The sequence below is a fragment of the Balearica regulorum genome, chromosome 2, assembly GCF_011004875.1.
Source record: "Balearica regulorum gibbericeps isolate bBalReg1 chromosome 2, bBalReg1.pri, whole genome shotgun sequence".
In the NCBI taxonomy this organism is placed as follows: Eukaryota; Metazoa; Chordata; class Aves; order Gruiformes; family Gruidae; genus Balearica; species Balearica regulorum.
In genome coordinates, this window is record NC_046185.1 from 144,916,430 (window position 1) to 145,038,179 (window position 121,750).

Sequence of the window (121,750 nt, forward strand, 5' to 3'; positions counted from 1 at the left end):
TCCAGGGTACATATTACGTGGTCAGCTTTGGAGATCTGGCCTGCCTTAGCAACCAAGAGGAACAGGCAGAGCTCAGCTAGGGAAAGGTTGCTGGGAGAGGTTGTTTTGAGGGGCAGTCTGCAAGGAATGGGCTGGGATGTTGCTCTGAGACATGGGGGATGAGCCCAGAAAGGAAAACGGGGCAAGAGATGTTACATGGAGCAACAAGAGAAGACCAGGGAGGTGATTTATCATCAAGGAGGCGTATGTGTGTGTGTGAAACAGTAGGATATGAGTGATTTGGGGGATGCCGTCTCCGATGTGCACTCAGGTATCTGTGACGACACGGCCATAGCAAGCTGCTCCTCATGTAACCACTCAGCAGCCCTGTGAGAATTACATGGTTGCTGTACCCCCTCTGACAGGACTGGGCTCTGCCCAAGCCTCCCTAGGGAGGAGGTGGGGTGTAGCCATGGGGTGAGACCAGCCTTTGGGAGACCTGTGGTGCCAGTTGGGACCCCATCATACCACAGGGCCAGGAAACAACTGGTGAAGTCCGGAGTGGGGGAGAGAGCTGGGGAGCTGCTGCTCCAGCAGTGTGGGGAGGCTGAGCGGATTTATGGCTGGAAGCAGTGGGAAGAGCTGTGAGGCAGCAGGGAAGGCCACCCACCTGCAGGAAGGAGCGAGGGCACATGGACTGAGACAGAGGAACAGAATGCAGGGAGGAAACAAGGAGGCCAAACACAGAGCCCCGCAGTCCTCTGGCAGCCAAGGAAGCCCTACACGCTAGGTCTGGGGCAATGCCATGCTCTGGAGTCAATCCACATCTTCCCAGGCACTGCTCCTCCGCAGTGGTGCTCATACTCCTCACCACCACATCTCCTTCTCCTGTAGACCTGCTTAGGAGGTCCCTTTGAAGGCTAATTGAGGGGATGGTAGTTAAAAGCTCACCAGCTCTTTCTGAGCATGCTTGAATAAGACAACTCACATTTTTTCCTGCGCTTCATTCCCACTTTCCAGAAAAAGCATTTTTTAGATAATAAAACCAGCTAAACATGATCTACATCAGATCAGTATATGCTTGACACAGCATACCAGCTGCAGCGATGACGCTGAAGAGTCCACAACATGTTTTCCAAGAAGATTTGCTCTTAAAGACATTGCAGTGAGTCAATGTATTGGAAACCTAATGGCTTCATGCAGATGTTGTTTGCTTAAAATGGCTGGAGGGTCAAGTTCAGGCTTACTTTGTTCTACTAAATTACAGAACAAAGACTTGGCTGGTTGCTTAGTGAAATAATGTGTAATAGATACCATAGGACTGAGTTTTTGTGTATATATGGGCATTAGAAAAGTGAGGTGGAGACTAAACACCCCTTCCCCCCAAAATCAAGCAGAATATATTCTCATCAGTCCTATGGGAATTACTGAAAAGTTGCAGATATGTTCAAGAGACAGGAGATATCCTCAGCTTTTTAAACAAGAAGCAGATGGAAAGGAGATGGCAATGATTCTCTGTGATCCAAACCGGTTGAGTGAGTGTGGAGGAGACAATGGAGCAGATAATATTAAACAAGCAGCACCTAACAGAGCAGAGCAAGATGCTCCAGAAATCTTTGAGGCAAAGGGAATATGACCGAAGGAGTGAGAACTGTTATGGTGTCAGGATTTTCGCCTCTTGTGAGGGTAACTGTTTGTTGTGGAAAGCGGAGCATTCGCAGTCAGCCACAGCTGCGGTTGGAGCAGCCCAACCCAGGGAAGAACACGGTCCTTCCTCCTCGCTCTGTGTTCCTGCCTCATCTGTTAGCGAGTATCTTGTTACATTAAACACCAACATCACTGTTACTAATGTCTAAGTGCTTCAATAGTACCATAATATATTAAATGTAGAATTAAAGAAACAGTAAACTTCAAAAATATGAAGCAAAACATTAATTACAGCCAAACTTAAATAGGATTATTGGCATCTTCACTACATCAATTAACTTTTCAATTCCGTTGCTGATTGATATAGTTGTGCCTTCATCTGTTAGCAAAGAATTACTTCAGCTACTTAAAACTGTATATGAGAACTGAAGCTATCCACATATATAGAGAAGCTTCCTAATGTATGTAACAACATACTTGATAAATAAATAAATAAAAATCCCACTTAAACCCCCCTTTACTCCTCAGGTCTCCTGGGTAAGCCAGGCATAGACAGAAAGTTTCCACAAAAGATTTAGTTTTTACTGGCTTGAAAAAAAAACGCCTTTCTATTACCTTTGGATAGCACAGTCTGTCCTACTCCAGTGAAAGATGTCATATGGCCTCAGCCAATATTGAAGCAGTCACTTTGAAACAGCAGTGAAGCCAGAAGCTTTAAGCACCCCTTGGAACAAATTCAAGTCTCATGTCTTTGCTACCTCCTTTCTTCTCTCAGTCAATGAAGTGAATACAGCCCTTCATTTAGGAATGAGAGGGATTCACAGATAACTCAATAGTCCTGTGACAGCTGCAGAGAGATTTTTTCCTTTCGTTATCTAATTACTAGGGAAATGGTCTTCCTGACACTTTGCATAAGCAATGAATCAGTTGGTCATTGTGAAAAAAAAAATCACTGTAGATCATTAGTCTCATTATCTTCTGAGGTCATAACTTCTCATCTGCTGTAGCTGAGCCTTATTTCCAATCCATCCATCTTACTAATTAACTGTCTTGTTGTTCCCGATCTACTCTGTAGTAACATCTATGTTCAAAGGTTTGATTTCTTCTCCAGAGCCTCCTAGCCCTTCCCTCTAAGTCATTTATAGTTAACTTAATATCCCACAGCCTCCTTAACTGCTTAAGTCCCTTTTGCCCAGCAACCTTGCATTTATGCTTGTACCTGTGATGCTTGAAGGGCAGGGCTTCCGCGGTGTCATGTTCTCCTGTAGAAAAGCAAATATTTCCTAATTTTAGGGACAAGAAAATTCAGTCTTTGTCCTTCTCCACGGGAAAGGGTCTTTCTGGTCTATGGAGTCAAATTGTGAATGTTTCATCCTACTGCCTAGTTTAACGGTGCCATGTACCCATGCTCTGCCTGTTCTCCTATACAAGGCATATAGCAGGGGATGATAGACTGTTGCAACTTTAAAAATAAAATCTTCTGGTTTTCACATTAGTTGGCACAGGAGTGTTTGTTATAACAAAACCATAACACCCTTGGAAGTCTCAGCAGACTGCTGAGATATCTCCTGATGCCTCTTCTGTGCCTAAAAACGGAAAAGGTAAGTCCGGATCTAAGCCTTGGTCTCCTGTGAGACTTCACTGTTAATTTAAAGGTATTATCTTTTTCAGCTTTTACGATACCAACCTAACTTTTCCTAAATGCTATTAAAATATGAAAAATCAACACAACCCCCCCCAGTAAGGCTATTTGAAGAGCCAAGAGCTTCAAAATGTAAAATTTTTACAAAGGATATGAGATTCATGGAAACTTTTTGCAGCTTCAGAGCTTATTACCTGGTGCTGCTGGTCAGATTGCTTTTGCTGGGAAAATGTTAACCTTTATGACCAGGAGAGCATGAGAGCACAGGTGGTGTTTGTGCTTTTGCCATACACTTGATTTGGTTGCCTTTTATTTCTCTTGTGCTGGTATAAAATGTGCCCCATCCTCCCCAGCTTCGCTGTGAGGATTGCTTGGTATTTGGTCTTTACAGTGATGATAAAAGAGGGCACACCCTGGCCCTCCTTGACAGGAGAAATGGGGAATCTAAGGTTGATGTTTTGTTAATATGACTCTGAATATGAATTTGGGCAAGCTGCTGAAAAGCTAGCTAGTGTCTGCAAGGCACTGACCATTTCACATAGCATCCTGAATTCTGCTCTGCTGTTGTTATCCTGAGCTTGCTTCTGGAAAAGCAATACTGCCTGATGCAGTCCGGTTTTGGAAAGAGTTCCTGATGGCCATTTTACAAACTGTTACTGAAACAAAGAACAATACACAACCAAATGAAATGTGGTGCATCAGTTAAGTAGATGCAACATGATGAAAACAAATGAAACCATCTGAAAAGTGAGTTGAACAATTACTTCCATTCTTCTTTTCTAAAAATCACTGTGTACAGTAGGGTAACATCTTGAATAGTTAAGTGCCTCTCAAATACAACATACAGGCAAAACAAGAACAGTCCTTCAATATTAAAAGCATTCCTGCTGTGTCACATCATGGCGCCTGCATAAGCTAAATTCAAGACTTTTTATTGTCAAGACGCACTACCATTATGCTACATTTTAATATGGATCTTTGCCAACAATCATAAATAAAACACTCATAAACAATTCCTAAAGGCAGTGTGTTGGATGGTATTTCATTTAAAAAAAAACAACACTACAATGTAGTGGAATACCGTAGGCCTTGGCCAGTTGGGACTTTCTCTTCCCTGCATTTCTCTAGGTGTTTTGTTGGTTCCCAAAAGGCTTTTTAGTTAACGTATGCCATGCCTACTAGAAGATCCTTCTTGCTAATGGATGAAAAAGTCACAGCTAAAAGGTAGAGAAAATCAGTGCCACTTTTAAGAGATGTCTAATGTGGGAGATCTGTAAAAGGTGTCAGGGCAAAAAAGTTGGAAAAGACATAAAAATTGTAATGAGTTACAGAATGGTGACAAGAGAAAATTCTTGTTAAGAAGCTGGTGGTTACATGAAAATTGTATTTGCTAAATACTTTTAAAGATTAAATCCATAAGTGACAACATATTCAAAGGTACTCATCCCTGTTATGTAAATTCTGAAATTTTCATAAAACAGAAAATGTAACTTGACACTTGATATTCTTAAAAATTCTGCTGTATGGATGAAAGAACTGGACCGCCTTTCTCAAACTCATCAAGAAGCATGTGAAATAAAAGATGAATGTGTCTCTGTTTTTACTGGACCGCTGTGGTGGTCATAGCAATAAACAGTCTTAAAAGGTTTTAATTTATAAAGTAACCTCCTGGTTTTTCTGTTCTCCTAACTACTCCTGTATTCTCAGCAATTAGCAGCTCACCGCATAGATTTGGAAGTGTAAGGCTAAATTACTTTTACAGAAAGCTGCATTTAGTAACTCATTGCAAGGCTGACATCACTGAAACAAAACTTCAGTCATGTAGGGATGTGGCAGAGGTTATCGTGCAGCACATTACTAATATACTGGGGGGAAAGATTATGTCAACTGCCTGCTAGTGTCCACATCCAGGATGCAATCATCCCAGGGGATAAACACTCTTGGCAAGCACTAAAACCCAGAATCTCCTTTGAAAAACTGTTTGCAATTTGCAGCCAAAGCTATCCACAAACGCTCGGACCTGAGACTACAGTCCTTGACAGCACACGGCTCCAGACATTTCCATGGGGGAAGTTTAATCTACACGGATGTAGAAATATAAAACAAAGTTTTGCTCAAAGTAACTGTTTGTCAGATCATGTGCCTCTAATTTGGTTTCCAGTGACATTACACAGCTGCAGCCAATGGATTCCAGCCAGGCCCAGCAGTCACTGAGGTTCTTTTTGGTTTAAATTTAGTATCTGAACATGTTTTGCCCATCATTAAAATGGAGAGTAATTGCTCAAAAGTGAACCATAGATGTTATAACTGCAAAGAACTTATTAGGTCACTTAGTCCCATCCTCAGAGCAATGCAGAATTGAAAACACATTGCAACAAATACTGAACTGTGTTTGTTTTTTTCTTTCTTGTTCCTATTCTTTTTGTTTTCTCTTTATTGTAATAATTAATCAGTATATTCAAAAGTTTAAAAAACAACCACAAATGCCAGTGTAAACATGCTTCAGGTATATAAGTAACATAAAGTATTGCACATACAAAAGTCCTATGTTCATTATCTGCTTATGGTGCTATTTCATGAGTAAGGGTTGTGCAGATGATGTGACTGTAATGAGCTAGCTGATCTTATTTCAAAAGCTGCTACACACAACAATTCAATATTTACAAAAGCTAGAAGCTTGCTGTCTTTTTCACAGGAGGATGATTTTGCCTGGAATGTATGGGATACAGAGGTGTGCAAATGTGGTGTGGGCTTGCTCTGTGGTGGTATTCATCAGCTGATCTCTCTAATCTACAAGGGGTCAGCTCAAATCCATTCAGGGGAAGGGTGCTGTTAAAGGTCTTCTGGGAAGAAGAAACCGGGAAGTGGTCAGGCCTCTCCTGTGTCTCCTCCTCTCGTTAAGTCTCATGGTCACACAGCATCTGACAAGCTAAAGACTCCATAAAGGTCTTCTTGCAAATTTGCCTTAAATATGATGATGGAACACACCTGCTCAAGCTCCCTCCTCCCGCTTGGATTTCACAGGTCAACCTGCATGCAAGAAATGGTAAAACTGTAAAATGTGCTGTCAGACTGACAGAAGGGACAGTATCTCAGGGCTAGTCCTGTCCTGAAGTCTTAGGGCTTTTAGTTATCTAAAAGGAGCCAAGCAGTGGCAGAATGGATGAGGCCATTTGCTGATTAAGAAGCTGAGATGGATTAGAAAGAAAAGGAGCTGAGGAAAAAGAAAGTGTGGTGCATGTTTCAGAAAATGAACAATACCTCCTGAAGTTTACACAATATAGCTAATTTCACACTCACAGGCAACACTCTAAGACTCAAGCTTTCAGGCACAAATTTGCACAGATCAGAGCTTAGAGCCCCTGCTGAGATAAGGACCATTTGCTGACAGAAGAAAAAGAATGAAGCCTCTCTTCTTCAGAATCCTCGATCCAGAAAAAAAAATCCTAAATGTATATTTTTAATATTTACCTCAAAATATCTTCCTTCTTTTTGTTATTTTTTTTCTGCATAAATACAAATCCTGCCCACCTTCCCTGCAAGACTTTGCTTAAGAAATAATTACATTCAGCCCTAAACTTTGCTGAAATCAACACTTTAAATATGCTGCCAGCTTGTAGAATGTAAAGTAACAACAACAAAAAAAAAAAAGGCAAAGATTTTTTTAGGTGAACAAAGTCTACAACACAAATTGAACAGAAGATACACTAGCAGTAGCCATTCCATTTTAAGAGGCCATTTCAACAAAATAACAGGGCAATGGCAAAGTAAATTTATCCTAGCCCAAAACCCCCAAGCCTTCTCAAGATCACCAGTGTGGCTGTGATAATTTAAATCAGTGTTTCACAAATGACTGTATCCTGTGTCAGCTGTACAGGTGTCAGCCATCAGCAAATGCATTAGGAGGATAATGCATCCCCTGCTCTATACTGTGCATGGATTTAGTTATCTGGGTGTGATACTGCCAGCTCTGGGTTGAAAGAGATACAACATGTACTTGTTTATCATATGTGTCATTTTGTAAAATGTTGCATAAATCTTCTGCTTTGCGAAACATCTTGTAGACAAGAAAGATGTGTCCTGTGTGTACAATGGGCTTACTTTTCTATTTACATGCAAGGTAAGTACATGATTTCTGTTTTTTTACTTTCTTCTCTCAAAATCTAACAACTTGATGGTTATATCAGATACTTATCCCAAAAAGGTGGAAAAAATAAATAACTGTGCCCCATCTATAAAGTTCTTCATAGACTACCTTTGTTTTTCAGAAGTACTTTCACAGTACTGATATATTGCTTGTCTCCCTGAGCCATAATTTCATAAAAGTTCTTATTCTTAGGGAGGTGTCAAAGGTATTCTGCATGATACAGTAATGTTCAGAAGTTTTGTCCTGGCCCATCTTCTAGACAATACAGCAACGCAGGTGTTCTGTCCTTGGGAGATTTGGGCTTGTTCTGGAAGCATCTCAGTATACCACGTGTTCAAAGGCATCTGCTGAAACATAGACTGACTGGAATATGGGATAAACATTCTGTTCAGTGGTGAGTATGTTTGTAAGGCAGTGATAAAGCTGCTTTCTTTGGCAAGGATGGCCATCATGTGGTGTGTTCTCAGAACGTTGCATAGATCAGATTACGACACCATGTCACTTGCAGGTACAAAGGAAGATCAGTGGAAGGAATCCTTCATTTAATCCTCATAGTGTTTCTAGTCTCAGGCAGGATTCTGATTTGAACTGTCACTCTCTTCCTCTATGCATCAGTAGTCTTGTTATTTGTCAGTTGTTCCCGGTCAGCCATGTCATCTTGAGGAGGTCTAGCTCTGTCAAAGAAGCCACACTGCAGAAAACGATCAATAGAAACAAAGGCGTCATGGTAAGACAACCACTGGAAGACTCAGCTGCAGTTTGATTCTTCACTCAGTCAACCTGAAAGGTCAGGTACAATCTATGGCAGGCTGATAGACTAATTTCATTTCAGCAAGACACTCATTCAGAAAAGATAGTTAGATTGAAAAATAGTAATAACAACGGAGGTGGAATATGTGTCGGGAAATGTGCACAGGACAGTGTTGTGACCTACAGATCACTAAGCATGAGATTCCTCTCACCTAACTTTAACTGGGTAAAAGTTACCCGTTTAGTCAAAAGGTTGAAAGTTACGTAGGCTTCACAAGAGGTCAAAGGAGAGTACTACCAAAAGGTAATTTCTCTCATCTTCCCATGTTTTAGACATAGCTTTTTGCTGCTGCTGTTAACTGAGTAGGCGAATCTGGAAAGTTAGCATAGGCTGCACACCTAACCCATAACCCTGAGGCAGCTAAAGGCAGATAAGCCATATCGTAAGTTAAGAAATTATTGTTTTTTAATGGGAACTGGCTCCCTGTAATATAGCAGTTTCCAGGAACTTGTCTTACATCTTGTGGAGGGAGTGTAACAACCAACATAGAACTAGAAACTTTAAAAAACAGAAGATATGACATATAAAAGGAAATCTTCTAAAATTAATTCTCAAAGCTAGGAGTGTTGTTACATGCTGACAAAAACTGGAAATTCCTGAAGTATTTGGAGAAAACAAAGTTAGAGTCACTTCTTTTTGAACCTAAACATCCTGAAAAGCTGATCATAGGTCTTGGGAAACAGAGTCAAACTGTGTATGCCCATTTATAACCAGACTTTAATAATAAAGGAGGACTTTGAAAACAAGTTCCCTGCGTAAAGGTCAGTGACACTAGCATGTCAGAAATGCCAAAACAAAAAAGACACATGTGTGTTGTTGCTTTTGGTCCAAACTGTTAAAGATCACAAAATTCCAGCCTCTCTTTTTCTTATCTGTTAGTATCTTCCAGTATCTTTCAGGGATTTTTAAAGCAACAGTAATAATGCAACATACCTTCCATAAGGCTAGGGTCAACATAGCTAGTACCAGTAGTCCGAGAAGTATTGCTAGTATTACAACCCATAAAGGGATTACAAAGGAGACATTTGGAGTGGACCAAATGACAGATGTTCTGATCTGAAATGAAAAGGATACATTAAATGAACAAAAATTAAGCAAGTAAAGCAAATCTGACAGTAGAATACAGAGTTTATAAGCATTCACTTCAATAGCATTTTGCAATTAGAAACACACATTGCTTAGAATTCTCCCATGTTGGCTTAATTTACTGCAAGTTCCTTTCCACTTCTTTATGATAATTACTAAAAATGGGATTTGCACATATACAGAAGTCTTGTTGTATCAGGCATACAAATAATTTTCACTTAATAGAGAGTAGCAAAGAATACCTTTCTGTGCAGATGCTTCAAGAAGATTCAAGGAGCAAAATTCTGCTTGCATGTATGCTGGTACAGCCTAGGCCAGCATAACTGACATTGAATTACTCTGAAACAATGGTTGACTTCAGCCCTAACTCTTAATTCAATCCACAACAGATATCAGCTGCATTATTCTTATTTTAATTGCTGCTGACACACCTGTATACATTTTTTTCTATGACTTGCATTTCAGCTAAGCAGTCCAAAATGCTTGAGTTTCATTCATGCTGATGCATATTTTTATTTTTTTTTATACTATCCCTCACTGTTATGGGACACAGATCATAGTTGAAATTAGGGACAAACTTTCTGTGTGGGATACCACTTGCCTTCTACCAAAACTTACACTGAGGGTTACACAGAAAATTCTGACCCTGCCCAATCATTCATTCACATTCAGCTAATATCCTTCTCTAGTGCAGCTGTAAATAGTTATTACTCTAAAAGACTTCAAAAAGATAGCATATACAAAGAATAAATATGTCAGACAATTAAAACAAGAAAAATTATTTCAAGGCAACCAGAATTAGTAAAACCCTCCATGAAACAGATATCATGATGTTGGGATCAAGTGATCAAATACACCACTGCAGGGATACCGTTCCCTTCCTCAGCCTCCTTTTTGGATTGCTTTGTAACCACTGCAGAACTTCTTTCTGTATCATTAGATTCAGATTAGATAGGCTTTCTGTATCATTAGATTCAGCAAAAGCAGTGCTCATTTAGTAAGGACAAAATGGTTTTGAATGGCTCTCCTTGTGTCAGAGTCGTACTGTATCTAGCATTAAAATGCAAGGGCAGAGAAAATGAGAAAAAGGTCATCTGAACTGTCTGCAGAGATTCCTCTCAGTTAAGGAAAAAAGACAAATGCAAGTAAAAGGCTTATCTGGCCAGGGAAATCAGAAGAGATGCAGGCATGATGGGTGACACGAAGCCTGTAGCAAGCCGTGAGCTCAGCTGTCCAAGGAAGAGAGCATCTCCCTTCTACTGCTTGAAAATCCACATGACTGCTGCCCTGAGGCAAGCCTTGAAGACCTTGTCACATATAGCACAAGAGTTGGGAAGTGCTGACAAAAATTCAATGGGCCCCAAGACAGCAAAACCAGATTGATTAAAAAACCCTTACTCATCCACACTGTGTACTTCCTCTGCTGGCAAAGGTTGTGGTACTACAAGCAAGAAGGTATAATTTGTTAGATTACTGTTTGAAAAGGATCTGAAACTATCAACATACAGTGTACATACCTTACTTATGTAAGGTTTGAGCTTCACTACAGTTTCTGTTCTAATACTATCACTTGTCTGAGGATGCTGCTGTGGAGCTGGAGCAGTAAAGTCATAGACCACTTACCACAATAATCTTAACAAATATTTGTGAACAACAGCAAAAAGAAAACCCAAGCAGGGCTTTCTGTTCTCTCAAGTTTAACAAAATTACTAACTCCATTTTACAGTAAGATCAAACCAAAGACCCATTTTCTTACAAAAATTTGATTTAACCATTTCTGGTATTGAGAGCTTGAGCCAAATTCCTAGGTGGCATAATGTGACTCAGATAAATGCAACAGGAAATGGAGTCAGCACCGTGGCTCTGGGCTGGACTGTACAACATCAGCAAACTAGAATGAAAAGACTCTGGCAAGCTGCTGGCCAGCTATGGATGGGTTGGTAGAGTGACAGTGTACTGAAATTGTACATCCTGAAAATGGAAATTATCAGAATGGGCAGGTACTTCTGTAGGAAGGATTTTTTGTTTACAGATTTCTTAAGATAGTAAGAAAAAAGAAAAAAAAAAAAAGTCTCCTTGGGCACCAAGTCCACTTCAATCTAATCTACGGCAATCATTTCAGCAACACAGGTGCTCTCAGATGGAGTGAGCTAAGCTGCTGCCTGGTGTTGTCTACGATCTGAATTGCTCATAGGGCTGCCTACTGATTGCACAGGGACACAGCAACTGGACTCTTACCTAATGTGTTTCAGTTCACTGCTCAGAATTAGGTGGGGTCAATCCAGACCTGAAAGCATGTTCGAGATCATAGAATGGTTTGAGTTGGAAGGGCCCTTAAAAATCACCCAGTTCCAACCCTTGTGCCATGGGCAGGGACAGCTTCCACTAGACCAGATATTGCTCAAAACCCCATCCAACCTGGCCTGCTGAAATCAGTAGAAACAATCTATTTCATTAGGGATGCGTGGATTTCATTAAGCTTGGATAAAGCTGACAATAGTATATGCAACTGCAAGTATCTATGTAGCCATTCCATGTCTTCTTTTATGCACTACTTCCCAGATGTTTGCTGCGTTTTGTGCGCTGTGTTTTTCTTTCCTCTTAGGCTGTGGAAACAGTAAAGTAAACCTAGCTCTTCTTGTGATACCTATAGAGCACCCCATCAGCATGGATCCAGATAGGGACATCTGAGTCTTCCTGAGGGCACACCATAGACAATTATGAGTGGTGTAGCAATGCTCAGCCTTGCTTCTATTGCATGAGTTTGCAATCCCCTCTCCTTGTTTTTCTTCCATCATTCTGCCTTTACCAGACAGTAAAGTGCAGGTTTACAGTGTAATTTCAGTAGCTCAGCTGGAGCCTGACAAATGCTGAAATATAAACACGAAACCATAATCTTATAGAAGTGCAGAGCATCTTTTTTATAATCCTTAGATTATCAGCTATGAGTAAACCAGCTGAAATTAGGTCTCTCCTGTATCAAGCAGAATGCTGCTGCAAAAGTGCCGCATCTCTCTTCTCTTGTAGCAGGAGTGAGGCCAATGGCTAATGAAATATTGACTGCTGAAATCTTAAAACCAGCTTGCCTCACCCACACCCTTCTCTACCATGAATCCTTCTTTGTCTTAGGTTTTTGAAAGCAAGGGAAGGGCTGTGCTAAGTGCTTGAGATTTATTTCCCGAGCAGAGGATTATATGCAGTCATCAGTCTCACTCCTGCCTTTGTGCACTACCAATAGAATATAACACCCCTGGGCTGCCTTGCTTCATACTTGCAGGGCTACTAATGTAATTCCTGGTGAACCGTTTGACACTGCAAGTCCTGAACACCCACAGAGTTGAGGCAGAGGCTGGATGGGGAAGAAAGAAACAAAGCATCCTCTTCAGCTTTGCCTGCCTCATTTCACCATTTCCACAGAAGACTGTCCCCTCCTCCACCCATGCTGTCCACAACAGTTTTACATATGATTTGATTTAAGACAAGTTTGTTATTCAGCTTGGATTTCTGTCTTCTCCATGTGGTAGTTTATACTGCCAGGGAACATTTTTGGAGGGATTTATCGGTTTTTCATCTAAGGTGGCCAATATGAAGAAGTGGAATTTTTACATGTGTTGCATGTGGCACTGTACCTCAGGTGCATGTTGGCTTTCCTCTCCATTTTGGGGATAGAAGACTTCTTCTACTGAACATTGAAACAGTGGTTGCTCTCTGTCAGGCTGGTGAAAAGCACCACCTCATGGACTTGAGAGGAGCCATCTGACTTTTGGCCCTTTTCACACTGCTGAACGTCTCACACCTTTTTGTATGCAAAAGGATGACAAGGAATGCCACCTGGCTGAAGCACTGAGATGAGAGTGAAGCCAACTTCAGAGTTACAGGACTGAGCCTTTGTTTGCTACTGCGAAATAAAATCCAAGCTTCATATTAGCATGGGCGCTGTCTGATAATCTTAACTTCGGAATCACTGTTGTGATGCAACAAAAGTCACTTGTTGCTCATGAAAGTATTTCTATAGGGGGGATTTTATTTTCTTTTTTTTAATGTACTACAGTTAAACACACTGTAAGTAAAGAAAATAAATCTTAGGGGGTTTGCCATTGATTTTTGTACAGTTTGGATTTTGCTCCTGAATTTGGTGCTACTCAAGATGACTTCAAAATTGTGTTTGATTCCACTGGAAGGCAGCACAATGCAGAAAGAAGCACGTGCAGTAAGCTGCCGGTTCATCGTCAGGCCTTTGTGGATAGATGGGAATTAGGTTTTACTGGTGCAAACATCCAGCATCAATGGTCAGAATGCAGTGCCTGCTAGTGAGATTCTCACAAAGCTATTTTTCCCCTCTTGTCCTTTCAAAGGCACACTTAAAAAATAAAATTAACTTCTTCATTGCTTAATATGCTTCTTTAAGAAACAGTAGCTAAATCATTATTCTAATGCTACCCCTTTTACTGCCCATGATGACCTTCCTCTAATCTTTACTCATTTTCCCTGCAGAGACTGAGAAACAGGGACTCTTTATTACTCCTACATGTTCCCATCTAACCTTTGCAGCATGATGTTCTTGTATGTTCTGAAAATATGCTCAAAAGAGAATGTAAAAACTCCCTTAAGCTTGGAGTCATAATTAATATTGACATTTGTTTACGTTACAAATATTTGTGCAAATATATTTCATAAGAAATATAAGCACATTTAAAATGAAAGTACTCATCACCATGTAATAGCTAAAAAAGAGTTAAAAGTCTTAGTCTGAAATCAGTTTTACTCACTGTAGGACACTGGTCAAAGAGTTAAAGGCATCCCCTGTGAACAGCCCATCAAGATTTAAGAAAAGCAATCATATTTTATTAAACTCCAAAACTGGCTCAAGAATCATAAACTAAAATGGAACAAATTACTGCTTATTCTATCTCTATAATTTTTAATAATAAAAAGCATTACTTCACCTTGTACATGAAATTCATAAAGTAGGATAGTATTATTTACCATAATAATACCTCTAAGAAAAAATTACAATTTTCTCTTGAATGATACAGCTGTTAGCAAGGAAATCCAATCAGTTGTACAATATATAGTTGTAATTCCAAGCCTATCAAAAGCAATAGAAATACTTTTATTGATTTCAGTGGATTTCCATTAAGTTCCAAGCTAATTTCCTATTTGATGCCATTTTCACTCTAATGTTTACTATAAAAAATTTTAGATTTTCTTACATTTACATAACCTTTCACAACATCTATATAATGACCCTTTGTTCAAGATATAGACCTATATTCCATGATGATGGAAAATAAAGACCTCAGTGATATAAATATGTAAGCACATACATACATGACTGTGTAGGCTACTGATTGTGTACGGGATTATTTATACCATTGAAATTAAATATACATATCAGCCTGCCAAATTGGAATTCCAAAGCTGTATGAGTTAAATGAAGGACATCATATGCTCTGTTCTTTTAGAATATATTCTCCTCACTATATAAACTGTAGGGTGTTAGCTGCTTATTAAAGATATACTTTTGCCAATTAATTTTAAAATATTAAAATCTTTATTCCACTTCCACCCTTACATTGTCTGAAAGAAAACCATAAACTTCCAAAGAAATCTTTGGAAACTTTTAAACACAAGGAGTGATCTTTTTCAGAAGGAGCAAAAAATATTAAGCATTGCCCAACTTCAAGCAAATATTTCTTCTTGCAAGTGGAACATCAAAAGAGGTTGTGCATATAACACATCAAGCTGTAGAGCTGGCAAGCATCCACTGCCATGTCCAGAAATGAAACGACATAAAAGCGCTATCATTTTTCAACATTTTACAGTTGCCATTACAGGCATTTTGCTGTAAATCATCTGCAGCAAATAACAAGCATTATACTGGCTGGAGTAAGAGAATAAAATGCTTATCTGATCATTTGGTAGATCATCTGACACTTGTTGAGAACAGCAGGCTATCACCTGGGGTAAAGCACTTCAGTCCAGATGAAGGCACCACTATCAACAGAGTTCTGCACAACATGTGTTTCTGGTATGGAACACATGCTGCAAAAAAATAAAAAGAGCTTGAGTATATCTGTCAGCTTGGAGCCTTTGAACCTTTCTGGAGGAATACTGCGTTAAGCATCAAATCTCTCTGGTGAAATCGTGGTTCATCAAATCTCTCTGGTGAAATCGTGGTTGTCCTGATGTTAGAGGTTGAAGTCACTGAGCATATAGGACCAAGATTTCACCTTGTCTCTTCCCAGAGTAAGTATCAATTGCCCATTCAATCTGTGCTTATTCAAAACAAACCTACAGCCTGTATCCTCTAAAATATATTCAATATAAACTGTAAAGTGGTTTATTATGTTGGCTTTCCATATAAGAAAATATTCTGTTCCCTACAACTACATCTCAACATATGAGTACATGGAATACATGATATGATGTATTTGCAGCAGGATTTAACTGGGAAAAGTTTGTACTGAGCTTACCTTTTAAAAGAAGGACTGTAAATCATAAATCTTTACAAAGATGAGAACAATAAGCCTTTAAATTTCAGATTACTCTTATACTAGAATCAAATTTTGCACTCATATTTTGCTTATTTCCATCAGTAATGACAAAAGAGAGTGAACTTTAATCATGATGTTAGACACCATAAACAGCAAATTCTTTTAAATTGCTCCCCAAACTCAATGCTTTGGCACTAGCAAACAATTAAATCAAACTCACGCCTCCAAGATTAATTTTTAATATAATAATCCAGGGCCATACAAATCTCAATCTGCAAATAAAGCAAGTATTTTAGTATCTATCTATCTGTCTGTCTGTCTATCACATCTGTAGGGATTACCAGGTAATTTCGTATCTTGCACCTGATGTGCTGTGAAGTGGAAACCCTGGAGAGGCATGCTGACCTTTCTGAAAATCAGGGTATCATCAGGGTATCAAAGAAGCTTAACACAGATAAGAGAGAAGGTGCCATAGGTAATCCATAAGGTTGTGTGACTGGGAGAAGAGTGAGATCTCTAATCCTGACAGAAACAAGATTTTGAATTTTGTACAAAAAATTCCACCAGATTTTTTTTACCCCAAACAGGGTAATTAGACACTTGCTTTCACAGTTTTGTTGTTTTCTTCTGTGTGAAAAATCACTCTTGATTGCAATAAAGCATTCTGCACATTAATGCAGCTAGAAATTATTTAAAAATTGAATTAGTATCATATATCAGCAACTTCCACAGAAAGCAATAAAGGTATTTCCTTTAGGCATTATTCAGGAATTTACAGTAGATATACAGGAAAGACTGATCTCAATATTTTCATCTGTAAAAACTTTCACAACTGTGAACAGCATGACCAAATACATGTGCTTCACACAAAGATATCATTTTCAGTTACTTACTGCTATGCTTCCCTCAGGGAGCTTTGCTGGTTGCACTTTATATGGCATGCTCTTAACTTTGAAGGACACATTGGAAGAAAGAGTATAGAGATGATTCTTTCTCTGAAATTACATAAAAAAGTAAATTATTAAAAATCATGTTTATACTTGAAAGCATTATGAGAAATAAACAGAAAAAAATAGAGATCACTGATTTCCTAGTTTCCTTGTTTCTTTTGGTAAATGGGATAGCAATCCTGGGACCTCTACGTATCCACAAGACAAATGCATAATACAGCATAAAGCTGAAATACAAAGACTGTATGTTCAAATGGGGAAGAAGGGTTAGATCTGCAGAAAGATATGCAGTTGTTTCTCATATTTCTCTCTGAAATAGGAGACTGGTGAGTTTGAAGTGGGGGGAGAGGTTTATGGGGTGTCTATGTTTTAAAACCTTGCCTCTGTTCACCAAGGCCAACAACAAACATGGCTATCTAGAGATTTCCAGGCTTACATCGAGACCAGGCTAGTAGAGCTCCTTGATGACATCAAAGGAATGGCTGTGCCTTCCCATCAAAGAACAAGACTAGGAACAAATATCTTCGCACTTCACTTAGACTGTGATCGATTTCCTACTAGTAGAGCTCAAAAACCCCACAACAATTCACCTTGCTTTTTTACTACATTGTGCAATTGCAATAACGAAGTATAGCAGTCATTGTTTCACTGGCTGCCTCGTAAAATATTTATATTGCTCTCATTAAGCACTTCAACAAACCCAAAGATGTGCAAACAAAACAAAATGTATCTCTCTGTCCGTTCTCTGTCTTTCATTTATACTTGCTTGTATTTATAAAATATTATTAGATTAGATTAGATTAGGTGTTACCTTCCCTGGTTTAGAATGACTAAAAACTGTTACATCATACAGCTCATGCTGTGACTTTTAATTAGTGCTTTCACCTCATTTGGAAGCCAGGCAGGCACTGACACACTACGTCTGACCAATTGTGTGTCTCATAGTGCTGTTCTGACCTTGACAATAATCTCCCACTCTGTGCAAACTGCCTTGAAATGATACTTAAGTGCTGGTATGAAGAATATCTGCCCAAATCTGTTATGAACTGGTGCAAGTGCTGACATAGGAAAGTGCATGTCCCTTAAGAGAATCTCAGTGGTTGCAACATTTACTACAAAGGATGCAAATATTTTCCACACATCTACTTCGAATCCTGTTGAGCTCTTGGCATTATCGGTATCTAACTGGAATTAGTTTTGAAAGTTAAGTACATCAGCTATTAAGTAAATCTTTCAGTTCACTTTGAATTCTACAGCTTGCTGAATGTTATTTTGTTACAGACAGAAAATCCTCTACTCTGTGTCCTCTTTTTCTTGTTTTTATCCCAAGGAAGGATGGCTGAGTGGTTACAATGCTCTATTAGAAGTCAACAAACCTGTTTCTAATTCCATCTCTGCAACTGATTTTTTGGGTGACACTTATCTTGTATATCCCATCCCATGTAAAGTTGGGGTAATGATACAGTTCTCTTTTAAAAAAGTGCTTTGATATGCTCTAAAAAGCATTAGATAAGTCCTAGGAGTTATGACTATCACTATTTCCCTTGCATTAGGCTCTTTGAGGTAAGCAATTTTAACCTTTTGTATGAGAATATTTTTGAAGCCCTTAATCATTTTTGCTACCTGTCTCAATCCTTTCTGAAGTATGATGACCAGAATTCAACACAGTATTTGACTACTGATTTACAGAAAGACAGAGCCTTGTAAGAAAACAATCTTTCATTTTGGCACCAGCTTCTTACAGTCCAGTGTATTTGGAATGTCGCTGTCGCCTCCTAAATCCCCTTCTGCAAAATTCTTTCTCCTTCCTTCTACTTCTCGCATATTTAGGAGTTCTGCTCCATTGAAAAGACTCGATTCCTATGTGATTACTCAACATCTTTTTCTCCCTGCTAGGTGGTGTTTTTCTCTGGAATTTCCTGTTGCATCAAGGGCATAAACCCTCTCTAAGAAATATTTCTCCCCTTTCAGCTGTTTTGTGAAGCAAAGACTGAGATACAAGACCTCATGATAATTTTGGTTACTGTTTCTTTCCTTCACTGATGGAGAAATGTTTGTTTGTGAACATGACCTGAAATAAGCATAACCTAAACCTGGGAGCCAATGTGGATGTAGTTGGATGTCCACGGCCCAACTCAAAGTTTTCACAGAAGTGCTGAAGTTGGAAGGCACCTCTGGAGATTGTCTATTCCATCCTCATGGTCAGAGCAGGGTCAGCTACAGGAGTATGCTCAGGGTCATGTCCAGCTGGGTTTTGAGTACCTCCAAGAACGGAGACTCCACAAACTCTAGGAGCAACCTATTCCAGTGTTTTGCCTACCCTCACAGTAAAAAGTTTTTCTTATGTTTTAAACAGAATTTCTGTATTTCAATTTGAGCTTCTTCCCTCCTGTCCTGTTACTGGATATCACTGAGAAGAGGCCTGGCTTTTGTCTTCTTTACTCCTTTCCTATCAGATGTTTATATAGACTGATAAGATCCCCCCGAGCCTTCTCTTTTCCAGACTGAACAGTCCCAGCTCTCTCAGACTCTCCTTGTGTATCAGATGCTCTAAGCCCTTAATCATTGTTGTGGCCCTTGGCTGGACTCACTTCAGTATGTCTGTGTCTCACTTGTCCAGGGAGCCCAGGATCTGGACACAGCACTCCAGATCTGTCTCACCAGTGCTGAGTAGAGAGTAAGAGTCACCTCCCTCGACCTGCTGGCAACGCTCTTCCTAATGCAGCCCAAGAGGCTGTCAGCTTTCTTTGCTGCAAGGGCACACACAGTGGGCTACATGTTCAACCAGGTCCACCAGGACCCCCAGATCCTTTGCTAGAACACTGTCTTCCAGATGGTTGGCCCCCAGAGTGTGCTGGTGTGTATTCCTCCTGTAGTACAGGACTTTGCCTTTCCCTTTGTCACACTTCATAAAATTCCTGCCAACCCACTTTTCTAGCCTGTTGAGGTCCCTCTGAAGGGCAACATAACCATCTGGTGTATCAACCATTCCTTTCACTTTTCTATCATCTGCAAACTTGCTGAGAGTGTACTCTGTCCCATTATCCAAGTAATTAATGATGTTAAATGGTATTGGCCCCAGCAGTGATCCCTGGGTTACACTATTAGTGACAAACCTCCAGCTGGATTTCATGCTGCTTATGACAACAACTTTAAGCCTGGCAGTTCAGTCAGTTTTGAATCTACCCTCTCTGTCCATCTATCTTCATTCATTTTGACAGTTTCAAAACCTTGCTGAAGTCAAGTAAAAACCAGTGATTGCTTAACCCTCATCCACCAAGATGAACTTCATTTTTCTCATTGCATAAGGCTATCAGGTTGGTCAAGCACGATTCCCCCTTCATAAATCCACACTGACAACTCCCAATCACCTTCTTGGTCTTCAGATGTTTGCAAATGGCTTCCAGATTTTTTCTCCATCACCTTCTCAGGGACTGAATGAAGCTGACTGGCCTATAGTTCTCTGGATCCTCCTTCTTGAAGACAGGTGTGACATTTGCTTTCTTCCAGTCCTCAGGAACTTCCCTCAGTCACCGTGACTTTTTCAAAGATAATTGAGACTGGTCTCGCATTGACATTGGCCAGCTCCCTCAGTACTTGTAGGTATATCCTGTCAGGTCCCTTGGACTTTTGCACGTCCAATTTGTTTAAATGTTCTCTTAATCTGATACTCCTCCACTGAAGGAAAATGTTCATTGCTGCAGGTTTTCTCTCTGGTCACAGAGGCCTCAGATTACTCTACATATATTTTACCAGTAAAGACCAAAGTGAAGTAACAACTCAGCCATTTCTGTGTCCCATTCAGTAGAAAACCCGTATTTTCCCTAGCCTTCCTTTTGCTGCCAATAAAGAAGCCTCACGGATGGCCTGAAAGTCCCTTGCTAGGCTCAGCTCCTGGTAGGCTTTTGCTTTCCTAACTCTGTGCCTGCATGCTTGGACACTGTCTCTATATTCCCCACCCAACCCTTGCACTAGGTCAACTGACTCTGCTACCACCATTTCTATGTTTCCTTCCTATGTCTGAGTCTTACTAGGAGCTCCTTGTTCATCCATGCAGGCCTCCTGTCTCCTGTCCTTGACTTCCTGCATGTCTGGATGGTCAGTTCTTGAGCTCAAAGGAGGTGATCCTGGAGAATCTCTGGTTCTCCTGGACTCCTCTTTTCTCCAGGATCGTCTCCCATGGAGTTCTTCCAAACATATCCCTGAAAAGGCTGAAGGCTGCTCTCCAGAGGTCCAGGGTTGTAGTTCTGGTATTCGCCTTGTTCATTCTTTCTTCTTTTTAAAAAACAAGTTTTCTCTTCAAATATCGTGAGTGTTTACTGGTGACATGAAGCCAGCACATTTATTGCCTTCTGGAACTCATTTCACTATGCCATAATTTTGTTCTTTTAAAATATTGAGAGCAGCTGAATGTTTATTATCAGAACATTTAACCTCTCCTTGGGGTTATACTACGTATGAGCAATGCGAAGAAAACTGCCTCAAATGACTACAGGGAGACAGTCAAATCAGCTCCTTAACATAAATGGCATCTAATGAAAGGGAACTATTTTTTCTATCAATCAACAGTGTTTGAAAATGAAAAATTAGACCGATTTAATATTAGACTTGGCAAATAAATATTTTATACACTTCATGGTGCTAAACATCTATGAGATGGTCTTCAGAAAAATAATTTTTCCTTATCACACTAATTATTTTCCATTTTCAGACTCAAGCCATTCTCATCTTTTATGCTATAGCACTAGACTTCTCACACAAAGTCCCAGCATGTTTCTGTAGCTGTGCAACGATTTGCATTCAGAAAAAAGCCCCTATGTTTTCAATTCTAAGCAATTCATATTAAGCAGGATTCTGGATATGATTTATCTGATTTATAAATCAATCTGTAATACAGAGAGCAGGATATGTTATATTATTAAAGAAATAGACATTAGACATGCAGCCTGATTGGCTAAGTTACAGTAAAGGCATTAACTTTCTTGAAACACAGTGTTTATGGAAAAAAAAAAATCCTTTCACCTACTATACATGGTTTATTTCATTTTCAGCTTATATCAGCAATAAGCACATCAGAGGAGGGTACTTCCTGTGGATTAATGCATGGCTGGGGTCAATAACCTTGGGTTGTGCCCGTAGCTATCAACTCTCCTCGACCATTCATTAGGCTCCTGGAATGCTGCACATCTCCATGGTTTACAGCAATGGAGAATATAAAAGACTAGAGAGTATTTTCGTGCATGCACAGAATTATGTGTTTGTAGCAAAGGACTTTAAAACAATGACTGCAGTCAGCATCGGTTGGAAACAGGATTTTTACTTGTACCAACACCTTGGAGATACAGGCAGCTGTCTCTCCTACAGCCTTGCTTATAATTCTCAAGGCATTCATGAGAAACAGCATTTCTTTACCATATTAATTTTTTAAAGATAGTATGTTTAAATATTCAGTGTTTACTGGAAGCAGCAGGACCTGTGGTTTGCAATTCAAGCTGAGGATTTCATTATGGCTCAGAAGAAGGGAAGAAGGAATTTGGTATTTGTGAATGTCAGCACCTAATGACCAACTGTAGCAAGCCCAGCCCTAGCTACGTTGGCCTTTTGAGGTTCCCCTTGTGGTAGAACAAGCAGAGCCTGCTCTTACGCACATCGCTGAGACAGCTATTTGCCAATATCCCGGCAAGCAGGCAAAACAAGACCATCCCCTTTGTTACTTGTGTGGTAGATCCCTGGTGGTGCATTTATTAAGGCTTCTCTCTCTCTCCACACTTTCTTTTTACAAACAGCTTTTTGAACTGAACTTTCATTTAACAGTTGTGAGACATACAAGCATCCAGAAATGAAGGACAGTGTTCCCAATAAATATTCAGTGCAGTGTTTCCCTAGGTATAATAATAACTGAGACAAACAGTAATAATGTGAGAAGTGCTGGAAACTCTTGGACAATTTGAAGAAGAGTTCTCCAGGCTCCAGTGGAATGCTGGTGGTTTCTGCAGGAAGCTCAGGCAAAGACCTGAAGTCTCCCCAAAACATTTTTAAGGCACACGGAGGCATCTTAGAGAGCAGACTAAAACACAGGGCCTACAAGTAGCTAAACTAAGGGTAGGAGGAACAAAACTTTTAGGAGCTTAAAGAAGTCTGATGGGTCATTGTACTGCAGGTTTGAAGAGTTTAGCTACTCCCCAGAATGACTTTGTTCCACTGCTTCTATGGTGCATTGTTCAACTTCTCTGAAATACTTTTCTTCTGGTTAGGTGCAGCCCAGTGAAGTCACCCTAATTGAAGGGCACGTACTTTATTGCAAGCTGCATGCTGCAGTGGAATTTTCCCTCCAGAATTTATGTCTGTTGCATACAGAGTTCAGTGCTGTTATAGCAATATTAGCCTTGCTTGATTAAACTTGTTTCCCTTTGGTCTGCTGGAGTCTGGCATATTTTAGAGACAATAGGGTAAGCATTATGGTGTTACCTTTAAATAATGCTTTGGGAATTCATTAGCTTGTTTTCTTTGACCCATACCTCCAAAAACCTGAACTACTGCCAATAAATAGAGTAGCTTACATAAATGATGAGAAGTAGAGGTCATGCAACTATTTGTTCTTTTATTAATTTGTTAAAAAATGCATGCACCAACTAAAAAGAGTGTCTGAATTCACCAGTAGTAAGATATGGAGATTCTCACAAAGTTCTCATGAGGAAGTACAATTAGAGCATGCATTCTAACAGTGATGGTAGCTCCAGGTGCCAGGCAATGAAGGCAAAGGGAGATGAGAGAACTGGGAGGACATCTACCTGATGGCCCAAAAGACCAAAGTATGACATCAGGCTCTTACTCATTTTCCATACCCTTCCAGAACTCTCAATTTCTTTTTATGTCCTCCTAGAGGTGCAGCTTCAGCAGAAGGGAACACCATCATTTATAAAGCAGGGATGTGGGGTTTCTTAAGCTAAGGAGGGACTTGAATTCACGTCTTCCAGTCATGAATTCTCTAACCACCAGACTGCCAGCTCTAGATTCTGCCAGTGAATATGGAATAAACAAAGTCCTCCCTAAGTCTTTCAACTAATGCTGTAGATACCCCGAGTCATTTTTGGATTCTGCCTTCTGAGAGGGTGAAAATATTACCACTTAATCCTGATTTGGGTACCTATCCTCCTGATAAGGGACAGCCCTCATGCACCACCCTGATGCTTAGTGCAAGTCAATTTGTCTGAGGTACCTCATTGTATGTTGTACAGGAAACTAGGTATTTAGTTTCAGGTTTTGGATTCAAGTCTGGGACCAGGCACTTAAGTTGTGGGTATTGCAGCACTTGTCACCTTTATTATGCCAAGCATATATTTCCATATTTAGACATCTAAAAACAAACAGGAGAAGTGCATGTTCAGAAACACTGAAATAACAAGTATTTAACAGAGAAGCCAAAACATGGCTTTGTATACTAAGGGAGCACCCGATTACAGCGTGGCTGACATGTTTCTGTGCTTTTCAGCTTTCTCAGATTAAAACTAGATTTTTCTCCCTTCTAGCTATTAAAGTTCATGCAGTCAGGGGTGCCAAATTCAAATACCTGGCTCCGTCCAGAAGTCACGACAGAAACAATACAATTATATTCAATAACATTACAAGAAAAGGAAATAAACTTCCAACCTCTTGGGAACCTTGCACACTCTCTGTGGTTTATTTACATTACTGCCTCCCCAAGCTCTCCCAGAAGGAGATTTTTAGCATTGTGAGGAACTTTCAATACTGGCTGAAATAATAGTCAAGAATGAGCTGAGTTCCACTTCCCACACTGCTGTTAAGTGTCCAAAGAGCTTGGAGCCTGGAAGGATGTTGCAAATCAGACAGATGGTATAGATTCATCATTTAGAAATACATTTTCAAAACAGATGTTTTACTAGCCAACTCCTGAGTCTTATATTAAAAAGTACCCATCAGAAGAGTTCAAAGAACACTGGGCAAGATCCCCTTGGATCTCCCTCTGATGACTCAGAAATACCATGATTAGACAAATGGGGACATAATAGAGCCCTAACAGAACACAACGTAACATAACCATGTAAGGTTGTTTCTCTTTTGCATGAATCAGGCTATTATTTGCTTGATCAGCAAGTCTGAATACAAAAGTCAGCTTTACTAGAGGGTTCATACTTACAGCTAGGCTTTGAAGTTAATCCAAAAAAATCTGCGATTCTTCTTGGCCTTTGCACAATGTCTATCTCTATCTTTGTTGACTGGTTAGGAAATTTGGGCTGCTTTATTTACTCTAACATGTCTAATCATTGCATGTCATTTAACTGTTATTTGTTACAGGAGTTTGAGTTTTAAGGTGACAGATTACAACTGTCAAGAGGCAAAGGGGTCAGCTGTTGTCAGCTAAACTAAGTGGAAGAGGAAAGAGTCACTCAATACATGACTGATCTTTTGTGGTAACAAAATATACAGGCTGATCCATATAACTTTGATGAGAAACACGAGTTATTTCATCCTAGCATGAATCAATCACTTTAAATCAAATTCTTATCATCAGGCTTGCATTAGCATATCTATGAGAAGAAAATACATAATGACAATGTGTTCCCAGTTTTAATGAGCACAAACAATTTCTTCTGCAGATCATCACATCTTCATTTGGATTGTAACACAGTTGAGAAATGCTGTATGTCACCATTATCCTGCTTTCTTTGGCATATGAAAATTTTGTACATTAATTGCTTGTGCAAAAGAGTTTGGGACGTTGCTGTAGAGACAGAAACTTCTCCTCTAAGTTTTCTTTACAAATCCATGACTGTGGGGTTCAGTCTGGCCCTTGAATAGACCTTCTTGGTTCAGAATCACCAAGTCCTGATTATTTTGACTGTATTTTAATCCTCAGTTTGAATCTGCAGATTTCAGCCTAGCTAAAAGCAGTGGTTTTTAAGCATACTTCAGTTTACTTCTGGAATAACTTTAGGAACTAGAAGTTTACAGCTTACTAAGAGCAGATTGTGCCCTTCTTAGGAAACTAATTATGCTCTGTAATCTTTATGGTGATGGCTGTATAACTGTTAATTTTTAAAAGGAGCTGTGGAAAAGGGAACTGTTTTGAGGTGAGTGGAAGGCAACCAGATCCCATCATACTATTTGCCACTCTCTCTCTTCTCAATATATAAGCTTGCATGTGGAGCAGGGGTCATGTTATTCTGGTAGCTCCTTAGCCATAAATGGGAGAATGCAACAGTTCTCTGGGGACTACCTTTTTTTACTTAGAAAAAAATCTGTTGCTCTGAGTTTTCTGAGCCTTTACAAGGCTTGTAAGTTACTATCTGAAGGAACAGAAATACTTCCTAAGGATACAGATAAAAGGTAAAACTATCACAGCCCATAAAAAGCCTTGTTTGATAGCAAGAGTATGTAAGGACAGTGGAGTAAGCAAAAGATATACTTGTAGGAGCGTTTGCCACGGGTTCTCTGCTCCAAGGGAGCCTACAGGACGGCTCCTCCTTGCCCCTGCCTGCAGGCTGGTGTAAGGTTCCACCTCTACCTTGAGCTCAGTGAGTGAAGAGAGGTGTGGGTATAGCAAGCAGGATTTATTAAGGAGCAAGGAGGAGTTAAAGGGACTGCAGCACTGGCATTACCTGGTGTGTTTGCACACACCTGTGTCCCAAGGCACAGCTGTGACCCTTCTCTACCGTTCAGATCAGAAGGAGGGCAGAGAAGAGTGTTTCAAATCACCTGGATAAAGCATGCTCTGAAAATAACTCTCTCTCTTGCCACTGGCTACAGTTAGGCAACCAGCTTTGGCATCTAACTTTCAGATGACTAAAATTTGGTAAGATGAGTCTCACTGCTCCTGCATTAAACATGCCACTGATTTCATGCAGTTATCCTTCTTCTGAATCTAAGTCAGGCTAACTAAGCTTATAGCTAGGAAGAAGATTCTGTCTTTATTAAGATACACTAATAAAAGGAGATTTCATGTCTTCTGCAGCTACTTTGTTCCAACTGTTACACATCCTCTGTCACAACCACAGACTCAGAGAAAACACTCTGTTTCTCATTAACTTTGTTTAGCTTTAATCTCTTACAGTTATTTCTTGTTACATACTAAACTGCACTTAGAAAAAACTTTTATGAGGCTATTTCCCACTGAAACAGCTGTAAATAGCCTAGAAAATTGGCATCTAAGTATCTGTGCAAGGGGTTTCATTTATGTTTTTTTCACAAGACCTTGTTTTTAGCCCTCACAGAGTTAATTAGATTTCACCAGCAGAATGATAAACAGAAAGACTTGACTGGATCTGGAATGTGACAGGCCCAGTTCCCAGTAAGGGGGCTAAGCTTTATCTTTTGCTTGGTGAAGAAGATGGGGAAGGTTTACTGTAATACTGCTTGGACACTGCAGTGGTCAAAATTATCACAGATTGTTTCAGCCAAGGATAATATTGCTGCCTGTCTTCCTGTCCCTGTGTGTTAGGAAGAGTGAACTAGTGTGGTTAAGTTCTTAACTGAAGTTAACAGGGACTAGCCAGTGTGCAAAGGTCAGCTAGTCTCTTACTGGAATTAGGAAAAAATTGGAATGAAACTCACATCATATTTTCCAATACATATGTTTTTCCTGCGGAGATGCTTAGATACTGGTATTTTCTGTACAAAATTTTGTAAGACCTTTGCAAAAGCTTATACCAGGAGATGTCCATCCATTACCCTGGTTTGGAAGGACAGAGAGACATCCAAGCCATCAAGCTTTTGGGCTTAAATTTGAACCAGAGCCTGCCCTTTTTTCCCACTAGCAGATGAATCACTAAGCAAACCTAAATGAAGCACTTCCAGTCTGGCCTTTCAAACACATTTGCTAAATATGCCTCCTCTTAAAAGCATTGTATTTTTGTTAAGGCAACTGAAGAGAGGATATGAAAGTTTCTTGGGATTGATTAATAGAAGAAAATGTACTGACAAATCAGGAATTAATTCACCTAGTATCTGAAAGGATGTCCTTTGTTACTGAGCTAAACAGAAATCACTTCCTCTCAAGCAAGGCCAGATAGTTCTGTGCTCTCTTCAGTCATAATAGTGCTAATAGCTGTTGCAGAAGAGACACAGAATGTGACCTGAAGTCCTGACAGAGAGTAGAAAAAAACTTTCAAGTCATCCTTTGGTAACCACTGTCGAAGAGACCTGTGACCCTCAATGCACCCATTGTGGATTTGGAGCCATGATGGTAAGCTATTGAGCTGGCATTCAGCTTTCTGTAAATACTGTCCATCTGCTCTCTTGTTTTTCCAGAAAAGCAAGTTAAGTAAGTGAGGAAGAATTTCTTTTATCTACTCTCACATTTGAGAAAAGAGAGAAATTAACTTAAAAGGTGCGAGTAGCTTAATTTAAAGTTCCTGTTGTAAGCTGAAGATCCTCAATTCTTCTCTTGCTAAGAGGTACTGTGGGGATAAATCATTCTTTTCCCACAGAGACAGGGAACACAGGAAGGTTCTTGCATTCCAGGTAGAAAGACTGGGGAATTCTAAATTCCTTGAAGGAGGAAGGTGATGATCAGTTTGATCAAGATAGGATCTGCAGTTATTTCCTAGTAACAGCAAACTGCATTATAAATTTCTCAATGTACTGCCCAGTGTTAAAGATATGACAACCACACAGTACTACAGACAGATGGTCAGCCGTGAGGTAACAGCTCAGTGCAATCCCTCTGCCTTATGCAGTGTAATACAATTCTGAGATCAAATGAAGTTGGAAATGCAAGAATTTGCAAAGAGAAGTTCATTTTTTCCATGGTCTGCATTGTCCCTTCTTTGCAGTGGTAAGTCACAGATTGTCACTACATGAGTGTTGTATGTCCTATGAGCTTGATACATATTAATCTTCCCTAGATTAATGGAGAATGAATAACAATTTTTAAGCCGGACACAGTGTACACTATCTATTGTTTGGCTCCAAGAAAAACCTTTCATTGGGAAAGATGTGATGAATGCAGAGCACATCATGGAGACCTAAGAGATTATTGATTTGGGCCAGTCCAGGAAAGCAGAAACAAAACTAGAAAAGGTGTTTAAAAATAATCTTGGAATTTTCAAGTAAGATTCAGGATATGAATTTGAGAAGGAGTGATAGTGAGAAAAAGAAAAGTAAGCAGCATGCATGTGGCTTGAACAGGAACCAGTGAGATGCTATCTTTACAGAAAGTGATAACAAAAAGGATTTGCATTTGGCCCATTTAATGTCATCATTTGTATTCTTAAATATCCGGTCAAATAAAAGATGCAAGCATCTTAGCATAAAGAAAGATATTTTTGTGTGCATTACCTCCAGGAATGTTTGGGCCCACAGCCGGGATCTGATTTTCAGCGCTGCACTCTTCCCTCTTTCCAGTTGTCCCACAGTGCAGGAAATTAGGATACACTTTGTATTTGTACAGTTCTGTGTGCAAAATAAAGGGAAGTCATACCTATGTTTTAAAAATGTATATAATCACTTTCAAATGCTACAAATTTGCAAAACAAATCAACTTTCCCTTAAAGAGTTAAGTAGTCTGAAATCAGTAATTTAATCTAATATACATGAGATACCCCATGAGTCCTTGTGAGAACTATAAACCAACGGGGAGATTCTTTTTGCACCATCAGTGAATACAACCTCCTACCTGTAGTAATGAAAATGAAAGTAATAATTTTCAATAGTATCTAGTCTGAAGAACTCTCAAAATTACAGGTACTCCAGGTACTTATCAATCCTTTGAAACATGTGCTTTGTCTTTATCTATCAGTTATTTAGTGATTTCAACACGTGTTTTTTTCTATTCTCCATGCCTGAAGTCTTTATGTACGTTCCTAAATGTTTCCCCTGTTCTAACTCTCCTGGTTTTCTTACTGATATTTACATTACAGCAGCCAGAACATTTGCTGAGATTCATTAATTGCTCTACTTGAAACTTGTTGTCCGTGAAACATTCCTGATGAGCAGTGATTCTGGCTCATACACAGGGCCAAAGACAAAAGCCAAGCAATGCAACTCAAAACTACACAAAGTCTGCCAGAAGAATGTCACAAAAAAGCTTGAAAGCTGACTGGAAGCCACTGCAGGGAATGAGTACAGTCTCATGGGGTAACCACAGAAATGGTGCGGTTGGTTGCGGCATGGAAAGGACGAAAGATCATAGAACCATAGAATCACAGAATGGTTTGGGTTGGAAGGGACCTCAAAAGATCATGTAGTTCCAAACACCCTGCCATGGGCAGGGACACCTTCCACTAGACCAGATCTCACAGAAAAATGATTAAAAGTGTGTAAAAAAATGTATAGGTTTATATATACAAATGGGTTTTACCTAATAAGTTTTGGTTTGATTCAGGAGGAAGGCTGAGGTTTTAATTGATTCATATTTTTATAACAAAGCAGAGAATCCTTCCCTTACAGATGCTGTACTGACTCTCATGACAGAAGGTCTTGTGACCTGGAGAGCAAAGCTAAGTTTTCACAAATACATTCCCTTAGGAGAGTGAGAATGGCTGTGCTACCGAAGCCCATACTTCAGAAAATGAGATGATGATGTATGTAACAGATCTGAAAACACCCTTAAGGAATCCTCTATCAGCTTTCCCCACAAATGTCTATCTTATTACAAGTTCAGTAGAAACTGTATGCTTAATCACTGTTTTCTAAATCTGCCTGAAAATTAAACTGTAAACCCTGGAACTTGCAACTATAAACCTTTTTTTAAAATTAATATTTCAAAGTATCTGTTTATTTGGCTTTTCACATTTAAACATCCTCCAACCAGATTTATTTATCTTGCAGGAAGGAGGAGAGCTCTTTTCATTAATCATAGTGGCCAAAAACATATATTAACAAAATAAATCATTAGTATGCAAAAAAATCTGCTTTTGGCTGACATTTTAGGACCTGAACACATATTTCTATTTTTCTTAGCAATGCATTTAGTCTGTAGTGATTTTCAGAACACTGTAACATTAGAACTAATGGAAGAGAAACCAAATGTTTAATAAACTGTATAAATACAATAAGAGCTTCTCAGAACATTTTTCTTCTCTCTGAAAATGCTTTGATGAAAATGAAATTAACTTAAAATTTCTGACCAAAAAAAATTACAGATTTTAACAAAGAATGACCTTTGGCCAATCAGTCATTTTCTGGAGCAACATTCACTTTTAACGTGTACTTCAAATGTGTAAAATTTTTTTTAATTTTTTTCTGGATCTGTAGCATGCAGTGTTGAGGGCACATAGAATTGGGACACCTTTCTAAATGAACAACTGACATAGTGCTTTTCTATGCCCATCCTGAAAAAGTCCAGTGGTAAGCACAGTACCCAATCCTAATTTGTGCTTATCGAAAGCATACTGTACTAGAAGACTGCTCATCACAGTGTCAATTTTATATTACTAAGTACTCAGCTAAATACTATCTACATCATGCAGCTGAAAAATCTCTGCTTTGTATTTTAAGATGCAGACACAGTACATACTTGAGAACTTTGTTAACCACTTTCAGTTGCTGCAGTAATTTCTATGTTGGCAGCATATGAGCCTAATCACTGAGAAAGATAACTGATAATTAAGGTATTACTGAAGAACGGATTAAGTGTTCTGTGGTATAGACTGGTATGTCTTTGAAAGCCCCAGCATTTTTCCTTCAGCCCCCGTGGAATCAGGTTCTTCCCAGGGTATTAGGTTGATGAAAGAATTACATAGGAATCAGCAGTGATTACTGTTTAAAATGAGTTCATCTGTGATTTTGTTCTTAATAACATTATGGTATTCATTACTTTCAGATTCTATCTTCTTCCTGTTACAAAAATTGCCAAATTAACTTTCAGAAGCAACATAATTATTCTATTACTCCAGAATACTTAGGTCTGTGAGGCTCTTTTTTTCCTATCAAATTCTGGTGATGTCAAGGAATTCAAACATGAGGTCACAGTAAACAGCTTAATAAGAAACTGGACAGCGTGAAAGAAACTCTGCCTAAGGTTCATAAAAATCAATGGATAGCACTTACTGCATGAATCCCATGACTGGCCTCAAGGTCACCAAGTCTGAACACAGCCTATAGGCAAGGGGAGCTGATACCTACAATGCTGAGGTATGCTAAGGATGGGACACTGAATGAAGGAACCAAAAAAAACCCCCAACCTTCTGAAAATACAGCCAAGTCCAAATACTCAGGTACCAGACTGACTAATAAGATCTATTTTCCCGGGAAAGAGATCTTTGCTCTTGCTCCAGCATTGTTAAAAATGCAGTGACCTGTCCCATTTGCCTTGCTTGTGGTACTGTAAAGGGAAAGAGTCTCACTTTTCCACGTGTATACAAGGACTTACTGGGGGGAACAAACATACTCCAAGCTATTTGTACGTCAGAACTGTTACTTTACATGAAAATCTTAATTTTAAGCGTGAGCTACTCTTTACAAAAGAGTCAGAATGCTAGGAGTCAAGTTAACAAGCAGAGACCTACATTTCAAAAACCAGAATCTGAAATTTAATTTGTGGAAGAGTGTCCAGTTCTTTAAATCTGTGCTGAAATTCTCTGTGATAAGTGTGCCACTGCATGACCACAAAGGTTTGTCTGCAAACAGCCAGGAGTAAAACAGCCAGGAATTTGGCATGCATGATCTTTAATGTAAAAATCTGTCAAACAAAATCGCTAAGCTGTGGCATGGTGATACATAATAAAAATATTTTAAACTGAAACGTTAAAAATCACTTAAAATAGTATTTAAGAGTCTGCAAATAAATTGCAGTCACACCAACAGCCACCTTGATATATTGCATGCACAGTGCCAGTTTATACTTTTTAGACAGCTCACCAATATTTTTGCAGAGTTTTTCCTGTGAGGTTCTGCCACTGTGACATCCCTTCTCCTGATGTAATGAGAAATTGTGGAATTATATAAAAAAGCAGCAAGTTCAGGAGTGTCTTGTGGAATAGCAAACTGGAAAGAGAAAAAAATGTGAATGGTAATGACATTCATACAATGATTCTAACAGATTTGTTCTCCTCTCAGAGGTCTTGAATTTTGGATTAACACTGGTTTTTTTTTTCAATTTAACAGCACAGCCATGAGAATATAATGTCTTTAACTAGGATCATGATTAGTAATAGCACAGCAAGATATTGCACAGTTATAGGAATTACAGTAGATAACATTTTTTCCACTTTTTACTGGTGTCAGTTTCATTGATGCATGTAATTTTGTTAGACCCTTGGGGCCAGATTCTGATCTCTGTTACAGGATAAATTCAAAGTTGCTGCACTGAAATCTAGTCATTAGTTCAGATCAGAATCTGCCTGTTGAAATATAATGATTTAACCAGTTTTAGAAAGTAAAAGAAAATTAAAAAAAAAAAAAAAAGGAAAACTGAATTCTAGCAACACAACTTTTGATCATTATTTGTTACAGATTTCTTTTGGTAACAACTCAACTTCATATAATGCAACAGTTTGTTCATTTTTAATCTCATATTAAAATGCATTCTCTTCAGGTTTATCTTCACAGATTTTTATTTGCTGATTAAAACCTATTTTTATTGCTGTCTTTAATTTCTACACAAAGAATTTATAGGTTCTTTCAAGAAGCCTCAGAGAACGCCTGGGAACCCAATGGCTACGGAGGGAAAGATAAATTCTAATTTATGACAATCCAGTCATGTAAAATCACAATAAAATACATGTAGAAGTTTGTAATAAGATCTGAACAGGAACTCACCTAAAAACAGACAAGACTATCCTTTAAGGGCCTCAGATTATGAAGAGCTACATCAGATCCATCTTATCAGTTCCTTTAACCTCTGAATACAAAATATCTTAAACCAATTCCTAAGAAAATGTTCGTAATTGTAGAAATGGTGTAGCACTAAAGGGAAGAGAATAGCTATAAGCACACAAAACCCTCCACACGGTAGTGCTGTCTAGTACTAGATTTGGAAAATTTTGTACCATTCATCTGATTAAAATTATAAGGCTAAGAAGGAACTATTTTGACATTGTCTGAGATCTTTAGTCAAAAGCATCCTGCAAAGTTAAGATACTATAATTTATTAACTGACGAAAACCCTTAAGCAAAAATAAGAATAGGGTTTTTTTTTCCTATTGCTTAATTAGGTTAACATTGTCTTTTTGCAATAAGGGAACAGTTAAATAGCTAGTAAATCTCTCCCTCTCAATGTGATAACATGTGGGAAATGTCTTTCCAGGATTCTTTCACCAGCAATATAATGACATGCCTTTGAAGAAGCCCTCAATATATGATCATAACTGATACATATGTAGAACCATTTGAATATGAGATGATTTTTATATTTATTTTTTTCACAGATCCTAGACCGTTAGCTTCTTCAGTAGTGAACTACTACAGCAATGGTTCGAAAACAGCCCTCTGTGATTAAGAGAAAACATACATGTTGCTTGCAACAATTTAAAGGCAGAATTTCTTCAGTGGCCTAGATACTCAGGTTAAAGATTTTTTTTTATCCTTCTTAAGCCAGTAGCATGGAATTGTACAACTCTGTCTCTACCTTACATGCCACATATTTAGCACACCATACCTTATTTTAAATGGATTCTCGCTCCCTCCCTTTAACTACAATGGACTGTCTCGGTTTCCCCACCAGGGAAAACTGCACTGCTTTCTTCTCCTGAGCCTTGCCTTGAGCAGATTTTCAGATCTCTCCAGTTCTTCACTTCTCATTTCTAAACCTGGTTTAGCTTTCCTCTTTTTCTAGCCAGATAATACTCTCTGCTGCAATGTGTAACTCCACCAGAAATGTTCTGGAAGAGGACTTTGTGTAAAAGCTGTTACACAAGAGGTGTCAGTGAGTGTTCAAAAGCAATGCATTGAATGGTACTATTTTGTCTCCAGACCAGGACGTACATGCAGTAATAATGGCTCTGCAGCATGAGGAGACACTGCCTCTGGACGAGGTTAGCTCCTGCCAGTCATGTTAGTGGATGTACCTTACCAACGTGGATTTTAGCTGCTATTTCACTGCTTCCCCAACAGACATCTCACTCATGGTACTACAGTGCTCAGCTACTGAATGTGCCATGTGTGCCATCCTGTATCATCTGCCACAGTTGCAAACCACTGCCTATTCCTCTGGTATTTATATGCACTGGCTCCAGAAAACTACTTTTTGACATCAGTCTGGGAAATAAACCCCCAACCAACTCATCAGGAATACTAGGTCAGGACAAAAGTCCATCCAGCTGAGCCCTCTTCTCATCAACACTGTCTTTAAGCAGACGTGGAAGGAAGACTAAGAGAAGGGCACGCACACACAATGCTCTCCCCTAATAACTTTCAGCTTCCAAATGTTTTGAGCTCAGGGACTTCCTAATCTGCATGACATTTTTGTTCATTTATTAATCTCACTGGACTTCTCTTTTGTGAATTGTCCAGTTTCCTCTTAAAACCATGTAAACTTTTAACCCTGACTACTTCCTTTGGCAACAAGTTCCAGACATGGAATACCGGTCGCATGAACCAGCATTTCCTTTTGCTTGTTTTGAATTTGGCTCTACAGGCTTCGTTCGATGCTCTAATTCCTGTGCAGTGAACACACTGCATTCCTGTGCAGGAATAGGCAGACAGCAGTCAATCCCCACCCACGCTCTTCCCGCCACTTCTGATCTTGTGGATCATACTTGTGCATAGTCGCCTCCTTCCTAGATTGAAGCATCCTAGTGTACTGAGTTCTTCTGCAAGGGAATCTGTTCCTTATCTTTGATCAGTTCTTTTGCTCCTCCCTAGACATTTTGCAAGATTCATAACTTTATTATCCTTTCAGTCCCTCACCACCTTCAGGGAAAGATAAGCTACAGAAAAGGAAAAGACTCTAAATAAGAGTCTTCCCATGTGTGCACAGGTTTGATTTATCTCTGTGGAAGAAACAACAAAGCACAAAGGAAACCTTTCTATAAGACAAGAAATTCAACAATGGGGAGGAATATACTGCTTTAACTGAAACTGAACAATCTAAGTCATTTCAAAGGGGAAATGCCCAAGCACCCAAAAAGAGCTAGGTTCTGAAATCCAAGAGGAGCCAGGTATATAGTGTCCTTAGCCTTATTTGGAAATTTGAGCCAGGCATCCTGCTGTTTATAGAAAACCCGAAGGAAACTGTCTCTGTATCCTCTTCCCATCTGAAGCAATAGATAAGCACTACGTATTTGAAACCTGATTTGTGTATTCATGCTGTTCAGTGCTTTGAAAACCTGAAATAAGGAAAGGATGTTTAAATTCTTGCAATAATGATTGTACATCTTAAGCATACTCTGCTAAGACAGATGGACCATTATTTCATTATTATAGGAAGATTTCACACAAGACTCACGAGAACTTAGTCTTGCTGTTTTAACAGATGTAATCATTATCAATTAGGAAAAGGAAGAGCAGACTCAAAAAACTTAAAAAAAAATCATAAATAATACATTGCCTGAAAATGTCATTAAGAACTGGGTAATGCTCCCATCTCAGCTTCTTCACTGAAACTTAGAACAGAACACAGTGGCTAGGGAGGGGGGATGCCAAACTCTTCTTCATGTACTTGCAACCTGATCTGACCAGTGGCTTTGAGATGCTAGGCTTGCAAACAGAAATGCAGCAGCTCAGCTTCTTGCTCCTCACCGCTTTTGAAAAAATAGGTGGAAATGGGGTCAAAAACATTAATATAAAAAATTGTCTGTTTCCAAACTTGCTGTGTTTTGGGTACAAAATGGAAACATGTTCTATCTTCAGTTCCCTATCCCTCATTTCCTTTTTCTTCTTCAGAGAAACTAAATAAAAGGGTGGAATCCTAACCTCTCTACGGCTTTCTGGGTGAAACACAAAAATCTAGCCATAATGTATTTGGTATACATCAGTTTTTCTATATTCTTGTCAGTATATATTGTAGTTCTGTCTCTTTAAGCTAAAGACTTGTCTTGTAGCTCCTGTGGTCATGAGCAATCCCCTTCACTAGAAAGATATCTCTACTGTACTGAACTCAAACCCCTTCTGGTATGCAAAAGATGTATAGCACTTTTAGCATTTGGAGCGCAGCTCTCCCTGCAAGATGTTTAACAGGCTACTGGTTAAACTCGAGAAGTGTTGTTTACTTGAGAAGTATCTGGAATCAGTTATGCTTAATAAATTGGATACCTTGATTTTGATGGGATAATATGTAGAGCTCAGTTTTGCTATATCTTCTGACTTTGAGCAAACCAAGCTCTTTTGAGGGGATCTTCCATCACAAACACAGATCTTAAAACAGGCTTTTAGACACTGTCATATCAACACTTTATTGAGGGGGCCACTACTAGGCTTCCCCTTGTTAGTGTTTCTCTAAACCCTGAGATCTCCAGCTCTGTGATGAAAGAAAAAACATGTCCATGGAAGGGGAAGCAATTTGGATGGCAAACAGTTCCTAGGAGTAACGCTTCGGAAAAAATTGGCAGGGGAATTTTTTCCTTTTTGCTGGTATGATTAAAATAATTACAGAATCATTTCCAAGTAGAAAAATTAAAAACCTGTCATGTCGCTGACAAAGTTGTAACTTTTATGAGTTAATATTGATTAAGCCATAAAATATTGTAGACTGTATGAATCCTTTTATCAAGTGGCAATACAACTGTCACACTAGAAACATTATAGACTATCTATCTATAGCTTTCTTCTTGCCCAGGAGAATGATCTCAGGGTCATTGCGAAAATTTCCCCAAACACTCCATCCCATTGTGAAATGTAAACAGAAAAAATCAAGCAAAATGCAGACAGGGATGGAAATAAAAAGGGCTGACTTACTTACCTTTATTTGCATTGTATTAATAGGAGAGCTCGTTTGACAGTGCAATGGTCCATGTGTCTGAATATGAAGAACATAAAGAAGAAATTCTTCTTGACTGGACACAGGCCAACCGACATGGAGAACTGTATTGTTGATGGCACTTGGTCCTATATTGTGCAGCTGTCAAACAAATATGATCAGTACTTTCCAAGGCAGTAAATAACAATGAAAAACACAGCAACCACCACTTAGACATTTTCAAATTCTTAGTGTCCACAGCCCTGAAATACTTCAGGAAAGATCTACGGGTTATTAATATCATTTTATTGATGGACAATCTGTGGCAGGTAGGGGAAAAAGACCTCTCCATGTCTGTCACAAAGCCAATCGCAAATCTGGGAGAACAACCCTTTCTGTCTGAGTCTGTATTCAAGAAATCCATCACCTTTCCCATTTTTTCCTACATATGAAAGGGATGAAATTACCTAAAAAAGTAAAAAAAAACCTCAAACCAAAACACACTAGTAAAATACACTATATAAATATATACAATGAACCGTAACAGAATATACCTGAAAATAGTAGCTGAAACTTCAGGACACAAAAGAATCACATATTAGGGTGCAGGAATAGAAGGTATAGCACAGCTTAAACTAATTCAACACTTCTCAGTTTAAATTTCCCCAAAAGAAAAAAAGGAACTAGTTTTCCTAAAGTAATATCCCAGGACATTATTATTTTCTGGGAAAATGAGTAAAGATAGAAAGAATAGAAATTACAATATCTGGGCTATTAAAATAGTTTTCCTATATCAGTTTACAATTTGAAAATATCTGATGACCACAGGAAGTTTGGATATGTATTAACACTGGGCATGAGAGCTAAAGAAGCAGAACACCATGGAGCTTTACTCAAACTTTCTAGAGATGTGAGAACCTCCTTTTTTTAAATGCATAGAATGTTTGTGACTGATGAGCTTTATTTAGAACCAAATAAAATCCACTTTCAATCTTACATCTTCTTCAGTAAAGGGTTTTTAGGCTGGTGTTTCGGCTTTTTTATGCTTTGCTGATATCAATAAACCATGGAAGTGGTTTCTTTAATCACTGTAACTATTAAATCACTGTAACTATTTTAATACATTTGAAGTCACATATATAGTTCCACAAAGAGCCCAAATGCTTGAGATGGGAAGATTTGTTAGAGATTTTTCAGTTTAGAGAAATGTGTTAAGAAAAGGAATTCACAAATAATATTTTGTATATTACAGTCTGATTCATTACAGTTTAGTGTTAGTCATGCAAATTGTAATCTTACACTAATGATTAAGCTCAGTTGCTTATATCTTCTGGAGTGTTAGTTTATGAATTATAACCATATGCGAAATACTCCATTTTACCCCCTGGAACAAAAGTCATCCATTATATTCCAAAGATGGCCTGTATTCCATGGAGTTCACTCAATGCACTTGTTTCTAATCTGAACTCTTCTTTTTTAATTGATGAATCATCAATAGAAAAAATCCAACAATGATATAAGGTAGAAACATGCATACTTCAAACATAAAGAGCTATTGTCAACAGAACATTTTCTGAGCAATGAGGTAACAAGTTACATGTATATCTATATTTTTTTTTAATTAGCTAAATGTTAAAGGAAACATATTTTTTCCTGTGTACAACATGCACAGCTTTTAATGAGAAACCAGTCAAATCACTGAAAATATTTGGCATTGATTGTAACGAGCTTTTAAGCACTGTTATTAATTCTTGTCAAACACCCAAAATATTTATAGATCACTTCAATGTCAAAGAGTCCTAGCATAACCTAAGATCTCCTCCACTAACGTGAACAGATACTGGGATTGTGAGTTCCCACATTAAATTTGAGTAATGTGCTAAAGTCAGAATATTTACATTTGTGGCTTTATCTAGTTGCAGATAAAGTCGATAAACCACATTCATCAAGATTCCAATGGGAACAGCATGATGTTCTGTGGCAACATATATAATTTTTACCTCATAGATGTGTTCTACTAAAGGACCAAGTTCTTCTTCTTTTGTAGGTTCATCTTTGGGTTCCCAGTTGTGAAGTGGCAAAATAATTGTTGGGGGGTGAGACACTCTGTAATACATAAACCAGGTTAAACCAGTAACTGTTACCAGTGATTGGCTGCATTACTTTTAGAAAAAAAATAAGACCACTATAGAAACCCGAGCCCTTAAGGGCATTTTATTTGGGTACATTTATTACAGTTAGGTGAGGTGAACAATACAATGCTTCCATAAAGTCCTTACAGACTACTGAGGGTGTGCATTAATTTCATACTTCCTCTGATGGATGGTCCTTTCCAGACAAGGGAGTGACTCTTTATTTGCAGAGAGGAATACATTTTGTCAGGAATTTACATCATTCTCACTGATGAGGCATTTGAATACATTATCCACAAAACCAGAGTAATGATACATAAATAAATGTATTTTCTCATTTCCATTTAAGGTCTGTAGATGTTTAATGCTATGCATCTTCCTTCCCTGCAATTCATTTTTAGATATTTATTTAACTGCTCTGACTATAAATTCCTTATAACCTCTGCTGTTATTCCTTTAAAAAACCTTGCAAAGCAGTCTATCTCATTTTACAGGTGGGAAACTGAGGTACAGATAGGGCAAATGACTTCCATAAAGTCACAATGGAAATTGGTGTATCAAGAAACTGAATTCAGGACTGGAACCTGAAATAGTTCTCCAGGCTTCCCATTCGCTTTGCCAATAAAGTGGCAGCTAAGGCACTCCCTGAAACACTGTTGCAACTTGCAACATGTAAATCAAACATAAATGAAGGAAACAGTGACTTAATAATTGACATCTTTCTTTCTGTCTGCTATTTTATTCTTCCTTTCCTTCTCTGTTTGACCTCAAGAAAGGACCAAGTAGTCTTCTGTTAATGTCTCTATTTGAATCACAAGCATTTTATTTTCTGTAAAAACTGGAAGTTCCTTGGAGGGGTCCCATTCAAATGCCAAATTTAACCTTATTCGGTTGTTGAAAAGTTGGGAAATCAGATCCCAAGAATTTCTTTTAGCATGGTAGGTGAGTTCTGGCACAAACATTTGTCATCTGATAGTACTGGAAGTAGCTGTTGGTGCTAAAATGGTAAGTATTACCCTTTCTTTACAGGGGTCAACTCTCACTCAGTTCTGCTGTTTTCCAGAATCTTTAGCTTAAAGAAAAGCCATAAAATTTCAATGCTTGTTCTGTCAAAGCTGGAAGTTTGTTGACAGAAAACTGTTGAAAAAGAATTGCTAATGAGGTGGGTGTTTTTGTTGTTTTTTTTTTTTTTCCCCCAGAATGTAACATTTGACACAAATGATGGACTTCTATCCGCTGATGTTAACTCACTTTCCCTCGAGTCTAAACAAAGAAAGCACCACTGCAGATTGCCCCTTGAAGCAGAGAACAGAAGACTGGATGTTTTTGTTGCAAATGCTGACATTTTAAAATACTTCAGGAAGAAACAAACTCTTCCTGCTTCCAGCTCTTATGTCATATACAATGAACGAAATGTCTGATAGAAACTTTTCTACAGAATACAGCTTCTCAAAGCAGCAAGGGATCCTGGAGAAGAACAACTTAATACCATCCAGCTAAAGTACATGAAATTTAGGGTGTCCTGGAGTATCCTGCTAACTCTAAATACTTCCGCAGACTTCAAAAGGCCAGCAGTTTGTACTAACAAGTATGCCAGAGAACAAATTTACAAGCCAAACCAAACAATAAAGAAAATGAAACTTATTCATTAAAAAGTCATTTCAGATGACGTACTTAGCTTAACTTGTTGTATTTCACAAATGGCCTTGCTTCCAATAAGAATTTTAATTACTAATTGTTGTTGGAGAACAGGAACTTTCCTGTGTTGTTACAAAAGCCAAGACACAGAGACCCTTAACCTACTGCAAAAATTTGCAAACGTGAAAGTATACATAGACAAAAAGAAGCAGGCATGAGGTTTCAAAAAACGTATTTTCTGTCACATTCCCTGTGCAGTGTTTTTCTTATCCACAGAATTACAAAACGTGAAGTGTAAATGCAGACCTTCCATTAAAATGATTATTAAGTATATAAGAACATTTATTTTAACAGATTTTACAGTTACTTTGAGGACTTCTGCTATTCAAATGAAAGTAGCAAAATCAGGTCAAATTAAACAGAAATCCTCTCTTTTGACTATTCTACTTTGCATTTAACTTCCAATATTTTTAACATTTGAAGGATTTATTAGACGAGGACTTTTCCTACACTTTTAGGTGATAACGATCAGTCAAACAAGAGCACTGAAAAATAAAAGTATGTTCTACAGAAAATGCTTATGTTGGATATACAATAAGAATTCTGCCAGCTGCAAATCCTCCCAGTCCAAATTACTTCCTTCCTGAATCCCTCATTTCTCTAGTGCTCTTTCAGCAGTGGGAAATAACAATTAAAACTATAAAACTTACATTTTTATAGAAAAATAAAGGTAAGCAGAATAATCAAATCTTAGTTATCAGAGCAACTACTCATTGAATGGACTATCTAACAAATGATCTTAAATTTCTTTTTAACAGGAGATTGAAGAGGACTTCTTCCTTTCTCACAGAGGCAGTATTTGCATGGTTCCACTGTGTAAGTATATATGCATGTATGCATATGCACAATTTGTAACTACTTACTTTTCCTCAGTAAAATGAATAAAGATTCCAATCCCACTTCATCTAACTCTATGCAGAGCAGTAGGGAAACCGATGCAAGACATTTTCCAGTCCAAATGTGGATAGTGTCTCTTTTATTTTTATCTAGGAAATTGTGAGCAAATAGTTCCCTTGGAGCTGTATACTTTAGCATCTCTGAGCAATTAGCAAAATCTGTCAACAAAGCATTTGGGAACTTTCCTTTGTACATGCATGCTATAGCTAACAGGAAAACTAAAAGGCTCAAGAGGAAAGGAACTGGAAATCATTTAAGTAATTCATCTGTATTTAATGACCTGTTTCTTAGCACTGCAGGCAACGATTCAAGCCACTTTTTCCACTTGTGGCCATGCTCTTTTTAAGAACTGAGGATATTTTGGTCATTTTTTGGTGTATATCTATTCACCTATTACAAAACTTTTCATTAAAAAGAACATATTATGGCACAGAAATAACATGATGGAGGCAAAAAGTTTCCAAAGAGTACAAAAAGGTTGTAAGATTTTTCTATGAAAGTGAAAAGCAACCTCACTGAAAAAAACCCAGAATCCACAGCACTGGAAGCAGCCCTCACTGAGAAGTCTTGTCTAAGTATCCATAACCATTTCATTGACGCACTGAAACTCCAGGCAGTCCTTAACCTGGGTGTCCACCCATGGCCACATCTAGTAGTTGCTGTCTCCCCACATTTTCTCACATGTCTGCAGCCCACCAACTAACCCCTTTGATTCTTATTTCCTCAGCCTCTACTTCTCATTTTGTGTTACCTTCCCCCTCATTTTGTATTCTTACCTCCCTTCCTATCCAACTCATTTCCCTAGATCAGCACTAACTACAGAAAATGAAATAATACTCTCATTTCTGTTCTTGTTAAACTTCTTGTCTTTCAGCTGCTACTTTTCAGAAATGTAAGAATTAACATATATCCACACAGTCTTTGAGTGCCAATCCTCTTTTTTCCACCTAACTCTAGCTTTAGGGTTAGTCTTCTTAACCTGGAAAGCACATACAAATTGTGATGAAAAATATTTTTTAAATCTCCCTGATTTAGATTGAATATTAGAACAGAAAAAATGATCTCTGTGATATGCAAAATGGCTGGACTCTCTGCTGGCATTAGGTAGTCAAAGTATTGTGCTAGAAGTGATAACAATAAATGGATTTTTATAAATCCATAAAAGCATAAATAAATGTGGTTTTATTTGTTAATACCTAAGGCAGGCCCTTGAGGTGCATCATATCAGAGTCATCTACCCCTCTTGCACCAGCCAGGCCTCATGGCCTGACTCTGGGAGTGAAGCTGGGCCAGGTACCTCCTGTCCTCCTCTTGCAGAGCTGAGAATGGCTAAGATCCAGAGCTGTAGTTTGAGAAGAGATGTAGGAAATCTGACATTCCAGACAAAACGCATTTTGGGCAATTACTTGCTTTATAAGAACATGTTGCCAGCTTCCTCCAGGATGCCAGGATAGAAGTCTAGTTCCAAGATTTTTACTGGGTTGTCTGAGACTCTTATCGCCTAATTGCATTTTATAGTTTCCGAAACCAAGCTGTATGTGAAAAAAGAGATAGAAATAATCATCTCTGATCATATCCTGTGCTTGTTTAGTTTCGGTATCCCTTGTGTCAGTAGACAGATACCTGCTTCAGGTGGAAATGTAAGACTCTTACAGTAGTAGCTGGCTGATCTCTTGTCATAGTTCATTCATTATTCATCCTTTCTGCAAAGGCCTCACTCTGCTCTCTGTTAGTATATGCCTTGCCATAATGTGTTTCATCATTCCAGCCATAAAAGCAGCAGATTCTGCTTTGGTATTCAGAATTAAGTGCCTAAGTGGTTGCACACGCAGACCTACACATATGAACAGGCATTTGGTACTAGTAACATCCATACACAATTTGAACGCCCAAATAAAATGTTGGCTCTGACTGATGTTACTACAATGTGGGATTCTACAGTGCGCTGCATTTGCACAGACACTCAGTAAGTTTATTGGAGTCCATGTGGGCAGTTCTGCCCCACATGACCGGGTAAGCGCCATCCTGCAAGGCTTGCAGGGGTGAGCTTCCTTGGGAATTCTCAGGTGTTCTTTGTGGATAAGGCATTTGGGATTATAGTATGTCAAAAGATTCGCTACATGTAATTATTATATGTGGAAAGATTCAATACAAAAATTAGTTATCATTACGAATTGAAATGGTTAAATACTTACCCTCTGATCTGTACTTGAGCCATAGCACTGATGTTGATATGGAGGTTGACCAAATTGCTGGTGGGATTAATCTTGTTAGAACTGGAAAAGGTTTAAAAAAGGTTATTTAGCAGAACTCTAGATACCACAGAGTTAGAATACCAGAAGGCCTACAATTAGAAAGCGATGCCATTGGACATACTACAGCATAGGCTTGCCTTTGCCACTCCTCAGTCTTGTACGACTCTGGTGTTTAAGTTTTTATTATTTGAGATCATCACATGTTTAATAATATAATCAACTCAAGCTTCCTTTCAAGAATCCTGTGCATGAATATGATGATACAAATTTATTTAGCTCAGAGTATCATGCAAATTGCCTTGTTCAACTTTTGGCTATCTGTATGGATAGGAATATCTTAATAGAATACAAGGGTGTTTCCTGCATTGGAGGAAGGCAGCGTTAATGAACAAGATGATAGGCTTTGTTATAATAAAATTTGCTTTTATGACTCTCCAAACTTGTGACTTCTGTATGACAGAGTTTCTGAAGAAAAACAACCAAAATAAACTGTTTCTTTACCTTTTTATTCTCCTCTCTATCGAGATTGTTTACACCCTTAATCCCACTTAACAGTGAAAACAGATCCCTATGTTTAAAGCCTAGTGCTCTCACTGATTTTATTGTCTTTTCTTATTGCAAATCCTTAGTAATAAAGGTAGCTTCTCTTCAAAAGGCCATTCCTATGACTATAGCTCATTCATGTAAAGAAAGGTTTGCAGGTTCAAATTCATGAAGATAGTGAAGATAAATAATTACAGTCTTAAAATTTATTTAATTATGGGATTAACAACACTAAGTTTGGAGGTTTTTTCCAAAAAACAAGTACTTCCTTGTTTCATGGAGACTAAGTTTCTATTGCTGTCACAGTTTGCTGTTATCACATCTGGGTAGCATCAGTCAAATGGAAACATTCAGAGGAGGCCAGCATTCCCAGCAACTGACTCCTGAGGAGTAAAGGGCAATACTGCTTTGATCCAGGCTTTCTGGTTACAGATTGCTAAAATTAGGAGCAGCTCTAATTTGTTTGTAAACTAATACAGATTCCCCTCATTTGAAGTTTTGATGTAATGCTCCATAGCAATTGCTTTGAGTACAAAATTGCCTAAAGTATAAAAATGACTATACCACTAATGTGTTAGAATAAGCTGCTGTCCAATTTCTATAATGGTAATACTTTCCATAGAGTTAAAATACAGATTTTGATCATATATATTTGGTATTTAAATCTTGTTTGTGCTTTATGGTATTTTGTAGAGAGGAAAATAGTTTAAATAAAAGTGCCACGACATCTCCCTCTCTCAGGGGTACATAATTGCCTAGCAAAATCCGCATCAGAAAAGGAATCAGATTTCGAGACACTACTCAGCCTCTTGCTTATTTCCTACACGTAATGAACTTCAATCTTGCAAACCAAAACATTTAATTTCCACTTGATGTTTTGGAGTAAATTAAGGTTTCTCTTTTGAATAACTCAGACCAGGACAGAAATTCAGATGTGCTCTTTGCTTCCCTTTCCTTCCATTTCCATAATTTCCTCTTTCTGCCTTATGGACTTCTGTTTCCTTTTTCTTTTAAGACTGTTTTATCTGTTCACTAAGTATATAGAAATGCACAAACTGTAGGGCTGCTTGAGAAGGAATGCATAAAGCAGTGAGTTTTAACTGTAGCATACATTCCCTATGCAAGAAGGTTTACTTTTTCCTTTTTTAAAGTAGCTGGATGCTCTTCACCATTTTGATGGTGGATTTGTGGAAACTGTCCTTTTTGGTGGCCCAACCCTCCCTTTACATTTTACTGAGTCACACTCATGGAGGAAGTGTGATATGTTGCTACCTCCTGAAATTCAGACTTGTCACTTTTTCTACAAAAATGACCTACCCTCAACTGTTATTACCTAGAAAGATCTAGCTACCCAAAAAGCTCTGAATCTCCCTGATTTCACAGCATGAAAAGGGTAGTGCCGAGAGCCTCCGATACCCATTTAAAATTGTATTGCTTGCATTAATGACCTGACAGTGAACAGTGGTATGGACAGAGGACCTACAAGCTAGACACTGTATCTTGTATCTCTCTCTGGAGGAGCCCAGGCCCAGCTTTGCATGGTCTCCAGCTCGCCAGCCAGACCCCTGGGAGAGGGTTGAGGCCTGACCAGGCACCTCATTGTCTTCTGTGGCATTGCTGTGCCCTTCCTGAGTTTCTGCATGTCCTTTCCTTCAGGGGTTACATTCTGAAAACATGACTTAAACATTTAAAATGTCTCAGTTATTTATCATAGTGAACATGATCAAGGCTCTCATTAAAGGCCAGACATTAGCAATTAAGTCTCTGTGTGTGGGGCAGGGAGGGCCCCATCAGGAACTCCAGTGCGTGTTTAATGAGGACAGATGGAGCAGAAGCCCTGCCACCTACTGAAAAAGTCTCAGGTTTGTTCTTGCTGTTATCCTAACCCAGCTCATCTTGTGGATTTTTGTCCCTGTGGAGGAAGTACTGCACAACATAAAACAGAAGATTCTCCAGCAGTAATATTTCAGCCCCACAAATGTGGAGAAAACTAATGGAAAAATGACAAGGGTTCACCTGCATCAAACTGAAAAGGCTTTCTCTCTTCATGCCAGTAAATCTGTTGAGCAGATTTTAACCGCTCTCCCTCTATTTTCTAAATTGTTGTGAAGAAGTAGCATGTCTTTTTTTTTTTTCTTCAGAGCATGATATGTTTTTAAATACAGAACTTTGTTACAAAGTGATCACTGTTCATTAATCCTGAAGTGGAGAACTAAGTGCAAATTTGGCAAATCTGTGGAAGATCCTTGGACCACTGACCAAAATGAGTTACCCTGAATTTTAACAAAATAAAATCCTCAGAATAACTCTAAGACTGATTTTGCTAAAAGCTAACAAGACTCCAACTCCACAAATCCTCCTGAAGAAAGCTACCATAGGAAAGCCCATGAAATAAATACTGACACTGAAGAGTTAGAGTGACCTTCTTATATATTAAACTCCAGGCATCAATATGAATTCAGAATTTAAATAACCATACTCTTGATAAGACATCTAACCTTTTTATTTGCAGCTCAAAATTGATGCTGAAATCTGCATTTTCAAAATGCTGAACAGAAAATCGAATGCCTGTAGAAAACTGGGAAAGAAACAAAACAACAGGTTACTAAAAATGGTTTGATCTTTCCTTATTGAGAAAGCAGTACTGTTCAACATTGCATTTCACAGATTTGTATAGGATACTGTTACTTCTTAAAATTAGTATGAAATAATATCATTTAGTTGTTTTCAGGAAAAAATACCATCCTGCCTGTTCATATCACCAGATGGAAAACTTGGCTGGACAGAGGAAAGATCAAGAGGAACAGAGAAGCATACTTCCAAGAACACAGCGGTGGGCCCTTCTTCATCCAGTTTTTGCTTTACTTTACCAAGCCAAAAGAAAGTAATAGCTGTCTGGCACCTCTCATCCCTGCATGCCTTTGTCCAGGTGTCCTGCATGCTTTAGGTGTTGCAGAGCTGACTGTTTTTCTTCTAGAGGCTAAATTAGCAGCAGCTTGATGTTTTAGTTTGATTTGATTTGAGTTTTTCCATTGCAGCTTCTGGGAGCCATAGTTCAGTTAAGAGGAATACAACTTCAAAAGTTACGTTTGCCGTTCAGTTTGCCACAACTTGCAGTGTGAGAGGACAGAAGATACAGGGCAAAACACACAGTTCCCAAAACTGTAGGAGATAAGGGCTTCCACTGTGTTTATGCAGACCTTGCTTCCTCCCTCTGATGATTCCCATTTGCTTTGCAAGAAGGGCATGGAGTAAAGCAGAACAAGTTAATTCCAAAGAGAGAATGGAATTGCAGGGCTAACTAAAGAAGGAATATACAATAGCATATGGTGGGGTCTCTGTAACCCTCTTGTTGAACTTATTTGCAGCCCCAGTATGTAAGTGGCAGGGCAGCAGGGGGATGTGCCATCTGCCCTCCATGTTAAATTAATAAAATTGTACTGCATTGTTTAAATTAATTTTTTTAATTGCCTCATTTAAACTGCACCTGTTTTGAATCTGGTAATTTTTCAAATGTCAATTTTGCATTGAGACTGACAGCAAAGTCTATAGCCTGTAATCTTGTACAACTTCTTGTTCGCCTCCACCTCCCCTGCTTTCATTTTTTAAAAAAGGATGGTTACATATAGCTATATTCTCCATGTGGAGAAACAATCTTCCTGAGAAATTCATCAGAAGGCATTAGGAAATGAGGAAATCATTCCTTCATCTCTGCCAATATCTGACTAGATTACAGGAGGGAAAAAAAAAAAAAAAAAGAGTTGTCTGCTTGGCATATTTTCCTTAACATACTTAGGCTAGCATTGTCAGCAACAGGAAAGAACAAAACAAGGTAGAGTTTTATGTTTGGGGCGTAGATTCAACATGACTGAAGAGAAGCCATTTTCCTCTGTGGGTGTCATTTCAGATGTTTAAGCAATTCCTTTTTCCGAAACATTTTTTTAAAAATTTTCATTCGATTCTCCTCCTTTCCTCATTTGCAGTGGTGCATCACTGAACCTTAATACATCTCCAGAATGAGACTTAGCCAACGTTTCAATTACTTCTTTCAGCTGTCCTATGCTGACAGCAATATTGTCATCATAAAAGAAATAGCAAGTTCAAATCTTTGAATTCTGACCATTTTAATGTTGTAGTTAAAAATAATTTCTCTTTTTGGAAGTAAAATCCCCCCAAAAAGATAATGCTCATTAAAATAAACAAAAGCTGAATAGCTGACTTGGAATAGAGATGTAAGCTATTTTTAAGACCACTTTTTAGAGATGATTTTAACAACTGTATTGATATTTCACTCACCTTTAAAAACAGAATGTAATTTTTTAAATCTTTGAGACAAAAAATTCCAAATATTGAATTCAGCATTTCTCTGACTGTTTTTACTAACCAATCTATATAAATTTGTTTCCACTTACAGCAAAATAAAGATTTGATGACCAAAGATAAAATTTTCCTTAGAGACAGCAGACATGAACTGCAGTTCTGATGATCTATTATACCCTTGAGGCTTAATCCCTTATTTAATACTGAAACACACTCCTACTGTACCAGTCTAATAAACTGCAGATGTTGCCTTTGTATGGTCATATGACTTTATTACTGTCAAGTAGCCCTTGACACTGCTACTAATAATGGGGCAAAGATGCTCACATGCCCTTGCTGAAAATCCGCTGAAGCCAAAGGAGTTGAATTTGCTTGAGCTTGTAACTTAGCAATCACTCATCTTCCTTATTTTAGTAGGACATTCATTTTGTCAGAATAGTTTAATTTTATTTAAAATTTTCCAAGTGAAGTTAGTTTCATTAAAATTGCATTATTATTTGCCACGTTAGTAACATCATGTATCTTTGCAATATATGACATTTCTGCTATTACTGATAAGCTTTAATCTGTTATTATGTTCAACAGGACCTAGGAGAATGCTGGGAGACAGAGGACTAGCTTTTTTTGAAGTGTCTTACAGTGCATGTGAAAGATAAAGCCTCTGTGCTCTTGAAGAATCACCTACCAAGAAACAGGTGAGATCTTCCAAGCCTCCCAGTCTTCTAACCTTTTTTTCTACTAATTTCTATTACCTTCCAAATTTTTCAACCAGAATTTATAATAAAACCTACATCTCACTTGCTAAGGCCGCTGAACAGGCATTAGGAAGCTTGCCAGCCTGATCCATTTCAGTGTCATAAATAAGTACTTTGAGCACTCTTTGCCAGTCAGATGTATCACAGACATTTATTTTGCATTCTGGGCCATATGGTATTGTGATTTTCCTTCCCATTTCTTTTTATCTTCTTTTTCACCTTTTTATCTTTTTTTTAACCACAAAGATATTACTAAAAAGATTAAGTAAATTTTGTGGCCAGTAAATGATTTTAAGATCACAGATTTTCAAAAAGTCAGAGAGATACCAATTTTGACGATAACAACACATTTTGAAGATGGAAGCGTCAGACAAGTTTGTAGCCCGCTGAAGTAATATTCCATGGGTTATATCACAAAATCCTGACATAACCCTCATACTCAGAAGTTGATCTTAAAGAGTTCAAGAACTCTAGGATTTCAGGGTGCTGAAAAGTCATTACAGTGACTCAATAGTTAAGAGTTTTAGCAACGTTTTATTTTGTCCTAACCCTCCCTCCCCACTCCCTCACAACTTCCACAAAGAGTCCCTTTCTGACTGAATAGTTTGAGAATAACTGATCTTCTGCCAGAGCAGAATTGTTTTGCAAAATTGGAAATGGATCAGAGCAGCCTTCCGTGATTTATGCAATTTGTACAAAGGGCTGGTATTTCGCTGTTGGAAGTACATTTGCCATCACAAATACATTTGTACTGAAAAAGCTCAAGTCCTTTCACCTTTACGAAGCTTCCAGGAGAGCTGGTTTCAAAGATAAAGTTAGGCTTTAAGCTTTCACTTACTATAATCAAACACTTTTGCCATCTGGCTTGGTAATGCTCTAATTTCATGTGCCTTAATTTTCAAGGGTTGGATTCTTTTGTTATAATCCAGAATATCCTTAAACATGTTATGAGTCCTGTTGTTTTATTCTGCTACTTTTAAGTGTCTCTTTATGAAGTATTTTGCTTAGGAATATTCGGTAACAATGCATCTATGGCAGCCCTAGAGCTGATACTGAAGAAAAACAGGATTAGTTATGCTGTGAGACTTTGTAAGTCAGGTGAGAGTAGTATTGCTTTAGTGGCCACCAAACAGCATTATTGATGTATTCATACTGCTAGCTTTTTGGGTCAAGGATGATGTGGAAACAGGGCTTTGGATTCAAAGGGAAGAGTGTGAAGTGGTGTAGTATAATACCTCCACACTTAGACCTTTCCATTGCTGATGTTTATGACAATATGCAAATCACAAAGATTTGCTCCTAGTTTGACATACAATGTTAGTGTTTCTTGTGTTTAGTCTTCCTCTTCTCTTCCAAACCCATGTGTTTTTATGCTGTCCTTCCCCCTTCACTGCACTCCAATCATCCACAGGATTTGTGTCCACTTTTGTCTGTATCTTGAGAATATGGTTCTGCCATGAGACTGACCAGGAAGCCACTAGGCAGATATCTAAATTTGCTGGCTTTCTGATATGAGAAATTATCTACCTTGACTTGGGATTTATCTAGTGCTTCAGCCCATCATCGCCTCCCATTCCTCAGAAATGTTTTCAATTACTCTTACTTTTTAGGAGTTTCATTTAGTATAATAAAACAAAAACTACAAAACCTTTTAGCCCTCTTTTCTATACTTGTTGATTGCAATATCTTTTCAGTCTGCCGCCTTAGTGCAATGTCCTTCTCAGAAAATGTTTATAGCACCCCCTTCAGACTTCTCGTTCACAGTAGTTCTACAGAGGAGGATCCTCACCAGGCAGGTTCCTGCTCCCAGTAGGTCCATCACCTGGAGTTAATTTTTCAGTGCTTTCTAGCTCCTTATAATCCCAAAGAGTCTATCTAGGACTGCTCGTGACCGTGATGAAAGCAGATGACTGTATGAGACACCTGGTCTCACATTCACTTTCAAAAGCTCTGTCACTGATCTGAAGTTAATGCTATGATCCAAACAAGCTTATTCTAGTGCCAGTCTTCTATCATATGGCCCTTTTGGTTCTTTTACAGAGGGTCAGACAGCAAATGCTTCAAGATCACAGGAGGCCAGGAAAACAACCCTCTATAGAGAGTCTGAAGAGTGAAATATTGATCTTCCATAGGACAAACCTTAACTTACTAGGGATTTGGACAATACTAAGGAGAGATTTGCTTTGGTTTCTTTGCAAAGCCCCAGGCCCAATATGAAATGCAAACAGTGGCAGTTTTCAATTAAAAGCTGTTGTTTATTCCTCATATATGTTCATGCTGATAACTGCTTCATTTTTATTAGGACAGCTTTTTTTCTAGGTATAAAAGCTTGGATTATTTGGTTTTAGTTAAATATTCATAGCATTGATGAATTTATGAGCAGCACTAGAATTCCTCTGCAGGGGCATCCATGGCTGAATATTCCTGGGTTCAGCACTTCTGGGATTGCCCTGAACTGTTTTGTCATGAAACAGGGACAAGTGATGACAACTGTGGAATGGATAGCACTTTTTTAATCTCCAAACCTATGTTTAATCCTTATCTGCTGTCCATCATCAGTCATTATTCAGTTCCACTTTTGTCTAAAAACAATGCTACGAATGTTTCATCTAATGCGTACTATGATTTATGAATAGCTGTCTTAGGAAAATGTTCAGAATGACATTAATAACTTGAAGGAAAACTTGGGTCCAACCACATTTTCATGGATATAAATCATGATATAAACTGATAAGACAACCCTTATGCACTCAAGATGAGAATCAGGCTGAAGAAGCTGTCATTTACTACACATATCTTGAATAGAAAGAATAATAAAAGGGAGAAATCACACAACAGATCACATTATGGACTTGGATTCTCTTCTCATTATACTAGTGCAACTTCTGTGACTCAATTTGAGTCACTCATTTTCTTTGGAGTAAGTGAAATAAACTACAGACTCTAGCATCATTAATCTTTTAGAACAACAAATTTTTAGTTTTTTTAGAAGCACAGTTCTGCCTCTTATTACACCAACAATTTCCTGTCCAAGTAAATAATCTGGTTTGGGTGTTGCTTATTGGGACACATTCTGCTAATTGAATAGTTTTCCATTTGCTCCCCTTTAAAATTCAATTAGATAAAAATCAGGAAATGCATCTGATTTTCCCTTACGTTTGCACCAGCCACCATAGGGTTCCCAAGATCACAAACCACCATTCTAGTTTCATTTTCCATCTTGTAATCACAGCTCAACACACGCAGTGCCTGTAACAAAAGGACACCAATATGGAGGTCAGAGATCACAGTGAAATGTATCCAGTTGGGAAAATGATGCCTTTTTGACTGTGACATTTCTTTTCATTTCAGACACCTGCTCAGTGTGCTATCAAAACATTTAATTGGTTATTGTCAGACAACAGGGGAAAACTGATGCCGGGAAAAACAAACAGTAAAGTTTCCCAGTACCCTAAGACCCATGATGAGATCACTCTATTTCTAGTTTTAACATACTGTCTTGTTGTTGTGAATCGCTCCTACAGCCATAATGACTCAACTGAGAAAAAAAGAGTAGGCAAAACTGAGTGAGGAGAATAGGCCTCACACTAATTGCAATAGTTGTATTATCCATCACTAGAAGTCTCTGTACTGAAATTCTGGCATTGGCAGAACTTTATTATAGACCAAGTCTAGAACTTCATTTTCCAACCTATGGTAAAGTACTTAGAACATTAAATACTTTAAAAACATAATCTGTTAGCTGTGTTTATAATTTAGCAACAAAGAAGATAGATTTTCACATTATCAGAAATTAAGGTGTTTTTGTTGTTTATGGCAATATGTAAAATTTAACTTTTTCCAGCAACTATTTGTTCAAAGTGCAGTTTGTACTTCACATTTCTCAGGCAGTTTTAGTGGATAACTTGGAGAATTTACTAATATAATATCCCTCTTAATGTAAAATGCTCTTAATGTAAAATGTTTTCTTTTTTCTTTTAACCCTTTATAGTCTTTATTACTAGTTGTATCATCTGTATACAAAACAGACTATATAAAGGGAGGGACAGTTATAGAAGCAGTTAGGAGATACAGAGTAGGACAAAGCAACAAAATGGGGGGTTTTCCCCTGTTTTCCTCTCTGGCATATTCAATAAAAGCAAATAATTCCATATACATGCAGAAGTAAACCAGCTTTGTAAAAGCAGGATGCAGCTAGTTGTTGCTGTAAGGCTCTCCCACTACCTTTCATCTCATTTGTGACCTTCACAGATTAAGCAATATGTGCAAGGTCGTGCTCTTCATATAAAAAGACCTGGGAAATGTCCAGACCACTGACTACCAATTCATTCCTATCTGTAAAAGACAGTATGGACGTGCTGATCTTATCATTTCCTGAGATTAAAAGAAAATATAGGGCATGTCCTAAAATGAGCCCATGTCAAGCATGCCTTCTGTACACACCTCATCCTATACTGACACTTCTACAATTTGCTAGGAGGAAGCAAAGTTTGTTACACAGCATGACCAGTGCAGTAACAGCCTTTCTAAGTCTCTCTAAGGTCAGGAGAAGGGGATTTTTACACACTCTCCAGCTGGTTAATTAGAGGTGGGAAGCAACAGATAGGAGAAGAGAGGGTATGAACACAGTTGAAACCAAACTTCTCTGGAAAATGGTTCATTTTAGCTTGACGTGTGGGTTTATAGTTTTATTTTTGCTTTGGGGGTGTGTGAAATTGAGATCTAAATGTTAGAAAATAAATATTTATCTATATGTGATACTTTGCAGTCTCTTTATCAATGCTGTACCATAAACCAGCACAGAGTAAATCAGCCCTTATCACACATTTTTTGTCCCTCAAAGGCTGAGCAAATAGAGTAGTTTGAGTAGGTTTTCTGCAATTTGGAAGCTATGCTCTTAGACTGAAAATGATTAGTGGCACAGAATTTATATGACCACCATCACAAAAGCTAATTTGTGCAGCATAAAGATGCGACAAAGGGTCAGCTGTCATAGAATTTCTTCAATACTGAGATTTATTCCCTTTGTTTTTTCACTGATCACCTTTTCAAGGTGATTAAGTGCAAAACAGGAAAATTAAAACCAGGAAGGAAGTAAGCAAGAGCAGAGACTTATATACCTACTATTGTCAGTATCATTGAGTTCATATGTAGCTCAGCCAGATGGAAGATTTTGCCACAAACCCCTTCTACCTGCCACTGGTAGCAATTTATATTTTTATAGCAACACATGGTCTTTTGGCAGTCTTGAGCAGAAGCAAAACCCCAACAATTAACACGTGCTCCCAGGGTGCATTTTAACTAGAAAATGATTGGATGCTTTAAGTAATCCAGGCAGCCTACAAACTTGAAACTCCTTCTGGTGGTCTTAGCGATGAATTACTAATTGATACCAGAATAGTTAAGCACAACAGGCTGCAGAGTAGAACAGCTCTGCTCTTTCCTTGATCAATCTTCCAGTCTTATTTTCTGAGGTGCCAGAATCTAGCTTCTTGTCCAGCTGATATATGAAGAACTGGTATTTGTCCTCACAAGTCTCAGATCACATCTCATCTAGCCAGCCACCATGTACTTATTCTAAGAATTTTCAGGTAAGACATAAGGTTTTGGCATGGACCAAATACCTATTAGGGCTTTGTATTTGCCTGATGTACTTCTACTAATCATTCCACGTGAATTTCAGTTCCAGCCATTGCTACTAAGGCAGGACTGAGCTGTTCAATATGGGGAACTCTTTCACTGCGCCAAGCATTAGTGCACAGTATTCATGCAGCGGCTTGGGGTTCAAAGACACAATCGTCCTACTGTAGTGTAAGAATGTACCATACAGCAAGTATATACTGTCTCTGGATCTACTGCTGCCCATGGAAATGTGAGGTAATATAATGTGGTTATACTTTTTCATTGCAGCTAATTGCAGTAACTTCACACCTACTGTACAGTTATTACAAGCCAACAGGTTTCCAGTAACTAGTAAAGCTGTGGTAATTTACTCATTTACCTCGTCTCTGGATCTTCTAAGTGTTTCCACAATACAACTAATGAATAAAACATTTGATTTCATTGTAAGTCATTGTATTTCATTAATCAGCTTTCGACTGAAGGAAGTATCAGTACATGCAAGAATCAATGAAATTTCAAAATCACATCCTTGACCTCATACTTTAAGATCACACACATTCACTTGGCTCTCCCCTTGCATATGATCATGTACATCTCTGCAAAATGCTGCTCTTTTGATAAGGTCGCACAGTCTATGTACAATACGCCAGAGAATCAGGCCTGAGATAACAAGATAACGACAAGTGAGGCAGGTCAAACATTGTATTCCACAAAGCTGAAAGGAAGAGGTAGAAAGCAAGTGAATTTTCAGTTGACTTTAACACTTTCTGAGTGTAATTCAAATGATATGGAATAACCCAATAAATTGTTCCAAAAAAATCAGGTTGGACAGGAAGCACTTAAGGGACATATTTGTTTCTCTGTTAGATGATAGACTAAATCCAGAGTAGCCCCGTAATAAAGTAGCCTAATATCCTCTATGACTATAGTTACTTTGATATGATGGCAGCATAATAGAATGATTTGATTCTAAAGACTTTTCAGTTCTATCAGAAATGTATCAAGTGATTTTTTCAGCTCATTACATTTCATTTATTCTACTCTCAGTCTACCTGTTTTGTTGGCTCTGAGGTGAATATTATCTCTGCCTGAATACAAGGAATTCTGCAGTTTGGAGAAAAACAGCTACACAGAGGACCATAAACATGGATATATCGAAGTATCAATGAAATCCTTAGATGCAGAGCTTTAAGAGCATGATTACAATAGGCTCTACCACAAATCCACCTGTCTGCTGAAATTACTCTATATTAAATCAAGTACATTTCAGGAGCTGTCACAGATCACCCATCAGCAGGGTGTGCCGCAAACAGAAAAATAAGAAGTGAGATCTTGATAGAAAAATGTTAATTTTCATCTATGGTCCATGCCTCAAAGTACCCACAGACTGAGACACCTTTATTCCATATACTCCAGTGTTTACTGCATACCACTGTGATAATTTCTTCTGTGTTCTTGTCAACTGGTTCAAATTAACATATTTTTAAAGCCCTATAGGTTGAATTAATTGAGTCTCTCTCTAATTTATACTCATTTATACTATGATCCATATGAATTTGATCATCCTGGTAACACATGAACCTCTGATACCTAGGATTCTGATCACTCTGGGGGAAAAAAACCTGAAAAAACCTGCTAATTCTTGCTTTGAGTGGTCAAATTACTTAATTTGTACATTTAGACAGAATGAATTGAATGAGAAAACAGAACAGGAACGATATAAATGAATGTTTGAGTTTAAAAATGTGTCTAAAATTTCTTTTTAAATTTCAAAGATTGTATATTCTTTGTCATGTTCACAGCAGTTTTAGGTGCCATATGGCAGTACAGAAAAGCAACAGAATACATCCAAGAGCCATCCTCCACCAGCAGTTAAACGCCAGCAAGTTTTAGCTTTGTCTTTTTGAAGAAAATGACAATATCTGTTTCTTTTCCAAATGCACTTAGAAGTGAGTTTTTTAGTTTATCTAATGGAACCATAATATCATGAAGATCATAGGTTTTAAAAAATTACACATTTACAGTTTAAAAACAATAGAAAGAATAAACTCGCTTTCAGTACCATTTGTAATCCTTCTGAAAACTGTACCTGCAGTGCAGGAGGGAAGACACTAAGAATGATGTAGATAGTAGGACTAATGTTTTGATCCTTCTCAGAAAAAACATAATGACATCTCTTTGAATGGACTAAGTATGAAAAGTAAGAGAATATGAAATAAATTGTATGTTGAAGTGAACTAAGTAAATGTGGGCAAAATGAAGGCAATTTTTCTACAAATCCAGAAGTCAAAAATGTACTTTATCTATCTTCCACAAAATCTGAAGAAAATGAAAAAAAAAAAAAAAAAGAAAAAAAAAAGCATTACATTTCCTGGGCTTTTAAAAAAAAAAAAATTTCAAAAGAAAAAGAATATTAACACTCCTTCCCACCCTGTTCTAGCTTCTCCTTATTCTTCCAAAGCACCAGAATCTCTCACCTCTTTTTTCCTTCCTTCCTTTCCCGTAAGTCTACCCTGCTGGCACTATAAAATTTAATTTTTCCTAAAGTAATGAAAAGCCCAGAGTGATTTCTGTCCAGTCCAAAAGACAGATATGTGCTAATAAGAGCTGTGAGTTTTGGAATAAATGCCTCCCCTGACATCCTTGGTAATGGCCAAAAGAACAGTCAAAGATTCCCAAAGAGCAACAAAGGAAAAATAAAACCAGGTGTAGTATATTAAAGAGAAGTTAAGTTTTGCAGATCACAGTCCAAAAAAACAGAGGCTATGCTAAGACAACAAAAGAAATAGACAATAGAAAAAGGCTGGTGTCTTTGCTTATTTGTGTACAAATATATGTACAAATAAAGTGAGGTTGCAGAGAATTTTCATATTCTCATCTTTGGTGACATCATTAATTCCTGTCATTTTTTTCAAACTGGGTTAAAAGCCCATTAATAAAGACACTGACAGAAGGAGAATAAGGAAATACCTTGTAAGTTACTTTCAACTTCCTTAAAAACATTTGCCTTTTGAAAAGAAATAAACTTGCTTTCTCCCACTTTCACCCTTGAGGCCCTTCTGAACATTCCAGGGACTGACAGAAAAAAGCAAGCTCATGTTGCAACAGCTCGGGAGATTTATGTGCAGATGAGGTGATTCAGGCCTGCTATCCAACAGAGAATACATGAACACTCTGCTTGTTTGCAAGATAGTGTTTCGTCTTTGCTCTTAAAAAACAAACAGACCCAAAAAGGAAACACTTTATGTTCAGTACAGCTCAGCAGGACTTCAGTCAACATTAGTCCTTCTGTGAACAGTGGCACATTTTACATTATAACTGCTTTTTTGGCCTATCCATAAGATAAAATAATTGACTAGAAAGGAAATCAACTTTGTTAAGTTTATACTCCAGTTAACGTCCAACTATTCCGGATATCAGAGACTGGGATACCCTTAATAATGGTAAAACATTGGTGTGCTGGGAGCACAAGACAGAGGTGTCCAATTGTCTGGGGTTCAGGAGGGCTCATTAATTCTGACTGAGAGCTGGTACCACCATGGGATCCAGGGTTGGAAGCACTCAGGGGATTCTGCACTATCATTCTGTGTTACTGGTAGGGTTTACTGGTTCAAAATCTGAATGATGTGAATACCTCTAGCCCTAGGAGAAACGTGACAGTATTTGTGTGGTTATTTAATTTATAACTAAATTAATATCAAGGAGCTGGATCTGAGCTGGATCTGAACAGAATAGTCCTGATCTTCCCATCTCCTGGTGACATGGCTACCCTTTAGTCTGGACTGTGTGAGCACGGATAGCTGAGCCTTGATGCAATCTCCCCTCCTAAGAGGCACCTCTTTACTTGCTGCTTTCAGCTGGTATAGCCTACATAGGTTAACATTGTTCTTAGTTCTTCTGCTTTATTAGCACTAATATTTTGATTTTCATTTACCTTGTTGTTGCGTTCAACCCCCGTGTAATCTGCTTCAGGTGGAATCTTTACATGTAGCTCAGCTTCATAGGCTCCTTCCCCATCATTCCTTGGATTTATTATGAGCATGACACAGTTTTCTTCTCCAATTATGAGTTGATCTTTATCTCTATATAGAACATACTACTTGTCAGGTGTTAAAACATGCATGAATAAACGTATGAATAAAGCAGGACACTTTGCTCTCATAGCATCTGTTCAGGAAAATATTCTGTGAACACACAATAAAACATTTTCCATAAAAAATGACCCCATGGAAAAGTATGCCAGCATTTGGGTAGGAAAGAGGCCAAGAGAAAACACCACCATGGGCAATTAAAGTGGACGACTGCAGAATTTCAAAGTTAGTTGTATAAAATTTCACAGCCTGACTACTTTCTAACCAGAAAGAAGTATCTAGTGGAGAAATTACTTGCCACAGGGGTCCCATCAGCATTGTTTTCTGGAGGGCACAAAGGTGGTGGGATTCCAGCTTTCCCCTTATGCCCACTGTAAAATGAAGAATGGCAGATGATCTCCTGAGACCTGCAACGGCACTGTGCCCTTTCCTTTCACCGCTACGTGCTTTGATGGCACAGAGTCAGATAACTGTCAGAGGTTGCCCACTTATCCTGCTTGGCATATTTCTCCCTCCATAGGAGGAATTGTTGCCATGTTTTGAAATTCTTCTGAGATTCATTTACTTCATTGAATACTGGGTGAGGAGAACTGTGCCCCAAGTTAAGTCACTGGCACACTGAAATAAATAAAATTAAAATCTCCTTTGAACAGCAATTTGTTTTGTCTCTTGGCATTCAGAGAACTAGAATCACTTCTGACAAACACTTACAAAGTGTATTTTCTATGATAGCCATTAACCATCACAAATGTGTCTGACAAAGATACATTTTCAAGTGTATATTTCTCCATTTCTTGGTTTTCTAGATGAAATGGATGTGCAAATTAAAATCTGGAAATCAGGTAAGAATGAGCAGCTATAACAAACAACAGAACTGCGTTCTATATATTTCGTTCTGTTAAAGCAAGTAGAAGTGTCTGGATTTTCTTTTATGCAGCATCATTTATTTTATTTAACTTACGGCATAGCAGAAAGCTGCAAGTCAGGAATGCACAAGTTGTCCTCCCCACAGTCAACCAGAATGTAAGCCTATGTTGTTGGAAAATAAAAAAAAATATAATACAGTAAGTACATGCTTCAAAGTCCAAATCACTTCATTAAATATCCCTAACCCAAATGTCCTAAATATCACTAAACAAAATGTCTTAAATATCACTAGCACTGCCCTGGTGAATTAATCTCTTTCTCCTTTCTGTAAGTGCCTTTCCACATGAGTACTGTTGGATACTATTTAGACTGTCAACTCTGTCCTTAGCAGAACAATATAATCTTTCAGGCCCTTTCCCACAGCAACTTGGCTTACATATTCCAGAATGCAATCAAAACTATAAACGCAATAAAGTTTTGGAAATGCTTTAAAGGCCTGCCTGATTCTATATTTATATTCAATTTACATTTTGAACGAATTAAATCCTTGTTGTGTAATCTCTGGGCATGAAATTCTGTTTTAAGGAAGATGACACACAGTGTTTGTAAATGCTTTCATGTTCATATACAGAAAACGTGGCATGCAAAATTCATACCTGTTCTGTTACAGAGCTTTTCTGGTAATAGTTCAGTATCGGTTTCACAGTCAAGCTATCTCCAAAATTGGATTCATCCAAACTATAATTCAAGTTTATATTGATGGGAGATAATTTATCTCGAAATTCTGTTTCATCCTGTGAGAGACAATCACATAATAAAACCCAATGGTTTAATATAATTATTTCAGATTAGTATGGTATTGCAACAGATTCAGACTTCAGTCTTTATTGAAGGTAAAGGTTCTTTGACAGCTACTGACCAAATTCTGGCTGCATATAATGTCATTAGGAAAGCAAAGTGACTCATCAGTAACTAGAATGCCCAGAATGCATTGCCTTCGCAGCCCCACATCTGGAAGAAGCCGGCTGAGCTGAGTAGACTCAGAATTTTCTCAAAGCATTAGCCTAAAACGAAGTTGTTTAAAAGAGACACAGAACTAACTCCTATCAGCTGCCGCTCTCCTTCCTTTCGGAATGGAGCGAGGATACGTGTGGATTTGTGAAGGTAATATTGTCGGTTTGTTCCATAACAAAGAATTGATATGGATTAGCAATGGTAAAACTCCACCACCTTTATTGCCTAGATACTTCCTTACATATTGCTTGAGACACCTCCATTTCACCTCCTGCTGCATTTCTAGGAACAGCCTTGGAATCTGCTTCAATTGCATGAGGTAATTCCAGCTGCAAGTGTGTAACCAATGACCCTTTCTCCTTCACAACTTCAGTTCCATAGGTTTAATTTTTCTAAAAATGTTTTAAAATATCCTAAAAATATTTTTTTAAATATGTGAATTTTAGGCCAATATTGCTGGTGACACTCCTTTGAAATATCTGTTGGAACTGAATTGGCATGACATTTAACATGTTTAGTTGATTATCCCACTGTGAATACTACAGGACAATCTTGCATTTGTGTATCAGGAGATGCAGTATTTAATCAGAATTTCCCGAAATGCACAAAATGAGTGTATTTGTACATAGAGCAACTGTACACTCTTCTTCAAAGGAAGTCTTTCTTTTATACTTACATTGACAAAAGATGAGCAAAAGATCTACATAGAAAAGTTTTGCCCAGGTAGAAGAAAGTTCCGGACACCCAGATGGCACTTTTCTTAACTGACATTTCTGTAATTTTGGGATCTAAGAACAATGGAAACTGTTCTTCTTTTTCCAGTGGCTCCTTTTTTTATTGTTATCTTTAAATCCCTGATACTACTCAAATGATGATGACAATCCAAAATATTTGAAACAACTTACTCTGAGATAAACAAGAAAGTCCTGGCAATGGAGCTCTTTCTGTCTTTCTATCACAATGGAGAAGTAATGATGTGACTGATGGTAATCAAAGAAGAGGGTCCTCTTAACAGCTCCTTTCTGTTTCAGTGAATCTAATTGCAATTCACCTTTCAGCACTAAAGGATACAAGTAAATCAAATATTTACTTATTTAACATGGAAAGAAAAAATAGTAAACAATTCATTATATATTATATATACTTCCATCAGAAGTCCTGTACATGTATGATCTGTAAAGGAAGTTCCAACAGAACATTCTCCAGCAGGGTATATTCTTGGTTTTATTTGGAAAATGGCTTAAACTGAATCAAGAATCCTTCAAGTGAATAATACAAGCTTTGTGTTATATATCTATATATAGATATAGAGAATCTCACTCCTATCATCTTTCAAGGTGTAAGAAAAAAAATGCATCTGAAATTGAGTGGGCCAGAGTAAATTACAGGAACATAAAATATTTCTTACCTATCTCATCTGAAATACTTTGACCTTCAAAGTCTGCGCAGACTCTTACAGTAAAGCTATACATAAAAAAGAAGAAGTAATTATTAGCAGAAAGAGAGCTGGCCTGGGAATCAGCAGTTCCCAAGTCATATCTTTTAAGTTTTCCTTTCCTTTTCTCAAAAAGATGTTCACTGAGATCTGTATTTGGCTACCTAAAATATTGCCTAACCAAGTTAGCAAGTCTCCTAAGCTCCACTAATAATCAAAGAAGACAGGGTCTGAATGTCTTCCTGGGAAAGATACGGAGTAGAATCTCTGTTCCTACTAATTCTTGAGACAGCCTACAGAGACCACCCTTCTAATACTATTGGCAAAGTTGGGTTCCTTATGTTGTGCTTCAGCAAGCCACTTTTGCATGAGGCTGTCTGCAGAAGTCCTTTCTAGTTCATTATGGTCAAATAAGAAAAATCCTTGAGCATAGAGTCAATATCCAAGCTGTTTTCCAACAAATCAAAACACACTGGATGATTTCTATTGGCATTACTATAAGACTTCCATGATTTCAAGAGGCTATAATTCATTCCAGAGATACCAAATGAACTGTTCAATTTTTGTTGCACAAGACTAATCAGAATGTATTGTATTTAATTTGCTAAGTTTTGCAGAAGCTGGCAGGTGCATGACCTAAATCAAAGCTTAGAGAAACTAGTTATTCATCTTCATTATTTAGTATGCTAATGCAACACATTCTACACAATGCAACACATTATAAGTTAATTGGTTTTCATTTGCCTGTTCATAGTCTATAGCAAGTTTTTTTGAGCCTAGCAATATTCACATTACAATTATAACTGTATTATACAAACATCATCTCAGCCATAATTAGTTATTTCTCATAATAAACATTTATTTCCACTTCTCTGTAAGACAGGCAGTAGATTTGCAGTTGTACTCAACAACTGACAGGAGAAGCCTTTTATAGTTTTATTGGCTGATACCTTCTAACAAGACTTATTATAAAAATTAATTAACCCCCCTAAAAATTATAAATGCTTATTGAAAAGTTTCACTTTGTAAGGAACATATGCAAGTTATATAAATATTTAAATGAATCACATTTTAAAAAAGCTTTTGCAAATTACTCTGGATGCCTAGGGAAACAGTTATAATGACACTTGTTGATGTTATTAGCAGGGTGTACTTCCCTGATGAGTGACAAAACAAGAAATCTGGAAACACGCTCTTGATGTTTGATTTCTGCTGTCACACTCCACAAGGACTTAATTCTCCACCATACCATTATTCCCAAAGAAGTCCCATATAATGTAACAAAATTACTCAGGTGAAAGATTTGGGATTTCCTAAAACTTGCAAGCATCCCTGGTTACCAATCATTCTTACAGAATATTTTCATTGGTTCAGAAAACGGTTTGTTTGTATACGGAAGATTCAGCTAAACACGGATTGTAGCTCAGCATTGGAAGATGTGAAATCAGCTTGGGTTAAATAAAAAGTACTTGAATTAGCCATTGTTCTTAATCTCCTCACTACTGTTACACTATATACTACCTTCTCCACGTGGTGAATTCAAAACCAGTAACATAACCTTTAAAATAACCTGTAATCACATTCTAATTGCATGTTTGCTTCCTCTGACAAATGCAATGAAACCATGCCACATCTGGGATTCATGTAACTCTCATGACCTTATTAAACACTTTCCTCTTGGGCAAAAAAAATTGCCTTATGCCATTAAACGCCACTTAACTGTAGCCTTCAAATGACATTACGAGCGTTGATTCATGTTCCATGCAGAAATTGCAAATTCAGTCATATTCCTATTTCTTTGTAATTATGAGTTAACAGATGAAGAACCGATTATTTCCTAATATATAAGGACAAGAATAACAAAAATGAGAAAAGCTTGTGTAATAGCATAAATGCAATTTAGACATCAGGCTTCACAGGCCAGTCTCACATGTCATAGCATAAGAGTGTATTTTCTCAAATGTAAACTTATAAACTGCCATCATGTATTAAACTCAGTGATCTTGCTTTGGAGGTCTCACATAATTTTTGACCTGTCATGTTTTAAAAACGGTTGAGTTAAAAATCCAGCCTGAAATGCTTGACTTATTAAACAGCACAATTTCAGTGTATGTTTAATTTACTGTAACAAATAGAACAATTCTTCACACACGTTTGATAACCAAAGTCATGTACTTAAGTATTATTTAAGTAATACTCTTGTAAGAGCCAAGATTTAATCCTTCCACTGCAGACAGAGCATGTCAAAAAGGGAACGGCAGTGCAAAACCCCCAAAATTTGGAGTTTATTAGTCTCCTAGCCTCTGGCCATGCAAGAGGCAAGACTATGGGTTTAGCAAAATTCTGCCACACACTTGTGATGTTATGGATATTTAGTTGAGAATAATTCTAAAGACATCACAGATTTTTGATCACAAACCCAGACAAACTGAGATATGCTCATCACTTTGCAAGAAGATGTTATGGAGATGTTGAGGGATGTTTTAGCTGCGAGAAAAAGAAAAGCAGAGGAAAAGACAGACCACAAAAGAGGACAGGACTCTAAAGCATTTATGAGATTTAAGATCTGACTTCCAGGCACAGTAAGAAATACAATAGTTGAGCTTTCATGCTTGCTTGTAGGAGGAATCAACCAAGACAATTAACAATCAAAGGAAGAAAACTTCACCAGATAAGAAACAACAATATTTGCACCCTACCTTGAGTTAGTGAGAGGTGAAGTAAATAAAATTTGCAGATACAATATAAGCACAAAGTAGCAACAAAGTAGATAGTGGATAATCAGAACTCAAATGGTAATAAAAATACCAACGCAGAGATAAATTAAACCTCTTGATAGCTGGAACCCAGTCTTGGACTTAATAAATCATATGATGTGGAAACAGCTTTTGAAAAATGTAAATGTTTGATTTATTTACCCCTTTTTACAGAAATTAACCTGCATCTTTTACACCTTAAAAAAAGTAATCTTTTAACATTTTCTTTAATGGCTTCAAAGTTGAAGAATTTGTTCCAAATTTCTTAGTTTTGGGAAGTCAGAAATAGCCACATTTTAAATATAGCAGAGAAAGAATTATATGTTTCTAGAAGTTCAGGACAATTCTCTTAGGACTGTGTCTAAAAATTACTTTTTCTGCATGTTTCCTCTGTGCTTCAGTTTTCCAATTTATATCATGGCAAAAATAATATTTTCCTAATACTTGAAAATGTACAATAATCCACATTATTCACACACACAGAGTCCTGAAACTGTTCTAGTAGGAGGTTTCCTTTCATTCTAATTTTGCAGTGTCACTCGGTAGACATTTTATACAAGTTGCACAGCTGGCTAAGAGATACAGAAATCTATCCCATGGGACTGGGGAATTCTTTGCCTGTTGGAGTTTCCCTACTAATTGTTTTCATATGTACAATACAAGCTTGTATCAACTAAGGAGAAAAATTACAGCATGGAAAATAGCAGCTGGTCTTCAGTCATTTTGTAATACAAACTAAATCTTTAGGGCAGAGTATTTTAGAATAAAGCAGACAGAAATTAAATTATGCTCCTATTAGAACTCTTGTAGATATGAACCAAACATCTTCTGGCTTATTGTAAAACAAAAATGAAAAGTAATGAAAAACCTACATGCTAAAGGAGCATACTTTGTTTTTTCTCCCTTTTTTATCTCACAGCAGGAATACTTTTTAAAAAGAGATGTTCTTATTTATTTCTCTTGTGCAAAACCCCCACCTTTTCTCTTTCAGTACACTGTTGGTAAACCTTATGGGTTCAAAATCTTTTCCATTACAGCATAAAGCATCTTAAAAAGTCTTAAAAACTGAAGTTCTGAAAAAACAATTTGGATCAATGAACATGCTTCAGCCCAAAGTTAATACTGTAAATTCTCTATTACATCAACTATTAAAACAAAAGGTGCTTGAATCAAAAAAATCAAGACAGATCTTGATCTGGGTCCTGTTCCAGAAAGGCCAAAGCTTTTTAAAGATCTGGGACTGCACAGGTTTACTGAGTGCATTCCACATTGCTCTGCAGATGGGCGATTTTCTACACAGCATGTAGAAATGAGGAATATTATGATAAATATGAGAAGTCCCATAAAGTGTAAAATAATACAGCAAAAGAGAAAATCTCTTGACAGTCTCATCCCAGATTTTAACAATCAGTAAATTTAGGAACTTCCTGAGTCACAAATTGCATCAAATTCATTGAAAACCCATATATTTAGTGGCTTAGGTGTATCAGAGTTGAGTTCCTTTATGACTCTTAAATGAACTGCTTCTGGTCATGATAATTTTTTGCAGTTCATATTTATCAATTGGCTCTAAAAACTCTTTTGCTGACTCTTACATTTGAGATGATTTTTAAAACTATAAAAAATGTCTCCATTGTGGGGAATCCCTCTGACCACCTCTGTTTTAAAAGCAGTGCAAAATTTCTGCAGTCACCTTATCTTCTGGAATCCTCCTTTACACCTTGATATTCTTTTCATCCAGCCCACATCCTGGCAGGCTTTCTGCCTTTAATATGTTTAAATAAAATGATACGACTAGTTTTTATGTCTTAGAAATCTGTTCCTTGCAGTCTCTCTGGCAGGACTTACTGGTATTTTATATTCAACTTGCACATGTTTATGCTCTGTTTTGTTTTTAGTTTCCTCATTTGTTACGATTTCCACTTTTAAACAGTATCTTACGTATTTGTAACAGCCTCTTTTATCAACTGTTTCTGGGGTCCTTTCTAAATGACTTTTTTTCTAGTGCAGTAAACGTGCCTTTATGTGGTATTATGTGCTACTAGATAGCCTCCAACTGTCCTGCAAGCATTTTATATTTGTAACTGATCTTAAATTGTTTTAATTAGCTTCAAATTTTTGAATGTACTTTTTCTTTTCAAAGCTAAATGCTACTGTGGCAGAGCATTTCTCATTTAAAGATCTATGCAACATTGTCCTGTACAACGCACTGAAAAAACCTTTCCCCTGACCAATGGCAGCCAGAAACAACACTTCGCTGTTACATTTTCTCAACAAAGATGCATGTTTTCACAGATCAATGTTTCTGTGTTTTGTCTGTCTGACCTGTTTCATGTTTCATTCACCCAAACACTGAATTTGAATTTGCAGCTTGATCCTAGGAGACACTGCACATCCTCCTATGCAGAAGGAGACTCAGCATATCAAAGGACTTTCAGCTACTTCATTTTGAGAATCTGTGAAGTACTGGAAGATATCAAAAAGAACTCTGTTCTATACAGGGGGTTTTTGTTGTGCTCATATAGCACATTTGAACATTTTTTTGAACTTAGAACACATTCAACAAAAAGCTGCAAGAAAAGTTAGGGAGTTATTTGAGAAAGAGGATGAGGAATTTTTCTTTTGCCTAATCATGAACTTACCAAGCCACCAAAAGCTGAGAGTCAGGGAGTTGACAAGTTTTATTGTCTGGATTCACAATCATGGGGTTCAGAATGAGCTGAGCATTCACTGTCACAACAGGCCTGGCTCTGAGGGACAGAAATAAGGTTCACTGCATACAGAAGGAGCACATTAGTACCTAAGTTGCAGCAGAGAAAACAACTGAGATGGCCACAAAGCAGCCAGAAATGTAGGGTTCCTTGGGAGAAAACACTTTTATAATGCTGCTCCTACCTAAAAGAACTTTTTTTTTTTTCTTTTTGGTCAGAAACTGATACTTCCTACAACGACATTTGCAAAGCTCTTCACAAAAAAAAAAAAAAAAAAAAAAAAAAAAAAAAAATTCACATGTTAACAGCATCATTGAAACAGTATCCTATAGTTAACAAAAGGTGTGTGCTGGGACTGAGGCACATCATGCACATTTCATCACATTGAGTTCTCACAAAGGGACAGAGTCTGCCTTTGGGGATTTACAGCAGTCCTTTGGCCCCTACTTTATACTGTTGGATTTGTTTTATACTGTCTCCATTAACAGTGACATGTTCAGACTTGCTATCTCTGTGTAAGATTCTTTAAAAAATGAACATAATTTGGTTAAAGTAGCAGTTGATCTAGAATATCTTGAGCCAATAATAAAGTAAACTCTGTCTGACATGTCTAGAGAAAATTGACTTTGGAAACCAGGAACAATCACCACAAAATTCTGCTGAGTATGTGAATATATAGTTGTGGTGATGGGAACCATCCTTCTGAATAACAATCTCTTATTACGTAATGAGATAATCTGTAACTGAGAGCAATTTAGAAGAGAAATGAAAACAAGAAAGGGTCTAAATTCTGGGTTTTTTTAAGACAGTAGTACTATTTTACAGTAACTTATATAATTCTGGCAAAACCATCTTATTACAAAATTACTTCCCTCATATTTTAATCCACAGCTAAGCTTTTATGATTACTGCTCTGTATTACTTCAGCAAGAGATTAAAAAATAACATTACTTTCTTCATTTTTGTGCAACAGGGAAAACCTTTTTTCTAGCAAATTTCAGTTAATACAATTTTTTTTCTCCAATATGACAAGTTGCATATTTGATACACTCTGGCCAGGAACTGGAAAGATTCAGGGTCTCCTGCTATTCACTTAATTAAATAGAATTAAATAGAACACATGTTTTATTGCTATCATCTAAAATACACACTGGATCTAATTCTCCAATATTTCACATCCTTGCAGTCACTCATACCACTGCAAAATGGTGCATTCCAAATTATTCACATGATTCTTAAATAGGGCAGTAGGAAAATCAGGTCTACTCACTGCACCTGCAGTGTTAGCTAAAATGAGCTAACGTTCCTGTTACAAAATTCTTATGCTTTGACAAACATTCAGTTGGGAAGCAGAATATGCCTTCCCTCAGTCAGGTACTGATGGGGATACAAACAATAAGTCAGAGGGGAATCAAGAAATATGACCACATTGTTGCAGCAACAGATGGTGAATATTTGAATGCAAAGAACTATCGGCATGACTGGACTAAGAGGGCAGCAGCAGATTTTTGTTTAGGTTATTTGGTAGTTTTACTTTATACCTCTAAACAAACAGTGCATTTAGTCAAAATCCATAGTCAGCAACAACTTTTGATTTGTAAAATGGGATCTCATACATTTTTTCTAAACTGAAGCTAATAGCAGCAGTCTTTATTTTCAATAAATAGTTCACTTCTGAATGTACACGAGCTCTGAAGAATCAGAGTCACTTGAAAATTTCTTACTAGTACCATTCCCCCAGGAAATAAATTGAATTTCAGTGTTATGCTTTTTGAATTTCTCTCTGATGAGCTGTGGCAAGAACTTTTTGACTGTATAGGAACGTGTGTGACATAGCTTTAAAGGTAGAAAAGATAAGATTTTCTCTTCTTGTTTTATTTAAAATTAACTGAGGAGTCAAATATTCCAGAAGAAGGTTCTTGAGCTAAGACTAAGCATGGAAATTTTCATTGAAAATGACAAGTTTTGAGCATGGAAAAAAAGCATTTGTTTCTCACAAGATGCTTAATTTATCACCTGTAATGAGTATCTTCTACACATTGTACCAGGGAAACACAAGAATGTGAAATTTGTTTATTTGCAGATCTCCCACCACAGCTGTAAAATAAAAAATTCATTGTATTTACCACGTACCTGTACACAACTGCTTTTCCAGCTCCAAATGCACCTACAATTAAATCTAGAATAAACAAAACAGTTTCAGAAGAGCTATATAGAAGTCTCTCATACCTTTTTTTCCAGCCTAGATTATTTATATTAAAAATGCAGTAACATAAAACAAATGACATAATTCCTTTCTGAGTAATTTTTTCAACAGTGTATCTGAAAGAAAATATTTCACATTGTCAGAGATGGGCTCATAAATGTCCTGGTTGTATCCAGTAAGTGCCAATCTGTTTAACACAAGGTCACCCATTCCACAATCTCATTTCTCTCCAACTTGCATTAAAGGGGAAAAAGGATGCCATTAACCCCTATTCATTTTATTCCAAACGATGAATTGCACACTACACAAAGAGATGCAAACCACTTTGTCACTCTCATACAAGTCATGTTGAAATTTATGATATTCCTTCCTGACAATCCTGCTTTGTGTTTTAAGTAATTTGTTCATTAATTTAAGCATTACATCTCTGTGTACATAAATACAATGCACAGGTGAGAGGATGGCTGATTTTATAGTTTCCAATGTTTTCAGCATTGTAGCAGCATGTGCTAAGGCTTACAATAGTTACCCATCTAAGGCCATTTTTCTCCCCATCAGTCACCATTTGGAACAGATGGAGTCAACAACACAAGCACTACACTAGGCCTGGGGCACATCTTTGTTACTAGACACAGGCCAGGGTTGGAAATCTACAGACCCAAATATTTCCTCTTTTTGCCTGGAGTGCCCACACAGGGCTCTCTGGAAAGATCCAGACTGGCTTCCTGGATCATTCAGACCTGCTGGAGAAAAGCTGGAGTCAAGCAGTGAGGGAAAGGGCCAACATTCCTGCTGTCTCTAGCTGGAGCACAGTTCAAGAAAAGGAAAGAGCTTTGTTTCATTTTCAAAGCCCCTAGTGTCCATCTGGGCACCCCTTTCACTCCACAGTTGTTATCATATTGATTTACACATGTCCAATTCAGTAGACAACAGACCTTTCAGTGGTACTGGTAATCTAAATGGATCTAAATGAGTTAGTTAAACCAGTATTCAGGGTTGTAAACAAACCCTTACTTGCTGCTTCCATAGTTTGAGCACTGGTTTGCTTAAGAAGCCCTGAAGTCATTGAGCATGATGCAAGTACAAAAGCTTTGATGCTGATTAGCTGGGTGGGTTTGGGCCAGGTCTGGCCACGTGTTTTCCAGCGCTCTGTCTGCTTTTCAAATGGTCAGGCTTTCACAAGTTTAAACAAGTACTCCACATGTCCTACAATAAATTACATTGAATAATGTCCTAATAAGACCAGGCATGGACAGTTTATGGTTCTGATCCTCTTTTTGTACAACATTTACATTTTTCTACTTCCATTGGCCTTAGAGAAATACGCTTCAGGCTCAGGAACATTTTAAATAGCAAAAGAAAATGAGCGTTGTTGTTATCTCCTTTTTGGGACATTTATGAGTCCTTTTCATTAGCAGCTTTTATAGAAAACTGGCACACAGTACCAAAACCGAGAGATATTTTCCTCTCAAATAAACAACTGATAGAAACATAGCCATCAACATAAAAGCTACACAATGCACATGGCAAAACTTTTCCTGGTAGCTCCCTGACAGCAACACCCACGGCAACCCCTAAAGATTTAATATTCTGTTGTTTTTTTGGGGGGGTAGTGTTTGGGGTTTTTTGTGTTTTGTTTGTTTGTTTGTTTTAAATGAGAAAGAAACATGTTACGAACAGAAAGTGAAAGACAAGAAGGAAGGGGCTTCCGTTCTGTTCTTCCCAGCTGGAGGCTCTTTATGAATTCTGCAACAGACTTAAATTAGGATATGCACTGTTTCCTACTTGGTAACTCAAAAGGTTTCAGTACAGGGCTATGTTATGGCAGAGACAAAACGGGTAGATATCCAAGACTTATCCAGATCCTGGTCTTGTGACGATTTCATAATCAAATTTTTCATTAAAAAATAAAGCACTCCAACCCTTCATGGCCACAAAGGAAAACTTGAACACACAACTTGAGTCAGCTTAATAAAATGTAGCCTGTTTGAATCTGAAGGTAAAAAGAATGAGGCTGTTAGCCTCACTAGTATGAGTGAACTCTTTATTTCACTATCTACAGCTGTGTGGACTTAGGTCCCCACTATCTTGGCATCCCCACTTTAATATTAAAGGAGATTTTGTCCATCTGCTTAATAGTTAAATCCTGGTTTGTTTGGGACAGAGCCCAGCTTATTTGAAGACGGATGGTAATGGGTCTAGAGGAGCAATTACAGATCCCGGCCACCAAAAGACCGATTTTTCCATGAGCAGTCTTTCTGTATTGCCACCTCAGCCAGGTTCGGAGACACAGCAAAAAAGATGAGGACATTCAGTCATGGCACCATCACAAAGGCCCTGTTTGAGCATACTCTAAGGGCAGCCAGGACTCTGCTCATCCTGCTCTCCTTTGGAAGCTCTTACTTTTTCCCTGACATGTCCTTTATTCTCTGGTCTAAGTCATGCTTATTCTTGACTCAAAGAGCTTGTAGGAGTGAAACCACTCAGTAGGAAAAGTGGATTTAAGAATGAATACGCAAACAATAAAACATACTTATACCCGGTAGTGACATCTACAATCTAATATAAGGACCAAGTCATTATATATTCAAGCAGAGTATTCACTGGAAGATCCATTAAGGATTTTGCTTTGCTTCTACTTGTTCTGTTACAGACTAGTTTTATTCTTTCTTTCATTGTATTGTGGGGTGCAAGTCCTATATCCATCATTGGAAAAAAAAACATTTTTGACATTGATACAAATCCATGAGATTTGAATACACATCAAATCAGAGCACTTTTATAAGCAGAAGTTTTGAATTTGTTGTGTGTTCTGCAGAAGAAAAGTTACTAATAATTTCTATGAAAAAATGCATGAGATGTCTAAATTATCCAAAGCTTGGCAACTTTCCTCTCCTAAAAATAGAGAGTTGTCGTCTTTATTCATTGCTTGTTAATGTTACACATGCAATGTCACTGATGCAAAGGTCAGTAGCTGAAGAATAAGGGTTTAACAAGCAATTTGGAATTCATGGCAAAAAAAGCCAGCTTAACTACTTATAACCCTTCCAACCAGAGCCTGAAGAAAAGCGTATGAAAATCCTTGCTGCTTTGCATTTGTGAGGGTTTTTTCAAGCCCAGATTAAAATGTGTATAAGTAAAGAGAGAAAAAAAGAGAGAGTATCAGAATCACAAAATCTCATTCACTCCTTCTTTTCTAATATTTCATGAGGGAGGATGAAGGACCGACCTCATAGATTTAAGTAAATGACCACTTTATGTATGTCATCTCATTTAGAAGATCCTTGATCGGATCTACCCTTCAGAGAAGCAGAGATCTGTAAGGAGGGGCTGGTGGCAACAGCCGTGTGCTTCTGCCTCATTGCTGTTGTGGAATAAATGAGCTGTGCGGTCACAACCACACTGCAAAAAACTAAGAAAACAAGCACGGAGTGACTGAAGGAATTTTCAACTTGCATTTCAATACAGCTGGAGGGTTGTAATCACTAAAATCCCAACTGGTGGAGCTCACAGAGCTTAATCTTGAAACAAGTGTCTTTGGCATGTACTTAACTGAAGTCAAGGGGCACTGCGCAAAGTTAAACAATCTTAATGTTTATTTCAAATTTTACTTTGCTCTAAAGGGAAGGCCTGCAAGGCACTGGTGAAGAAAATCCATTTTCTGAGATAAAATTATCATAAAAAGTAAAGTATATCTGAGTATTCACAGATGACACTGAAAGGCACACTAGATTTTGTAAGCTGGTCTATCTATCTGCACTTTCTGCCATGTGGCTACGCCAGACCTGAAACGTCATGTGATAAAGAAACTTGCCATGATGCTGACTAAGCCTTCAACCAACTGGAGGAAGCAAGAAGATCAAAAAAGTCCTGCCTCCAGTCTCAACAAGATATATTAATTTCTTAACTTGAGCAAATTCTTTGATCCTCTGGTATTTTTAAATGACATCTCCATCTCCTGTGAGAAATGTAGCCCCAGCGACTCTAAGCAGGGAGGAACATGTGGCGTGCTGAGCACCCCACACTTTGTTGGAGTCTGCCCAGCAATCTCAAGAGAAATTGCCAAGGCACAGTACCTCATCTCGCTTCATGGGGGACAGTGGCCAAGAGCAACAGCTGATGAAGGACTACATAACTGGCACACATTTCACTTGTGAGATACCGAAAAATTAAACAATAGATAGCTGAGTTACCTCCCCACTGCAACTCTACCAGGATATAGGCAGTGTTGACTTTATGGACTCAGAATGATTTGCTGACAGCTTTAAATATCACTTTGTATAGTCTGTCAGTTTAATTACACAGTACAAATAGGACTGGAAAACAATTAGAATCCTGAGTACAGGTGCTAATGGAAATTTCATAAAAGAGAGTAAGAAAACTGCATAACTGGAAATCCTGTTAAAAAAATCTTTGTAAGCCTTTTTGTTTTTTATTTCCCGCAGCGGATGAGGTGCCAAAAAGGCCCTCAATCAGATTTCTATTTGTTTTCTAGGATTTCAGAGAGCACTACACTCCCAAATGTCAGCAGCAAAGGTCCAGAATAAAATTTCCTTTAAATGGCCATTACTTCAGGCTTGACCATAATAAAGGACACAGGATTGTCCAGTTCAGTCAACTTTACTCAAGAATTTTAGTTAAATACTACAAACAACCACCACCCAACACAGGGGCACTTTCTTCCAATCCTACCATTCTCAACCACTCTGGTAGCAGGTCTGTTAAGGATAACACCTAAGGCTAATTCATTTCAATACTCCCATTTTGTCTGAATGAGTCCCTTTCATAATATAATGCTATTTTTCATTATATTACAAACAAATCCAAGAGAGGGCAGTTAAAGTTCTATCACTTCAGTAAATTCCTACTTACTGGAATTAATTTATTTATTCTTATATTCCATTGGGCACAATATTATGATTTAATTAAATATCTCAAAGAATTTTTAAAAAAAAGCATACCTGTAAATTACAGATAGTAATTTGCCATAAAATTAACATATTTGCAGAAGATTCTTGGCTTGTTGCTATATTTTTGATTGATTATTCATGTGAAAACACAATTAGCTGGTAGAAACACTTCAGCTTTTCTGGATTTGCTGGCAGAACCCATGCCCTTGTTCTGGCTCCCACGCTCAGCAGTCCTGTCTTACCACAGCAGATGCAGCTTCTCATTGATTTAATTTGTTTGTCTTCCACAAATCTCCTGGATCAACTTCATAATTTAATCATCACTAGATTATGATTTGTGATATTGTTGGCAAAATGCCTATTGTTGTCAAAAAAAATTATGAATGCTGAAGAACCTTTGCCTCTCAGAAAGAAACTTGAGGGTTTTCTTCCTGCTGTTTGAGTTAATGTACTTAGCAGATGGAGCTCTTAACTACTCCTATTTTAATAAGATTAAACTGGCTTACTGAAGTTCTGAGGAAATTTTGTCTATATCACACTTGTTTCCTTCTTAAAATGTTTCTCGTGTCATTTGTTTATATTAATACGTGTTATTCTCAACAGAACAACTGAGTCCAAAATAACAAGGCATGAAGATGCCTTTATACATTTCCCTGTGCTGACAAAGGCTTGACTAAAAAGAACAACCAAAAAGAACAGGCCAACAGCTGTATATCTATAAAAGCAGGACACCTTGAAGATAGAGCTTCAGTGGCACTGACTCCAGGGTGACACTCTAAGGTAATAAGGAAGACTTACACAAGCATCTAAACAGGCAGAGAGCAGAAACAATAGTGCATAATTTATTTGAGCAATTAACTAATTAACTAATCATCAGTCTTTGAATAGTGAATTAATCTAGAGCACTGCTCTGAATCCACTCACACTGTTAAAAGAAAGTGGTTAAATCATCCTGGTTCACAAACACATTTGAAGAAACCACAGTCTGTTGGAGGATATGCTACAAGAAGAAAGCAAGCTTAATGAGTTGAGTAAGTTATTCATTATAAACTATTTGCTCAGCTATCAAGTGACTGAACATATGCTGAAATGTGAGGGTGGAAACCTTACAGCCTCCAAATGCCTGAGCCCTGCACAGATAGATGAACCAGCTGGAAGTGTGGCACCATCACCTAGATAATCATAGACTCCAAGCACTCAGTGGGGACCAGCTTTGAACGGATGCCCAGAAGCCAAAAGAAACAAATTTCTTTCCCATTAAACAGTTTTATGGATTTCTTTTGTTCCTATGAAAATTGAACTATGCTAATAGAAAAAGACAAATAAATTTACAAACAAAATAAACTATAATTCAAAATACATGCCTAAGCTGAGGCTTCATTCCTTGTTCCAGGCCTTGATGACAGAAATAAAGCTCAGAGCGGAGCAAAGGGGCCCTAAAAGCCCCAGATTTACTGGGAAGTGAAGTGGAAGCTGTGTTGAAAGTTATCGTTATGTTGCTCAGATCTTCCAACATAGAAGACAGCCAGGAAGGTTGTGCTGAGGCAGGGATTCAGCATATCTTTACGCAAACCTTGAAGAGTTGCTATTACAGAGAATTCCATGGCTATATAAACTGTGTTGTGGGCCTCGCCAGTATGGCCTCAGATACAGCACAATGCTGCTTTGCCATGTCATAGAATCATAGAATCATTAAGGTTGGAAAAGACCTCTAAGATCATCAAGTCCAACTATCAAACCACGTCCTAACCTCGGCACTGAAAAGTACAGCACAGAATCTTGTACGATTCCTTCCAGCTACCACTGTATTTGCACTTAAACCGATGAAAAAAGCCTATCTTTTACACTTTTTCACTCCATTCACTCGCCTCCTTTATTTCTTTAATCCTCTTCATTTTTACATGATTATCAATCCAGGCTAACGGCACGAAGTCAGTATTTACCATAGCAACATTTGTGAGATCAAATCCTCTCCTTTTGAATATGAACTTAGAAAACGAGTTGTTAGAAAACTGTGAAATGGATCGTTTGCTGAAAGATGTTACAAATATGTCAGCGTTAGTAAATTAGTGCCAGAGAATGTGCCTGTGTGCCATACCTGCACTGTCTGTGGTTGTGTCATTAGAATGGCCCTAAAGCAGTTGTCCCATGCCAATTACCGAACTCCAAAAGAGAGTATCCCTGTTTTGGCAAGAAAATGAGTTTGATATTGTGGACGAGGACTGTTCAGTGACAGTTCAGAACTAAAGACAGCATATTTAATTCACTAGAGTAAAAGCAGCTTAATAGGATTAATTGGTCTTTTCCTTCAAATACCAAATACATATTGTATACCGGAGACATACTGAGTATCTCAGGTAAGTATGGTACAAACCTTGTCAGTGCCATGCTTGAAAGACTGGGAAAGCTGCACGATGTTTGTTCCCCTGAATAGTCACATGAAAAGCACAGACCTGGCTGGTACGTTAAATCTATCTGACTGACATGCTTAATCCGCTGCCTCTTACTGTTTCCCTCTCAGTAACCTTATCCAACTATAGAGTTTGATCAGGTCCTGCATAACTCTTACATGACTACAGAGAAAGGAGCATCCATCCATCCATCCATTACCACCATCAGCACTGTTTGGCATTGCAATTCTTCTGCTAGGTGAGGAAGAACGCTCTGTTGGGGCTGAAGGTGATGAACACCACCACAGTGAGAGGGCAGCTGCATGTCTTCAGAGCAACACAGCTGTCAGGATGATCAGCACAGCTTTCTGCCTCTGCTGCTTATCAGGGTTGAAAGTTTCCCACTACCTCAGAGCCTGCAAAGCAGAGACTACCATAGTATCACCCTGTCTGTGTAGATAAAGGAACAGTTCTGGGCACGTAATATCTGGAGTGTCTGCGAGTATGACACAATTTACAGAAGTCCTTCGCTGGAAAGCTGTGGAGATGTAAACCAAGGGCTGTGTTTAATAACAAAACTAAATCTTCCCTGTGGAAAGGTTAGAAAAATCCCTGTATTTTCACAACGCTGAGAGCAGAGGTCTACTACTGTTACAGTGATAACATCTATGCCAGGGCAGCTGAAGACAGATGGTCATTACATTAATGAGGAGGAAAGCAGCCCTATCCGCATGCTGACACTACTAGAGAAAGTTTCATTTTTAGGTACAATGTTGCCTAGGTGGCCATTCAGCTGTCTGTGCTGTGCAGCCAGCATCCTGTGCTTTGTGCAGTGAGTGGCTAGAAGTGAAATTAAAATAAGTCAGGGCATGAGCTTGAGCACTGTGTTGGTACTGTCCAGATTTTTATATTGTTAGCACAGACTCTGGTCTGCTTTCAGTGTGTGCATGTTAGTATTCTCCCAGATAGTGGCCAGGAATGGTCTGGGGAATAGCCTGGGCCAAAGACCTTTCCCAAAAGACAGTTTGGATATGGCCATCCTGGTTCAGTGGGCAGGAGGGTTTCATCTGATGATGGGTGAGCTGTGCTGTGCCATGTAGCCTCAAGGCCAGATCACAGTTCCTGGCTCACTTTATTTTCTTGCACAAACATAATCACTGATACCAATGAAAAAGACTTAGGATTATTGTTTTGTCAAGTACTAATTCTGATTTTCTTCTCAGGAGGGAAGATGCAGCTTTTTTTTTTCCCTGTCAGATAAGTTTGAAAACCAGGTCAATGGTAAAATCTTTATTAGAAGCAAAGCTTTAGCCACACATAAGTCACACTTTACACACTGCTTTTTACATAAAAATGTGTGAAGAAGAGGCAGAAGACTGAACCATCTGGTACAGCAGGACTGGTGTGCCATTTGTCTCTGCACAAGGAACAATTAAGTAAATTAGAGTTCCTTCCACAGGATGGTTAAAACATAAGGCTGAGGGAGGGAATACGGCAGAGGTCTGTAAAATAGCAGTGGACTATAAAAGAATTGTTTACTGTCTCTCCAGTATAAGAACTAAGGCACATCCAAAGAAACTGTCCATTGGAACGTTCAAGACTTGGATGGGGTGCAGTGAAAAGAATTACTTCTTCACAAAACAAGGCTATGGGGCCCCTTGACACAGGTTGCTGTGGGTACCAAAAGTTCACACGAGTTCTACAACTGATTGGTCTAATTCCTGGAAGAAAAGTTTGTCAAGGGCTACTAAATTTGAAGGTGGCACCTCTGACTCAGGGACACCTTGCTTATCCAGTTGGCTAGAGCTGGGTGAATATTCTGGGAAATATCACAGCAACTGTACAATTCCCTGGGTATCTGTGTTGGCCGCTGCTGAAGACATGCTACAATGCTAGACAGATCTTTCCTCCGTTTCAGTACGGCTGTATTATGTTGTTCCCTGCCTGCTCTTCTACCTCACCATTAAACCTGGCCGTGATCAGTTTTCTCCCACGTTTTTTATACAACTGGCATCCTGGGGTAGAAGAGAGTCTTCCTCTGCCTTTGCTAAATAAGACCAGGAAGCAGGAGGTGGTGTCTCTCCCTTTGCTGGCCAGGAATTGCAAGAAGAGGAGGAAGCAGAAACCACTCCTCCATCCACAGGAAAGCTGGGGGATTTGAACAGCACGGAGTATTGGGCAGCCTTTGTCTGCCCCCTATTTCCTTCTCTGTTCCTGAGCTTACATGGGCATTTGGATGAGGAGAGGAAGATACCACTTACTGTATCAAATGGCTGCTCTTTCCCACAAGACTAATAGGTAGATCTCAGCCTGAATTGAACTCACAGCAAGAGAGGATTTAACCTTTGTCCAACAGGAGAAAAATTTGACTGTGTTTCACCCTCACTTTTTAGGAACTGTATTCCCCAACCTGTAACTCAGTCTAAGAGCGCTGGTTGTGGGGCTCAATACAGCGAGCCCAGGATGAAGCTCAGGGGTCTGTGATAAGAAGCCACACAAGCAGGTGGTCTCTTCTGGCCTCCAAGTCTGTGACCTGCTCCAAGAACAATAATAAATTGTCTGATTTAAAGAATAAGGTCCAAAACTCTAAAAGCTCTGAAAATGCTACACAATGCATTAAAAATGAAATGGCAGAGTAACTCCCATCTCTCAGCCTCTCATTTCCTAGCAGGGATATGCCTGCCTCATGAACAATGTTAGGCGCAAGGGTTTGAGTAAATTGTACAAGCACAGCTACAATTATATGAGTCCTCACAAATTGGTGTCAGTCCGGAACTTCTTGCAAGCGTGATCCCGTTTTGAGCCCATTCGTCTTCAGACAACACTTGGAAGTCTAGCCATGGAAGAACTAATTGCTTGGAGAATCTCACTGCAGACTGTGGCAATACATGGTTGTACCTGCAGCCAGACATTACAGCTGGGTCTTACTTCCCCGCCTATGGGAACTGAATTCCTCAGAGTGATGAGTCAGCATAATTTAGTTTTATTAATTTTTTTTTAAAATAAAATGGCTGATTTTATAATGTGGACATTAAAAAGCTTAAAAGAAAATTGAGATTTTTTTCTAATATTTCACAACCCTCTTTGAATCAGAGTCACAACCAGTACTTTGGGAAGCACTGAATTAAAGGTTATTTTTCTAGACCTTCTATAGTCAGCAAATACTCTGCCTCTCAGCTGACATCTAAAATAAAACTTCCTTCCTGTTTCTTCCAAGTTCAGTCCCTTGTTTCTTCCTTGTACAAGGGTTGCCCTTCAGAATTTCCGTCAGGAGGTTAAGAAGGAAAGCTTTTTGATACAAGAAGGATTACTTCATTGCCTAGTGTGTTTTTCCTGGAGGTGCATTTCCCCATATTATTTCCTTTCTTTTTTTTCCTTTTTCCCATAGGAAGGCGTTCTATTTTTGTGCTAACACTGTGCCATGGTTGTGCTATTTTTACAGCTCTGTTTTGGTGCTTCAAGTCTTTGTGAATTAAGGAAGAGGTGGTTGTCTGACAGTAAAGTTTTTTTCTTCTGTCATCTTCTGACAGATTCTCACCAGTACTGCTCATCCAGATATTCAACTGAGGGATGGAGGGAAAAGCTAGTTACAGTAAATGCAGGTTGTTGGGGTTTTTTTGCTAAAGTAATTCATGTCATAAATCTAAACCACCTAACACACAGTGAGCTGATATCACAATGTGAAATTCTGCAAGTAGGATGCAGAGTGGAGCCAACAATGACAAGTAGAACAACACCAAGAAATCTCACAACTGAATGGACTATAGCAGTTCCTCAGTAACCCCTTAGAAAGATTGAGATGCATCACTCAAACTTTTCACAAATTAGTTTAAAAGATGCTCCATATAAAGTATGCTAATACACTAGTTAAGACTTCTACTCTTCTTTCTTCCCCATGTGACTTAAAGAAGACCTGAAAGAATCTCTCCCTTCCCTCTATCTTTTCAATCTTAGAAATGTCAGGAATGCAATATGCTGTTTTCTTTGGTTTTGCTGGGGGGGCCTTGTGGCTGCTTTAGGAAATGTTTAAATGCTGAAACTTTAATAAAGAGCTCCCTTGTCCAAAAGAACCTCATTAGTCATGGACAATGAAAGACTATTAATAGCAAGATAAACAATATGCTAACAAAAAGTCAGAACAGTGTTTAAAACCCCTTTGTTTTCTCAAATGCTAAAGATCCTCTCACTTTAGTCTTGTGATAGCCTCACTTTATTACTCTGCAGCCAGCTTTTCTGTTTGTAAACCCGTAATTTCTATTGTAAACACCCCTTCCCGGAAACTCTCTTCTGCTTTTGAAAAAAAGACACCTCGTTCATGGTTTTTACAATCCATCACAAAAAGATAAAAGAGATGTTGGTTTTGTCCCTTTGAAAATCACAAGTTTTAAGAACACTAGCCTTGAAATAACCCAGGCTAACTGAAGTGATTTCATAGTTAGGGAAGTAAAGACTATTAGCATGTTACTATACATGAACCTTTCACAATAACAAAATATGATGTTTTACTGCACACCCCTGCTAAGACTTCTGAATTGGGATGAAAAGAAACAGAACAGATCTGCTTCTAGAGGAAAGAGAGAGTAAATACAAGCACATTTAAAATAGCTCCAACATTCAGACTACTTATGATGCTATGAACATGCCTCTTAAAAAAAAAAAATATGTATCTACCCAGCGAAACTCAACTAAAGTTACAAACTTGATAAATCTGAATGCATGTCAGGTAAACTAGCAAGGAAGAATCGAAGCTAACCTTAAAAGAGTCCACATAGCAGAATGAAAACATAAAAGGGATGGAAAAGCCCAAACAAAATATCTGCCTTCAAGCAATGTCTTTGCATTCTGTTATTTTGTAATGTAATCGAAGCCATTAAGAACCTATATATAGCTCCATGTCTGTTTGGATGGCAAAAAACAACTTAGCAACACAACCAAGACAACCCCTTCTTCTACAACACAACATGGTTTTAATTAAGAAAGAATGCCAGGATGAAGGAGACCTTACAAGTTCAATAAGCTGAGCGCATTCAGTTTTTGGAATTAGGGGGAAAGGGTTAAGCTTTTTATTGTAAACTTCACGTTTTATGTTAATGTAGCTATTTAAGCCCTTTCTTGCCTTTCTGATCATGTCTTTTGACAGGAAAGGGAGTATTTGTTTTGTCTGATTTTAACTCTCAGGAAAGCTAGCTAGAACTATCCAAAAATGTCTATTCTGTATTCTGACCTCTGCCTTTCAAAAGGAGCAGTTTAGGCATGATGCATTTTCCAGAGAATGGAAGTCTGAAATTCCCTAATGGAAAAATCTTACCTGGGTAATCATTCTTGTCTACATCTGAGTCTCCTCTTAGAGTGAAGCCAAATCCCGAAGGCATGGACTGTGAGGCCCACGCTCCATTGAGGACCTGGGAAGGGTTAGTATTTAACCCATTACTATGTCCATTGTAAATGAGCACTTTCCCTCTTCTGTCTTCTCCTGCAAATGGTGCACCTATAGCAATGTCTGCAGTGCAATAAAAGAACAAAAAGAATGGTCACAATTAAAATAAAACAAAAATTAAGTCCCTGCAGGAAAACAGACATAAATGGCTTCTGCTACGTACATGCAAGAACTTCAATGTTCTGTACTTCTGTATGGATTCTAGTTTTAAGGCAAATAAATACACAAAAATGTTTGTAGTGTCTTTTCTGTGCCAAACTTTTCTGACAAAAGCTTATAAAATCATCCTATGAAGGGGTTATTGCATCGTATTATATAGCCAGTCCACAGTGGATTCCTCTACCATATTTCCAGGGCATTTAATAAGCTTTAATAAACCAAGATCTAATGAATGCTTCTACTTCCATATTTTTAAACATATTTAAACATATTTTAAACATATTTTTTTCCTTGATTTCCTCTATCACCTAATTAATAAGGAACAGTTGTTGGATAAAATTAATTTTATTTTTCCAGATAAAATATTCAACATATAGACAAAAAAACTCTACCCCCCTCAAACATCCAGTGCTTTAGCATACAAAAGACAACAATGGAATATAACGTTTTCATCTACACCAAGCCAACATCTTATTGAGAAATGGGAATAGTACCGGGTCAGGAATTTAACAGAAGGCCTTGGGCATTATGCAATTAAGCACTGCAATCCTTAAAAAAATGAGGTGCCATATCCAAGAAGCAGAACTCACAATGCTCTTCTTAATTCCTATGCATGGGATGCGGACAGAATCATGTCTAGATTGAGATTCAACAGCTGTACTAGCTGAGCTTGCCAATAGGAAACACTAGAGGAGGATACATATCTACAGCTCTCATTTTTAGGTTCTTATTTAGGACCTAGTGCTGGACTCCTTTATTACATTTCACGTCAGCACCTGGAAGTTGTACCTTCACTGTAAAGGCAGGAGTGCACCAAAGCTCTATGACTGGCATGTTCAGTTATGAAGCAGAAGACTTTGACTCTAAATCCTTCTTAGCCTTCTCTACACAGTGAGAGAGAAAAGAAGGAATGTCTGTCTCCTCCCTGCCTTACCAGAATGCTGGAGAGCAGGGATACAAACCGTCCCTGCCCAGAGAAGCTGGGGCATCTGCTATTGCTCACAGGTAGAAAACAGGAAGTCTCCACTGTGGGGTCCAGCTGAGCTGAACTCTGTGGTGGGATTCCAGGACAACCCAGTGAGGGTATTCTCAGCAGTCACAATCCAATGGCTTCTACCCACAGGATAGTATTTGGATTTTGTGCACCCTGAACCCCAACACAATTCTATGGCTCCTGACATGACTTATCCCTTGCACAGAAGCCACACATTAGTGACACTGCCCTAGAGTTTAGTGGCTACAGCACCATGAAAAACAGCCCTCAAGTTAAGGAGGAGCTAAGTCCATTTATTTTTCCTTAGGGGGCCCACAATCTTTAAGGCTACTGTGCAGAATACCTCCTCCAGGAAAAACTCCTTGGGGTTTTATATACAGAGATGCTGCTTTGCAGATCTCTAACATCCGGGAAATAAGAAATAAGGAAATGCATGCAGGGAAAACCAGGGTGTTACTGACCACATCTAGGAGGCTAACTCTAGAAGCTCAAGGCATCCAAGCTATCTCAGATAATTAAGCAAGTTAGTTTACTTGGACTGTTTTCTTGAATTTAGACTCCTAGTTAACTTACATGATAGTTTTGTTGTGTATCTGTGCTATACGCATTTGAAAAACGTCCCATTATGCACGTTTCTTTCTGTGCCTAACTACCAATGGAAGTCTGGTTCCAAAATAGGATGCCTGGAGGTGTCCAGTTCTTTCATTGTGGGCAAAATGCTCCATTTACTGAATCTCATTCAATTCTCAAACTCATCCAAGCATTTGAGGAGAGGAGAACTCTGCTTTTAAACAAATGCAGCATCTTAACTAAGTATTTAAATGTAATTATAGTCATAAAACAACAGATAACATTTTTATTCAAATGAATATGCTAATATTTAGTAAAAAATAGTAGTCAATATGACTGTCCTCCTATAGGTAAGCTTTTCATGGTTTGGCCCTCAATATCAGTTTCATTAGGATTAGTGTAAATTCTCATCACTTTAAAAGGCAGTTACACGTTAAATAGCCTTTTTCAGGCACTGCACAGACACTTCATATTCACTGCTTAGCCATTTTTGATTTCGATGCTATACAAAGATATATATTACTACATTACATATAAATTACCATTATATCCATCTTGATTGAGATCTCCAAGGTGCGTGATTGCGCTGCCGAATCTACCAAATACTTCAGCACCGGTCAGAATTTGTGCATCTCGGAAGAGGAAAGCACTTTCTTGCAGGTAGAGATAAACTTGCCCAACTTCTTTAGGCTTGCTTTCAAATTCTCGTTCCATGAAGAGAGGGGCACCAACTAAGATATCATCTAAACTGTAACAGTCAAATGAAAACCAGTGTCACTGAGAGATTGAGTGTAATCAACACAGTTCATGTGTTTGTTAAACAGGAAACTGATAATTATTTCAGTGTCACAGACTAACTGGGGTAAGGCAGCACTTCTGGAGTTCTTCTAGTCCAAACACTTGGTCAAAGCATGGTCAGCTAGGGAAGGCTGCCCAGGGCTGTGCCCACTCCAGTTTTTAATATCTCCATGAACGGAGACTCCACAACCACTCTGGGCAACTGCTTCCAGTGTTTGATCACCCTTGCAGCAAAAACATTTCCTCTTAGGCTTAAATGGAATTTCTTGGACTTCAGTTTATGCCTGCAGTAGACACTGAAAAGCTAATGATCCAGAAGTCAGGAATTTAACTCAGAGGGGATCTGTGTTACTAGAACAAATTCTGTAGATCTATCCTGCTAACAGTGCTAGTGAGAGACAAATGATAGTAAAAAGTCTAGTTTTTAAAAATTATACATCAGTAAGTGAACAACAGAACAAAAATTGGCACTTCCCAGCAGATTTTTGAAGGAATATGTATGAAACACAGGTAGAGCATCAATTAATAGACAATGCCTCATCACTAATTCAAATGATGCTGGGAGACAAAGCCAAAGCTTTATTTCTGAAAACACTTCTTTTGAATATTAGGTACATGAGTAGTTGCAGTGCTCAGGTAATTTACTGTATAAAGTATTGAAGAGAAAGGACATCATAAAATTACAGAAATATAAGGTTTAGAGGGAAAAGTCCTTCTGTCCATTTTGCTACTCCAAGAAGAAGTGATAAAAGAAGACAGACTAATCAAGGGATATTTTGCATGCTGTTGTTCTAAATGGGGATGTTTTGAAACCTGCTACCAACATTTATTTAGTGGGAAAATAAGACCCTTTACCAGACAGTAAAGAATAAAATCAAGCAAAATTGATAGACATGTAGCAAGCAGAAATATTCTTAATATCTTATTCTGAGATATGAAATGATAGTATAAGATTAATTTCTGAAGGTTGCTCAAGGTCACATAAACTAATAGGACAATTCCCATTATATTCATTATATTAGTACTACTTGATCCCAGAATTTTTAGTTTGTAAAACATATTCTCTTGCTGTAACATAAAACTTTGTTCAAACTTTGTAAAACTTGTAGAAAACCTTCTACTCTTAATTCATCATATTCCCAGTAGTGATGTTTTCACAAAGGTTTTATCCATTAGTAAACCAAATCGTACAATTGCACTACATTGTTTTTCCCAATCCTGATTGATAGAAAAAACACCATATGATTTAGGAGTAGCTCAGCTACTACTTTACCATAGACATATACTATGGTTCTAAGATATATATCATAGAATTTAGTACAGAATATCTCATCTAGAAGCCTTTAATCACATTGTACAACTTACACATTCTATAAATTGTGACAAAATACTTCTAGAAACGTTATTTTTCTATTAAGTTTTATAGTATGTTTCCATAAAGGAAACTGTAACTCAAAATGTCAGGTCACTTTGATACAGTTATTCTATTCTTTATATGTCCGATTTTACCTCATGGCATGAATAACTAAAAAAAAGGAAGGAAGCAGATGCTGACTTGACATCAAAGGTGGGATTTTCCTTCCACACTAAACATCAAAAGTCCTCCTCTACTAATGGAAGATGTTAGTGGGTGGGATAGAAGGTCAGCTGAAACAGTTGCCATGAAACAATAGCATCATGAATGCTCTTTTTTTTACAAGTTTTTTTACGTATGCCATGTTCTAAAAACATTACGCAGTAGCACTATCATCAATTATTATTTTATTACATCACAGTCCAGATATTCTGGGACCCCGTGGTGTTGTGTGCTGTATAAAACATTAAGCAAAAGATGAGCTTGGCTCCAATGAATATTTTACAGATGAAGGATTGTAAGACTAAGGGAAGATTTTTTTTAGACATGGTAAGGAACCAAAGGATTGAGAGCCAGGAAGCTCCCAGTACCTCGATGTAAAATAGGTAGATACCTAGATACCTGTGAAACTCTGGTCCACAGAGCAATATCCAGAGTGCCTAAAATAGTGAAAGGAGAGAGGCAGACTGACTATCATCCACAGTGGCCTAAAATTCTCTAAGCAGAAGCCTAACCCATAATAGAAGATTCACCAGGTGAGACAGCAAGCAGACAGGAGCTGGAGTCTGTTGTGTAGGGATCACAGCATCGAAGCTGGAAGTGCACAGTGCCAGGTTATTTTCCTAGGAAAATTTCTACTTTGTTAAAATAAATGGCAATGATTGTATAAAATGCATGAATAGTTCAGGGAGCAGGGACCAGAACCCAGCAGCTAAGATGGCTCATTTTCTGATGTGCTGAGGAAAGATGGGAGGAAGGCAGTCATCTAAACTACACTGACCTATCTCTAAACTGATTATGGCCAGCAGAGCTATCTGGAACATCTGCAGCACTTAGTTTGCCTTCCTTCCAGGCCTTGGCACGTCCCACCCACACCAAAGCCTTCCTCTCCTCACACACTTGCTTTTCCCACTTCTCTGACAGTGCTGAGCTGTCAGTCCAGGTAAGCTGCTTCAGCAAGTCCCCAGCAAGAAGGAATTCTCCCTCAGGCAATTCCAGGGTTTTGGGGTGGGCTTTTTTTTCTGCCCTTTTTTTTTTTTTTTTTTCTTCACTGTCACAGCAGTGTACTATAGCCAGATAGGAAAGATTCTTCAGCTACCCTGCTCTCTCTGATCCTCATTTCTTTATTTCTGGTTTCTCTCCAAGTGGGTAATAAGCAAAAAATTGCTGTTTACCATGCTTTATAGTCAGTTTTACCTTCCAGCTCCTACAGTTTAAGTATTTAGACATCAGTCAAGAGTAGTCACTTGTTGGGTTATAAGCACCTATGTGATTAGAATTATTCGGGGGTTTTTGTCAAGGAGGATATTTCAACTGGTTTTTAAATTTTAGGAGTTTATATTTACAAAATTGGAGTTCTGAGCCCAATTCAGGTTGATGTGATCTCTTTTAAAAGGCCATAAAAGCAATGCAAAAGCCCCTGGATAGTAATATTAAATCATGAAGTGCAGTTCAGTGTGCAGTGGTATTTTGAACTGGTTCGTTAGATTTATTTCATTACTGCACTAAGATGTTGCAGTTAACATAAACTGTACATTTATTTTTGTTTCAGCACAGAAAGGTAACTAGCCAGTATTGCTTCCCCTCTCATAAAAAAATCTTTAAAAAACACAAGCTGACCACCTGCTGAGACCATATGCAGTTTCTTTGTATCCTGCTGAGTAATAAAAAGCAAGAGAATAGGAAATGTCAAGAGGTCAAAGTATAACTATGGGAAGCTTTGATATGGCCCAAATAAAAGACCAGTAAACAGTTTATTTCACTATTTTTATTGGACTGTTTCAGTCCAAATTGAAAGTGTTCTCTTTCTTCCTTTTTACTAGGAATATAATCTGTAAGTTGATGGTAACACTTGATAAGTTTCATTGTGGCTTTCTCATTACTAACAGTAGGCAACTAAACTGTAGTTCAAACAATATCCTCAGCTTCCCTGTTCTGCCTACAATCCTGATGTGGTGCAAATATAACTGCAAGAGTCACCCTGGAACACTTGTAGAACTGCTGGAGTAGAGGTCCACAGAGCTTTTTTCCTAGGATGAATCTAACCTTTGAGCCACGTCTTCAGTCTTATCACAACAGAGCATCATTTCTATTAATCTTTTCAGCAAATAATCAGGTTTCTCATAGTGATAAAGTGATCCCTACCTCCTTTATCCTTAGCTGCACAAAAACCCCAGGTGAGTTTGAAGTGGTCATTTCCCTTTTGCTTCCCCCCCCCCCCCCCCCCCCCCTCTGTTATACTCTCCCTTTCGGATAAATACTTCTATCGACTGTATGTGCAAACCAGCAAAGACAGACTACATATCTAATCAGACATGTTTATCAAGTAAAACTTTTTGTGTTTTGTTTTCTGTGAGATGTTTGGATCTCAGACAGAGTCATTAGATTTCTTTTAAGATATAGACTGGGAGACCACACAGGCCTCAACAGCAGTTTGATTACATTATTGACATAAACTGTGGTCTTAGAGGTACACAGAAAATATGAGACCTGCCAAGTAAATCTATGGTTCACAGGAAATAACCTGCACAGGAAATAGTTTGGTTCAGTGAGAAGTTAAATAGCAAGTTCCCCAAAAGACTAATGAGTGTCTATTGTAACTTACACCCATGTTTCTCCACCCTTTCACATTAATAATGCATTATGGTAAGACTAAACTAATCCTGACTCTGTATATCATAAAAATAGGAATTTCCAAAAGCTACGGTACTATGACAAAATTTGACCTCACAAATTTGGAAAGATTTGAAGTACTATGAAGCCACCACAGAAACTGTCAAAGCTTCTTTTTTTGGGGTGTTTTTGTTTGGTTGGTTGTTCTGCTTTGTTTTGTTTTGTAACTGCAATAACATTTTATGACCTTGTTACTTTTCTCGTATCCCTCACTCTTTAAGGGGTCACTAGTCACTGATGGAAAGCAATGATTTAGCCCAGAGAAATTATTTAATGCACTATGTTTAAGCACCGAGTAAGAAATAATCACAGGAAAAGAATATGAAATAGACACATCTAAGACATTTTGCAGTATGCCACAGCTCTAAATATAATCCTGGCTCACCTTTGTGCACATTTCCATGGGTCTGAGATTCAGAGATCTTTATCTCCTTGCAAGAAAGCAAGTATCAGTATTCACTTACTAAAGTAATAATCTTCTGAAGCATTTAATCAGACTTTACATGAGTTCAAAGTTAGCAAGCGTTTTGTTTAACAGGGCCTGAAATCCAGAGTGTCTTAGGCGTGACCCTGCAAGCTGAGCAGCATTCTCCCTGAGACAAGCACAATGCCTGTCCTTACCACTATGGGCCATAGACACTTTTTGGTCCTCTGGATAGTGAAAATGGATGGCCAACCAGCAGGTGCTGGAATGAGGAGCTGATTATATTGGAAAGCTTTTAAAATTGAGAAGTGAGGCTATGGAGGGTCCACATGTGAGAAGACTTACCTGCTTGTGAGAATGGGAGAAAGAACTTTTGACTTTCCCCTATCTTTTCCCAGCAGTAGCTAGCACTGTTTATTCACTGTTCTTCTACCTCGATCTGTTTTCTAAGACTTTGGACATTCCCACTCTATCATACTGCTTTGAATAAATATTGAGGAAGTTAAACTCACTGAAAGTAGGCCTGCAAATACTTGTGCCACTGTGCTTGCACAAAGATAAGTCCATTTGAACAATTAAAATTAGAAAAGCAGAGAAGCCAAGAGAAGCATTTTGAGGTATGAAGCACCTGAAAACCTGTGTTTATTAATAAATATCAGGCATTGCTTCTATGAATGTTCAGTGGAGCTGAATGTATTTGGTAACCTACCCATCATTGTTAACATCAGATACTGCAACAGTGTACCCAAAATAAGACGCCATCTGGAAATAAAAAACAACAGATAGGCTTTCATATCAGATATCAACTTTAAAAAAGTTTTTACTGATAATCCTCTTTGTTTCTATGGTTATTAATTCTAAAAAAATATTTTATATATTCTTGAAACTATGCTAATGAAACCATATCCTCTAGAGATATAATACTTCATCAGATAGTTGCTTGACATTACCTGTTCACCAGTGAAGTTCTGGATAAAGGTCAAGTCTGAAGAATTAATAATTGAGACCTGGTAACAGAAAAATATGGAAAGTTTCAAGCACACATGGAGATGCTACAGTGTAACATCACTGCAAACCAATTTGACTCACTGAAGCATGGTCCAAGTGGCCAAGAAAAAAACAATTCTTTCATTTCCCCACAGTTTTCCTATATGATCTTGAACAAATCGCTAAGATTTTATGAGTCTCAGGTCCCCCATGAATAAAATGGGGAAAAGACTATTTTCCTTCCTTACTGGACACTGTGAACAGCAGCAAATCACAGACTATCGGCTAATCAGTGACCATTTTAGTACGCACAAAAACATGCACTTAAAACATAAAGAAATATGTACACATGGACATATATATACACACACACATACACATCTTTCCTCTGAAAAATGGTATGAGTAAGTTCCAGAGAAACAAGGAGTTTTGGGCCCACCAAACTAGGGAACGTGTCTGTGGCTGGGATCTCTGTTTCCCAATCAGATTAGTTCTGAAACTTTTTTTTCCTATGAGGTAGAAGATGTATCCACACCTGTATACTGTTTTCTCCTTTCACTTCTAACTGCATCTCATGACTCTTTGCACCTGATATGCAGTGTATATACTTAGAGCACTGAAAATAAACACTGGGTATAAATAATCTGAACTTGGACTTCTCTCCACTGTGGACACAGCATTGCACATGAAATATGCTAACCTATGGGTGAGCTTAGGTCTGATAACACGCAGCGGGTATAGGGATACTAGTCCTACTCAAAGCATGCTTGTGATTGACTACTGAAAACAAACTTCAGAAAGGACTAAGTGCTTAATATTCAAAGCCCAAACCAGTAAGGCATTTCATCTCAGCCAGGTAAGCCCAAGGGTGAAAGTCAGTAGCAGTTTTCTCTGATTAGAAAGTTTAGGATCAAAGAGACAGAAAATATAACGTAGACTTTAATCTTCCAAATGGTCTAACTACATTTTCACTATAAAAAGGATAAAATGTGGGTCCAATACATACATAGCCGAAGTTCTGTGCTCCCCTTGGGACTCCAGCAACCAACTCTGAAAAGATAAATGGTCAGCAGTGAACTGGTTATGCTGAGTGGTGCATGCAACATGATTCCTGTGCCACTTAAATTCTTTCTTGACATATAACCCTTAGGATTTTGGTTTATTATCTGTATCAGAAACATCTGCAAATCGCTTCAAGACATGAATCCGTAAGATTTTAACATTCATTCAGTGCAACTAGTTGCATGAAATATTACATCTTAACTGTTGAATACACTCATCCAGAGATCTCTTTCTGCCTAGCATTACTTAGCATAGCACAGTACAATAAAGCACCTGACAGCTGTGGATTGATGGAACCAGAATGAGTTGTGACATCACACACAATCTCGTGTACAGAAGCTAGACACAACTGTCCTTAAAAACACCCCTTTTCTTTCTGGCTTCAGTTTGTCTCATCTGTTATTTGGCTTGATGCCATGAAAGTGTTCAACAAGTTCTGCAGAGGCTATCTAAAAGCATTACAAGGAAATTTTTGTAAGTGGCACTGGGGGAATCCATTGAACAAGAACATGAAACATTGGACCCAGCTGCCTTCTAGGATGTAATTCTGCTCGATTATGAAATCTCAAATAACTAGTGGAAAAAATGGAAAGAAAGGAAGAGCAAAGAGCAAAGAGCAAAGCAAAGAGCCTGCAGTCTTACTGGCTAAACCTTCCCTCATTAGGATATCCACATCGGAAGACAGCAGCAGGAACCAGATACCAGAGCACATCAGACACCTGCCTGTATTAACCTCACATTCCTCTGTTCCTCTCTGGGTTTATATACTCCCCCGTGGTTTAATGTGTTTGGTCAAGGGGAGAAGGAAGTAGCAATGAAGGATTGAACAGGACACAGGACAATTCCCAGGTCAGCCAACAACGCAATTCTTTGTTTTAATCATTCACCTGACTTACTGGTTAAAGAACCACCCATTACAAAAATGTGAGTATGCACTAAAAAAAAATAAATACATATATATATATATGTGGCTGCAGCCTTCCATCGTCAGGGACACATCTTTTTTTCCACATACAGCATTTGACTCAAAATTATATATTTTTTTTCCTAACCCACAGTGGCACAGGACAGGAAACTCTATAGGGATTAAGCAGGAGCAGTTCTGTGGAGCTGGGTTCATTTCTAGACATGTACTCTGTTGCTATTGGCTTTGTGAGTCTGGACCATGGAGCTGTTCACTCCCTCAAGCAAGCTACCCCTTCAGCAGTACTTTCTGACAGACTGTCAACCTTACACAAGAAATAGCTCTTAAGGTATGAGACCAGGGATCACAGATATTTTCAGCTAACTATATGTTTGAAATCCTGTACAATTTCAGAACACCTGAAAATAGCTAAATCATGGACAAAAATCTATTTATCATTGATTACTTTTAACATACTCTACCAAACAGACAGCTGTGACAGGAGCTTTTCTTCTGCACTGGATTCAACTTGCAGAGACACAGAAAAATTAGTTTCTAACATACCTGAAAAACTTATTTTACAACTTAAAAATCAGACAACGTTCAGCTTGTTTTTAGTTCTCCTGACGCAGCACTTTGTGCTATGAGTTCAGGACATCAGTTAAGTGAGGTTTATGTATTGTTGGTATTTAGTTAATGCCTGAGTGGTGTTCCAGGAACTACTGCTGCTAAACCTAGCCCCTGCAGGATGGATTGCTCTGATTTTGTCCTTACAGAATTACAGAACTATGTTACTGGAGCTGCCACCGTCCAAGGCAGTTTTCCCTGGCCATGTGAAACTAATAAATATCCTGTGTCACCTTTTGCCAGAGGGAACAACTTGAACCTCAGTGTCTGAGCTGAGTTCTAAGTTATGTAATGACATTCTGCACATTAAAAAAAATATTTATCCTGTAATTCTGGTTAAAACCTGTTTCTCAGTGCACCTTATCAAATCATGAATGTAGAGTTCTAGAAGGTGGTGCTTTACAGGTCATGAAACATTTCAGGTGAAGGTTTCACAGTGATGATGTTTTTAAGCAATGCTATTAAGTCTGTGAGATGTCTGGTTCTTTGTGAAGTTGACAGTTGCTATCTAAATGCAAATTCTTCTAAATATGCCCTGTATCAAGCTTACTTGATTCAAGAACCTTTACCAAGTCTCAGGCATGCTTCTATATTCAGACGTATATATTCATGTGCATTCAGCTCTTCCAAATTCAAGGGACTAAATGGACACTTCATCTTCCTGTAGAACATTTCTCCCTCTAAGCCTAGGTTTTAATAAAAGGAATTCAATTCTTCTGTCTCCTGATGATAAATATAAGGGTTGTGGTAGGAGCAAGAGCACAGCTAACTTGTTCTTACTGCATTTTGCCTGCGCAGGAAAATATAATATATGAAAAGGATCAGCTAATGAATTACCCCAGGCACCCCATCCTTAAGGCACATGAACTGAAACTAGGGAAACTTTTATAGAGCCAAGAGCTGCTTTCACGAACAAGAGCTAGCATGCTGGTGTACATACATGTCTTTGACGAGAAGCAGCTGAACGTTATCTCCTAGCCTGAGCTGTGATGTTTATGTGGCAGTCAGAAGTGTGCTTTCAGCATACACAGCCATTTCCAAGCCACGTTGCACCTGTCCAGCCAGATGCTGAGGACCAGCAGCCCCTATGCAGGTCAGTAACTTCAGTGTGGACTGAAGGACTGTACAGGACTGCACTGTTGGCTCCACTTGTTACTACTGGTGACCAAACTGGCTAAATTAAGTGAGTCTGGATGGCTCCACTTACCACGCTGTCACAGCTCCAACTGCTGAACAGATGTATGGGCGTGATACCACAACAACAGATTCAGACTTTTGCGTTACTTAAATTCTGCTCTGTTATGCTTTACCTTCTAAGGAAATACTTGCCTCTGAGAATATTGGGTACAGATAGGTTAAGTCTCACCAGTGTTTCAAATGTACAAAAGGTATGTTCCTGTGTAGAGACCCAAAATGAGGAATTTAATAGATGCATGGCCATATGGTTTCCATTCAAGTATACAGCTTCTTACCTTGTTCAGAATCTCCAGTAAATTCCCCAGCAGCCACTGAGTATCCTGTTTAAAGATAAATTACAACCAAAACACTTGATAAACCATTTCTTTCAAAAATATGCAAGGACAATCAGATTTGTCTGTTCATCTGATCATCAGAATGCACATTTTCTAACATTAGTAAACTAAAACTGTGTGGAAAAAAGGAAAACTGTTTGTCACATTATTATGACTAAATTAACTGTAGGTCTGAATGCATAATAAATCTATCCCTTTTCTCCAAAAATGAGCTTTTAAATCATTAATATTTAATAATTTATCTGAAAAAACAGTAGGTACTATGGCAGTTTCCACTAACAGTTATTGACACAATTTAGGTCTTCACTACTGTAGTGTAATGTGTGAGTATCCTGTTTTAGCTCTACATGCAAGACAGATTTCCAAAGATGCAGTTAAGTACCTCCTGGAGCTTTACTAATCCTGTGCGATAACTGCTATTGACAGAGTAAAGACTTTTGGATTGTATCAGGGACTGTAGTTTCAAATCTATGGGCAGAGATCATAGAATCATAGAATCATAGAGTGGTTTGGGTTGGAAGGGACCTCAAAGATCATCTAGTTCCAACCCCCCCGCCATGGGCAGGGACACCCTCCACTAGACCAGGTGGCCCAAAGCCTCATCCAACCTGGCCTTGAACACTTCCAGGGATCCAGGGGCATCCACAACTTCTCTGGGCAACCTGTTCCAGTGTCTCACCACCCTCACAGTAAAGAATTTCTTCCTAATATCTAGTCTAAATCTACCCTCTTTCAGTTTAAATCTACCCTTTGGAGTGCGAGGGAGGCATCTTTGCCTTCAAATTCTACTGCATCTTTTCTTAAATTATATGAAGAAAACCTATCTTACATGCAGAGACATGTGAATATCATGCAAATTCTTAGAGATCAATACTAATAAAAGGTACATAAAGAGCCTTTTTTCTATTTATTACACAATATCTTCAAACTGTCTTTTGTTATTGCTTACTTCAATTCTATCTTTTAAAGAGCACTGAGAACAAATTATTTGTGCAGTACTGTACAAAACGCTACAGAACGGAATTTTACCTATTAAAAATTTAAATAGTCTTTAATTACTTTAAATTCAATCCTTCATTTTGGAATGAAAGAAGATATAAATGGGAAAAATTTGTATTTCTGCTTAATTATTTAAGATCAAATAATAATAACCCTAATGAGCCATTTAAGATCTCAACCTTCAAACCCTGTTGCTGTGTAAAATTTTAAGAATGATCATAATTCCATTGAAGTAACTAGCAAACTACTGATTTGCTGTTGTGCTTAAGGCAAAATATGTTTAAATTCTCTCACAATTGGGACACTAGCAATTTAAGGCTTGTTTTCACATTTGTATAAGCCCCATGCTTTTAGACTATATTGATAACTGACAGAGAGCGTAGCTTACCCATGTAATTGTCGTCATATGAGGGTGGTGCCACTCCTGTTTGCTTCTCTCGTGTCAGTTTCCTCAGAATATCCTTGAAGGAATAATTTGCAATGATATCCGCAATACTTGCAGTGATTACCTGACCTGGATTCAAACAACTTCATAAACGAAAGGGACATAAAGGAGAGACACTTTCTACAAAATACAGCTAGCAGAACATCAGAACAGAGCTGCAAGGGATAATATAGCACAGATGCAAAGAGCAGACATCTTATCTCAATCTTTCTCCATTACTACCCTGAAAGTCTCAAGAGTACACATAAATCAATACAACAAGGCATTGAGACTCTGTTGAACCATCACAAAAATATCTCCAGACCAATTTCAAGGTGCCAATTCAAACTAAAATCAAGCATTTTCAGGCTCAGCTACCTTTTGATGCTGTACAGTACAAATGTAGTGGACCAATGGAAGCAATTTCTCAATGGAGAATTCAAAGCTATGAATTCCCTACCATCATAATCAACTAGATCTTCCTCCTTTAATGGCAATGCAAAAAAACACATCAATGAGGCTGACAATGGGCAAGGTGGTAGGCAGAGTCCAGGAATCAGCTATATCATATATGTCAAAACAGCTTAAAGCAAAAATATCCATTTAACCCTTTACCAAAACCACTTCAGGTTTTATCTACATGAGAAACTACATCTTGGAAACTACAGTGATGCCACAAATGAACTAAAAATATACACAGATAGCAATAAAGTTTGTGTTCAGAAACAAATAGTAACAAAACTTTGAAAATACCACCACTGTTGTACAAATATTAAGTATTTTTAAAATTGCAGTATTTCTAGGGAAAAAGTTGGCTTATTAATTGACAAATGTGCTAAAATGCCAGTATTTCTATTGGTTATTTCTATTTATTTCACTTCCCATAGAACCTACATCCTGAATTTTCCCTGACTTTTACTTTTATGCTCAGTTGCTTGTTAAGCAATTCTTCTGATATATATTTATTGAAAATCAGACCAGAGACTGGTTATCTTAAACTGAGAAAACAATGGAAATCTGGAACAACATTTTCCACAGTACTTTCTGCTTCACTTCTTAGATCAAGTTAACCAGCCAGATGAACATACCTTGCCAATAAAAACTACCAGGCCCGCCTACTATCAGATCTCCATTCTACAAAAAGCAGAATTGAATAAAATTACACAAGAAAAGAACACAACAAAATTAAGCATGCATGGGAAAAACAATTTAAATGACCAAAAGAATATCAGAATCACGATAAATGTGAACAGCCCTGTTCAAGGAGAAGATGTAGGTACATGGATGTGCAGGAAAATCCACAGCTAAAGTTAAGATCACCTTATGCCTCTTCACTTGAATGAAAGCCATAATTTTTTTAGCACTGACGTAGCACTCTAAAAATTGCTGATTATTTGTAACAAAACAAAGTCAACATAAAAGAGGGTCTTCACATTCATACTTTTGTCTGCTCTATAATGAGGTCTTTACTCCTCAGCTATTAATTATGTGAATAACAATGTAGCTGCAGAACACTGGAAACAATGGCAATGATCAAAGTTATGTGGGGTTCTGATGCTGTAATAATGGCACAGACAATAACAATAGTTGCAAAGTTTATTCTTTGGCCCACAATATTGTTTCTGGCCCCTCTTGGCATATAAGAACAACTAGCTATTTCCCTTAAGCACTTTCACCTCCACAAGAGAATAGTCTTACTCAATGACTAGTCTGCCTCCAAAAGCATTCTTATACAAGCTATTTTAACCTTTAAAAAGAGCTGGTGCTTGCCCATTACTTCCTGAAAGTCAGGTCTCTGGCAAGCATTGTAAGTGGGACGCACTGAGATAGAAGCATGTACAATTTTTCACCTAATTATCTATTAAGATAGACTGTGCAGAGTCAGATCGGAGTGCAAAGAGATAAACCGGTGCTGATTACAGTATTTCTTTTATTAATGAAACCAGAAAATTTGAAGCTTGCAAAGGAAGAAAGAACTTGCAACAACTTCATGAAACTTTCCATAAGCAACAGAAAGGTGATAAACTCTTGATCACTGAGACAGTACTTGAACACTGGGGATATATCAGAATTACATTTGGTCAAAGTATTTCAGAAGCAGAATCTCACCTTGTAAAAATCTAAGCTGAAACCTGCTTGACAAAAGCCTTGTCCTTCGGGATCTGCATTGCCTGCAATTATGAAGGTAGAAGCTTTTTATTGATTTCACAGTGCATGTGGAAGACAGCCTACACAGCCCTGGAACTGTAAGGCTGTAAATGCAAAACTACGAAAATATGTGGTAAGACGTGTATTCTTTTTTAGAAGAGGCAGAGCAAATCAAGACCTTCTCCAGGACCCTGAACGTGCAGCTCCCTTGTGAAAAATAGGACCGGTTACTTGGGACTTTCTCCTCTCATGGCCAAGGAAGGACCCTTGCAACAACTACCAGGGATTCAGTTTGAATTTGCCTGGTGATAAAAAAGTAAACAACAAGAAATCCTAGAATAGTCACCACAGTCTGCTCTGCCATAACACAAAAATAAGTGTTTACTAAGGCATTCTCAAAAAATGTTGCCACAGTGGATGGGTCAGCATGGTTCAATGTTCAAACAACATCGTGGTAATCTGTACTATGGCAGGGGAAAGGGGCACATGTCCTTCACAAGGGCCAGCCCTTTAATTGATACACATTTGCTCAATGAGGACTGAAGTGTAATATAATTTTGGATGCACATTTGTACATGCAAAAACATCCTTCCTGCTTCTGTCTACTTTTATTTCTAGTCTCCAAACTCTTATAGAATTGTACAAAGTGGGTTGGCATGCATTTGAAGGGCTTTCCTATTAGCACTGGAGTGCTGGAAGTCTGCAGGACTGGGAAACTGAGAGCAGGAATGGCCATTTGAACTCTCTCTTCAAATGGCATAAACCTTTGGCAAAGCCTCAGTGAGACCTCAGAAGTACATGAAGAAGATCTTATGGTCATCATTTCTTACAGATTCAGCTTCTTTCTGTACCTGTCCATCCAGGGACAAGGATTAGGCTTTAAAAGAAAGACTTAGCACAACTCAGTTTAGAACTATATTACAAAGTGAGAAAAGAAAATCCACAGAGTGACACTGAATGTACGTGCAAATATATCATGTTGCTATAGGTGTGCAGATTGTCTGGTAGACCATGGAAAGCATCATTAGGCTACATTATCACACATCTGTCAGATGTCAGGAAAATCCAGCTACATGATATGATGCTGTCTCTAGATCTTCACAGGAAAGAGACCTTTTAATTACGTGAAGTAAGTGTCTAGTTTTTCTGTTAAATGCCTCTTACTTTCTCGGCAAAATAATCCATGAGAAACTCGAAGGTAGGAGCACAGTTTGCAGCAGAGGAACAGTTAAAAGGTGTGTTTTGAAATTAGCCCATGTGCACATGGCAAGAATGCTAGCTCCAATAGCAGGGTCTGTACAAGGGACATCGCAACAAGGAACTACATTCAGACTTCTCATGTTACTGGCTAGCACATGCAACTTGAAACAGCTACCCGTCTCAGCTAAACTGAACTCCACTGTAGCTTTGCTGTGATTGTTTGCACTGGAAGGGATAGCTAAGGCCATCATATTTGCTATCTTACACACATTACCTTTAGAAAAGTAACAATTCTCTGATCTGTGAGTGCAGAAACTGCCGTAGACCTAGCCCAGTCCAAAGCTCGGTAAAGTCACTGGATACTTCATATTGATTTTAATACATTGGAGCACTGAGGTAATGAGGGTATTAATAATCATCATAAACACTTAGGCATAGGATGCTGAACAGGATGAACAACTGATGTCATCTAATGTGTGCCATTTTCTGTAGACTTCTAGGTAACCAACTTGGTTCTAAATATACATGCAGTTTTTCCCTATTCCCCAAGAAATAAGGTCCAGAGACAGCTACCACATCCTCAGAAGAGCACAGAGAAGAGTATGGAACAGCAGTGCTAATGTGCATGGCTTTCTTCCACAGTGGAAGTCCTTCATAAATGAGCTATTGTGGATGATATTGGCATGAATGGTGATACAGGCCTTTGTGCAGGGTCTGGTCTTCAGATGGTGATCTGATGAGAGATTTATACTCAGCATAAGCATGAATAATTGGTTTAAAATGCTGTCTGGTTCTTATCTAGATAGGTTTGCTACTTTCTAAAGCCATTTAAATTGAACCAATTATATCTCATCACTATAACTGCATAAGCTTAATTTACTTAATTTCTCCTCTTTCAATTATACAATAAAGCATCCAATTGCAGGCATGTAATTTAATGTTGATTTTTCTTTAAACCCTCATCCAATGCAATAATGTAATATACTAATCTTCATTCAACCAAGACTGTGTGAAGACTGAAAGGATGAAAACACTGAGAGCAATATCAATTCTTCCAACATAGGATTGTTCCTATTCATACTTACTGTTGCGACAAGGTGAATATTCAGCATAGGCACTGAAGTTCTGAATTGCTACATAGCAGGTGCCAACAGGGTCCTTCTCAGGGCTATCTTTAAGGGTTCTCCAATGATATAAGGGAGCACAAGCCTATCAAAACAGAAATGATGTCACACGTACCTTTCACACACTCATGCATCTGGCAAATGTAGTTTTTAATACACAATGTACAAGAATTCTCTCTGGTATTGTATCATTTATACAGCAATGATCATAACATATTGACAGAAGAAAATGCAGGAACACTGCTTCTTATAATTTCATTATAACCCGAAAAGCATAGTCTAATCTTTCACTTATAGCCATTAGCAGGTGAAACTTGTCAGGGACTACAACTCACATTTAAGCATATGTTATGAATACCCTCTAAGCCTACTTCACAAGTAATATGTTTGCTCTATTACTGGTCATTGCATAGAATTTGATCCCATAGTTTAAGATGTAGATCATGTGACTGAAGACTTCTACTTCCTACTTCTGTCCTAATATGTTTTAAGACAATGGGCATTGCAGAAGAACTGCTACGATTCTACTCTACTTAGCAGAAGGAGATTTGTCAGAGGGTTGTGTCATATTGTCTACCACAATGATCAGATCGTCTGCCTTCTTATTAACCTCTGGTTCAAATCTTTGGAGAGATAATGCAGCTATAATGCATTCAGCCATCTCTGAATTAATAGGTTTTTGCTAGGTGAGTTTTGGCTAGTAAACTAATATTTAATCTTCTGTATTACGGTAGTGGTGCTACAAACATGACACTGTAAGGATAAAAGATATACAAATTTTGTAGACAGAGACATTCTATTTTTTGAAAGTAATTCAGATAGTTGGAAAAATAAAAAAGATAAGCTGTCAGGTATGCAAGTCATTCTTCAGGGGTTCCTATGCCCTAAAACTTTTCAGTTGGCTGGGGGAAGAGGGGGAAGAGGGGGAAGAGACTACCTCTCCCTACAACCTTGCCTCTGTAAGATACAAACAAATTCTTCATTCATGTCCTACCTTGTCTTACTTTCCAACCAGAAACCTGTCTACCTCTGGCAAGGCACTGCTATTATTCACATTACTGTATAAGCCTTCGTTCTGCAATCAGTTCCAGCTGGATGAACCACTGTGATACTCAGAACTTTCCATAAAAGTCAGAGCTTCTGGAACAATGGCTTAAGGAACAGGGACTCTTAACATGCCCCTGCCTAGAAGACCTTACAGACTAAAACAGAGAGCAAAACCAGAGCGCAGCAGAAGAGTAAGTGTCCATTATCTGTTTTAGAAATATCATCATTCACTTCCACAACAATATGGCATACTACTGTTTTCACAGGGCAGTGGGATCATCTCCACTTGATTAGTTCAACCTGGTTTTATAGACTGCCTTCATTTTCTGAGTTATATACATGATCTGTTTTAGAATTCATGTATAATCATAGAGTTGATTCCACAATCTACACATAGAGAGCTATTAAAGATATACATTTGAGAAAGATAAACATTATCTCCAAAATGAATACCAAATGCATAAGACTTACCACAACTTTTTCTTTATGAGCTTTGACTGTTGCCCCAAACCACTGATTTGTCTTAAACTCAATAGGTTCCCTGGTGCCATTGACTTTAATTTTCCTATTGTCTGACAAAAAAAAGAAGCAGTATGTTGACAGCTTATTTTAAAAAAGTATTACCCTGTGAATTACAGATTCAAGTGAACAGACTAATAGATATATTACATTGCATCCACTGTCATCATCCTACCAGCTTAACAGGAAATGGACATTTTAGTATCATTTAAGCTTGTCACTGGTCAGTGGAAAACAGCTTAAATTCACATATGAAAATTCAAAATAATTACATTTTAACTTCAGAAAAAAAATACAAAGGACTGGAAGAAGAAACCCTGTGTTTTCCTGTGATGGGTTGACCTTAGTCGGATGCCACATGTCCACCAAGCCACTCTACCACTCCTCTCCTCAGCAGGACAGGTAAGGGAGAAAAACAAGATGGAAAAAAACTCGTGTGTCAAGATAATCACAGTTTAATAAAGCAAAAGGCCGTAAGCAGAAGCAAAGGCAAACTGAAAGATTTATTCTCTGCTTCCCATCAGCAGGAGATGTCCAGCCACTTCCCAGGAAGGAGGGTTTCAGTACGTGTAGCGGTTGCTCCAGAAGACAAACGTCATAAATAACGAATGCTCCCACTTCCTCCTCCTTTCGCTTAGCTTTTACTGCTGATCAGACATCATATGTTACGGAATATCAGTTTGGGTCAGCTGTCCTAGCTGTGCCCCCTCCCAAGATCTTGCCCATCCACAGCCTACTGGTGTGTGTGTCTGTAATGTTGGAAAGACAGCTTTGGTGCTGTGCCAGCACTGGTCAGGAGCAGCCAAAACCCTGGTGTGTTACCAACACCTTGCTAGCTACTAGTACACAGTACAGCACTGTGAGAGCTGCTACAGGGAAAATTAACTCCATCTCAGCCAGATCAAATACATTCTCCCTGCCAAAAAAAAAGTTTAGCTAGAATTTATGATGAAGAATGAACAAGAATCTACAAAAATAGGTGAAAAGCCCTAAAAAGTTTTCTCATATGTGGTAAAAACTTTCCATGTAAAAGGCATGTTCCATAATTAGTTTTTGTCAAACAAATGACATTTCTCAGCATGCTTATTCAAAGACCAACACTATAGATAGCAAAGGACTTATTTTTTAACAGAATTACATATGTACACACTGTCACAAGAGAAAGCTGCTTAATGCTGCTTTATATACACTCTTGCAGATGTCAGCATAAGAGAAGCCATCTGGGCAAAGACTCAGGCCAATTATAATGCATTTCAGGTTTTAATAAAAAGCAGACATCCCTTCCTTTCACCCTCAGTTCTCTGAAGTAAACTGATTTCCCATATGTTCATGAGCTATGCTCTTCCCTTACCAGTCATTTCTAATGAACTTCTCCATTTATACATAAGCAGGGCATTACTCCTTCCCCCTTGTATCTGCATTCCCTTATATTTGTTTCTGGTTCCTATCGGGAGAGATTTCACAAGAATCAATCCTTTTTATTCACTCTAAGTAAAAATAAAACCATATACTGTCTACCTTGGAATGTGGAAAAAAAATGTAACGTCAGGTTATATTCTATGGATTTACATACATTTTAAAAAAATTGAAGAAAAATGCAGCCACCACTTTAAAAAGCCAACATTTCCTGGGATTTGCCCGACAGGAATATAGGAGATATCAGAATGCTTTTCTAGGATGTTAGATTACCAGTTACTTCAGCTCATGATAACCTTATAAATGTTACAGATATAAACTGAATTACAAAGAAAAATGCATTATATTTGGAAAACAAGGGTACTCTATATTTTTTTCTAATAAACATGGAGGAAAGTTGAATGAGAATGAATCTGCGAAAGTTTGAAAGTCTCTGAGAAAACGTCTTCCTTCATACAAATATTTGTTTCTGTGCTGCGCCCATTACAGGGGCTAAAATGGAAATCTATGTTTAGAGAGATGAGAGATAAATCTCAGGAATATTTAGATCTTAAAAATTCAGAAAGTATAATTTAAAATCACTGAAAAAGTACTCATTTTAAAAATACATTTTATTTAAGTTAGGCCTAAACTTTGAGAGTGTGGGAGACAGCAACTTTGACACCCTGCATTGTAGGAGCTGCCAGCTTCTACCTAGTTGTTGGCAACACCACTTTTGATTATTTTTTCCAGTGAAGTCAGACCCTTTCAAACTTTAAAGGTTTCTTTTTTAATGCTCCAGCAGATCTGAACATGATCAATGTCCACAGATGAGGTCTTGATAGAAACAAAGCTTTTGAAGCTTGAAAATCAGCCATGGTCAGTTTACACCAAGCAGCCAATGCTAGCCTGGCTCTGAGGATACTCACACCAGTAAACTAACTTAAAAAGAGCTTACATTTTCAATCAAAACAGCATACTTGTCTGCTGGCAAAGTATACTAAAATTTGAAAAGAAGTTAGGTTTTAAAACTAGGACAACCGTTTGCAGGATTTATAAAACCACAGCTGAATTTACCAGTAAATCTGCAGAAACTGTACGTACATACCCCCAGCTCACTTAGTGGCATATGGTGTAGTATGAATCCTTCATCATAAGGCATGGGATTTTCATTATAAAATAATCAGTAAAATATCACAGACATACAAAGTAGTAAATAGCTCTTTTCCCTAGATAAATCTCTTTTGACAGAAATTCTCTAATCACCTTTGCTCAGGATCCTTGCTGGAGCTACAGAGGCATATTCCCAGTTTCTGAGATTATGCTGTAAAATAGAGTTTAATCTTTTGTATATAACAACCAATCAGTATTTCAGATTGCTGTAAAACAGCTAATGCTTCCCCTATAACTTTATCAAAATGAAGGTAAATACACAACTAACTTGTCTGAATACACGTGTACTGTCATTACTGTGCCCTGACTGTATTCAATTAGACAACAAGGCTCTAAATGAAGCCACTGTAAGTATCCATTTCTGAGCTAGTCATCCACTTACAACTGAGGACACAGTTCTCCTCCTAAAGCAAACATCTGAGAAGGTCAGAAGAACCATGGCCTAAAAGTACTTAATTATTTTTTACCAACTGTAGATAGCCACAGATGACCACCTTAGACTAGACTCAGACAAAAACTATTCATTTACTCAGATAAATCCTAATCCAATTAAAAAAAAAAAGAAAAAAAAGAAAAAGGTTTATTTCTGTTTTGGGTATATCCCTCAAAACTCTGTTATCTAAGTGTTTCAAAAAATAACATGTCTGTATCCTGACAACACCCTTGTATGACAGGGAAATATCTCTCCTTGTGTTATTTATGGGGATCTGAGGTCCACAGGCTATGTCTATATTGTATTTTACTCACAGGCTAAGCTATATTTCTGTGAGCAGCGAAAACTTGGCTTGAATTTAGATTGCATTCAAATGTCATCTTTTCTGGATGAGAATGCCTGGCCCCTTTTAGGAAGGAGTCCAGGCTATCTTGTATCATGATACGTGACACTAGTGCAAGGATAGCTAGAATACAAGGCAGCAGCTGGGCTGGGCACACAACGCCTGAGCCTGTCCACAGAGTGGTCCAGGGAGTGCCTGAGTACCAGCTGGATTGCTTCAGAGCCAGCCTAGGAGCTGTTCCAGATGGTCAACAGTCTGGATAACTCGCAAATTTGGCTTGAAACTCAGCCCTGGAGTCGCTCTTAATTGTACTGCCTAAGACTGTATTGCAGACTAGACCCAGACAACCAGGAGTATGCAGAAAGATGTATAAATATAAATTCAGGTGCAAGGACATCCTTAAACTGCATTTCAGCAACCCAAAAGCATCTCATTTTCTACCGCAGGAGCCAAGACTCCTATACGTTGGTACTGCCCCACAATCCAGCTTCAGAAGCAGCTCTGGGAGATGGTGAAAGATAATTCTCAAAATCAGTACTCCTTCACCCAGTCTTTTAGACTTGAGGTACCTAGGGGCTACCAAAGGGAAAAAGGCCCCTTAAATTGCCACAGTAGTAGCTGGACAAGTAGAAAAATTTGAATTCAGACAGTAAAAAGCAAACCTATGTAAGAACAATAGTGCAGAGATTAATTTTTAGGAATTAAAGCCTAAACCTGGAGCAAGTGTTAATGCAAATCCATCATTTGCACTCATTAGAAAAAAATTTGGTGCTTTCTATGTGGATTGATCTCACCTCAGTCACTGAATCAGCACATTATAAACTGTTTAACAGGCATGACTCAAACATTACTCTTATAAATATTTCTTTGTTGTAATCAGGTTCTGCATATGAAATAGATGTATTTGCAAACACTGATATAGTGGCTCATTGTGATCCATTCAGCTCTTGAAAACTAGAAGTAAAAAATGCAGCATCTATCATAATTTGAAAATACTCAAATGAGCAAAAGCAAATCCAAATATTTTAATCAAACCTAACACAAGAAAACAATGCTTCTAATCAAAGCAACAAATCTGGCTATGTAATACACCTGCAACTCTTTCAGGTAAGTTCTTGCCCGTCAGGAACTTTGAAAAGTATTATTTTTACTTGCTTCGTGTGTGTTTATCTGTATGTACTGGTACTGGATAAATGCAGATGGCGATTAACCAGGCATCTGCAGCAGGCTCAGTTACACTCTGCCCTCTAATCTGAACCTCCTTAGACTACATCCAGGAAGGCAAATCCCTTTCAAATATCTGTTTTGATATACGTGTGTGTGTGTATATATATATCTATACATAAATAAAGATATATACACATAAATAAAGATAATATAAAATTTAATATATATTTCATATATTTATACATAATTATATATACACAGTGTAGAGGTGAATAATCACCTGTCCGTTTTTATATAATGGGAACACAAACATATAAAAAACCCAAACATTTATATTTATATAAATATATACAGGTCAAGGAAAGTGAATATCCCCACGACATGGAGACATCACCTGGAATGCTATGTACAGTTTTGAGACACCAGTACAAGACTTGCAGGTGTTTGGCAAAGAAGGATCTATTTGTATTTCATCCAGTGTTCAATAGGTAGAGAGAAAAGAGAGCCAAAGTCCCATTTGAGGTAAGCAGCACGATGAAGAGGTAACAGACACAAGTTAGGACAAGGGAATTTCTGATTAGATATAAAGAAAAAAATGCTTCACCGTGAGGGTGATTAAGCACTGGAACAGATTCCCCAGAGAGGCTATGTCATTTCTGCCCTTGGGTAGTTTCAGAACTTGGCTACACAAGGCTCTGAGCAACCTAATTTAATTTTGAAATCAGCCCTGCTGCATCATTAGGGTCCTGGCTTATAGAAACCAAGAGAGAGAGGGAAGGGTTCGTACTGTCATACATGGTCCCATATTCTAGAAGTGAGGGAAGAGTGGGGATCTTGTCAACCCTATCACCATGGCAGGGTGATATCTTTTTGGTATCACTACCATAAAGATTCCAATGATACCAGCCATTACTAAGCAATGATAAGTCAATAACATTCACAAGGTCATAGATATTACACCCTCAAGAGAGAGACACAATACAAATGCAATGCTAAAGACTATGATCTAAGGAACCAAGCCAAGCAATTGCTTTCAACATTAATCCTAGGGGAAAAAAGGACTCCATAATGTTTAGAGACAGTAAGGATATGCAAATCCCTTGCATGATGAGAAGAGTTGCTTCTATTTTTAGATTTATCTGATTCTGCAAACATCTATTTAATTTCTGGTTTTTATTGTGCCTTAGATGCTATTTATATGAGTTATTTTAATTTAATAGATCATATCTAGAGAGCTTTATTTGGACTTTCATTCCATGAATCCAGAAAAAAAGAATCATCAAACCCAATAGGATTTTTTCCCAAAGTACAATCTGATCAAAAACAAATTAAGACCTCAGGGCTTGAACTAACATAGCTAAGGGTATTTTTTCCCTTCTTTAGATAAGGCTGAGACTTATAAAAGAAACTCCTGAGGGTCTATTATAAATCAGAATGCTACAAGTGAACCATGAGGCTCCAGATAAGGTCTTAATAGCATAGTGGACTGAAATGCATCAACATTTAAAAGTACAATAAAATACCTCCTCGGCACCTTCTCTTGAGATACAAATTCTGTTTTATAACAGGATTCTAAGTTTTCCCTAGAATCTTACCATGTTTACAGCTAATGTTTTTTTCATGTAACTAAACCTCTTGAGTCCCACAACACATCCTTTCCTTATACAGTACCTGGGTTCTGTTACAATCAGCTCAACTGCTGTGGCCAGATTAGCTCATGTTTTTTATCAACTGCACGCTTGGCCAGAACTGATCCACATCCCCCCCCCCGTTCCTCTTCAGAGGCTGCTCAAGTTTTCTCCAGCTATTTTAGAAAAATATAACCTATTTTACTAAAAGTGATAAAGTTAACTTAAAGCAAAGACAACACCCCAGTGAGTTCTGGAAACTTACGGGAAGTGGTATCTAAAATTATACCTTTAGGAGCTAATTTAAAACATAAGAACTTGTTGCAGTCTGTTAAGTATTACAATTAAAAGTGATCATTATAATGAGTTTCTGAAATCCAAACTATTACTTTTTTACCACATTTCAAACGCAATAGTGCACTTCAGGGGGCATTTAAGTTTGCTTCTGGTTGCAAGATGCTTTCAGTGGTTCAAAAGTTCCCGAGTTAATCAAGCAGGGAGAGTTTTCTTCATATTGCTCTCCTGCTACCTCTCCTGGCAGCTGAATGGAAGAGCACCCAGATTAAACACAAGGACCTGGTAATTCTACCTCAATGCTAAAGCAGAAATAAGTCATTGTAAACCCCATTTCATAATGGAGAAACTGAAAAGGAGAAGTTAGCTTTGTGTAGGTAAGAGAGGAAAGACAGATCACAGCTCTTTAATATAATGCCAACGCTTGTTCCCCTGTCCTCTCATTGATTTTCAAAGAGTATCACAGCCTTACACTGCAATGCAACAAGACAGCTTTACAGAGCAGGGAAACAAGGGAGAAGAGTCTCTGCCCTTCAGTCCATATCTCCTGGAGTAAAAGGATACTAGAAGTCCTTCCATTATACTTTATCTCAGTTCCCTACTGCAAAGGAGCAGGTTAAAGCACCAGTTGTGCTCTCAGGGGCAGTGCTTTCAGCTTCTTTCCAGAGTCTTGGCCCCCTCCTCCAGATTTAAAGAACAGCAAACACGGGACTGCAGAGTCAGTGCTATATCAACAGCAGGAAACACAGAGAGTTCCTGCTAAAGCCCCTTCTTGGCTGGATGCCATATCATTGGCCAACCCATATGCGAATGTCTGGTTACATGACTTGCTTATGGATGGGTTGGCTCAAATCCTACATACAGCATGTCAGAATTCCATCCTCCTTCCACCCTCTGTCCCTTGTCAGGAATGGTATTTAATCAATAGGACTACTTATTGATGTTAGTTTGCAAGTAAATCACCTCATTACTTTGGAAATCTCTGGATTAGCTACTATGAAGAACAGAGATAGGTGACCTGAGAAATTAGTGACAATCTGTGAGAACTGCCTGTAGAACAATTTCAGTTAGGAGGTATGACTTCTAGGAATGGGCTGGAGATACTCCTGCACCTCTATTGACTCTAATTAAGCTATCTTCTCAGCAGAGTAGTTTAGCCCACACATGTTTCCACGTTAACACAAGTTATGCAGCTGCTCATAGCACTCAGACCAGCTTGGGCATCCTAACATCCACTCAGTGCCACAAAGATGATTTCAGTAGTACTCTTGCTTTTGAGTACTAAAGAACCCAGTCTGTGTTTGACAGCTAGAACACAGAACTAATGACACATTAATAAAGCATTAATCTTTAAAATTAAAGCTGCTAGAGATGAATTTCCAGTCTTCTAACAATTACTGAGTGTTTTTGTCTTGGGAGAAAGGATAATCTTGTGGTTAAAGAACTGGAGGAAGAAGAGAAAAAACCCGCTCTTTGACAACCCAGACCGACTTTTTTCTGTTTATTAGAACAAATATAAAAATGAAAATATAAATAGAAATATAAATGGGAATAGCAGCATTTCTGAGTGATGTTGTAGGGAGAAGACATAGTGAGTACAAGGTGCCTGTACAAGAGCCATAAACTGAAAATACCCTCCACGTTTCTTACGGACTATCTAAGTCTCACTAGGCATACAATGCACGGAGACTTCAAAAGACACTTTGTGTAACAGACTATTTGAAATAGTATCATCTAGGATAGAGTGCATATGGATTACTTTGTTTGGGGGAATAGTGGAAAAGATGGAAAACTCACTCCTGTCAGTAGCGTATTTTGGAGAGAAAAAAAACGACATGAGACACGCATCCATACTTCAGCAAAAAGAGTCATCTAAGGCGAACTGGAGATGGCCTTTATTTTGCAGGCAATAAAGAATGGGTGTTGGTACAAGCTACGCAAAACTTCCTGGGGTCCCTGTCTATGAGAGCAGCTGGCCATTGCTGAATTGTGTGAAGTGACACCTTTACTGCTCTTGGTATCGGAATTAGACAGCTAATGATAACACTGCTAAACCTGCCTATACTGCAGTCCCTCCTCCAAGTACAGGGCATTTATATCTGCTCTATGGGCTCTCCTTGGCTTAACTTCAGCTGTCTACAAGTCAGGCATCTACCCAGAGGACACAAACAACTGTCTCAGGTAGACTGAATGAAGTACGCTGTGGAGATTCCAAGCTGAATAGTTGTGTGATACAGTCCAAAGCCTTGTTGATTTACTTACTCATCAGCCTGTGTTTGTGCCTTTATTTGAAACATAGTATCTGCAAAAGGACATCTCCGCCAAGAGTATGGAGTTGTCCTGAGTCACTTTAGTCAACTTTTCCGGAGTTTCCCACAGGAAAGCCAGATGTCCTTCTAGGTTTCATCACTAGGTTTTCATTCATTTTTCAAAATGCCCCTTTAAAATGCAATGGAATTTTCATTTGGTCTGTAAGTTGTCTATTCAGACCTGAAATTAATTTCTACAGATAATATATTCCACTTCTGTTACATGAACTATCTAATCATAAGATGGAAATACAGGAGTATTTCCTAAACTGGTTTATTTTAAAGATGTACACTTGGGCATATTACAATAAAAATATTGTATGCATACTGTCTATGTCTGTACATTCAGATTTACAAATAACCATATGCTGTACGTAGTATGACATGCCCAAGTAGCCACATACACATGCAGGAGCTAACTCTTACTCTGTTTTGAAGAATGCCCAGCATGATGGGAGAGTCATCCTGAGCAGAGTTCCTAGACACTAACATAGTAATAGGATGTGCGGGTGGCTGGAGCTGGAAGGGGTAAAGAACTGCACTGCTTGCTTGCTACATTTAAGTAAGTTCTTCTAATTTAATTTGTGCTCTCAGAAAAAAAACGAATTGCATTGTGTTCGCATTTAAATAAACCACAAATGGTAAGATTAAATATAACCTAAAGAATCATAACTTTTGCTTAATGGTTAAACTGTCAAAGTCTGCCTAAATAAAGGAATCAGTTTTAATGTCCCTGCAAACACTAGGTTTAAATTATTTTCAAGACCTATAAAGAGACAACGAAAACATAAACAGCCTGAATTGTTTAAAACATGTGTTCCCTCTAATTAAATAAGAAACATCTGTCTTGGGATTTTGGAAGTGGATATAATCTATCCACATTGTGCCTAAATCAGTTTGCATCCAGCTTCCAATATTCTGAAATAAAATTCTTGCTTTCTGAAAAGAATTAAATAAGCATGTCACATGAGGTACTTCATCCATCTGAACAGACAGAAAACCCCTTGCTGAAAGTAACAGCAAAGACTAGCAAGCCTGTGATTTCCAGGATTCAGAGAAGTGTGTGAGACATGGGGTTTGGGGTTTTGCCTTCTGAGCACTCAAAAGAAAAAAAAAAGAAGTATTTTCAAAATGAGGAAATGAGGAATCTGCCACAAACACCTTTCATTAAAGCATTTAAAAAAAAAAAGCGCAGTAATAACTGCTGAAGATGAACTACGCACAGATCCTGGAAGTCATACTGCTGTTACTTCCCTGGGGACCATTAAACCCTTCCCTGCCAGCGCACATGCATACAGAACCCCAGGAGTGGGATTTCTCCAGCGAACTCCAGATACTCAGATCAAAGTGACACAACTAAAGCGAGCACGGAGGAAACTTGTGCCGAAGGGGCACCTGAGCACAGCAGAGGCACACACACTACGCTGCGCTACGAGATTCAGCGCTTTACTTACTGGTATTATCAAAGGGTATCTGCCTGCACTGGCTGGCGGGCCAGGCGCAGTAGTACACCGCTCCTCCTTCCACTATGTCTGGCTGCGTGGTGTTGGCCTTGGGAGCTCCCACCAGGACACTGACTCTGCAAAACACACCGGGAAGTCACCGGGGAGGTAAGGGCAATCGGGACCGACGGGCGGCGGCCCCGGCAACCCGCGCCAGGGGCTGTCACCTCGGCGAGCGGCCCGAGGGCGGCGGGCGAGACGCCGCCGTTTGCCCATCGCCTTCCCCAAAGCCTCCTCTAAGCCCGTCGGCGCCCCCCAGCCCCGGCCAGGCAGCGGGGGCGGCCCAGTGGCGCTCGCTCAGGCACAGCCCGGACCCGGCCGCCCCCCCCGGGGCCGCGGGCGCCGCGCTGAGGGGAGCGACCCGCCCAGCCCGCCCGGCGGCGGCACTCACGTGCTGGAGTCGGGGATGTAGAAGTCCACCGAGTACCCGAAGTAGCTGCCCGGGGGGCCGCTGTACACCGTCAGCTTCTCCTCATCCAGGTTGAAGGCCACCAGCGCCGGCGCCCAGAGCAGCGCTGAGAGGAGGAGCAGCGGGCACGGCCGCTGCCGGCGGCGGGCGCGGCTAGCCCCGCGCCCGCGGCTGAGGCGCAGCATCCTCGCCGCTTCCGCGGCTGGCTCCTGCTGGCAGAGCGGAGCTGAGCTCAGCTGTGCGGCGGCCGTGCGGTGCCGCGGCGGTCTGGCCACCGCCGAGCGCTGCCGGCGGGGCGGGGGGCTGGCGAGGGAGGCTCGGCCCCACTCACCCCGCCGCCGCCGTCGCGGGGCGAGCCGCGCTCGGGCGCCCCCTGGCGGCCCGCGCCCGGCGCCCGCGGCAGGCGGCGCCCCCGGCACGCAGCGCAGCGCGGCGCGGCTGGCGGCCCCCCCCGGGGAAGCGCGGAGCCGCGGTGAAGACCCAGGCGGGAGCGCGGTGGCTCGGCGAGGAAGATCCTCTTCTACGAGGCCGCATGTGAGCCCGAGGGACCGCCCCCGCCCCCGCGCCACTGGCCTGTGCGTGGGCCCCGCTGCCGCTGGGCAGGGCGAGGCGCTGGTGATCGGTCTGGGGCCGCCTCACCCGAGACTCCCTCCCTGAGGGAGAAGCCTCGCTGAGGGCGAAGCGGTCCCGCTGTCGCTGGCGGAGGTGTCGGCGCCTCGTCCCAGCTCCGCACGACGACGCCGGCGTTGTCTGGGAGAGAGGACGGTGCTCCGAGCGCTGTGGCAGCGGTGTGGCCGTCGGGGCCCCGGAGCAGCCCTCTTTCCCCACCACAGGGAGTGATGCCGGGGCCCGGGCAAGGTTTTTCCATCCTGGCTGAACACGGTGCTCGAGTGGTTTGCTGCACTAACCAGGCTGTATCTGGGGAAGCCAATTTGTCTTACCAAGAATTTCCACTGGTGAAGCTGGGAGGAATGGATGCTAAGCAGGACACCTCCTTAACTCTGCCCAGCAGTTACCTGATGGCTGTGTTTGGACAGTCGTGTTCACAACAGAAGATGGCCAAGTTGAGGCCGGTGGTTTCCACTTGAATTTCTCTTGACTTCCAGCATTTTCATTTAAACTGAAGAGTCTGATACTTGAATATCCCTTTTAGGAAACTAAAGTGCATGGGGAAAAAAAAAAAAAAAAAAAAAAAAAAAGAGCTTCATCAGATTGTTACATGCCTGCCAGCATGGCTATTTAAAAAAAAACAAACCTCAGCAACCAAAAAACCCTTCTAACCACAGGAAAGATGTAAACCCAGCCACACTGTTCAGAACACATTAGGAAATGCATTTCTCTGTAAGTTTCTCTGTTAGTGATTGCCTGGCTGTGTATGCTGAAGGGAGCACCTTACACTCACGCAGAGGAAAGCATTGCTATAGGCCTTTGCCACAGCTCCATGCAGGAGCAGGTGTCATGCCTTTGTTCTCACACACATAACTGATACTACTTCATTGCATGTGTGCTTTTAGAAAGCTCCTCTTTGTAAGAGTAATTAAAAATGATGAGGCTGTATAACTCCTGTCTTGAATTGTTCTGCCCCTGCAAGCCCCACAATAGTGTTCTAGCTTTTTTTGTTAAGACTATATAAAAACTGATTCTACCTGAAACGCTGCCTTCCCCTACAAAGCTAAATGGGACATCACACCCACATCTTGAGGGGACAGTATTCTTATTTGTGTTTTTTCTGGCTATTCAAAGGTAGGAAGAAAAGGAAATACATTTTATTTTCTATTTAGTCAACTCTGTTGTTAGGAAGAAAAAAAGGATTGTTTTTCAACATTTATAATACAGATGTGTCCAAAACAATATCAGAGAAAGATCAGTAGAGAACCCATTTATAACCATGCTACAGTAGAGCATATCTATGAAAGCAGCTGAGAGCAGTTTGTTTTCTTCTGAGGTTCTGGTTTCTTTACTTTTGTGTTTGTTTTATTTTAAGTAAGTAAGTGCTTTATGGCAAGATTATTCAGATAAGACTGACATTCATGTTCCCAAAAATAGAACAGTGTGTTTATTTCCAGCATTAACTGTGTGACCCTTAGCTGTACCCACAGGCTTGTAATATTCCTTAATTCTGCTCACCTTACATTTGTACCAACTTTACTCGTGGTACTAGAGAGAAACATTACCATTGACATTATTTTGTTATTTTACATCAAACAAGTATCTCTTAGAGATCTAAGCACCAGTAATAAATTCAGAAATACCTCAATGACTTGTAGGGTTAATGCCTACTCTTAAAAGTCATATGGTTTTAAGGCAACTGAAGGCATTTCAAAGTTGTGTTGCCTTACGCTAAATAATAATAATAATAATAATACCTTGCTCTTATTTAGCACAACAGTCATTTCCAGTGCTGAGCATCACAAATGAAGTTGCTGAGACTTGGAGAACTGCTCAGATGGCACACCAGATCTGTGGCACTCAGGAGCAAGAAGGCTGCACATTCTGGTGTTGTATCCATCTTGTACAGATCTATCCAAAACAGAGTGAAAATTCAGTAATTAGCACAGTTGGAGATTGGTGCGTGTTCGCACAAATGAAAAGCAGAAGGGACACAGCAAGAACATAGGCAGTTCTCAAGTGCTCCCCTTGTACCTCTCTTTTAGTTTGAAATATATGCCACCTAACCTGCTTGGTTTGAACTAAATTTAAAAAGGAAAAAAGTGCTTCAAATGGCTATCAATGCCGAAACCTGTGTGGAGAGCAGGGCAGAATGAAAAGAAGGAAATGTCTTTCAAGATCCTCTTATGCCCAAGGTGTGAACATACAGCAGTCCCCCTCCCCTTACCCTTTTCCTTTTTTTTTTTTTTTTATGTGAAGAAGAGAGACATTAGTGTGTAGGATATTCCAAAATGATTCAAAGAGAGTCTTTTCATTTTTTGAAGGATTTGCAGTGTTTCCCTAAATAACCTGGACCTGTTCTGATCACTGGAAGCTTACTTCAGATCTTAGTTTCCTCAGACTTTAGAAATGCTTGGACTGGATGTTGTGATCTGCACTGCTCAAGAGGTAAGCAGCTGCCCAAGTTGTCCGAAGACTGAAGTTTCGTCTTCAGCATACCCATTAACTGCTTTGAATATTGAACTAAAAAGTCTTAATAGGCTTTAGAACCTGACCTGGAGCCAGGACAGAGAGCTTTTATAAGAACATTTAGCCAAGAGTCCAAAAGTCGTTATCTACCCTACAGAATTACTGGAAGGTCAGATGTGGGAATAATGTATACAGAAAAATACAAGATTCATGGTGTGGATTTCTACAGCTTTTATTATGTGCAGTTGGTGAGGTTAATATGTCATTAGGGTCTTCCCAATCTTAAAAATAGAACAGTCAACACTTCTATGGAAAGTTTTGCCAAAGCAAAACTTCAATATTAGTATTTCGTAGAAGGCTCTATTATGAAAGCTTTAATCTTATTTATGCCATTATTTCATAATGTACCTGCTAGCAGAGGAAGGGTAAGTATTTCAAAGAATCATATGGGATTTTAACATCAATCTTGTCAAAATCAATGACAATTTTATGTTAAATCTTTTCAAAACATGGCAGTACAGAAGCTTAAGTGTCCAATCCTCATAGTTGTTTCATAGTTCCTTTTCTCTTAGGTGTTTCCTAGGTTTGTTCTGTAGGTAGGAAGCCTTCTCCTGAACTGTAACTGAGCCATTGCATGGACAGTATTTTGTATTGATTATCCTGTCTGAAAGCAAAAGGATAAAATGAGAAGATGACCATGCTCTACTAAGAGCATGAATTGGTGGGATCTGAGTTCAGCATGACATGCCAACAAAGGATGTTTAGCATTCAGTTTTAAACCTTACCTCCGTGAACACTGTCCAAGTTAAAAATCTTAGCAGAAGTAATTCATACATGAAAAGCATTAGAGGTGATTTGAGAGTGAGCAGATTAAATCTTCTAGCAATCTAAGCATCTAGCCTGTGAAAAAATATAAACTGTTTGTTTTCAAGAGATCTCATGGACATACTATTTTTTTTTCATTATTTGTAAGTATTAACTAGTTTAATCACATGAAATCAATGTAAACCAGTGTCTAATGAGCCAATCTACCCCATTTGTGAAAGCACAGACTGGCTGCTTAGTGTGCAAGACTCCAAAGGATGGAGCACCAGGGACGTGCAGGGGAGGCTGCGAGTGCAACCAGTGTTCGCACTGCACCTCCCTGGCTGTTGTGGTCGGCAGACTTGCAGCACAATACTCGACAAACCCACAGTGGAGTCTGAAGGTGCTCTCCAGAGCACACAGCCTGATGCTGTATGCTCAGCAGCTTTGCTTGCAGTCACGAGTATCCAGAGTGACTGTCCACAGGCTGGCTGTAGACAGTCACCCAGTTGGACAGCAAATGCACCACAGTATGCTTTGTGCTAATGGAGGTTCTTGTTCCTGCTCATGAACTGTGGTGCAGATGTAGCTATTTCACTGCCCTAATGGATTTTATTCCCACATCACTTGCCTGTACCATCCAGGCCCATCTTGGGCTCCTTTGCCCTAAACTCATCTTCACAAGGAAGAGAGGAGAGCATAAAAAAGCATACAGATGGATCAGATAAGCAGAAATTATAAGTGTCTGAAAGATAAAGCCAAGAACTTCAACAAAAGTATTCAAAAAACAAAGTGCCCTGCAAGTACTTTAGGGATTCACTGTTTTAGAGGGGTCTGCATGGATTATAACAAGGATATTTACATTTGGATTATACTGGCTTTAACAAAGCAAAACTGTATTTGTTAGCCTTAAGCCTTCAAATGTAACTCACCTGGGCTAATATGAGGCACTGGAAGTAGTCTTTCCATTATTTATTTTGATAATTTATTCAGACTATCTAACTGTAAACTTCAGTATACATCAAAGTGGAAATAATTTCTCTTTTACCATTTAACCAGCAGTTGATCCCAGGACCTCTTTTCTCCTTGTTGTTATGAAAGTGACTCTAGAGCAAAGAGACACCAACACATCATAGCTGAACAATTTTCTGTCTCAAAGGGCTTCAAGACATGGGAGGGAGAACCCAGTTTTCTGACCACCTACCCAATGGTCTGCTAACTGTCCCATGTTGCCAGCTGGGACACTAGTTGTCTCCCAGAAGATACTGACCTTTCCTTCGCAGTTAAAATTGAACCACTGTGCAATACGTAAAAAGTCATTCACCTAGAGTATTAATCAAAATGTCGTTTAATTGCATGCTTAGTTCATGCGCCTTCTTACAGTTTGCATTACAATTTGCTGGGTGCTAAAGCATGTTTTTAATCCATAGAGTGCTCTGGTATTACTTGCTGCGCATGCACACACAAAAAAACCATGAGGCCTATATATTTAGCACTTAGAGGAGAACAACCTGTGAAAATTATTTAAGTTTCTGCTCATTTTTCTGTGGAAGCAAATCAGAAGTACCAGACATTAGTGCCCCACATATTGTAAGTCTGCCTTCTAAATAACCACACTCTTTTAGGGGACAAAAGATGAATTTCCATAAAGTCAGACTCTCTCCCATTGTGTTCATCAGGGAGGAAAGAAGAGAAAGGTTCACTTGGCTGAGGCTCTCAGATGAGCTACTGAAGTTCCATTAAGCACTGTTGTTAGTTCCACTAAGCGCTGTTAGCCTCTGTAGTCCACAAATACGTGACATAAACCAGAAGCCAGGCCTCAAACAACTGGGCGGCATGAAGGAAAAAGACAGACATGGGAATAAGGGTTCTTATACCACAAGCATCAACTATATACTTATATCAACTTATACCATATAAGCATCAACTAAATTTCCTTGGAGTACAGCAAAAGTTTTAATTCAGACTAATGCTTATATAGACATCTCACATCAGTTGGGCTTCTACATTCTTTTTTGCTGTTGAGACAGAACATAAATTGTATCTGACAGTGGACTAGAAAAAGACTGTTTATTCTAATGGATTCAAGCTATGATTCAGTGCAAGCTCTGGTGTGAGATGCTCTAGTACAAGCCAAGAGACACCAGAATCCAGGAGAAAGAGCAAGAAAAGGGAATTTTCACCTTCCAAGACATGAGTGCAAGTCTGCCTAAAGACATTTATCTTAAATAAATGCAAAACCAGCTAGAGCAAATACCTATCAAGCCCGAGTATTTTAGGAAAAGTCTCAGACTTGCCAGGCAGTCCAGATTAAAGCAGATTCTCATAATTAATTAGCTACTTTTGAGTAGCAATCCTACTGCTGCACAAGTCTTTTAGCATCAGACCACATAGCAAGACAGAATACTGGTGTTCTAAGAAAAGTGAGTCAGATAAGCTGAATTAAGGATTTTTTTTCAAATTATTGTCATCTGCAAAGGAATTATTCTTTCAGAAAAAGAGATCTCCAAAAGAGGTAAGATACACTGTTGTCAGTTCTGCAATAAGGAACGGTCATGGTAATTTCAGAAGTTAGGTTTTTAAACAAGTGCTGATTGAAGTTGTTTGGTAGCTCTGGGGGGGATGGAGCTGCAGCAGTGGCCTCTGTGAGAAGTCACCAGGAGCTGTCCCTGTGTTGCACAGAGCCAGTTCAAGTTGGCTCCATGATGGACTTGCCACCGGCCAAAGCTGAGCCTGTCAGCAATGCTGGTGGTGTCTCTGTGGTAACGTAGTTAAGAAAGGGTAAAAAGTGCTGTGTGGCACCTGGGAGAGAGGAGTGAGAAGATGTGAGAGGAACAACTCTGCAGACACCAAGGTCAGTGCAGAAGGAGGGGGAGGAGGTGCTCCAGGCACCAGAGCAGAGATTCCCCTCCACCCCTTGGAGAAGACCATGGTGAGGCAGGCTGTCCCCCTGCAACACATGGAGGTTAACGGTGGAGCAGATATTCACATTTGGCCTGTGGAGGTCCCCATGCCAGAGCAGGCAAATGCCCAAATGAGGCTGTGGCCCGTGGGAAGCCCACGCTGGAGCGAGCTCCTGGCAGGACCTGTGGCCCCATGGAGAGAGGAGCCCACACTGGAGCAGGCTCCTGACAGGACCTGTGACCCTGTGGGGGGCCGACGCTGGAGCAGTCTGGTCCTGAAGGTCTGCACCCCGTGGGAGAGACCACGCTGGAGCAGTTTGCGAAGAACTACAGCCTGTGGGAAGGACGCACATTGGAAAAGTTCGTGGAGGACTGTCTCCTGTGGGAGGGACCCCACGCTGGAGCCCAGGAAGAGTGTGCAGAGGAAGGAGCAGCAGAGACGAAGTGTTATGAACTGACCAGAACTCCCATTCCCCATCCCCCTGCCCAGGAAGGAGGTAGAGGAGCTGGCATTGAAGTCAAGCCTGGCAAGAAGAGGGGCGGGGGGAAGGTGGTTTTAGTTTTGTTTTTGTTTCACGCTATCTCTATTTTTAATTGGCAATAAATTAAATTAATTTAGAGTCTGTTTTGCCTGTAATGATTGGTGAGCAATCTCCCCGTCCTTACCTCTGCAAGGACATAAGGAGCTTTTTCATCTATTTTCTCCCCCGTCTTGCTGAGGAGGGGGAGGTGAGAGTGCAGCTGGGTGGGCACCCGGCAGTCAGCCAAGGCCAACCCACACAGAACTATACCGTACACCCATTTCCAGATGTAAATCTAACAGATACATTGTGCAGTCCTGCAGAGGAGATACCTGCAAGTGTCACGCAAAGGATGTTCTGTTTCTACATGCTTTACAGTGCAAATTCTCCAAGGGTTTCTCCTCCACACTACATAGCTCATTTTCAACCAAATCA

The 121,750-nt window shown here is 38.8% G+C and overlaps 1 protein-coding gene across 2 annotated transcripts; it reads right to left on the reverse strand.

Moving 5' to 3' along the window:
- Positions 1-7,338: 7,338 nt before the first annotated feature.
- On the reverse strand, positions 7,339-114,377 carry ITGA8 (integrin subunit alpha 8). Of its 2 annotated transcripts, XM_075746269.1 has the most exons (30): positions 113,992-114,377; positions 113,553-113,677; positions 103,309-103,409; positions 101,752-101,875; positions 99,428-99,489; positions 98,407-98,452; positions 97,283-97,408; positions 95,836-95,880; positions 92,777-92,820; positions 91,734-91,790; positions 91,493-91,545; positions 85,858-86,063; positions 83,464-83,655; positions 70,783-70,828; positions 68,581-68,688; positions 63,156-63,211; positions 62,653-62,807; positions 61,390-61,527; positions 60,828-60,895; positions 59,710-59,857; positions 53,310-53,402; positions 47,577-47,656; positions 44,476-44,556; positions 39,554-39,659; positions 37,557-37,715; positions 32,579-32,704; positions 29,057-29,170; positions 16,703-16,804; positions 9,160-9,282; positions 7,339-8,106 (listed from the first exon to the last, which is right to left on the reverse strand). In XM_075746269.1, the coding sequence occupies exons 1-30, from the start codon at positions 114,192-114,194 to the stop codon at positions 8,020-8,022; spliced, it is 3,174 nt and encodes a 1,057-aa protein (XP_075602384.1). In that variant the 5' UTR covers positions 114,195-114,377; the 3' UTR covers positions 7,339-8,019. The 2 variants fall into 2 exon arrangements, with proteins under 2 accessions (XP_075602384.1, XP_075602385.1); XM_075746270.1 differs by lacking the exons at positions 113,553-113,677; positions 113,992-114,377 and adding an exon at positions 104,708-104,798 and having other exon boundaries at positions 7,880-8,106.
- Positions 114,378-121,750: the final 7,373 nt, after the last annotated feature.

Coding starts and splice junctions, on each gene's coding strand:
- ITGA8 (XM_075746269.1), bottom strand. CDS start 114,194: ATGCTGCGCCTCAGCCGCGGGCGCGGGGCTAGCCGCGCCCGCCGCCGG. Junction 39,660..44,475: donor GCTCAAGTACAGATCAGAGG/GTAAGTATTTAA, acceptor TATGTATTACAG/AGTGTCTCACCCCCCAACAA. Junction 8,107..9,159: donor TGACCCTAGCCTTATGGAAG/GTATGTTGCATT, acceptor CGTTTTCTGCAG/TGTGGCTTCTTTGACAGAGC.